This window comes from Zeus faber, assembly GCF_960531495.2.
Source record: "Zeus faber genome assembly, chromosome: 8".
Classification (NCBI taxonomy): domain Eukaryota; kingdom Metazoa; phylum Chordata; class Actinopteri; order Zeiformes; family Zeidae; genus Zeus; species Zeus faber.
The window spans coordinates 22,507,507-22,651,685 of record NC_137195.1 but is presented as its reverse complement, the minus strand read 5'-3'; the positions used below and the strand labels follow the sequence as shown (position 1 = coordinate 22,651,685).

Sequence of the window (144,179 nt, the reverse complement as noted above, 5' to 3'; positions counted from 1 at the left end):
GACTGGCAATAAGAGTGGGGAAAGAGAGGAGCGTCGGGGGAAAAAAAGGACTAACTATGAGAGAGGGGGAGAGAGATGTGCGACCGGGGGAAAGCCGGAGTGTGAACCCATGAAAATGAACGGGTCTTTTCTGGAAGAGATGAGCAAAGGAGAGCGAGCTAGAGGTAGAGGTAGAGGTAAAGGGGGAGAAAGAGAAAGAGAGAGGTAGAGATGAGAGGGAGAGTCGGGGGTGAGCATTGAGTCCTATTCAGGGATGAAAGGATCAAAGGAGGGACAGAGAGGTTCCTGATCTCACCTCCATACAAACCTGCTTTCTACACTGAATTAACACACCGTGTGTGTGTGTGTGTGTGTGTATGTGCGCACGTGTGTGTGCATGTGTGTGTATGACTGCGCGCGCGTGTGTGTGTGTGTGTGTGTGTGTGTGTGTGTGTGTGTGTGTGTGTTGGTCTGTTGAATGGTGTGTGTGCCTGTGTGCGTATATGTATGCGTATGTCTACACATCTGCATGTGTTTGTGAGTCACGGGTGCGATTCTGTGTGTGTGGCGTCTGTGTTTTTATACAGCAGCATGAGTGACCAAAAGTGTTCGTAGTTCGTGGATTTATTAGTCAAATCGTATGAGCACTAAAAATAACACCCGCTAGCATATGATGGTTCAATGGAAACATGTGGACTACATGTTTTGTTGTCTTTTTTTTTCAGCCCAAAGTACACAAGGGATTCACAACCAGCAAAAGCCAAATGCAGATGGCAAACACACCCCCTGGTTAGAACAGAAGTTTGCAGTATTAGTGAGGACATTTCCCTTTGGCGACGTATCCTTGAACAGTTGTGGACAATGGCGCACCTCTTACAAGTAGAGACACTCAGCGTGCTTTAAGATTTTTAGTATCAGTTCAACCAACTGAGAGTTCATACGTGAAATCTAGACTTATACGAGTTATACGAGAAGCAGACCCAATGAGACTGTTGTGTGTGTGTGTGTGTGTGTGTGTGTGTGTGTGTGTGTGTGTGTGTGTGTGTGTGTGTGTGTGTGTGTGTGTGTGTGTGTGTGTGTGTGTGTCTTTCATGCAATCATTCATTAGGCTGCAGCAGAATACCTGCTGACCTGCACTGCCACCTGCTGGTAGCATCTGGTACTGCCGGGCAAATATCTTAAAAGTCCCTGTGAAGTAAATTCACTGACTTGTTTCTAAACACATTATATATGGTCGAGAGTAGTTGCTGAAAACATGCGAAAAGACTGTAGTACTGAACTGTGGGGAGCGTTTTGTGGCAGAGAGCGGGGAGTCCCACAGCCAGACCGCGGCGCTTTGAGGTGAATAACTGGACACACAGTTACACAGTTTCTTAACATGAATGGGCGTGTTTTCTGCATCTTCACCGTCTCAGAACAGAGAACTGCCTTTTTTTCCAACAATTTTCAAACCTCATTTTATATACTTGAAAATTTTCTTTATCATTCAAACCAGGCTGGGTGGTTAACGACACATTTTTTTTATTGTCTGACAATCTCAGAACACATGTTTATTTTTGCTTTACAGGGACTTTAAAACACACTGAAATCATCATTAAAACTGAAATCGTAGATCGTTGCATTCATGCCATGGAAACCAGCATGAACGACAAAGCAAAAAAATTACTTCATGTGACACCGTGACCTGTGACCCCGTGAAAGACTGCCTTTTTCAGAAAACGAAAATGCGATACCTGTCCTGAAGATGCTGTAACTGTACGCACAGACACTGGTATTGGACAAGCTAAAAACAGGGCATTATATGAGAGAGCCATGCCAAACACACTTGACATTAATGAAATGTGGCAGTTTTCTGCTTAAAAAAGACATGTACAACATGTTAGCTATCTCTAAAGGAGGAGAACACATTAGATGACAAGCATTGTTGATAGTATTGCCAGCGATCCCAAAATGGTCTGTACTTTGCAATAAAAGTTCCGGTCCCGATCATGTGTGTGTGTCCGTGTTTGTGTGCATGTGTGTGTTTGTGTGTGTGTGTGAGCGTGTGTGTATGTATGCGTGCATGCGTGTGTGTGTGTGTGTGTGTGTGTGTGTGTGTGTGTGTATGTGTGCGTGCGTGTGTGTGTGTGTGTGTGTGTGTGTGTGTGTGTGTGTGTGTGTGTGTGTGTGCGTGTTCCTGACCTCATAAACAGGGGAGTCCAGGAGCACATGCCTCTCGTGTGTTAATAATATACATGTTGTTGGCATAACAAAATAGCATTTAAATTGTCAAAAATAAAGACAATTACAAAATAGCATTAGTGCACGGTTATATGGCCACTATTTGACGATTACATGGACAGTAAATCAATATTAAACTGCTTTAAAGCTTTTGTAACATTGTTACGCTACACCTCCAGTCGTGTACAGTGTATATATACTGTTGGATAAATATACTGTAGTTGCAGGCAGCAATACACGGGGTCCAGCATATTCGTATTACAGTTTCCGCAACATATGTAATAACTTCATATTTACATTCGTTGACACTTTTTATGTAAATTCCGGTGTCTATGTGAAAATGTGGTTTCGACGTACAATATTTCAACCATTTAATACGACATTTGTGAATATATGTACACGTAGTACATCTGCTGCTGCTTGTATTTCAACTTCAGTAGCCCAGATTCCAATATATTTCATTCTTGATAATTGTAAATAGTTTTCAACAGACAAGTATTTATGTCTCAAAGAATTGCTGTACAAACTGTAGTTATCTTTTGTGCGTTTGACTACCATAAGTCTTATTTTTCGGTGATTTCCTTCATTTTCACTTATTGCAAACAATGATGCCGTAAACAAGCAATTACCATCCACCACAATCGAAGGAACATTGTTGTATTTACTGTTATTGCAATATCGTCTCTCCTGGAACATTATCATTTATTGTACCAGACTTTTTCATCTCCTGATAAAGATTATTTCCTTCAGTCAAAACATCCTCTAGGTCATTTTGTGTCCATGTGCAAACATTCTGAATCTTGTTTTTCAGAATTGCTGATAAACTCATAACTGCACCATTGTTTATTTCTGGCGTCTCCAAATTGTAAATCATCCTGGTGAAATGAACCTCTTCACACCGATACATATTAGGAATCAAGACTTACACCGAACGGTTTTCCATTAGCGTTCCATTAGTTTGTACGTTTTTCCATTAGTGTTTTTTTCATCAGATTTTTCTCCAGTACTTTTTTTTGGACAATAGCTTCTTTATTGTCTTAGATTTTCTGCTATTTTTCGGCAACTGTAAGAATAACAAAAATAACATTTGTAATCACTTTTAATAACAATAACAATAACAATAAATACATGAAAAATTAAAAAATATATAAATATATGTTATTTGTAATTACTACTTTATTGTACTTTTTATGTAAGTAAGGAACACTTTCATTCAGTTTAATAGATTTTTGTCTATGTAATCAGATATCATTTACGTAACTTTAAAATTAATTAGCATTTTGAATTATTATGGAATAATTTTTCACGATCACAAACACTTTCTGCCTTTTCATTGCAGTTTGTTGAGTTTAGTTATAGGACAATACATGACAGTGACCAAAAAAGTACTTGATTTTTATCTGAAACTATATCTTGTCATTGTTATAACATACCTTGCTGCATTGAAGTACATCCAGAGTTTCAGTGACGGTAGAGGCTCTGTGTCGAATACGTCAATTATGATGGATTTACGTCGATTTACAATAGCGGTGTAATTTACTTTTTTTTTTTTTTTGGAAAGTTGAGTTCAGTTTTTTAGTTGGATTACATTTTCATTAAGTTCCGTTTCAATCAAATAGGAAAAACGTTGTGATATTTCTGTGGGTAATTACCATTGCAAGGCTTCTATTTTTCAGATGCCATCATTGCCATTGCCATCAGTGAGTCGGACATTTCAGTGTTTGGACATGGTCCAACTTGACATTCTCACTCAAAATTTGTACATTCATAGTAAAGTATATCATGACGTCATTAGGCATCTTACTGTAAATCTCATCTCATTCATTTTAGAATGAGACGTGTGACATATCAGTTAAGACAAGACCAACTGAATAATTTGGGTCAAAGTTGTTTAATTTTCCACTAAAATCTGCTCTGCAAGTGGATCGATTTGGAAGGAATTAAACCACGAGATCCTTGTGACATACTGGTTTAAATGACACCTTGACCGTGTTCGTAGCTAATGCCGAAGAATGTGTTCCAGATAGTTTTGGCCAGGTTGGTCATATTTTGGTGTTAGACGTACTGGCTCGTCTGTGATACAATCGCTCCAAATTTGGTTGGTTTTTCGCCAATATCTGCTCCGTATGTGGATCGATTTGGGGTCTTTGTGGAGGCGCGGTTCAAACAAGACGTGACCATGTTCGTGTATTATGCCAAAGTTGGTTTTCCAGATAGTTTTAGGCTTCAGAATTCTGAGAATGTTTTCTCGAACAATAACAATAAGGGGCTGTCAAAAAATTACAATCGGGTTCCAGCCCTGCGGACTGGACCCCTAACAATAATAATAATAATAATAAAAACAAATACTACTACTACTACTACTACTACTACTACTAATAATAATAATAATAATAACAATAATTATAATAATAATAATAATAATAATAATAATATTTTAATTTCTACCGTAGATGCTCACACATCCCAGGCAGGAGCCGGACAAAGCTGCTGGGTCAACACTGGGAGCTATGAAGATTGGAACAGGGGCGATGAACATACTGTAAACACTTGCTTTCAATCAACTAATATAGACTACGTTGTTAAGTTTGCCCCCTTCGGTTGTATAAACAGCAAAATCCTGCATCGATCAACAGGTACGGCTACCTAATAAATAACGATTCTAAATTCGGAACGCAATGTGTAATTTTCGACTCAAGGGGGAGCAATAGCGTATCCGAACCTGATCAAAACAAACCATTAGCTCCGCTCACACTGGAATTGTGGGAGGGGCTAAAATACAGACTGGATTTTGTCAACAAGGAAGGAATATCAATACACCGCCCAACCACAAGTGGGCGGCAGACTCTCACAGCTCCTCTGCATAGCGAAGTGTGCTTTATCCTCTTTTTAACTTTTTTTTTTTTTTTATGAAATTTTGATAAAAATGAATTCAGCTCGAAAACTCGATGTGCTGCCACGGCAGAGTTGATGAGCCGGGTGGCGACGCCTTTGTGTCCCACCGCACAGCAGAGGTAGCAGAGCAGGTTGAGTCTGGAGCCTGGGGCTGTGGCGGCGTTAGGAGGAGTAGAGGAGGACGAAGAGGAGGATGAAGAGGAGGACGAAGAGGGGGACGAAGAGGGGGACGAAGAAGGGGACGAGGAGGAGGACGAAGAGGAGGACGAAGAGGAGGACTTAGAGGGGGACAAAGAGGAGGACGAGGAGGAGGACGAAGAGGGGGACGAAGAGGAGGATGAGGAGGAGACAGGAGGAGAGGAGGAGGCCTTTCCATCCAGGGAGGCGAGGGGCTGCGTGATGAAGACAGGATGAAACGGGGAGAAAAGCAGTGAAAGCTTATAACGTATAACTCAAACACCCCATGAGATAACATAGCTCTATCTCCCTTTGCTTGCCCTTTTGTAACGTTAGACTAAAAACTTCAAGACACTAAAAGGAAATCCCGCTTGTCCCTCCATTAACGTGTGTTCATTGGATGGATTTCTGCCGGACACCAGCCGTTCGCAACCGACATGAACAACAGAAATGCCACGTCACAAAAAATATGTACATCTTTCTTGGTGTGGTAAAGGAGGGTACCTGAATCTGACGGCACGCCGATGGTTTTAGAGGCGGAGCGCACAGGAGGGCTGCTCAGCAGGAGACACAGCAAAAAGCACAATGAGCCCTTTGTGTTCGGTTTGGTTTGGCTCATTTCCCATTTGGCCCAAAAGATCTGTTTTTTGGTTTGTTTTGTTTTTTTTGGTATCATTGATATTTGGAGTGTTCCTCACAAAGCGCAAAGGTAACCAGAATTCACAAACTTGAATTATACCAGGTATGGTAAAATATGATATAATGCATTTATTGTATAATTATAATATTTGTCTGTGTACCTTGGGATTGTCCAGTATTTGGGTGACAATGAGGTCAGAGTCAGTGTACAGAAGAGCTTTCACACGGTTATGATTTTGTTATGTTGTTATGATTATGTAATCGACTGGTATTACTCCCACTAGTCTTTTCTAGAGGAGGTAAAGAGGAGAGGAGAGGAGAGTGAAGGGTTAATAGCTCCACATTATAGCAGCACAGTGGTGTTTAATAAGTACACCACCAGGGCAACAGAGGACAACCGGACAACTGGAGCAGGCAAGACGTTTCTGGTGCAGCAATGTATATATATTTTTACTTTCCATTAATTATTAATTATGGTTAATACCATCATTTCAACCTACAAGTTGATATGAATCACAAAATATCTTCTATCTATGCTTGATGTCACGCTTTTCTCTTTACTTTAGGGAAAGGAATTGGTTTCCTTTTATTTTGCCCCCACCCCTGAATGATAAAATATGACTTTCACATGAATCCACTGTTAAAGGATATAGTCCGAGGAAGAAAGGAAAAAAACAGCAACTGTTTTGGGCTAAAATCAACGCCACAACAGTCTGGCTACAACAGACTGTCATGGTTTTGGTACGCCGTGCCCTGAATTACGTTTAAATGCGTATCGAGCGAAATTACGTTTGTCCCCTTCGGTTGGATGGACAGGAAAAAATTGTATCTAAAGATTAACAGGTCACAGGTACGCAATAAATAAGAATTAAAGATTCAGAACCACCACTTGAAAGTTGCAATGTGTGAAGAAGAATGCAAAGTTAGAATTCAACTTGAGGGCTTTTTTAGGAGCAGCGGATACTCTATAGAAACTACATGTCAATACTACCGTGAAGCTCAGATATAAGCTTTCCTTTGTTTCTTTTTTTACCTTAACAGGAAAATTGCCTCAGTGTGTCCGCTATCAAGTCCATTCTTTGGTTTCAGGTCTGATACACTATCTGAAGAAAACACACTGACACAAAAAAACACACACACAAACCAGAAGTCAGAGTCTTGAAAAGAAACTATGTGCAGGAACACACAGGCAAAAGGAGGACATCACATAATTTTAAAGTGTGAAATGTGTACATATAAATGTAGCAAGTATGGTCAACTGATACAGCTTACACAGTGAAAGAGAAGCAAACAAAACAGCAAGAGTGAATTTACTTTTTTTCAATTCATTGATGTAGGTTAGGTAGGTTAGGTGGGGTTAGGTAGGTTAGGTACGTTAGGTAGGGTTAGGTAGGTTAGGTAGGTTAGGTAGGTTAGGTAGGGTTAGGTAGGTTAGGTAGGTTAGGTAGGTTAGGTAGGGTTAGGTAGGTTAGGTAGGTTAGGTACGGTTAGGTAGGTTAGGTAGTTAGGTAGGTTAGGTACGTTAGGTAGGGTTAGGTAGGTTAGGTAGGTTAGGTAGGTTGGGTACGTTAGGTAGGGTTAGGTAGGTTAGGTAGGGTTAGGTAGGTTAGGTAGGTTGGGTAGGTTACGTAGGGTTAGGTAGGTTAGGTACGTTAGGTAGGGTTAGGTAGGTTAGGTAGTTAGGTAGGTTAGGTAGGTTAGGTAGGTTAGGTAGTGTTAGGTAGGTTAGGTAGGTTAGGTAGGGTTAGGTAGGTTAGGTAGATATAGTTTACCGAGCCTGCTTTTCAGCAACGACTGGCCACAAACTCTTTACTCACTGGATCGCATTTAGGGATTCAATCCCAATATGTGCGTATATCTACCTAGGATAAATGTAATTATAGCTACTGCGCTATGACTTCCAGTGCCACATTGAAATTCCTTATTAACCCCCCCCCCCCCCCCCCCCCCCTCCCCGAACCCGCTGTATAACAATCATATTCTGAAAGCTTTACACCATGACTTTGTAGTTGCATTGGAAGATTTGCTTATTTAGCATGTACCATACACACACACACACACACACACACACACACACACACACACACACACACACACACACACACACACACACACACACACACACACACACACACACAAACACACAATATGGAATTACTTGCTGGTGTGAATAACTTGTTGGGGTGGGATGTGTGAGAAGTCGACTCGGCACCAGTTTGCTGAAGCTCGTCTCTTCTCTCTCCATCCTTCTCTCCTTCCCTCTCTCCATCCCTCAGGCTCCTCAAAGGCTTCATAGCTTGTGGGTCTTTGGCTTGGTTCTGAGGTGGACTTCTCAGAAGCTCCATGGGCTGATGGCTGGCCGACGGTCAGCTCGACAATCTGGCTTTCCGAGCCTCTATGAGGGACCAGAGGGAGAACACACACATGTGCACATGCACATGCACTTCCATAAATAATAGTTATGCACAAACATAGGAAATCCTAATCTGCCTTTTGTTCCTCAAAGTTCCGCAATAGACACGAACAACTGGGAGCTGCCCAGCACTGTGCTGCCGCCTCTTGCTCAATTCCATTCGAGTCAGTGCCTTGGCCCAAGGCACTGAACAGTTTTAATCGAGAAAGAGCAAATTCTTCCACACTTTTTCACAATTTTCTCTGTCTCGATTTATCCTCTTGAGGTGGCGTTTAAACCGGCGCCCTTCTGGTAGCAACTAGCAAGTACACTCCTCTATGATCTCAGCCTCTGCTGCCCTGGGGCTGGACTGCTAGCCTTTGGGTTCTGGACACAAACACAGCCAAACAAGTAGTCTGGTTGGGATTCCGTCCTTCCTGCCACCATCCCAGGACTCATCCTCCACGGACTCATCCTCCACGTTTACCAGGCTACTCTACAGACAGACACCGTCAATGTTCCTTTGTTTGGCTCTGGCTTCCAACCAAATGTCACTGCAGGTGAACAGAGATGATTCACTCGACTATCAGACTGTTGGCTGCTTAGACATGAGGGTCCTTCGTCTCATGGGACCGTCTGATTGTTGTGTCTGAGTGTGTGTGTGTGTGTGTGTGTGTGTGTGTGTGTGTGTGTGTGTGATAACATCAGAACAGTGCGTGTAGTCGCTGGCTGTGATTTGATCACGGGGTGTGTCTAGACGTGCCCGCTCTGGCCCAGTGCAGCCATGGTACGGCCCGGTCTCGTTCCTTGTAGTAAAGCAGGGACGTCCCAAAGAAGTCGACCAGTGGAATAGATGAGTAGTAGTTTGTTTATAAATCTCATCTTTTCAGAATCAGGGTTTCTTTTATCTATTACTGTATGCAAAGAGAACAGTCCAATAATAGCGTTCCCTACTGCATTGAAAACAAAAACCTATAAATCAAAAAGGTGTTGTCTTTTTTATTGTTAATATTTTAGTGCTATGTTCTGTACAGCTCAACCAACACACATCGTCAAACGTCATTTCTCGCGTGGTCGTTTCTTTCTCCCTCCTCTTCTTCCTCGTCCTCATCCTCGTCACCCTCTCCTTCCACCTCCTCCTCCTCCACCTCCACCTCCTCCTCCTCCTCCTCCTCCAGGAGTTGAGCCCAAAAGGGGTGGGCCAGGACCTCCGGCCATTTCATTCTGAAGAAACAAACGCAACCACACACAAGTAAACAATGGTCACTCTGGTGTAACGAAAACGCCCACTACACATTTAGTGTAGTGGGCGTACAAAGTTTTGTCGCTTTCCATCATTTTTTGAACCCGCTATATCAGGCTGATCAGTCTTTTATTCTATATACTGTATATCTATGCAAAATTGCACACACATTTTCTTGTTTATTTTATTGTTTTTTGTTCATCCTTATGTTTCTATTTATTTGTATATTTAATGTTGTTCATTGTTAATTTATTTATTTATTGCATATTAACAAATTTTCCATTTGTTCATTGTTTTATTATTCATTGATTATTTTTTTGTTTTTTTCTCTGTTTTATTGTTTATGAATAGGTTTATTTTATTGCTTATTGTTGATGTTTATTGTTTTACAGTTTTTTTTTCTTTTTGCTAATTTTTTGTTATTATTATTATTATTATTATTATTATTATTATTATTATTATCATCTAAAGAGCAAAGTGTATAATTTTGATCATTTAAGCAGTGTGGAAGTACGGGGTTGTGTTCCCTCAGAGGACTGACCTCTCATCGGGGTTTTTGGTGAGCAATCCTCTCAGGAGACTCTGAAACTCCTCAGTGGGACCCGACGCAAACGCTTGGAAGTTCAACCAAAGGACAAACTTTAAAAAAACGTCTCACCTCAAAAGCATTAGAAAGAAGGAAGAGTGAGACATTTCAGTGACAATTCTGTTCTTGCGTGTGTACCTGTTTGTCGCAGGGGGAGCGCGTCCTCGCGCAAGACCATTTTCTTCAGTTCTTGACAGTCGTCTGAGTGGAACGGGGGTCTGCCTGAGACGTGGAAAGCAAAGCACCGACAGCAGCAATGTGTATGTCAGTTATTAGCATTTCACTGTTTACTTTCCGCTCTATCACTTTCAAGTGCACTCTGGTTTAAATGAGTCTTGACATTAAGATCAGTACTAAATATTCCTTTAAATGACATTAAAAACTTTTAATATATATAATAAATGCATATATTATTTTAAATGTTTTAATTAATACAATATTTTTTTCCATTATTTTTAAAGTTTTTACAATGATTCAAAATTATTATTATTTATTTTCATTTTATTTTTTTATTTATTTCTAAGGGGGAGTTAATATCGCAATGACAACAAAACTATCTAAAATAATTCAACTGTTTCTGTTTTCTCATTGCAAAATGAACTACTAAGCTAAAAGGGCGGTGCGAAAACAAGGACATGGTGACTTTTATGGTCTGACAATGATCCTGATGTAGTATGTTTCTTTTTAACACCTGGAGGAAGATCTGGCTGGTGTAATACCTTGTCCTACATACGCGCTCTCATGGAACATGTTGGTGTGTGTGTGTGTGTGTGTGTGTGTGTGTGTGTGTGTGTGTGTGTGTGTGTTATTACAGTACCAGTGTACATGTAGTGCAGGATGCACCCCAGGGCCCACAGATCTGAGCTGGTGGTGGTCTCCGCTCCTTGCAGAACCTCCGGAGCGCTGTAAGCTGGAGAGCCTGGACAGACGTACAAGAGAAAGAAGTTCATTGGCAATTATTTGAATATGAATAGGAAGTTAATATAAATCCCCAAGCAGACAGTTTCTACCTAGCTGCTTCTTTCTCGGACCTTGTATCATTCCCCTGACACCGTCGCTTTCAAGATTCTCCTCCTCCTCCTCCTCTTCCCCTCCTCTTCCTCCCCCTTCGGCTTCTTCCCCTCTTCCTCCTCCCGCCTCTTCGGGGGTGGAGAAGTGTGAGAAGAACTCCTCCAGCGTCTCCCCCTTGGCCTTGGACAGACAGAAGTTGCTGAGCTTCAGGATACCCTGACCATCCAGCAGGATCTATGTAGAAGTACGGATATTTGTGGGGTTTCTGTGACTTTGCTGTGATAAAGCCATCATGAGCAGAAAAAAATCCTACTTCAACAACCCACATACTGTGTGTGTAAATACTGAAACGGACACACACACACATGTACCTTGGCAGGTGTGAGGTCAGAGTAGATGATCCCTGTTTTGTGGATGTATTTGAGTCCTTGGACGATGTGGCGTCCAAAAGCCTTCACCACGTCTTCTGGCAGACACCCGTCCTGAACAATCAGAGACTCCAGCGAACAACCTGAATGGAATATTGGAATATGTGCGTCAAAAAAAGGAAAATCACATTCGACCATTTTCTTCACGAGGAGACCATCGAAAGGCTCAAAATGACAAATAAACAGGAACATTTGACAGGGGTGTAAAATCCGGGTTCAGAAAGTAAAATTTCAATCCGGGATTTTGAATCAACCATGTGGATTTGCTTATTAGCAGCAACCCAATTGGCTGATTGGTGTGTTGCTGGGAAAACATGGCAGGAGTTTCACTTTCTGGAATTTTCCACCTCTGCATGGGTTGTATGTATGTATTGTACTGTATCTATTATATTGTTCTATCCATTTTGTTTTTTCCCACCCTGGTACACACAACATATGCACAGACAGTAGTCTGCAAATTAGTCTGCAAACTTGCATACATTTCCTATTGTTTGACAGAGTGTGAATTATTGATACGGTGGTTTACTGTTTATTGTTATTTTTTAGGTTCATGGTATATTGCCATTTTTTCTATTTTCGCTAAATTCTTAAGTTTATTGCATATTGCATTTTTTTCTTTTTGTATTTGTGTTATTTTACTATTATTACCTTTTGTCTTGATCCATCCATCTCAAACAATCAATTTGCATTCAACGAATGTGCGGTTGGAGCTGATGGACCATTAAAAAACAAAGCTTTGATCTTGTAGAATATGAATGTAATGTATGAAATCGTTTGCTTGTTGTTTTTCTAATTCAGATTATATAAATATATTTTTATAACTGTACATTTGTTTCGCACAGCCTTTGGAGTTACCTACCCTTTTGTAATTTCACTGCACCATACTTATGATGTACCTGACAAATAAAAATAAAATGTCTTGGCTCCACACCTTACTGATAACTTATTGTGATGGTGATCGAGGTGTAGAAGCATACAGTACTGTACTGTTATAATCACTGTACAGTAACAGGTTATCTTGTTAAATGTACACCAGTACACCAGTCAGGACTCCTGACTCAGGAGACACTGACCTGTGCAGAGCTCCACCACCTGCCAGAGGTGGTTACTGGTCTCGTACCAGTCATCGAAAGACACAATGTTCTGGTGGTTCAGTCCTTTGCAAAGACGTACCTAATGGTGGACAGAACAGAAGAGAAATTACATTTGAAAGTGAAAAATCATGTGACCTGGGAGAATTCAGTCGTGATTTGGTAAATTGATCCTTTAACAGGATAGTAAAGACACTCTCTGTACCATTGTGCGTTAAAGGTGTACTGTTAATTAGGTCAAACTTTAGACTATACTAACTAAATATAAGGTATGACAGACTTACGTGGTTGGTGATCATCGACCTCTTGGTCTTGTCTGAGCAGATGATGGCCACGTAGTGCAGGCTGCCCTTCCTCCTGCCTTTGTAGACCACGGACCTGCCGCCCGTCCCCAGCTCCTCATACAGGATGAAGTTCTCCATCTGCTACGAGGTGACGCCCTCAACACCATCACTAGACACAATGGGGAAATAAACCAAAAGATTAAGAATTAGAAATCTAAATAACAGTAGGCCTATCTATAAATAGCATCTACTTTTTTTATCTTCATTATCAAGGTTGTAGTCCACACCCATATGGGGATTTTGAATTCAGATGTATTTGTGTGTCATATTAAGCCTTGCTATAACAATTTTAAATAAAAGTAGAAAACATACAGAAAAAGAATCTCTAAAATTGCTAAAATTGCTCTTATTATCTTAGCCGCACGGTTTTCCACCCTGGCATCCACGGTGTGTGTACAGACTTGATCTTACATCGATATGTATCCAAACGTGCACAATTTTCTATGTTTGACAAGAGTGTGAGTCGTGGACACAGAGGATCATTGTTTATTGTCACTTTTTGGATTTATTGTTTATTGCCAAATTCTCTTATCTATCGATCTCATACATATAGGTTGTATTGTAGAAACACAAAACCCATATCGGCGTACTTTAAATACACACGTCCACGCACACAGCACAGCGACACTGTTGTGATACCGGATAGAAGGCGACAGCATTACGCCAACGTGCATCAAATGCCAAACGTAAAAGAAGCAAATAGCGTGGAGCCACACTTACAATTGATATATTTTCAGCTTTCTTTTCTTTTAAGTTTGCTTTCACTTTGGAACTTGGACCCGCGTTCAAACGTGAAGGATGGGACGCGTCGGCGCACGTCGCCATGGTGACGAGGCGCGCGGTATCAAACGCGCCGCCTGTTGGGGGCGGGGCTTGTAGCCAATTACGATGACCACCTGACTCTGACGTCACCGCGACCGGAACGTTTTGATAGGTGCGTGTTTCTCGCCCATAAACCGTGACCTGGTGCATGGACAGTGCGTGACAAATGAATAAAGAAAGAAAGAAAGAAAGAAAGAAAGAAAGAAAGAAAGAAAGAAACCACAAATAAATAAATAAATAATTAAATCAATCAATCAATAAATAAATAAATAAACTTCTCACACACACACACACACACACACACACACACACACACACACACACACACACACACACACACACACACATATAAAACCGCATTAATGTAAACCGTGAAGGAAGCATGTGTTTATAGGGCCTCTACTGCTCTGTAGAAACAGTCATAGTATACATAACTTACTATGTACTCATTAGAGGATGAATGACAGCATTTTATTCAAGTATGTCGACATAGATAATAATGTATGTATTTATTGCAATACTTTAATAAATGGGAAAAGTCCTATAATGGAATTTTATTGTGCACATGCTGTGTGTGACAACCGCCGGATGAAGTGGCTGCAGTACCCCCTGCAGACCGCCAGGTGTGACTGTGTTCTCCGTTTTGGCTCTTGTTTTTTTTTTCCCCACTTTTGATCGCTTCGCTTAATTCGTGGTACAAGGGGAGTGAATAATGATGATCGTAATGTTTTACGGAAATATGGAATTCCAATTCAAAATACCCATCACGGTTGCTATTTTTTGTGTATGATTTTTTTTTATCTTTTCAATCAAATAAATACATAATGATGATGATAAAAAAAAAAAATACAAATATATTTTGTTTCCTTGTTATTACCCAACTGACCAACCTACTAATGAGTTATTCCCCCGTCCTATGTCTACCTTTGCCCATGTTTTATTTCCCTATATTCCGATTGGGTGTAGGGGGTGGAGGGCCCTAAAAAGCTTTGGAACCCAAATGCAACATGGTGCACGCTTCACCTATCATGCCTTAGTGCGTTACCCTAGTGCTTCTTGAACAAATGGGGAAAAGACAAAGCAGTCAGTCACAACCACAGCACACATGGAGTATGGAGTGTTCCGTTTCCCATGCACACCCTGCCTCCAGCTGTAGCAGGATGACGTCATGCATGTACTATTGCTGCGTTCCAATAACGACGGAACTCGGAAAACTCTGACTACCTACATAGCAAAGTGCAGTTTTCTTTACGTTATGGTAACACACTTTGTTATATATAATATAATTCTAAACCGTGCAAAACAATTACGCATTTAATTCTGGAATAAATGTAATGTAACACATTTACCTCAGAAGTGGCAACGACTGAGTCGGAATTACCGATTTCAGAGTTGACCCTGCACGCAGCACCAGCATGAATGGGAAGGACAAAGCGCCGGCTTTGCCTCTGACAGCGCTGGATCGCCACATGAATGTGAATTTGATGTGAATACGACTGAAATCTGTTTAACTTATTTTGTAACGTAAACAACAATGTGTAACATTTTCTTTTTTTTTTTTAGATGAGATCACAGTAATTTTAGTTTATTTTATTAAGTACAGCAAAGACCAGTACGTGTGTTCTTTTCTAGCACATGGCCGAACGGATTGTCCCACCTAATGACTAAATAAAGTGAATATAATAATGAAAGTAAAAAAAAGACCCAGTATGTTAGTTATTTCTAGCGGTAAAATAAACTTTTAAACGGCGCCGTGCGTTTGCGTTGAAAGATGTAAGCAACTTTGAACAAACCAGTGGTACTCAATTTATCAGAGCCGCACATCCAGTTTCTGTTCTTGTTTTCAAAATAAAAGCATATATATATATTTTTTTACAAGCACGCATGTATCATGTATGTCAACCATAGAAAGGTTTTCTGTATTTCCAGTACTTCTGCCCCCAAGATATATTTCACAAACACAGAACGAGTCCAGTAAGTACACTATACGACTTCACGGGCTTCCTTCATATGATTGTATTTCACGTTTCACATTTTAAGAAATGTCTATATATACACACCAATATATACAACTATTTACCAATATTTACTTAGGTAAAATACTTGAGTACCTGTTGCATCACTGCTTGTTTGTAGAATACCTCAATGTAAATATAGAGCAAAAAGAAAAAAGAAACAACTCAAGGTAGACTCTCCCGTCTGAGGCGCACGGTTTTAGTTTGAAAAAAGAGAAGCGGACCGGAAGTACTCGTTCCCGTGAACGCGCTTCCACCCGCTTTACACCCGCTTTGCTCCCATGCGGACACTCGCCCAGCATGTAGATGAGGCGACGGGCTCCGAGAAGTGAAGTTGGACGGTTGTTCGGTTGGAACTCATGGTTTGCCCGGGTCCTGTAACTGCTCCAGCGGGACCTCGGTGCTCATAAACCTGGCTTCTGTTCTGGATGAGAGAGCACAGGCGCGCTCGGGTGCATCTTCCGCCCGGCTTTCGTTGCCCAGAGCTGGGTTTATTGGCGTGAAGCGGTAAGTTGATCGCAACGACGCGATCATTCCTGTTTTATACTTTTATTAGAACGCTGTCATAACACCAGAAGGCAATACGTAATTATTCTTTATTTATTTGTTTGTTTGTTTATTTATTTTTAATTTATATTTTCACCACACGTGTCTTTGTATTTGTATGGCTGGCAGTTTTGTGTCAGTCTGATGTGACTTTTCCATCCTGTCACTTGTGGTTCACTTGAGCCATTTCTAATCACTAGAATATAAGGCAAGATAAGACGTTTATATATATTTTTTGGTTATTATCTATTGCAGATCATTTCTACATCTTATTTGTACATAAACTTTTTTGGTTACGATGTTCTACCCTGTTTTACTTTATTCTCTGTTCCCTATTTGTTTTTGAAGTTACTGCTGTAACACTTTAATTTCCTTTATGCGATGAAAAAAGTATCTATCTATCTATCTATCTCTGTCTGTCTGATAGGTAAGGCAGAACTTTTTTAGTACTAGGTTTAACCAAATGTATGAATATAAAGTAATAGACAAGTTCAATATATAGAGAAGAATTTTGCATGGGAATAAAACATTTAATAAATGACAATGTACTGTATATAATATAGTAAATAAAGTAGTTGTGAGGCAATATTTCTCCCACTTGTTGAACACAAGTCTGCTTTTGCTCGTTTTGGCTTTATCTAAGTGTGGTTTGTGTTTTCTCCATGCTCTAGCCCAGACCAGTGATTCATTTTTTTTCCACTGGCCCAGCTCTGTTACTGTCTACAGTATATTTTTCCCACTCGTCAGAGAAGCTTAATAACATTTCTGACAATTTGCCAAGTAGCTGCACACAGCCAGTGGGAGGATACATAATATACCCCACACACGCCTGTCAAGTGTATAAAGTCGAAAGACCACTGCCTTTGTATGATAAGGGACAATAAAATACCTCTTAAGTATGTGTGTATGGTTGTGTGCTGATCCCTAAAGTAAGGATGTTGTAATAAGAAATTGTTGTTACAGAGTCTTGAGAATTTTGTATTTTTATTTCACATGAGATAAATACAATCCATTTAGCTTTTCCTGCTACTTCACCTTTGCGCCTTTCCAGCACCAGCTCTTCATTACACACATGCCACAGTTTTTGTGCAAACGAACAAGGCTAAACGTAAAGATGAAGTGTATTGGAAAAAACAATCTCAAAAATCACTTTGATGCATTTTGATTTTGATGTAAGCATGCTAAGGTGGAACTTTTGTCTTGTGGCTTCACTGCATTTTTATAGATGCTACCAACTTCCAACTATAACAAAAATTATAGTTGTTACTGATCAGAAGTGAAGTCAGGGACTGATTAGTAGATTGTTTCAACACTGTTATAATAACAGTGATATTATTCGTCCGTATCAGTTTTACCTAATCCCTGTGTTCTGCTGTGGTAGATAGACAGATAGATAGATAGTTGGGCACCTTCTTAAATGCCTCCGTGTCCCTCAGTCCAAACCAAATGAAATCACACGCTTGCAGGTAACCTTCAGTGGAAGTTAAAAAACAAGCCTAAGTCCCAACACAGGTTCAGAACCCAAACCCTGAGTTTACAAATCCAAATCCAAAGGGCTGTGTCAAAATAGTTGACTCGTTGAATAGTGCATTTGTAAGGTGAAGCGTCGGCTAATGTAACTGATCAAACAAAGGCTTATACTAGTCAGTTGTTGGAAGAATCTTCCGACTGGTGGCATTGTGGGGACATCCAACAAACCGCGTACTTCAGGTTAGATATTGTGTCCTCCTTAGAGATGGATGGATGTCCAAGAACTTTAAATATCGTTGACTGATGCCAATGTGTCACTTTCACGGGCCAGTATGGACTTAGAATGTTAGCCAGGTGTCATTGGAACACAATGATTGAAATGTCATCCGTATTTCTCCATTGGTGATATCTTGCATGCTTCAATGTTTCACAACAGAGGGACGTTAAGTGGCTTTCCTTTAAAACAAACATGATATTGCGTATTCTCCTCGCTCAAAGTTAAACGGAGACAGAGTTCTACTGACATGTGTCATTTCTGCTCCCGTTCTCTGCTTCTTTCTACCCCTCTCTCCATCTGGTCACTCTATCCTCCTCCCTCCATCTCTGCTTCATCCATATCGTCTTTTCCCCGCTTCCACCACATCCATCCACATTTCCTTCCCTGCCCAGGTTTTCCATCACCTTCTTCTCACAGTCCTGTTTTATTATAGAATTAACAGGTCAAAGACCATTCTACTATTTGGTTGAGTCGAACCAGGTGGGCTCCTCCTGCTCATTCATCAAAACAATCTCTGGAAGGAACAGGAAGCAGATCCTGTGACTGCTCAGTCTCCTTATCCCGTCACCACTTCCTCATCCTCTATCTCTTCTCTAACTCTGTATCTGTGTCTTCTGTCACTTCAGTGTTTGTTTTTTGGATTTGGCTTGCTTAGGTGTGGGCAATATGGAAGAATGAATTATCCCCTATCATGACGATTTTTTCACAATGCAGATGAATACAATACTGCAGCGTTCTCCACAATGCCGTGGAGCAGACTTACTGTGTTGTTTAGTGGGGGGGGGTTTGTTTACCTGTGCTGTCAGCATGCTGGCATACAACACAGAGTATTTGTATGCCATTGCATCTACAACAGAGTTAGACTGCAAGTGGAGTACAAGGTCTCAACCTGCAATGCAACTCTTTATTAATTCTTAAATCATCAATAACTGCTGTAACAAGTCTGTCCCGTGGATGACCTGTAGGATGACAAGAGCACAGTTTGTTATTACACAGAACCACCTCATATCCCCCTCTTTGTGGAACTATCTTACCATGTTTTGATCTATAAACAACCAATCACTACCTCAAGAGGGGGAGAATCACCATGGGTGAAACAAATAACCATAGAACCCAACAACATGTACATGGAAAAACATGAACATAGGAACAAACAACAACATGAACATGGAATAACTTAAACTTCAGACGACAACATGTATCGAAAAAATAGAGTTAATTAAGTCCAGGAAAACTGGTACAGCAATTTGGCAAACAGTGAGGGAGAAAAGGAGAGTGATGTAACCGGTAGGGTGTTGGGGATGTGTTCAAAGCAGGTACTTGTGTGTGTATATATAATATGCAGTACAGTATGCTACATACAGTACAGTAAGGCACGGTGAGTGACTCAGTGTTTTTTGTTAGGACCCCTGGTGAGGTCAGCATTGACAGTTCTTATGGCTTGCGGGAATAAACTCTGTCTCAGTCTCTCTGTTCTCGCTGCGTGACTGCGGAGGCGCCTGCCTGACCGCAGCAGATGGAACAGTCTGTTGTTGGGGTGGTGAGGGTCCTTCATGATCCTGCAGGCTCTGCTACTACACCTCCTTGGTGGCACGGTGACGCAGTGCATTGCACTGCTGCCTCACAGCAAGAAGGTCCTGGGTTCGATTCCCGCCTGGGGCGCTGTTGGCACCGTGCTCCGGCGGGTTATCTTCCAAAAAAAAACAGGAGCCTTTCTGTGTGGAGTTTGCATGTTCTCCCCGTGTTCACATGGGGTTTCCTCCACCTCACGTCAGTAAGGACCCCCACCAAAAACATGCACCCATCATCATCTGACCAGCGATGGACACTTATCACCTGGTCCCCGGGCGCGTCCACGTATGCTGCCCACTGCTCCTGGCTGTGCCCCCGGAGGAAGGACAAGCCAGGATGGGTCAAAAGCAGAGGAGCCATTTCACCGGCCACCATCAAGCATGTGCATGTGTGTGTGTGTGCAAGCATGTGTTGTGGAGTGTCGTGTGACAATTAAAGACTGTTTCTTCTTTCTTTCTTCTTCTTCTTTCCTTGTGTATAAGTCCTGCAGGGATGGGAGTGTAGTTCCGGTGGTACGTTCAGCTGAATGCACAACCCTCTGCAGGGCCCACCTGTCCTGAACAGTACAGTTCCCTAACCAGGCAGTGATGTTGCCTGTCAGGATGCTCTCCACTGCTCCAGAGTAGAAGGACTTTAGGATCCTCACCAAGACCCGGAATTTCTTCAGCTGCCTGGGGTGGTAAAGACGCTGCCTCGCCATTCTCAACATAGTATCTGTATGTAAAGTCCATGTTAAATCCTCCGTGATGTGGACTCCAAGGTACTTGAAGCTGCTCACCCTGTTGACAGAAGTGCCATCAATCACCAATGGCTTATACGTCCTCGGTTGTAATCCTCTCCTAAAGTCCAAAATGGGCTCCTTAGTTTTGCTGACGTTCAGGAGGAGGTTGTTGTCTTGGCACCAGAGTGACAGGTCAGTCACCTCCTCGCGGTAGGCCTTCTCATCGTTGTCGTTGATCAGGCCCACCACAACGGTGTCATCAGCAAACTTGATGATGATGTTGGAGCTGGACTTGCCCACACAGTCATGTGTGTACCAGGAGTACAGAAGGGGGCTGAGGACGCAGCCCTGGGGGGATCCTGTTTTTATAGTGAGGGAGCTGGATATGTGACTCCCCACCCTAATCACCTGGGGCCTGGCTGTGAGGAAGTCCAGGATCCAGACACACAGCAGAGTGTTCAGTCTTGCTCCTGCAGCTTGACAGCCAGTCTGGTGGGGACTATGGTATTGAAAGCTGAGCTATAATTGATGAACAGCAATCTCACATAAGCCCCCTTCCAGCCATTCAGGTGTGTGAGCGTGGTGTGCAGTACCTGGGAGACTGCGTCATCCTTGGATCTGTTCTGCCAGTACGCAAACTGCAGCGGGTCCAAGGTGTTGGGGGGGGGGGCGCAGATGTAATCCTTAATCAGCCTCTCGAAACACTTCATCACCACCGAGGTGAGGGCCACTGGACAGTAGTCATTCAGGCAGGCAGGAGAGGCGATCTTCGGGACAGGAAAGACGGTGGACGTCTTGAAGCACGACAGGACCACTGATTGAGCCGAGGAGGCGTTAAAAATCGTAGTGAGCACCGGGGCTAGCTACTTAGCACAGGTCGTCAGTACTCATCCAGATATGCCATCTGGGCCTGCAGCTTTCCTAGTGTTCACACGCATCAGAGCCCTCCTGACATCAAGCTCAGACACAGAGTGTGCGCTCATCCAGCGGTGTAGCTCCAGTTAGCTGGCGAGCTAGCGGTGTTGTTGCCATACTCAAACTGCGTATAAAAGGAGTTCAGTTCGTTGGCTAGGGAGGCGTCCACACTCGTGACTGGGGAGTGGCTGCTCTTGTAGGTAGTTATAGTCCCCTGCCACAAGCGTCTGGTGTCCGGTTGCTCCATCTGTAGCTCCACTGTGTCTCTGTATTTCCATTTAGCGTCCTTCACCGCCACAAGACCTTCGTTGTTAGCGGCCGTGCGAGCATTCAGAGCGCCACGGATGGATTTATCGACCCATGGTTTCTGGTAAGGAAATATCCAAACTTTCGCCGTGGGAACGATGCTGTCCGCTAACGTAGCTATGAAGCTCACAGCTACTTCTGTAAATTCGCTGACGTCATTGGAACTTGACTGGAACATGTCCCAGTCTACGTCAGTAAGAGCATCCTGAAGCGCGGTCTCTGATTGGTCTGACCACCACTTTACGTCCCTCATCACCACCGCTTCACGCGCAATGCACGTATGCTTGTAAACGGGAACCAGCAAAATCGTGGTGTGATCAGATTTCCCGAAAGCAGGGTGAGAGACGGTCTTGTATCCGTTCTTGTAAGGTGTGTAACAGTGGTCCAAAGTTATATCTCCCCTGGTGGCACACATGATGTGTTGATAGAAATTAGGCAGAACTTTTTTAAGGTACGCCCTGTTAAAGTCCCCAGCCGCCACCACCACAGCTGCGTCGGAATGTTCATTCAGAATATAGCAGAATATAAACGGCTGTAATGATGACCGTGCTGAATTCCCGGGGGAGGTAGAATGAACGGCATGAGATGGTCAGCTGTTCCAGGTTTGGCGAGCAGGAGCGGGAGAGAGTCTGGATGTTTTTGGGGTTACACCAGTGGCTGTTTATCATGAGGCAGATGCCTCCACCTTTCGATTTCCCCGACTCCTCCGACCTGTCGGTGCGGAACACAGAGAAGGACTCAGCTGGACGTATGGCGTGGTCCGGCGCCAGCAGATTCAGCCACGTCTCTGTCAGGCAGAGGACGCAACAGTTTCTCGTATCCCGTTGGAATGTAATCCTTGCTCGAAGATTGTCTATCTTGTTTCCCGTGGACTGTACATTGGCAAGAAGGATGCTTGTCAGAGGTGGACGGTAAGGTTGCGTCCTCATTCTTACCCGAATGCCGCCTCGTTTACCACGGTGCTGTTGTTGTTGTTGTTGCTGTTGAGAGTGTTGGTGTGTAAAATCTCCGGCGGCCACTCTAGATCCACTTATCAAAAGTCCCAAAGTTGTTCTTTCTGGGAAGTTTTTATATCCACAAGTCCATTAAGTGATCACTGACGATGCTTTTTTGGCGGACATTGTGATAAAAAATGGAAAAAAATACTAAAAATGTGCGTAGTTGACACGGAGCGCCCGAGCAGGCAGCCGCAAGGGGCGACACCACGGTCGCTCGTAGATTGATGTAGAACCCTACCGAGGGACCTGAGAGAGGCCCCCACACTGAATACTTTTAAAAGCAGGTTAAAAACCTTGCTGTTCGCTACAGTCTATGACTGACTGACTCATGTCTGTCTGTCTGTCTGTCTGTCTGTCTGTCTGTCTGTCTGTGTTACTGGTGCTGGTGCTGTGGCTGCTGCTAACCTTATACCTAAACTTAACCCTCGCTTACCTTATGGCTAAAATTAAGCATCTCTAACCCTATACCCTAACTTAAACACCTCCAACCTTATACCTCAAGTTAACCGTCTCTAACCTGAGTGACTTCTCCGGTTCCGGTGAGAGCTACCACTTCTGGTTCCGGTGACGTCTTTGTGTGTGCGTTGCTCTTTTTTGCTGTTGTTTTTTGTTGCTGCTGCTGGAGTTGATGTTGCTGCTGCTGCTGCTGCTGTTGTTGTTTTGTGGCTGCTGCTGCTATTTCTGTTGCTGTTGTTGTAGTTTCTGTTGTGATTTTACAGTGAGAGGATTAAAAGAAGGGTGTGTTTTCGGCGAGATAGTCAAAAGGATCTCCCTCTCGAGGTCAGAATGTAAAACTTGACCCGTAACTTTGGGTCGCTAATTAAAGGACCGTGACTTGATTAAGATGAGATGGTGCACACAGTTGAAATTTCCATTTCCGGTGATGTCTTTGCTGTGCTTTACTTCGTTGAGATGAGATGGTACACACTGTTGACTCAATACAGATGAGGAGACTTCTGGTTCCGGTGAGAGCTACCACTTCCGGTCCCGGTGATGTCTTCGCTTGTGCGCTGTTGCTGTTTTTGTTGCTGCTGTTGTCTGCTGCTGGTATTGTCACTGCTGGTGTTGTCGTTGCTGCTGCTGCTGCTGGTGCTGTTGTTGGTGACGCTAACCTTATACCTTAACTGGTGTTGTCGTTGCTGCTGCCAACCTTATACCTAAACTTAACTCTCGCTTACCTTATACCTCAACTTAACGTAACCTTATACCTCGACTTAACCATCTCTAACCTGCCCTTTCCAGTTCCGGTGAGAGCTACCACCTCCGGTTCCGGTGACGTCTTTGCGTGTACGTTTCTGCTGTTGTTGCTGCTGCTGGTGTCGATGTTGCTGCTGCCGTTGTTGTTGTTTCTGTGGCTGTTGTTGCTGCTGTTGTTGTTTTCTGTCACGATCTCCGCTTTCATCTACCTTCCCCTCCCTCTCCTTACCTGCCTCATTAGCCCAACTCCATTCACCTGCGCACATGGCTGTTCCCGATCAGCAATCAAGCCACTATATAAGCCTCTCTCACCAGTCACCCATTGCCAGATTGTTTTCGATGCTTGCACCAGACTCTCCAGCGTTCTCCGGATTGATTCCCCACTACCGACCCTGCCTCGCCCCGACCACGTATCCTGCCTGCCCCCCGCCTGTCTTCTGTCTGCCCTCCCCGTTATCGACCTGCCTGTCCCCAACGAAGTATCCTGCCTGCCCCCTGCCTGTCTTCCGTCCGCTCTACAAGTAAAAGACATTACCAAATATCCCTGCCTGTCTTTGTGCTGCAATTGGGTCCTAACCACACCCGTTACAGTACAATCTGGCTAACAATGGACCCAGCACACAACCATGGGAAGGGTGGAGTCGCAGCTCCAACACCAGGAGGCTGTCCTAGCCTCCACCGCAGCGGACATCCAGCTAGCAGCGGCTAGCCAGGAGCAAGGGCTCACCACGCTAGCCGCCCAGGTCCAGCAGCTCGCCACCGCTCTCATTCAGTTCATCCCGCCGCCTGCTTCCCTGGACCCACCTCCACCAGCACCGGCCCAGCCCGGGTACTCCCTGGAGCCCAGGTCCACCAGGTCCAGGTCCAAGAGGTGGGGGTTCCAGAACGCTATGCCGGAGACGCAGACGGCTTTAGTCCGTTCATCATGAACTGTTCCATCCTCTTAGCTCTGCAGCCCCACACCTTTGCTTCCGAGGATGCCAGGGTGACGTTCACCGTGAATCACTTGACGGGCCACGCTCGGCTGTGGGGAACGGCTGAGTGGGAACAACGCACACCAGCCTGCTCCTCCTTCGCCGCCGAGCTCCGCAAGGTGTTCGGGGTGACATCAGGAGGTCCCGATGCTGCTGGTGGTCTCCTGGGTCTCAGTCAAGGGTCCCGCTCCGTGGTCGATTACGCGATCGACTTCCGCACCCAGGCTCGACTGAGCGAGTGGAACCCGGCAGCCCAGATTGAAGCGTTCCTGATGGGATAAGCAGAGTACGTGAAGGATGAGCTAGTTTCCGACGGCCTGCCCACCTCTCTTGATGGCATCATTGAGCTTGCTTCCCGTATCAACCGACGCATCCAGGCCCGGCAGTGAGAGAGGCGTCAGAGGCAAGTGGAGCGCCGCCCAGCAACCCGTCTTCCAGGTTCCTCCGAGCCGCCAGCTCTTCCAGCCTGTCAACCCACGAGTGAGGCCTCTCCCATGCAGGTTGGCCGGGCCAGCCTCACCCTGGAGGAGAAGGAGAGACGCCAGGTGGGGAACCTTTGTCTCTACTGCGGTCTAGCTGGACACTACATCTCCGGGTGTCCGGTAAAAGGGCCGGGCTGGCCAGTGAGAGAGGAGGTCCTGGTGAGCCACACCTCCAAACCCTCCTCCAACCTACGCCCCCTGTGCCAGGCTCGGCTGCTGCTGCCCCAACACTCACATTCCCTCGCCATACTTATTGACTCTGGTTCCGATGTTAACATCATCAACGATAACCTAGCACGGCAGCTGGGTGTTGGTCGAGTTCCCCTGCCTGCTCCGGTTCCTGCCACTGCCCTGGATGGCCGCCTCCTGGGGACAGTAACCCATCAGACGGTGCCCATCCGCATGCTCCTGTCCGGCAACCACCACAAGACGATACAGTTCTGCACCCTGCACTCACCTCGTCACCCTCTCCTCCTGGGGTGTCCCTGGCTCCGGCGTCACAACCCACACCTCGACTGGACCACAGGGGCTATTCTGGGATGGAGTTCTGCGTGCCATCAGGTCTGCCTGAAGCAAGCCGCCACACCTCAGCCATCCACCAGCTCCAGCTCCGCACCTGACATGTTGGGGGTCCCCGACGAGTACCTCGACTTCAGGGAGGTCTTCAGCAAGGCCAAGGCGACATCCCTTCCCCCGCACAGGCCATACGATATTGCCATCAACCTCCAGCCCGGCTCCACCCCCCCGAGAGGCCGCCTGTACTCCCTGTCCGCCCCGGAGAGAGAGGCCATGGACACCTATATTAACGATGCTCTGGCGGCGGGCATCATCCGTCCCTCCTCGTCCCCGGCGGGGGCTGGCTTCTTCTTCGTGGAGAAAAAGGACAAGTCGCTTCGCCCCTGTATTGACTATCGTGGTCTCAACGACATGACGGTCAAGAACTGCTATCCCCTGCCCTTCATCTCATCAGCATTCGAACCCCTGGAGGGGGCCACGGTGTTCACCAAGCTCGACCTACGTCGAGCTTGGTGATATCTAGTGATGCCCTTTGGCCTCACCAACGCCCCCGCCGTCTTCTAGGCCCTGGTCAATGACGTGCTCAGGGACATGCTCAACAAATTTGTCTTTGTGTACCTCGACGACATCCTGATCTTCTCCCAATCCCAAGCTGAGCACGTCCACCACGTCCCAGACGGTCCTGCCCCATCCATCTCCTTCCTGGGGTACGTCGTAGGGAGGGGGACCATCCAGATGGACTCCACCAAGGTCTCCGCCGTCACCACCTGGCCGCCCCGGACTCCGCAAACAACTCCAGCGCTTCCTCGGTTTTGCCAACTTCTATCAGAGGTTCATCCGAGGCTACAGCACGGTGGCTGCCCCTCTCACAGCCCTAACCTCCTCTAAGGTGCCGTTTCTGTGGTCCGCCACCGCCAACGACGCCTTCCTGGCCCTGAAGGCACGGTTCACTTCAGCCCCCATTCTGGTATTGCCTGACTCGAACGGCAGTTCGTGGTTGAAGTGGACACCTCCGATGTGGGAGTTGGAGCTGTTCTGTCCCAGAGGACCGCCTCCAACCAGAAACTTCATCCCTGCGCCTTCTTCTCCAGGCGTTTGACCCCGGCCGAGAGGAACTACGACATCGGGAATAGGGAGCTTCTCGCCGTCAAATTGGCCCTGGAGGAGTGGCAACACTGGCGAGAGGGAACCCAGCTGCCATTCCTGGTGTGGACCGACCACAAAAACCTTGTATATCCAATCCGCGAGGAGGCTGAACTCCCGTCAGGCTCGTTGGGCGCTCTTCCTAACCAGGTTAAATTTCTCCCTCTCCTATCGGCCAGGGTCACGCAATGTCAAACCGACACCCTGTCCCGGCAGTTCCAGGAGGAGCAGGAGGAAGACACTGCTGACCCCGACACCATTCTGCCGTCCTCCCGTCTAGTCGCCACACTCACCTGGGAGGTGGATGAGAGAGTCAGAGCCGCCGCCCAGGACCAACACGGACCCAGCGCATGTCCACCTGACCGTCTGGTCATTCTGGCAGACCTCCGAGGTTCTCCAGTGGGCCCACAACCCCCGACTCACCTGCCACCCGGGGATCCAGCGGACGAAGGAGGTCGTCCAGCGTCGCTTCTGGTGGCCCTCCCTGGGTGAGGACGTCCGAGGGTTCGTCAATGCCTGCCCCACCTGTAACCAGCACAAACACTCTCTTCTTGCTCCTGCCGATCTTCTACACCCACTGCCGGTTCCTCATCGCCCCTGGTCTCACATCTCCGTGGACTTCGTCACCCGTCTGCCACCATCTAGCGGCAACACTACCATCCTGACCGTGGTGGATCGGTTCAGCAAGATGGCTCACTTCGTGCCTCTACCGAAGCTCCCGTCGGCTAAGGGTTCCGCCGAGCTATTGCTGAACCACGTCCTCCGCCTCCATGGTATCCCGGTAGATGTTGTATCCGACCTGGGTCCCTAGTTTGCCTCTGTCTTCTGGAGGGAGTTCTGTTCGCTCCTGGGGACCACCGTCAGCCTGTCCTCAGGGCACCACCCGCAGTCCAACAGCCAAACAGAGCGGAAGAACCAGGAGATGGAGACAGCCCTTCGCTGCATGACGTCACAACGCCCGTCACCCTGGTCTGAGCAGCTTTTGTGAGTGGAATATGCCCACAACACCCTGACCAGTTCGGCCACAGGCCTCTCCCCCTTCTAGTGGGCCTACGGCTTCCAACCACCTCTGTTCCCGGCCCTTGAGAGGGAGGCTTCCTGCCTGTCCGTCCAGGCCTTCATTCGCCGCTGCCGCAGGACCTGGATCCGGGCCCGGGCCGCCCTCCTCCGAGCCGCTGGCCGCAACGCCTCTGCCGCCAACTGTCGCCGCTCCCAGGCCCCGGAGTACCAGCCGGGCCAGAGGGTCTGGCTCTCCAGGGTCGGGACCTCTCCCTAGAGGTGGAATCAAAGAAGCTGGCTCCTCGGTTCATCGGCCCGCTCGAGATTGAGAAGGTCGTCAACCTGGTGGCAGTCGGCTCAAGCTCCCCAGGTCCATGCGCGTCCATCCCACCTTCCATGTGTCCAAAGTCAAGCCGGTCCAGGAGAGTGCTCTGGTCCCCTTGGCGCCTCCCCCGCCTCCTCCACGCTTCATTGACGGGGGTCCTGCCTTTTCTGTCCGCCATCTCCTACGTTCCCGCCGGCGTGGGAGAGGCCTGCAGTACCTGGTGGATTGGGAGAGTTACGGTCCGGAGGAGAGGTCCTGGGTCCCTGCGAGGCACGTTCTGGACCATACCCTCATCAGGAGTTTCCATCAGCGCCATCCTGACCAGCCCTCCAGATCGGGTCAACCCTCCCGACCGCAGACCCCACCACCTCTTTTGTCTGTGCCCTCCAGCAATGGTTCAGAGGTGGACGATGTCGACCCTGGGGGTCCCTCCTCCGATGACGTGGCCCATTTAGCGGAGGACGAGGAGATGGACGGGGTCTCCGACGAGTGCTAGCCCTCCTCCGGACCCCCTCCTCCCACCCTGCATGGACTTTTGGTTTTATTTATTTATTTTATTTTTTTCTGTTTTGTGTTTGGGACGTCAGGAGCCATCCCTTGAGGGGGGGGGGTTCTGTCATGATCTCAGCTTTCATCTACCTTCCCCTCCCTCTCCTTACCTGCCTCATTAGCCCAACTCCATTCACCTGCGCACATGGCTGTTCCCGATAAGCAATCAAGCCACTATATAAGCCTCTCTCACCAGTCACCCATTGTCAGATTGTTTTCGATGCTTGCACCAGACTCTCCAGCGTTCTCTGGATTGATTCCCCGCTACCGACCCTGCCTCGCCGCGACCACATATCCTGCCTGCCCCCCGCCTGTCTTCTGTCTGCCCTCCCCGTTATCGAACCTGCCTGTCCCCGACGACGTATCCTTCCTGCCCCCTGCCTGTCTTCCGTCTGCTCTACAAATAAAAGACATTACCAAATATCCCTGCCTGTCTTTGTGCTGCAATTGGGTCCTAACCACACCCGTTACAGTTTTCTGTTGCTGTTGCTGCCACTGTGGTTGGAGTCGTTTTTATTGTTGTTTTTGTTGTCTTTGTTGTTGCTGTTGTTTCAGGGGCATTCTTTTGTAATGACAAAAGATGGCAAAATGCAAAATGGCAGACAATTACATTCTCTCTTTCTTTTTTGTATTTCTTTGTAAGCGCATTGTGTTGCCCTGGTATGAAATGCGCTCTATAAATAAAGTGCCCCCTGAGGGTCAAGAGGGTCTTTTTGTTTTTAATTTTGTCAGTCAGTGCGCATTACAATAACATGATAAAATTGAATCTTACAAATTGCACAGGGCTAACATTTCAATGGGAATTATAAATAAGAGGAATCATAAATATATTTTTATATGAGTGAATCACCCGGACACGGGTAGACGGCTCTCCAGCACCCCGATCCTCCAAATAAAACAACAAAAAACAGTGTGGGGACGAGGAACGGGGTACAACTCAGTAGACTTGTTAAGATTATTTTCTGCGCATAATATCGGGGAGAGAGTCATGGAGAAAGTGTCCCCATTACGCATGGTTTGTTCCATACCATTCCATATGCACTTGTTTCGTTCTATAAGCAGACGTTAAATAAAGAACACAACGTTTGGGTGCGCCGATTGCAGGCAACCTATCGCTGGTGCGTGAATCGTGAGTACCGTCGGAGAGGGAGACAAGTGCGCAAAATGCGCCCAAGGCGCTATGTCACCTGTAGGAAGAGCTGAGCCGGCCCAGCCCAATCGGGGGTCCTTGAACATTCACATTGAATAGCCGAATCCAATTCGACTGAAAAAATTCAGGTGCAGCCCTATTGCACTCTCCACATCTCCACCAGCTTAAACTCTGCTTTGTAAGAAAAGGAAACACAGCTTGAAATCTTAGGAGCTAATAGCCATGTTTGTGCTGGGGGCTGAAGAGAGAGAAACACTTGTAGTTGGAAGAATCTAGCACGAGTGCATGTTCTGACAGTTATTGATTGTGTCTGAGGTCAAGTAGAACAGGATATTGGAATATGGATTGACTCATTGATGAAGGGGTTGACGTCAAATAAAAATCTGCTCTGGCCTTCAGGTATTAAAGGTCTAACTGTTTCCTTACAAATGTAAAAATCTCCAAAAAGTAAAATAAAAGAGATTTCACTTACTGTAGATTACGGGACAATAAATATAAAGTATGCAGCTGTGGTAAGATAATAATGATCATCAAGGGCTATTGGCCAACAGTTTGTCGTTTTTTTTTATCCATCCGCTGACATCCGCTGGCTATCTGGATGCCTGGCAGTCATTTCTAAGGCAGGAATCCGCTGGTTGGAATGGTTATTGATTAACTGGATTATTTTTTATCTGGCGGTCTGTTAGGTCCCCTGCACATTGTCGTTGCCAAAAAAAAAAGATCCAGACCTGGGCAAGTGAGAAGTCTGGATCTCTGGATGACGTTTTGATCTATTCGGGCCCCAAAAAACTTGGAAGGAAAAACACTGGAACCAAACAAGTTTATTGTGTATCTGAGCATCAAGTACAGCAATGTACTTTGAGTGGCTCTGGAAAACTGACTAACTAACCAATCTTTTGGACTTCCTTATATCCCGGGATGTACTCTTCTCCAATTACATGTTTTGCCCCTTTCAGTGCCGGGAACCAATCTCAGTCTTGGGGGTGTTTCCCAAGGAGCCAATCACAGTCTTGTCTCAAGGGAGGTTTTTTTTCCTTTGGAGGTGTGTCCCAAGGACCCAATCACAGTCTTGTGGGGTGTGTCCTAAGAAATCAATCACAGTCTTGTTACCATGGATGTTCTATTTTTTTGGGGTGGTTTTCCACACAACCAATCTCAGTCTTGTGGGGTGTGAACCACTCACAGTAACCAATCACAGTCCTGTTACCATGCAGCTTCTCCTTTTGGGGATGGTTCTTAAAGAACCCATCACAGTCTTTGTGGGGTGTGAACCAGTCACAGCCCTGTTACTAGGGATGTTCTGTTTTTTGGAAGAAGGTTTCTTCTGTGGTTCCTAGAATTCTTGTGCCATATATGGGTATATGACCTTGGCCTCGTTTCATTGTCTCAAAATCTCTTTTTTGGGCCTGTTTTTGTAGAAGACCTACAAAAAAAGTTATTTTTGTTATTTCATTACTTCCCTTTTTTCGGTTTGTAGCATGCATTTTTAAAAAGGTTTTCACGTACCTTGAATATTTGTGGTTTAGTATAACATGTAATCAGTTACTTTGTATGTGGTGGTTAATAATTAACCACAACGTCCAAAGGTCTGGTCTAGGTCAGCACGAAAACGAAAATAATTCAGTGTTTATTTTAATCTCTCCTACAGCATCTGTGGTGGCTTGCTATGTTTTTTTTCAGGGCAACATAGTAGAGAAAGTGCACTGTAAAGAGTTCAAAAGACATCAGCATGTGCTAATGTATGTCCTCTTGAAAGCTGCTTCATATTTTGCCTTTTGACTTCCAGTCTCTTAGCAAACCTTTCTTAGTTGCAGCAGCAGAGCAATCTCTGCTACTGTCACGTCCTTCCTGGTATTTTGTAAGATGTAAGCCACATTAATTCTTGAACAGTGGCAATATTTCCTGCCAGTCAACCATCTACTTCACAGACACCTAGGATCAGCAAGTCACTATCTCACTGTATCTCACATGTTAACGGTTTTGTCTGTGATTGGCAAGGCCAATTCCAATATGATAGCAACTGAAAGTTAGCATTTTGCCACCAAAACAGTCGTCACATCTTTAGTCCTTGAAGAAACAATACAGTTAATGAAACAAGGATAAGATGAGCGATCCCAAATGTAGTGTCCTATGGCTCTGTTCCCTTACTTCAGTCAGTGTACCAGTTTATAGTCCATTAGTCCATTGGACTGAACTCTCTCCCTCACAGACACGCACACACAGAGTACTCCAAAGCCTGAAAGCTCAGACTGAAAGCCTGAAAACACACCTCAAGCAAGGGCAAAACATAGCAGCACTTAGCTTTGGAAAAGCTCTCTAAACAGATGACTGACCACACAGCATTGCAGTATTGGCAGTATATTGACCCTCCAGAGCAGATGAGTTTTAATGGGTCAAAGCCCATTTGACTAAAGTGAATGAGGAAAAAATGAATGCTGGGCCAGTTAAAACTCTCGTGCATTAAGATTAGTAGGAGTTTAACAAGTTAACAGTGGGGGATCCTGAGTCTAACCATTAAAAATGAGTCCCAGCACAGAGACCAGACCAGAAGGTATATTTAATGTCTGTTATGTCTGGTTAGATATCAGTTCGTCCATTAGTGTGTGTGCTGCGATATCTGTGGTCTTCTATAAATCTTATACAAAAATTTAATTGAAGCCAATCCTGGGGATCTGTTTCACAAAGATCAATGATCCAAATTTGTCGAACAAATATTAATTTGCAGCCTTTAGACTGCCTGATGTTGAGCTTTCCAAAATGCACTGAGGTGTGTGTGTGTGTGTGTGTGTGTGTGTGTGTGTGTGTGTGTGTGTGTGTGTGTGTGTGTGTGTGTGTGTGTGTGTGTGTGATGGACGCCCAACATGGACAGAGTGATGGAGTGATGGACATATGGGGAAGACAGGAGGGGGGCAGGAGAACAAAGTCAATAGTGGAGTGGACACAAACACAGGGTGTTCGTAGGGTTTGTGTGTTTTAAAGTATTGACTGTTCAGCCTTTTGGCTTGGTCCCTAAATGATAAAAACTAAAATGTTAAAAGGACGAATGTCAGTGGTGGCAGTTGATACAGGAACTTCTGCTCATGAATCAGTCAGTGAATCTACTCTCCTTCCTTGGGTTTCCAGGGGATGTTAAAAAATAGAAAATATATCCTCACTGTTAAATCGGCACACATTTTTGCTGCCATTCATTGTTCAAATATTCCACGATTTATCACATTTCACTTGGATAAACGTTAACGTTTCCTTAAAAGCTGTAATCAAAGTGCTAGGCAAATGCAATCTATTATTAGGCTCTTGTTGAGGATGTCAGCTGAGTGTGACACTGGGTGTATAAATATTTCAGAGCGGGAGAAAGTCTCAAAATAGATCAACACCATTAGAGGTGGTTTCTGTAGATGCAATGTTGACCTCGAGTGTTTACTGCTAAGGTAATTAAATGACCCAAAGGTTAGTCAGAGTCAGTCTGTAAAATGTCCATTTCTCCTCCCTTCACAGGTATCCATGGTGTTTTGAAGACTTGGGTCTTATTCTGAAAGACTGTGGTTCCACCCACACTCCCTACATGACCAGCTCCTCCTCCCGCCTCGCTTGCGGTCCAGTCACCCTATTGGACTCCCAGTCCAGGTTTGGTAGTGGTTTGGGCCTATCCAGCCCTGAATTACCTCCATGGCTGGTCCTGTAGCTAGTCAGTGACCATTCGGAGCCAAGCTGGACGCGACAGCTCCACCTCCCCATCACCGGTCCTTCTCCTCCACCCCGCCCCCCAAACCACCCTCCAATCCGCCGAGGTTTTTGTCCCCCGGCCCGGGGCTCCAGGCCGCCAATGACGAGGAGGAGGAGGAGTATGTCTGCGAGTCAACACCCCAGGACACACCCAACTACAGAGATGCTGAGACCATTACTGGTAATGTTGTTGTACTATACCCCTTGAACCTTTCGGTTTACTTCCAACAGCCCTTTCTCCATTTGCTTGGTGTTTTCTTGGCTGCGGGTAGGTTGTATCTGCCCAGTTGACAAGACAACTTTGAGATATTTTGGTCAGGATGTTTGGGAATCGGTCTGTCTGGTTGATTGTTGCCATGGATTCTGGCAACAACTTTTGTTCAAATTCCTGGGGAATACCTGCCTACATTGCTACCAGTGTTAGCATATGTGCTCTGTGTTGCATTTAAAGATATTAACTTTTATTTTAATGTTTTAACCAAAGTACATATACTGTACCAGAAATTGAGGAGCCAAACCCATGATACATAACCAAACCACGAGTTTTGTATACAGTTGCATTCCTCATCAATTCTTATCAACAAGTGCAAGAATGAACCTTATTGGGCCTCATAGGATAAAATAATCAGCTATTTTTTTGAGCCTGTGAAGCAGATAGGCCCCAATACATTTCAGTGATGTCCTGCCGAGCTCTTCCTTATAAAGTCATTTTGGTGTTGTTTGAGTTTATGTGAGGCATGTAGTGTTGTGAGCAACTGACCCTTCTCCGCAACCCTAATATTTACATCCTGTTTCATAGAGCTGCTCCAGGGACCCGTGTGTGTGTGTGTGTGTGTGTGTGTGTGTGTGTGTGTGTGTGTGTGTGTGTGTGTGTGTGTGTGTGTGTGTGTGTGTGTGTGTGTGTGTGTGTGTGTGTGTGTGTGTGTGTGTGGGAGAGAATAGTTCCCAGGGGAGCGGGAGAACACTGTTTCAGACCTCTTGCCAGCTTTTTGAGCCCTGAAGAATTCAGTTTCTCAGTCATCAATAAAGTATTTCTTACTAACCCATATCACGTTGTCCAGAACAAATATGTTAAACCTGAGCCTAGTAACCTGTTGTTTTGAGCCTATGAAGGCTGCTTTTCTCAAATCAATCGAACCATGCTAAACCATATTTACATGGGTTATCATCAACATATTTATCACCAACAGATTCACAATCCCATCATTTATACCAATTAACAGAGATACTGAGCTAAAGCTACACAAAGAATCAGCCTACCAAAAAAAAAAAAAAAAAAAAATTGCATGGCACATTTACTCAACTGTACAGAGCACAGACACAGAGACGAGTAACCACTTTGGAATTACTCAGGAGAAAAATTGTGTCGAATATCTAATATTGAATCTTTGACACTCAGGAGCCCACAGAGGTTGGGTTTGGGTAAAGGGGCGAATAAATGAACACTTGTCAAAAACCAACTCAACAAAGCTAAGACCTGGTATGAGCCTGGGCTGCAAAGCTGTCTTGCCTTGTCACTTTAAGAGCTCTTTCACACGCACATAAACTGCAGGAAAGCCAGGAAAAGACCCTCCCTATGAGGCCCAGCCCACGCTTTCCAGTGACCTCAGCTCCTTCTATTGTTGCTTTGAACACAAACAGTCCTCCTTGCTGAAACCCCGGTAATGGTAACTCCTCCACCCTTTTAGCGCTCCTTCAGCTCCTCTGCACCACAGGTCCACTCACGACTGAAGCAAAAGACAGTGTTGGCCTTAAACCGTTATGAACCACGAACCATTATGTCCAGAATCACATGGATGCAGCAGTTGTGCGAATCTTTGGAGCACTTTCTCATTATAATCAACTATAATCTGCTGCTGTGAAACTGTAGGTGGAGTTTGGTGGTGAAACATGATGTGGTAATAGTATCTAGTCATGTGAGTTCAGGGCTAAGCAAAGTTCAGCCAAGGGCACGTGCGAACCAAAAGGACATCACGTTGGTTTGGTGCTTCCACCTACTGGTGGTCAGAAGTTACTACACCGGCAACAATTTAAGGATTCTGCTGTGACGGAACATTTTTCATCTTCCATTATGCATCCATCAATCAATTTTCTGTGGGAATTAAACGTTGAGGTGAGGTGAAGCTCAAGCTAATTTCCTTGTCCTCCCTTCCATGGAACTGCTGTGTTCTCCCTGCACCTTCCACCTGTTTCTTTTATTATACTTCCTTTGGAGGAAGAGATTAGAGTGTGTGTGTGTGTGTGTGTGTGTGTGTGTGTGTGTGTGTGTGTGTGTGTGTGTGTGTGTGTGTGTGTGTGTGTGTGTGTGTGTGTGTGTGTGCGTGTGCGCGGCATCAATTCCACATGCTTACCTTCCAGTGGCAATATTAGTTTAGTATAAAAAATGACGGGATGTTTGGCCAGAAGAGATGTTGACAAATTGGGCTGAAAGAGGGTTTTGTAAAAGCATACGTTGAGAAGGGAGCCAATACAAAAACAGAGAGAGAGAGAGACTACGAGAGCGAGGGTGGGAAACAGAATTTGGATGAGCAGAGCCTTATGTAACTGCCAGGACAGTGGTCCTGAACACAGACTCCACCGGATAACTCAAGTTTTCTCTCTCTCTCTCTGTCTCTCTCTCTCCAAGTCCTAATGTTGCCATAGACACTGTTCTCATCGTCAAAACACTCTGAATCATCAAGGCCGGCCATAAATATTATTTTTAGGAATTGAAGGGAACTGTGCGGGCGACTGGACAGCCGGTGAGCAGGATGATTCATGGGCCATCATTGATTCCTTTCCTTCCTTCTATCCGCATAATCTGACCAAGACCAGTGACCTTGTTTGGAAATTGGGTCAACTTCCTTTCGGTCCAAGTAGCCGAAAACGGTCTTTAGGTGTAGCAGTGACAGGACTCCGGGGTCTGCTGGGATTATTAACAGTGTAAAGCGTGACCAGCGCTGTTGTCGTTGTTGTCGGCACATGCTGCGAAGACAAACAAAAAAACAACAAAAAAAAAAAAAGATCAAATACGTTTCAGTTCCACCTGACACTTCCATGTTTGTTTTGAGCTCCATATCATGTTGGTGAACCCATAACTTCCACCTCGCTGCCAAATTCAGCAAAAGACTAATTAAATGGGGGGGAACAAAAAAAACAGTTGAGGATTTATATTATGTTTTTTTTTTTTTTTTTTACAAAGGCTTAGAAATTGTAACTGCTCTCGTCTTGTTCCACTTGTCCTAGTTGGGAACTTTGCTGTGAAGTAGCTTGAAAGGTGGCTAATAAACCGGTAATGCTGCCTCTAGGGCCCACATTTGACTATTTTTACACTGCTGGAAGCAAAGAGTGAGGGAGGGAGGAAAAAAAGAGAGGAAGGGAGGATCTGGATCTGGGGCTCACTGGTTAGGAAAGAGTAGATAGTAGAAGGTGTGGACAAATGAGGACAGAGAGAGCGAGTGAAGGAGATGGGAGAAGGGTGAGGGAGTGGAGTTGGTACAGCTGTCTGCAGGCTGTGGGACATTGTTGGGTTTGGCGAGGGAGGGAGCGGGAGGGAGGGAGGGAGGGAGGGAGGGAGGGAGGGAAGAGCTGGGCGGCCCGTGTGGCTATCGTCATTGGCATGTCAGGCATGACGAACCAGTTTGGCCTGGGTCTCTTCTCCGCCTCCCCTCTCTCTCCCTCTCTCTCTCTCTCTCTCTCTCTCTCTGTGTCTCTTAGTTAGTGCCGTCCTCTATCTCCGTCGTGCAGCGTTGCTTACTTTTCGGTCTTTCCCTACCAACTTCTCCGTCCCTCTCCCTTCTTCTTTCTCTCCGCTGCCCGTTGTTCCTTGCCATTCCCTCTTTCCCCGGAGCAGTGGAAAATGTAATTGGAGGGCGGGAGTGATCTGTTGGTTGTCGGGCAGCAGGCACCATGAGTGAGTATTTTGGGTTGCGGCACTGGTAGTCTTGCCAGTTTTGCGCGCTTTGTTTAATAGTCTGGAATACGTTTTTGATTCTCTCTTTCTCAGTATCTGTTTTTATCTCTTGTCTGCCTCTCTGACAGCTCTTCCAAATAACTTCGGAGGGCTCTGAAAGTTGTCATTGCAAATGTTTTCACACGTCTTTACAGAGACATTTGTCATTCAGCCCACTGACGTAGGACAGTGTCAGGGTCCTAGCGCAGCACGCCCCGGGGTCTCCCCAGTGTATTGGAGGCAGGAATAATCGAGCTGACTGCTGTTGTGCACCGCTGTTAGGCTATCTGGTGTTATTGGGATCGTCTTCAAGATCTCTTGAGGGGGAAATTCACGCGGGTTCTGAGGGCCGAGGCGATTACTTACTTTACTTAACGACAGCAGGACTTGACCTCTATTACTCCGTCTGTTTCTCCTATGGCCCGTGACCTAGCATCTTCGGTGCGTTACAGTTGGAATACTTGCTGGAAACGAGTTGTTTCCAGAGTTGGATGTGGCAGACTGGGATTTGATCCTACTCCCGTGTCCTGGAATACATTGATGTTATACATTGATGCCACCATTGGCACTTTCCTCGGTCTGCAGAATGACTTGGACTTGACTTGGCACCACCTCTCCCTCTCTTTTTTTCTGGCCAGGTGTTCCACGTGAGCGGCTAGAAGTCTATAATTATTTGAACTTGAACTCGTCCTAGTAGCGTCGGACATTTACTGCTAGTGCGGTCGCTAGTACTCTCTTCCCACTGCCGCTTTCATATGCCTTAAAGTTAATTTTGTCGTCGTTCTATTGATGTGTTTCGTTCGGCTGAATATAACAGATGAAAAATGAGTAAGAAGTGGGGAGAGAAAGGGTAAGAGACAGACGGCTGTTATGCCTTTGGTCTGGTGCGTTGCACTTGAACTTCAAAGTTGACAGAACTTGAAGGTTTTTTTTAGCTGTTGAATTGAATTTGTGCAAATTCTGTCTCTGTGGACAGCGAAAGGGGTATTACAACATGTCCTTCAACTGCAACTTCAGTGAAACACCCCTTCCTGTTACCCACAATTCCTTAATCTTCATATTGTTGTACATCAACAACCTCAGCCAGGAAGTCAGTATCCATCCGTGGTTTTTAAAATCCTACCCCTTGAAACAAAAAAGACTCCCCTTTGTTTATTTTTGAAGGTTGATTTACAGTAACAATACACAGTGACTATAACCGTCACTTTTGGGAGGGGACCTCAAAGTTAAATCTGAGTAAACAGTGATGGTCTGTTGCTGCAATGTTGTTAAACCTTACACGTTTAAACTGGAGTCAGATCCGGAAGTCACGTTGGAACAGGACATTTCAAGAGAGCAGATTCTTAACCTACAGTAAGTATCTAGGTTTGAATGATTGGGATACCTGAAGCTTGTGAAATTGATTCCTAGTCAAGCTGGAAAATAAGTTGCTCATTTCTATACGAGCGTTTCGGACATTTTTGTGTGTTGCCTAATCTCTATTGCGTAATGTTATTGCAATTGAAGTTAAGTCAGAGCAGTACTATCAGCACATGCTTCAGTATCAGCATGGATAGGATAATAATAGAGTAAAGTTGGAGTACTTCCAGATAGACATGGGCGAGGAGGACTACTTGTGTTGTTAATTAGTTGAGCTGGATATCGGCTCAACTAATGAGTACCAACATATTCTGTGGCTTTATATCAACTACTAAGAATTGTGAGTTCATCCCTTCAGTGTCAAAGTGTTCAAACTACAGCAAGAGATAATGTATTGGGTCATACTGTATACTTGTTTTTTTTGTTTTTTGTTTTTTTTTTAAGGATTTTGGGGGCCTGGATTTGGTTAAATTCAGCCGGATTTGGTCAATAGATCAATGAAATCTCTTCACCTTGCAAGCCATTTTGCGCTTTGGATGAAAATGATTTGTGTTCATTTTAGGCTGCGTTTCATGTTTTCAGAGACAATTTTTGGCAAACCGATAAAAGTGAATAGTCCATTAAACTTTGAATGACCAAGGAACTGAAGCCCATAGACTTTAGACAGTCTACCCTTCTGTTAAGCTTTCAACTAAGAATGAGTCTTCATGTTAAAGTTGCACTAAATTTCAAGTATTTCCCCGGACTGTAAACAGTAACGCAGCGTCTTCATTTAATGGCTGAACTGTAGTCTGCTTTAACAGCTTCTTTGCTGCCGTGTTGGAACCACATTGGCTTTGTGTGTTGAGCGAATCCCCAGCTGGTGGGTGTGTGTGTGTGTGTGTGTGTGTGTGTGTGTGTGTGTGTGTGTGTGTGTGTGTGTGTGTGTGTGTGTGTGTGTGTGTGTGTGTGTGTGTGTGTGTGTGTGTGTGTGTGTGCATACGTTCCCCTGTCTCAGCACAGTCAGTCATTCTGTCTGGATTAGAGCGCTGTGAGAGATGCCATTGTTGGAGAGAGAGATGGACAGATGGACAGACAGCAGTACAGAGAGAGAGGGAGAGAGAGAGAGAGACATACTGTGACCTCGCTCTGTGTGTTTGCTAATGCCGTCCAACCAAGGAAGTCTCAGCTTCTGTGTGTCTTTGTAAGCCCTGGAACTGGGGCCATTGCGTCCTGGACCATATTGGTTTTTACTCTCACATTCTGGACTAAAAGCTTATAGTTTATATGTGGTTGACTTTAGTGTTTTAGAATGGGAGAAGTGAGAGCGGAGCAGTGAACCGATGACTTGTTTGACAGAGAGAGGAGCTCATGGCAGAAGGCTGCGGTAAGAAGACGACTTAATTTTCCACCAGGCTGATTAAATCAGGGCTCTTTTCGTCAACTCAGCGCTTTCTGTAGAAAGCTCTTTATGTGTTTGGAGAGGAACAGCGGTGAAATTGTATAATACATTTTTTCTTTCTGTGCTACTTGTGACAGTTATTTTTTCTATTGTAAATGTAGTTCCCGTTGGTAGCGTGCATGCATTTCTTTATGTTGCCTACAGTACATTAAGAGCATATGTGCATCGCATGCGGTTTGGTGGAAATTTGATCTGTGCGACTTTTAAAGAGGAAATATGTCACTTTCACTATTTTTTATTCATTATTTTTTTTCATCATTTTTTAATCTATGTTTATGGTTATATCTGTTTTCATATCTATTGTGGATTAAAAAACCCATCATATACTCATTAAAGACAATGTATATTCCCAAGCACAGTCACACAAGTAAAATCAGATATGGTATTTACATAATCTATGCAAGAGCTTTGTCTTAACAATGGCAAATAGACTGAGAGAAATCATAATGAGAAGATTTTCATCGCTAAGATTTGTTTTCTCAGTTAAATGTAGTTTTTTTCCTTATCCAGGAAGAGTTACGCCACATTAATGAAAATGCTGTAAAAAGTATTCAGTACCTTGATTGGCCACTTGAGGTCTCCCTACACCTCTGTTCTAACACACTGCCATAAACCTAAACCTAAGAAAAAAAAGTTTCTTTCAGTTACATTTATTTTGGGGATTTTTTTGTTGCATGAATGCTGTGGATTCAATGGCAACATTTAATGTGAAGGACTATACTTCCAGCAGTATATAGAATAGAATAGAAAAATCATATGTTCACACCATTTGTTCTATTTACCTTGCCACTACAAGCTTTTCATTAAATAATTGGTTTTAAACACAGAAATCTATTTGGGATATCTCATATCTGTTATTGGATGTATACCGAAGTTTATTTCTACTACTGAAGAACATCCCAATACAAAAACGCGATACCAAGAGCCGTAGTAAACATGTCAGATATTAAAGGAAGCAGCTTTGATTTGCAGCTTATTTGATAAATAAAAAAATTGATTCCATGTCCATTATTAGGTTAAAACAGCCCGACCTCTCCTAACTTCCATCCATCTCCCTCCCTCCGTTCAGATGTGTGTAACAGTACTGACTTGCCGGAGCTTGAGATCATCAGCCTACTGGAGGAGCAGCTGCCCGTCTACCGGCTGAGGGCGGACACCATCTTCGGCTACGAGCACGATGACTGGCTGCACACACCCCTGGTACCGCCCGACTCCGCCCTTGACCTCACCACCGAACAGATAGAAGAAACCCTCAAATACTTCTGTAAGTCATTTATACTTCATACTCAGACATTGACTATGAGCCTCGATCTGTGGGTCATAGGTTGGTTGGTTTCATTGTAAGGCCGAGCAATATTTGGATATGGTCGTGAATTGTATTTTCGGTGGTACGGTGTCGTCATGAAACGTAGACCTCACACTACACTTCTCAATTTCATTAGTAGGGGATAGGGAGCCAGCCGGTCATTACCACAAAATAACCCCCGACAGGGTGAATACTCTGAAGGGGGTTGTTTTGTGATAATGACCGGCTGGCTGCACATTATCTTGCTTATTATACCGAAGGAAAGAATGCATTGAGAGGAAATATTGATTTGAAATGATTGTAATTTACATTTGTTTAAGAGCTTCTGCTAAGAAAAACAGTCCTCAACAACGTAACTAACTATTCACCCAACATAATTATTCCTAAACTATTTACTGTTATTAATGTGAAATCATACATATCTCTTCTGCACGTCTTCAAGTCTTCCAATGTACTGCAGTTTCTATGTATCATTAGCATGTAGGCGGAGTGAAACGAGGGATGTGAATGCAGGCGGAGAAGTGGTCGCCCGTGGCAACGGTCATTATTAACAGAGGGTCGTTATGCAGAAATAACTGACTAGCTGATCGCTGCTATTGACCAAGTATTCCACCTCCTTACGGTGTGAATTAGTGGTGTAACGGATCGTAGATGATCCGCGATCCGTACGGATCCATTGCAAAATTTAACCATCATAGTGAAATACAGTTTTACTGCCGTCTTACTTTTTAATGTAATAATTCCCTAAATCTCGATGCAGAGTTGCAGTGAAAAGAATATGGTTAAGACCGATGCTTGCTGTGTTTTACTCCGAAGCGCAACGATTGGTGCATAGTAGTGTCACTATTCCGTGAATCAATCGAAATGAGCGTTCGATTTCGAACCTCAAAATCACAATCAGGTTCGCGATTCTCCGCGTACTTTTGTGGGTAATATCGTCCGACATGAATGTGGTCTCTAAAGTAACATTATCTGAAGATAAACTGTCTACTGTATCGCTGAAGCGGTGCTAAAAGGAGGGGGGAGGCGAACCAAAGCCAGAGCCGCAGGAGCCGGAGCTCAGCTGGAGCGCAGCTGGAGCGCAGCGTGTGCATTCTGATAATTTAAAGAAAAAGTGCGCTCCGATTCAAATATGATGTGAAAAATATGATATTTTACAATATGTCCACTTGAGAGGGCAGAACAGAGACCGAGGGCTTGTGAGAGGTGCCGCTACACACCTGTAAGCGCCCCACAAGAGTAGTTAACGTTATGGATATGATTTGGATTGTGGCATTAAAGATAATAATGTTAAACGGAACATGATGCTGTGATATGATGAGTTGAATTAGGGAAATAGTCAGATTAGAGAAGAACATACGGAGGGGACACGAACGCAGTGGGCGGAGGAGAAGAGACGCACTTGCAGTAGTGTTGAAAAGAGCCGGCTCTCACTGCTCCCAGGCATTTATTTTAGTTATGAAATTGTATGAAATATTTTTCTTATATTTATTCCACCACAAAAACAAAAAACATCATTTCTAATGATTTAATGTGACTTGACTCAAAGTAACTTATTGAGAAACAAGTGTTTTCTTTACAAATCGAGACTCGATGGGGTTCGTTAGTGCTGAAAAAAATACACATGTTGAAACTGAAAATCGAATTGTGTATTGAGAGACGCAGAATTCTCTACAACAATGACTGTAACTCGCTCAATTCTGAACCGATTTGCATGAAACCGAGTTTGTTATAAAGGTGAGAAATTTAACATGATACTGGTTTCTATTACTGGAATTACATTCAGCTACCGGGGGCGGATCTAATCATATTTGATGACCTCAGGCACCTTGAGAGTGAGAACGAGAATTTAAGCCTCGGAGGCCGAGTGCCAAGCGCCACCATGACCTTGAGACAGTGTGGAGTCGGTATAAACGCAGTGTACCAGACAGAGCAGGGAGGGGGGGAACCAGAGTGAGAGGGTGAGAGGAATGAGAAAGAACGGAGGTGGCAGCCGGCCAGAGTTGCCACAACAAACACTTTCTTCTCTCTCTCTCTTTCTCTCTCACCCCCCCCTCCCCATATCAGGATTGTGTGTGTGTGTGTGTGTGTGTGTGTGTGTGTGTGTGTGTGTGTGTGTGTGTGTGTGTGTGTGTGTGTGTGTGTGTGTGTGTGTGTGTGTCTGTGTGTGTGTGTGTGTGTGTGTGTGTGTGCGCTAAACTGTTTAATCCTTTTGTGTCAAACTAAGAGAGTAATTTTCATGAACATGGGAAAAAAAACACATGCACACGCAGCAAAAAGCGACCGATTTCTACCCAATAATTCTGTTCCGAACCTGGAGTAATCTAGTAGGAAATGGTTTTAGTGGGTTAAATATAGGTTATATTTGTCACCAGTGAATTAACCTCAACACAGTCACCTTGGACACACGCTGAAGGAACTGCAAAACCGGTGACCTTTTGAGGCACTCAGGATTAGGAATTTGTTTCTTTTTATTGACCATTAAATTATTCATCGTTTTTGTTTCTTTCCTTCTGGTTTCCAGTGCTTTGTAGTCAAAGCGGAGGGCAGCTTATCATCATACGTACCCTGACATCGAGATCATTTCTGCGCCACGCCACGTATGGCAGGGGCTCCATGTCGCATCAGTCTCCATCGCTGTTTGTATTATGGAAAATACATTTTCTACACCGCACACCGCAGCGGGGATTATTTTTCTATTATGTAACCGTATGTAATCAGCCGCTGTATGGAGTCGGGGAGAGGAGGCGGCCAGCTAATCAGAGAGCAGCATCTGTGATGCTCCGTGTTATGATGACATCACACCCACATGGCTGGATGGGATACACGGAGGAACAGCACACAGGCTGTCTGATTTACAGATGGCTTTCACTTCATTGCTCTTATCATTATATAACTGGTTACAGTTTTCTGTCAGTCATGTGATTATCATTATTATCATTGGCTATTATCATCTAGTTGATATTTTGGCAATTAATCAATCTTTCTTAATCTTTTATTGTTTATTTTAAAAGAATACAACTTTTTTTTTCTCTATTACTGTTTGCTGGCTGAGGCTGTGACATACAGGTGGTTCACCTACTACTGAGAAGATGTACTTATTGTAAGTGTCTTTAGGCAAAAGCTTTCGCTAAATGACATTGTTGCCGCTTTATCTGGGCTGCAGATAATGGTAATAGAATATTACCATGATACAGAAATAGAATGTTATGTGGTTCTTTTACCAAGGTAGGCGTAAATACATTGTTTTTACATGTATTGTTTTATATATGCTTTATTATATAGAATAATGATAATGAAAGAGTGGGTGCAGTGCATCTGCTGTGTAAGCAATCCCTGCTGAACTACTCGTAGATGGAGGCTGATGTAACATTACAGTCACGGAGTTATGCAAGCGAGACCTTTAAACCAGTTGCATTGCCCTTCCTGGTCTATTTCGTGTCAAACTGTTGGACAGTGCATGTTGGCTGGAGATATGACTTATACATAGAACCTTGCCACTATGCGTGAGTGATTGATCTATTTTCTTTTCAAAACTGCATGCAGGTCAGCCTGCTAAGTCGTGAGGGTCCCTTAGAAGTCAGGCCTTCACCCTGGAAAAGCTAGAGCTTTAGAATGTATCCAGAATCAGAATCAGAAATACTTTAATAATCCCAGGGGGAAATTACTTAAATTACCTATTGAAAGGACTCTTCCACTGCTTCACAGTGTTTTCAGTCATATCTAAAGGCTGCCTTATAGTTCTGCATCGATTAGCCTCCATATTACGTATGCTTGTATTTATGGTTCCACATCGATAATTATGCACGTAGACCGCCAAAATGCTGGATGGCATTGTCGTGTCTATTTTAGCATGGACGTAATAAAAATGGAAAATGGTGTCACATCCGATGTTCGTGGATATTTCACACCACGAATTAGAACTAAATATAAATATAATTGACATATTTTCAAACCTCCTTGAAACGCCTCTCTACGATCTGCGCCATTTTCTTTCACTGTTAAAAGTGGACCATTTGATTAAGTTTGACAAATACCTTTGATAAATACCAATCACCATGGGATTTAGCTGAAATCGTTTTTTTCCATGATAGCTCATTAGCTTCTGGATTTTAAATATATCCTCAAAAAATTAGATCGATGCTATATGTTGTTCCCGGCGCCCGTCCTTCCTGTCCACATTCTGTGTATTATCCCTGTTGCGTCAGTTCTGCCAACGCTACATTTTGTGCGCTGGCACCCGCTTTCCCATGCTGCACAGCAGCACTGGAGTCAGAGCCTGTAACCATAGCAACCACACACAAGGACGAGAGGAGAATGAGATTGTAGGGGAGGGGCAGGGGGTGATGATGCTGACATGGAGATGGAGGTTGGAGCTAAGCTGCCTGTCTCCCTCCACCTGATTGGCTGTGTGGACATTCTAAAGCCTGCCCACTCCTCTGAGTCATCATTACCATCGTTTCTGCTGCAAACCCGTGACTACTGCTGCACTCCCCTCCTCTGCCTCTCCCGACACGCTCCCGCTCTCTCACACTCGCTATTTATTGAGTCATTATAAGGGATGCGGTGGTCCATGTGCCGAGCTAGGGCTGCCACTGTGCTGCGACGCTGTGGAATCAGTCATTTCCACAACTTCTGAGATGGAGGATGTATTGACATTGTGAGAGAAAGAAAAGACAAGAAAGGCCAGCTGTCAGATGGAGACATACAAGATGACAGAAACTGGAAACTGCTAAAGCCTGTTTGGACAAGGTGAACAAGGGGAAAAGGGGAACAAGGTGATGACTGATGGATTCACATGCAGATAGAAGGATAAATCGTCGGATCAGGCAGACAACGGCAACACTGACACCAGCAGCGTTGACAGAAGGACAAGGGATCGAGGACATGAGTCGATAATTATGGAGCCGACAATGCCGCGAGAGGAACATAACGGCATCGCTTTGGTGAATATTTTGTGAAAGTTGGCAAGCCAAAGGGTGTTTGGAAAAGAAAAATAGGCAAATGTGACGATTGAACCGTCAAAAACAATGAATGCAGGACAGCGCCGTGTACCAGCTGGCAGCCGCTAAGCATGCTGGGATCGGAGAACTTCCACGTGAGGATCAAGCAGCTGCCTGGCACAACAGATCAGCTACGACAGGACAGATCCCGAGTGACGGCCATCAGCATGTGTGGATTGCAAGGGATGATAGCGCTAATGGGATGGGATACTGGAAGCTGTGTTGCCTAATTCCATAACGCTGAGGATGAAGAGGCGAGGTCAGAGGTTTGTGAAGGCAGACTACTACGAATTGGACTGGTACTATGAGGAATGCACCGATGGTAAGAGAGAAAGGCACGTTGTGTTAAAGTGTTAAAGTCTGGACTCAAAAATCAGACTACTACAGACTGTTGGGAATGTTGTTGGAAATTGTTGGGAATACAGAATGATCTAATAGTATATTACTTTAACAATAGTGGGATATGTCATTTATCTTCATGAAAAACTCTTATGTCTCTTGTGCAGAGTTTCGGGGAGGTTGTAGTGCAAGGTAAACTCCGGGGCATCGAGTGTTTTGCTCAAAGACTTTTCACACAGGGAAGTTTTTTTTTTTTTAACTTCAACTTTACCTTGGGGCCTTTTCATGAAGGACAGTCTCTTCACAGTACTCTGCTTTCCGACTGCCCATAGGTTTTCTATGCAGTGTTTTCTGTTGAATATCTAGTCAAAGGGCCAAAACAGAGAGAACCTCTATTATAGATAAGTAATTGATAGTGAGGAAGCAAAAATAAAAAAGGTCAACTGTACCGGTTCAGTAAGCACCGGAATGCAGTGAATAAAGATGAGAGCTTGCGAGCTGTCTGAAAGCTCAAAGTGGCACAATTCATGTGTGAGCTGCTTGTTAATAGTGGGGCCACAGTACGAGACATATAATCACTTGTGCGATGACATTGTTTGGCTCTTTGTTATACAGGGCAAATGCGGGTTTGACAGTTGGTATAGTTGAATCAGTGCAGTAAATGGTGTACAAAGGTAGGGAACTGTAAGGTGTGTACTTTAGAAATAGAAAGACCCAGAGGAGAAAGGGTTCAACAACACTCCCAGTGCACACCACTCAACAAAGTGAATAGGACGGGGCATTTTGTCGCAAAATAAAAAGGTTTCCATCCTTTTTTCCTCCACCGGAGTGGCATTCACAACACAAGACAACACCAAGGCAGACATTACAAAGAGTGACCAACGTAGAGACGTTCTTCTTGGTGCAGTAAAAGCTGCTGTGTGGCAGCTTTATGGCATTAGATGTAGCTGCAGAAAGCGACAACAGGGATTGTTACCCTTGGGGAGTGTAGTTTGTCGTCAGTTTGGTAAAAGATGTAGAAGTGAATAGAAGTTGGCATTTGTCAGGTGAAAATGCTGGATGGCTGAAAAAACATTTTGCTCTCCATCTACAAAAATCCGGTCATGTGACATTTGTAAGCAGCAGCAGGTTATATCACAGTGGTCGATTTATCACCAGATTTCCATAGCTCCTCTCTCCTCTGTCTCTGTTCATCCCTCTCCTCCCCCTGGGGTCTGTCCATCTGCCTGTTTTATTCCTTCTCAGCCCTTCCCTTCATTCCTCATCCTCACCTCTCTGCGTCTTGACATCTGTTCACCTCTCCTGCCTTCCAATACATGGCCAAAGGTTGCAAACCATGATGCCATTCGCTGAATCTCATTTCCTTTTATGGAATACATCTTTTTACATTAATGTCAGTGACACACTTAGCTGATGTCATTTTTTTGTATTTAAATACATCTATAGCTCTTTGGAAACACGATGGATGGATAAAGGATGAGAGTGTTTCAATCCAGCCCAGTAAATATGAAGTGCAGTCCTCTATTTAGGTCTCATGAACACTCCATTTGAAATTGTTACATAACTGTCTCCGGTGCCATTGGAGGGCTCCACTTTTTGCTGTTAGCGGGGCAACTTATAGGACTGGCGGACTGGTTTCTGCTGTATGCTTGCCTTTAAGAAAGGTGGACCTTGAAAGAGACAACACATACTGTAAATTGTACTCTTGAGCTCGATGTTGGAAAGATAAAATAACTATATGACAGGAGATGTGCTGTCAGTTGGAACCAGGTGAATGAGGCAAAAATAGAAATCAGCTGGTTTAGTGTTATTCTGAGACCGTGCATGGGTAGAGTGAGAGAGGGGGGTGGAAGTAGGCTGTCTTATATTTAGCCCATTGATTTGCATGCTGATCTTTTGCCTGCCAAATTGTCCCTGGCTCTGCCAGAGACTTTTTCTTTTAAGCACAGAGCGGTGGCTAGATGGAGGGCGGCTAGGGCAGAAGGGGGTGTTTCTAACCTGGTTTCCCTCAATCCATCCATTAGAGAGGAAAGAGGGCCAAACAGGGAGAATTCTTCCCAAAGTGGGCTGCATAGACCGCCAGGATTCCATTAAGTTTTTCCCGAATGTCCCAAAACAATGTTAAGATTTTTGCTGTATTTACTTCTAGTGAGCATAAGATAATGTGGACTTTTCCTTATAACAGCTTGTGATTTAATAATGGTCTTGCTGCTCAGAACCGAGCTGCAGCAACACACTGAACCATTAGCACAAGCTCTTGAATCAATTGTAAGCATACGATTCAGCAGAGGACGCAAGGAGGTGAAAGTAAAGAGATTGGACTGTGAATCCAGTAGTTGTGGCTCAGTGTATATGCTTAAGGTAAATGCTATACTCCACAAATACTAACACCAATGACAACAAGTGGAAGAAGGGTTGGAGAGGCCAAGCAAGTGGTAAGAGAGGAAAGGAAGGGTGTGATGGGATGGGGGTGTTGGGCTGTGTACAGTCTCTCGTTGCATTGTGTCCACAGAAGCCTGGCGGAGGATCACTCAAGCATGCAGAAAAGTACAAAGCCGGCATTACTTTTTGGACCAATTACATTAATTATGGCAGCTCTGCAGCGGCTAACGAGCAAAAGCCCATATGGTGTTGATGTAGTCCATTTTTAGACTTGTGGGATTCCCTGTGACCAGGTCATCTGGGACAGATTCACAAGCATACCTTTTGTGTGTCGCTGTGTGTGTGTATCTCTCAGATATATTAAGATTGTTTCTGAGGTGGTCATTAGACCCTAATGAGATTTTGCTTCTCTGATTCAAACTGTACACAAATAACTGTTGGGGTGGTATGGAATGGTTGCAATATCAATCATTACAAATACTTTGACCCATCATCTTATCAAATAGGGAGGCCATTGTTGAAAGAGTTGACCGGAGTGGAGTTCTCATGAAGGATGTTCTTATTATTCCTTGACTGACGTGAATCAGTCTTTTTTTGCTAACTGTTGTTGATTGAGCAGTTTACTTTACGAATGAAGAAATACATCGACTTTAGCAGAAGACTAATGCAGTGATTGAATGTGATGATCACATTTACACTGATAACAGTTAAATCAGTCCCAGACCACCTCAGAATGTGGTTTGGCTGAGGGAATCCTTAATGCATGTTGGGTGCGTTGACACCTGTATTTATAGCTCTTCGATTGTAATGGGATCTGCCAAGATCCATTATGATTAAATTCTCTATGTAGGAAAAAATACGATAATGATTGTGGCAGTTTCGCCTGCCACACGCTACCCGAGTGGTGTTTTCAGGGTCCACTGACACAGAGACACAGGCGATGGGGTTGAAATGTACCAGTTTATTGTAGAGAGTGGGCTAGGTGGAACAAGCCCAGAGCAGATGGATGACAAGGGTTCCTCTCCTGTGTGTTTGTGTGGGGATGGGGGTTTTACCTGTTGCTCCTTGATTACCCTAACGAGCAACAAGCGTACAACCACCCTAATCCTGGGCCCAATTAGCCAGGACAGGTGTGGCTGCACACCACTAGTTGCTGTGGCTGCTTCTCTCCCGGTCCTCCGCTGGACATCCTGGGTGCGGCTGCTGCAAGTTGGGAGAGGGCTAGTGCTGAAGCCGCCCGTTGACCTGCTGGTGGCTCCAGTGCATCTGCAGGCGGCCCTTCTGTGTCCCTACACCATGCCAGAGAGTCCCTATGCAGGTGCCATTGTGGTAGTTTCACCTGCCACACGCCACCGAGTACCATTTTCAGGGCCGTCCAACACAGTAGCAGTTTTATTGTAGAGAGCGGGCAAGGTGGAACAAGCCTGGAGCGGATGGACAACGTCATGAAAAGGGCTGTGTGTGTGTGTGTGTGTGGGGATGGGGGTTTTACCTGTTGCTCATTGATTGGTCTAGCCACCCTGGTCCTGGGCCCATTTACCTAGACCCAAGACAGGTGGGGCTGCTTAAACCACATCACCCCCACATCACAATTTGTGGTGTAACGGAACGTAGTTTTCCGTGATCTGTACAGATCCCCCCCCCACGATTCAGCTCACATGTGAGCCCCAAATGAATTGCAAAATTTTACCATCATAGTGAAAAACAGTTTTACCGCTGCTGTTACTTTTTGAAGAAAGAATACGATAAATGTCGATGCAGAGTTGCAGTGAATAGAAGATAGACAAGATATATGCGTGTTACTCGGAAGCGCAAAGTTTGGTTTACGGTATGTCGCACTATGCTGCTGATACTTTATGACATACCATGAAGCAAATGTCGCCGCTACGCGTCTGCTCGTCCGCCATATTGGAGAGGTCAAGATTTGCTTGTAAACAAATGTGATGTGTATTGAGAGATGCAGACTTCGAAACTACAAAATCAACTTTAACTTGCGTACTTCTGAAACAATTTTCATGAAACTTGGTTTGTTATAAACATGAGGAATTGAACATGATACTTATTGGAATTATACTCAGTTACTGGTGCTGGATCTAAACATTTTTTTTTTTTTTATTCACTACCATGTTTAAAGAAGAAGGTGTCATGCATGCCTCATATTTCAGTTTAATTTAACAATTGATAATTGAATATTTTAAGATTTAATTTAAACATTGGACATCTTGAATGTTGTTTTCATTTAAGACCATGGGCAAAAGTACCTTATTTTAAGTGTTTTACAGAATAAATGGGAAGCCAAGTTATATTTGTCTTGCTTTTTTTTTTTTTTTTTTTTTTTTGGATCATCCGAAAAATGATCCGATCCATGAATCAAAACTTTGATACAATCCGAACGGTGACTTTTGTGATCTGTTATACCCCTAACCACAATGATCATTGTCTATATTTGACATTGTGGACAGTTGTCCCACTTGGGCTGTCCCATTACTAGAAGAGAAATAAGCAGGAAAGAAAAATAGGAATGGAATTTGGAACCTTAAGTATATGACTGAGTACGACAGCAAACCACATATTGGTTGTTACATTTAATTGTTTTTTTTATCAGCAACCACTACTCATAAAGACAACATTTTTACAATCAATATTATGAAATTGCTTTCTCTTTAAAAGTAATTTAGATATACAAGGACTAGTTGCTGGGTGTGGCACTGTGTGCTTTCTCTGCCTTTGGAAGCAGAGGGAGAAAGAGAAAGAGGATCGCTTCACGTTGGCTGCTGAAATGCTGTAGTTATTCATTGTCAGGTTTCGTATATTTTGCCGTTGATATTGAAAATCCTTGTCTTTGTTTCATTGTCCTGCCTCTTTTCCCCCTCTGACTACAACAGTCTTCTCGCACGTCAGACCATTTACCTTTTGTTGTTTTGCTGTGTTCAGCCACACCCTAGAAGTAGCAGGTGTGGTGCAATAATGGTTTGTTATTATAGCCAGGACTTGACTGGACTGTGCCATTTAATATGAAACGAAAGGACGTTAATGGAATCGCTTGCATTATACCTTATGTGACCCTAACCCTGGACCCGCATGTCTGGGTTGGCTTGCATTGGTTGTTGTCTGTTGACAGTGAATTGGCCCATAAAGTTAAAAGCTTGAGGGTTACTCTGATGTAGGTTACATTATCTCCCGTCTGATCTCTCATCAGTTTCAACCCAATTCTTGACCCCAGATAAGTTATTTTAATGGCCAGCTGCCTGTGTGTGTGTGTGTGTGTGTGTGTGTGTGTGTGTGTGTGTGTGTGTGTGTGTGTGTGTGTGTGTGTGTGTGTGTGTGTGTGTGTGTGTGTGTGTGTGTGTGTGTGTGTGTGTGTGTGTTAATGGACATGTGGGTCCCTCCCCCAGACTGCTGTGACCAATCAGAAAAAAGAGGGGGCGGAGCCCAGTTGGCTTGTAGGTTGACCTGCCCACAACATTAGACAGACGATCACAACACGCAGATAAACACACTCACTTTTTAAGAGCAATGCACATGCAAATTTTCGCTGACACATTTGAATGTTGAAACAGACATAGAGCCTCTTTGTGGCACACAGGTGCTATTACTTTATTTATTTCACACTATTATTCCATGATGGGGACAAACAAACTGGGGACAGCCAAGGACGCTGAGAGAGGAGCCAACACATTGCAGCGGCAGTTCATCTGCTAGCTGCACAGCCAAGGAGACAGGATGGCACTGCCAGCTTCTCCTGGCACAAAAGGAAGCCTGGAGTGTCCCATTCAGGAGGAGGAGGAGGAGGAGGAGGAGGAGGAAGAGGAGGAGGAGGATGGAGAAGGCGATGAGGAATATGTTTGTCTTCCCAGCGAAAAGACAGGGGAGGAAGAAGAGGAGCAAGTTTTGCGTGAAGGTAGTCTGGACAAACTCTGCCAACTCTGTGCCATTCTAGGGCCATTTGGTCCTGCTTGTATGAAATGTGGTTTTGTATTCGTGAGTTTGCTTTTATTTAGACTTTAAGAGCATCTGTGATGTCTGGGGGGGGAACAAACGTTTTAATGTTGCATAAAAATGCTGCACATTGAACTGTGTAAACTGAGTCATTTGCTTAGGGAACAGAAATCAATCAATAATTGTCTACAGTTGGGCTGGGTTGAGTTTTCAGGATGCCACTGTGCCACTGGCAAGAGTTTTGATTTTTTTTAAATATAATCCAGTCAATTTATTTTGATCAGAGTGCATTATTGAAAGATATTCTTAGTGTTATGAACATGTCACATGTCCGCTGGAAGGCGGATTTAGTTTAGTTTAGTTAGTTTGGTTGCTGTGGTTCTTGGTGTGGTTCCTCGTCCACTGTAGTTTGACATGTTCAAACAAGGGCTTGGCTCATTGCTCCATGGGCACTGACGCCCGGGTAGAACATTTTAACAGATACTTGATAAAGCACAAGGATTGCATACGTGGTCCTATTTCAAGTGATCTATTTAATAAGCTTCTGTTTTATTATCACTGTTTTGACTATTTATCCATCTCAGTCAGGTGTACCACTGATAATGTTTACCGCCATACTTGCTTGTGTTCATCATCATCATCATCATCTGCGTAATGTCATTGAACTTGCTCCTTGTCTACGTTGCTTAGTGGCAGCTAGTGTGGATCTGTAACTCTAAACCTCCGTGTTCCCCAGCCCCCCTGCTAGACAAAGCATACCTACTAAAAACTAGCAACACGGCTCGTTAGCTTGACATTTCCAATGCTTAACTCTACCTCAAGGGATTCATTAAAGTTTGCATGTTAAGAATCATGGGATTAAGGGGTTTGAGGAGACTCCCGTGGGGAATAAATCAGAGGGAATGTGGCTCTAGTTAGCTCTCTACTCTGTGCACCATGTTGTCAACACTCTCCATGTCGTCCTCAACATATTGAGTATCACTCTCCTTTACGCAGCCATATCTTAAGGTTCGAAAGTCATTCTTTCATCTCACTCTTCCGTCCTTCATTGTTTAATAGGATTTTTACAATTTAAGGTTTAAGCTATTTTATATTTTCAGTAAGCTTATGACGACTTTAAATGCCAGGAAATTCATCGTTTCAACCTTGGATATTGATTGTCAGAAAGCTGGTACATACAAGCCTGTGGTTCCAGTTGATAATCATTTTGATGGTTGCCATGGCAACATTCCACCCTCTAGCAACACTCCCAGGAGAGATTAGATTGTTGATTTCGTCTGTGTTTTGTGTAACAAAGATTGTGAACTATTTGCAGCCCACGGCTCCTCCCGCCCATCATCATTACTTAAATTCTTGTCTTTTTTAGACAAATATCTAGCTAGTTGCTATTATTGCAAATAATAAGAAATTTAATTTAGAATTTAATTCAGTATTAACTCTGAACAAGCCCGAGGTTGCTGGTTGAAATCCCAGGCCTCAGGTGGTTATTTCCTCCTTCTATGGATAAAATTAATAGTTTCTGTCTCTCTCTTCAGCATACTATATACAGTATGCACTCTGTTGTGTAAAGAACATGGAATTGCTTTGTTTTGCATTTGACAGCTCTACTTTGCATGTTTCCTTTCCGGAAGGACTTAGAGTGAGCTATGTATGTATGTATGCGCGTGCGTGCGCACACACACACACACACACACACACACACACACACACACACACACACACACACACACACACACACACCCCATTAAAACCACTAATATTATGTAGCTCCCCCTCGTGCCACCAAAACAGCTCTGACCTGTCAAGGCATGGACTCCACAAGACCTCTGAAGGTGTCCTGTGGTATCTGGCACCAAGATGTTGACAGATCCTTTATGTCCTGTAAGTTGCAAGGTGGGACCCCCATGGATCAGGCTTGTTGTTCCAGCACATCCCACAGATGCTCGATTGGCTTGAGATCTGGGGAATTTGGAGGCCAAGTCAACACCTTGAACTCTTTGTCATGTTCCTCAAATCATTCTTGAACAACTTTTGCAGTGTGGCAGGGCGCATTCTCCTGCTGAAAGAGACCACTGCCATCAGGTAATATTGTCTGCAACAATATTTAGATCGGTTCTACGTGTCAAAGTAACATCTACATTAATGCCAAGACTCATGGTTCCCAGCAGAATTTTTCCCAGAGCACCACACTGCCTCTGCCGGATTGCCTTGTTCCCATAGTGCATCCCGGTGCCATCTCTTCCCCAAGTAAACAATGCACATGCACCTGGCCATCCACATCATGTAAAAGAAAACGTGATTCATCAGACCTGGCCTGGTCGCTCAGATCCTTACGCTTGCCCATTTTTCCTGCTTCCAACACATCAACTTCAATAACTCACTGTTCACTTGCAACCGAATATATCCCACCCCTTGACAGGTGCCATTGGAACAAGATGAGCAATGTTACTCATTTCCCTTGTCAGTGGTTTTAATAGTGTGGCTGATATACAGTATTATACTATATACAGTTTACTATATATACATACACATACACACACACACATACACACATCTTTTTTTTTTTTTTTACTTCTCAATAAAAAAAGTTATGGAAGAGTCAATATATTATGCCCCAATTAACTCTGCTCGAGGGAAGAAGAACTTAAAATAACTTTTTGGTCAGAATCTAAAATTTCTGAGTGTAAGTTTGTTAAAAAGAAAGTTCAAGACAACTCTTGATAAATATGTGACCCACTGCATACTTTAGGGTAATTTGGCGGCTTTCGAGATTTTGAGACCTTGTTTGGAATCAGAGCTTCCAAACAAGGTCTCACTTGTGCAAATCAAGCAAATATTTTTAAAGCTATGAGTTGTGAATAACAAGGATGTGGCAAACTGTGATTCTGGGATAATCACCTTCAAAGTTTTACCCACACCAGGTTCATTCAGCCAGCTCCCACAATGCAAAATGGGGTTGACGGACAAACAAAGCCTCATGGCTACTTAACATACTGCTGAATGGGCCAATCACGAACAGCTCAACAACTCATTTTGCTTTTTAAAAACAAGCTTTTATTTAACAGGAAGAATAAACATGTTTTATAAAAGTGGAATTATTTTGGAGTTTAAAAGTACGGACAACACAAAAAAATGTAGAGTCTTTCAATATTATGAGTCTCAGAAATTCTGAAATCTGAAAATCTGTCACCAACCTCAACGGACTTCATCACGTCATCAACTTCTTCCGTTGTATCGTCAGTCTCCTCCGGTGGTTCTTGAAAATATTCCATTTCATCGTCACATTAAGTTGCAAATCCGCTGTTTGAAATGTTCTCCAAGTCCGGAGTAATATCAGGTTCAGCGTCGCTGTCGTTCTCCGCGTTGCCGTCGGAGAACTAACTATCATCGCAGGAAAGTCCAGTACGCGCTGCTAACACTGCTTTGGATCTATCGCATTGGTCAGATTAAGGTCCCAAATATGATTCAGAGCTTCCGCCACCCGCTTCACGTAACCCATAACGATACAGAGAAGAAAGTTTTCACAGACAAGTGAGACCGAAACACCCCCGTGCTGCACCTTAACCGTCTGTTTATGGAAGTGACATAGGTGCCTGACGCTAAGGATTTTTCTTCTCCGCGGTTTCACAACAGTGGCTCCGTGTGTGAAAGTAGTACGATTTAAATGTTGAATTCTATCAAAACGATTGCACATCGTGACTTCATATCACATGGAATATGGAGGAAGATCTTCACCTGGACGCGCGCTTTAAAGGAAACAATCGATCGGCGTTATTCAGCGCTGTTCTGCGTCCTGGTAAGTGAGCTGCGTTTCCCCACATAATCTAACGGGAAGATTTAACTCCATGGTTTTAACATTTTTCTACTATTTATAAATCAAACTCGGTTTTGGAAATACGTTGAGAGATTAAAAAAAACCACAAAGGAACATGAATCTGGAAAAAAAATTTCAACTTATTTGGCTGCTCCTGGCGATTTTAGAAATGCGCGAGATGGCGAGTTTTGCTGTGGCGGGACACATATAAGCTTTCATACTAAAACACACGGATATTACCTTGCTTTGACAGTTTAAGTGTGATTAGAGTCGTCGCTGGTTGTATTGAAGTAATATCGGTCACACAAATGGATGTAGTGAGTACTCAGCTGTCTGATAAATAACTGCATTAAGATCCAACTGCTCTAAATGTTTAGCCTCTGACCTCCAGAAAACTTGGTTCAAAGCTTGGCTCTGACTGAAGTCAGAGTTTGACACAATGTAGATTCATCACGCTTCCTACTTACACTGCATGTCTTAGTTCCAGCATCACTTTAACCTACAAAATTGTGCACAATGTGAAAGTTTCTTCATTTTATGATGAGGCAATACTGAAAGTCCACAAAGGATAATAACCCAAGTCACGCATGAACATTTTACCTCACTTTCTGTCTAATATTATCCCACTTTTTACTTCAGAAATTGACCAGCTGAAACAAATGTCCAGGGATGTTTCAGTCAAAATGAATACCCCCATTCGCCCTTTTCTGTGTTCCCCAGTGCTGTGTGCCGATAGAGTGGGCCAGATGACCAAGACCTACAGCGACATCGATGCAGTCACTCGACTGCTGGAGGAGGTAGGTGTGCAGTTATTCTATTATATCTTGTAAGAGTTTCAGACATAGGTCCCTCTGTTGGTCAAAACCAAACCGCAGGTGTGATAAAATCCACTCCATATTTACAAATATATCAGAAGTAGCTACATTGAGCTGATTCTAGGTCATACATCAGCAGCTACACAGCTGGTCTAGTCTTCTAAGCCGCACACTGTATAACCAAGCTAATTTATGTTGTGAATATTCATTTATCTCCTGTATTTGTTTTTGGACTTATTGGACTTACTGATCTGGAGGAGGATCAGATAACAGGAAGTTGATAACATACACCCTCACGTTGAGTAGCATGAAACTGAAGTTAAGCTTTGTTTCTGTTGTGTTAACAGAACACGTTTTGCACGGACTTTGTTGTTAACACCACGAACACACCGGTTGGGGAGGGTTGCAGTCCTTCAACATTTGAATAATACATTAGAAAGGTTCAATCAACAACTTCTACTCAGTTAATGACACGCCACAGTGACACAGCAACACGTCTGCCCAGACCGAGCAGTTTCACCAGTCATTTAGATTAGTCATTCATTGGCCTTCTGGTAACTTTCTTTCAACGATCCCCCTCCTTTCTGAAGTCAAGTTCATGTGCACAGCCTTTCCTCGATGGGACAGTGAGTGGGCAGATTCAGATCTGCCAATGAGAACAGAGACCCAGACAGAGCAACAAATACCCACAGGAATCTAGTAATATTTAAGTGAACAAAATGGAAGTACACAGTTCAAGATAAGAAGAAGTCGTCATCCCCCTTTGACTTCGAGAGCCCATTCTGTATCACTGCAAACAAAGACTCTTTCTCCCCCACACATTTAGGTGTCCCCCCCATTCATTTAAAGTTCCCACAGTTATCTGCCACAAGCGGTCAATTTAAGAAAAGCATTTCTCATTCCTCCACGCAGAAAGAGCGTGATCTAGAGTTAGCGGCTCGCATTGGCCAATCACTGCTGAAGAAGAACAAGACCCTCAGCGAGAGGAACGAGCTGCTGGAGGAGCAAGTGGAGCATATTCGAGAAGAGGTTCTCTCTTAATATATAATATCAATATTACATTTTTATTTTTGGCCTTTTCAATAAGTACAAGTTGGAACTGTCAGTTTTTGGGGACACGGCCACTGATTCCACTGAGCAATGTAAAAAAACATGACCTGTTCCAAGACATTATATTGCATTGATTACAGTCTTCCTGACCCCGTCAATCTTTGCCTCCAGGTCTCTCAGCTGCGTCACGACCTGTCCATGAAAGATGAACTCCTTCAGTTTTACACCAGCGCTGCAGAGGAGAGCGAGGGAGAGTCCACGACCTCCACGCCGTAAGGAATCTTCCTCTCTCTCCTCCTCTATTTTTCGCTCCAACTAATTATTTGCTCCGATGTTCCGAATTCCAAAAGGGCAGTTGTGTAATGGGAGCTATATCGCCAGCACGACTGACACGCGACTTTCCCATTCAGGTCCCACAAAGTTTGTAAATCTTATCTTATGGTTTAGAAGGTAAGATGTCTCATTAAAGGTATTTTGGGTCGCTGACGTCTGAGCGACCGCAGGAGAATGCAGTGGTGCTCCCGACCTGAGAGGTATTATCTGAGTAGTGTGGCAGGAGTCGGGTTCCACACAGGTTAAAAGCCTTGATTTTCCCCTCAGCCACGTTTTATCAATTATACATTCAGTCGCAATCTGGTCTGTGATCCATGCAGTCTTCATGTTGGTGGCAAGTTTGGAAGTTTTTTCATTTTATTATTGCACTTATTAGTTGTCCTGAGTAACAGTGTCCAATGCATAATGGCACGTATCATCTATTTAAAGGTCTCACATCATTTGATTCAAGCATTTATCCATCCTTGATTTTGTTGTTTGAAGGGTCCTGATATGTATTTTTTGCATATTCAAATAAGTCGTTTCATGGATTGATTGTATCACATTGAGTCTAAGGTGTGCGTCTCTGTTATTCTACCCTGTGTTTGTGTTGTGTTGTGTTGCGTTTTCTCTTTTCCAGTGTTCGTCCCAGTGATACCAGTGTCTCAGTGCCCAGTTTCTTCCCTTTGGATTCGCTGCACAAGAAACTCAAAGATCTGGAGGAAGAGAACCTGTCACTGCGCTCCGAGGTAGAACACACACAATATCAAAAGCAAAAAGGCCTTAAAGGAGAGAAGAGGCCTTTTGAAACAGAAGAAGTTGAAAGATGTAAACCTTCTTTCCGTGCTTTTAGATTACTTACGCGTACTGAATTTAATTTCACAACCGAGACTTCAGAGTTCGTTCTGTTTGTCGTTGTCCGGTATGAATTTCTGTAGGGATTGGTACTTATGTGCATTGTTTATACAATTATCTCTTTATATTAGGCCAGTCATTTGGAGACAGAAACCATTTCCTATGAGGAGAAAGAGCAGCAGCTGGTCAACGATTGTGTCAAAGAGCTACGTAAGTAATATTATATTTATTGTGTTATTCTTGTTTATCATCGTTATGTATTATTATTACTGCCCCTTAAGGTTGCATTGCTAAAGCTCTGTTATCTTAAATATTTTCTCAGTAATCCCCATTGACTCTTGTTAAATTGGATATTTAAAACACACCCATTTCCTATTTATTGAAAGGACTGAGTGGTTGTTATTTTAATCTGTGTTATCCTGCAGGTGATGCCAACCTGCAGATGTCCACCCTGGCAGAGGAGCTGGCGAGGAAGACGGAGGATGCGTCTCGGCAGCAGGAGGAAATCACGCACCTCCTCTCCCAGATCGTGGACCTCCAGAAGAAGTCAAAGTCGGTCAGTAAGCCCAGTTCTCTCTTCTTATTCTTCTTCTTCTTCTTCTTCTTCACTGTACATGGTGAGAGGGTGGGAAGGGGGTGAAGAGTTTATTCTTTTAACAAGGCTGTTTTCTGCTTATGCCGCAGTACGCTGTCGAGAACGAGGAGCTGACTCAGCACCTGGGAGCAGCCAAGGACGCTCAGAGACAACTCACTGCTGAGGTTACTAAAATCGACTTATATTCTTCTAAAGAAGGCGGGTAAAGTTGTTTAATATGTGTGTTTAATGTGAACTTGTTTATTCTCCATCTCCCAGCTGCGGGAGTTGGAGGATAAGTACGCAGAGTGCATGGAGATGCTCCACGAGGCGCAGGAGGAGCTGAAGAACCTGAGGAACAAAACGCTGCCGCTCAGCACCCCAAGACGCTTCCACTCCCTGGGCCTGTTCCCCATGGTGAGGTTTTGTATTCTAAATTAATAAGAATATGTGACCTAAATTCCTAATTTCATGGGGTGTAAAAATATTTGCGGTCTGATACCATACTGTACATTACATAGGGTTCACTGTGAAGAACCTGTGTTGAAATATCCCATGTCGAAGAATTTGCTATGATTATTGTGATAATCATTTGGAAATTAACCTTGATTTAAATTGTAATTAATATCACCCAGTACTTTAAATATTAAATACTGTGTTTCCATCCCTCTGTTAAGGACTCTCTTGCGGCTGAAATAGAGGGCACCATGAGGAAGGAACTTCAGATGGACGACCCAGACGTAGAAGAACAAAAGTATGCCTGATCATAAAGTGTCTCGTTTAAAAGAAATAAATATTACAAACACATACAGACACAGTGGTAATATTGGTGGTATTATTTGGCATGTAAAAATAAATTAATATATTAATCAAAAAGGAATATATAGACAAAAAAATTATATATTCAGTTATGACAATAATGAATTATCACCTTTCTCTACTTCAATTACTCTCCCTCCCCTTCTCCCTGCAGGCTCCACCCAAAGCGTGTTTTCCAGACGGTGAAGAACCTGAACCTGATGCGTCAGCAGCGCTTGTCGCTCGGCCCGTCGCCGCTGAACATCCCAGGCTCCAACCAGACGTCGTGCTTCACGTCGGGCCGTTCCAGCCGCGTGGGCACGCCGCGCTCCAACTCCATGTACGGCAGCGAGTCGGGGAGCGGTGTCATCCTGGACAACAAGACGGGCAGCATCCTGGAGACCCCTGACGACGGGTAGCTAAATGAAACACAGTAATGGATGAAGAGTAAGGGATAATGTACAGCCAGCCGGTCGTTATCACAAAACAACCCTCAACAGGGTGATCAGTATCAGTCTTTTATCCCTCGAAGGGGGTTGTTTTGCAATAATGACTAGCCAGCTGTACATTATCCCACTTATTACTCCAGTAATAGCGAAATAAATTAATTTGGGATTTGGGATTAAATATTGTTTGAATTATATCATGCCTAGCTTGATATAATAAGATAAAAAGAGATTCCGCTCAGAAAAATAGTCTGCAACAAAGTGCCAACACTGCATGAAATGAGGGGAAGTGGTTGCCTGTGACAACAGTCATCATTAACAGTTCAGCGGTCATTGTTCAGCAACAATTGACCGTTGATTGGCGCTTTTCTGAATGACCAATCAGAATCGAGTATTCCACAGCGCCGTGTAATGTGTTTTAGTGGTGTGGTGACCTATATTTCCACCCGTCATTCAATTTTACTTGCGGAAACTTACTACAGGAAATCAAGTCATTGTCACAATGCATAAATTCATATTTAAATGTAAAGATGACATGAGATGCCATGACATGCTAATATACTTTGAAATAATCAATTCAATGTTGCATTCAACTTGAGATATATTTTACACTGTTAGAATATATATTGTGCAAAACTTATCATTATTGTGATTATAAATTTCTCCATATTGCCCAACCAGCGTCTCAGAGATCTGTCACTATCAATCGTCTTTGTTTCTATGTAAAGGTAACAGATGGATAGTTACCTTGGTGTTTGTTTGGCGTTTCTATAGTAGGTCTTTAAGCGTCTGTTTAGCTGGCGTTACCCAGCACTGAGCAAGGTAAAGTCTAGTAGCACAACAAACCAGACAATGGCCCTGCAGTATTTCACTGTTATTAGGGACCAACTGGAGCTGTATTGGATAACAAAACAGTCAAAAATTAGAAAGTTTAGTTTAGTTTAGTTTCTTGATGCTTCTGCCTCTTTCTCACTGTTACACTGTCATTATCTCTCCCAAACACATTCACTAAAGTGTCAGATCTATTCGCTACACTCACCAGCTAAATTTAAATGGAAGCTGTTAGTAGGGATGTTCTTAAAACATATTTTCCCCTGCTGATACAGATTCGGACTCCTAGTCTTTAAGGAGTACCAATCCATTATTTTTATCTATTGTGTTGATGAAGACCAGTAGTTTGGTTGATATCCGTTAATTTAATGGAAAAATGTAGACTAAGTAGTCGAAGGAATAGATCATTTCGAAGCATCCAGTCCAGTTAAAGAAATACATAAACTAGACCCTGTTGCTGTGAATACTCAACCATGTTCTCTGTCTTCCTCCTCCAAAACTCTCACACCCTTCGCTCGCTCCATCGCCCCTGCAGGTCTGAGGACTCAAACAGGCGTCCTGCCGGCACCCCGGGGACCCCTGGCAGCCGGGACCTAGAGGCGGCGTTGCGCCGCCTCTCGCTGCGGCGTGACAACTACCTCTGCGAGAGGCGCTTCTTCGAGGAGGAGAGGGAGAGAAAGCTGGCCTACCTGGCGAAAGAGGATGAGAAAGTAGGGGAAGACGGGGGGGGCAGCGAAGGAGGCCCCGGGACCCCCACGGAGAGTCTGCTGTCGCTGTGCACACACCCCTCCTTCGGAAGCATTTGGTCAGGCTACTCGATCACGACGAGGTCCTACCTGCCCGAGAAGCTGCAGATCGTAAAACCGCTCGAAGGTGACTATTCGATTCAGAGGCAGAGCTCTGAAAATGAAAAAGAGAATCTGCAGAACCCGCAAAACAATCTAAGCGCACTCGCTCAGAATCCCTCACAAAGTAAAAATCAAATTGGTCCGCAACTCCAACAGAATCCAAACTGCAGTTGCGACTCACAGGATCCCTCTGCGGGTCATAAACACATGTTTCTAAACAGCTCACAAACCCAAAACCAGCAGCAGCAGATTCCAAATCCCTCGCAAATGGTGGAGTTTGCCTACCAGAACCCTCATAGAGTCCATGGAGGCTGCAGGCTGGTGGTGCTGAGTGGCCTGTCCCCCCCACAGCCCCAGCTCAGGGCCCCCCTGGCCCTGGTGGCCAGCCTGCTGGAGCTGCTGGAGCAGCAGGGAGGAGGTCTGAACCTCCAGCACTCCTTCTACTTCAGACACACACAGCCACGCTGCTGGTTCGAAATATGAAATACTTAAATTAACTTAATGCAGTTAATTCATATAGATGCATTTGCCCTAGGACACGATCATCTTGGATTTGTGAGCCGTTTGAAAACCTAGATGTTGCCAAAAGGATTTCAAGTAATGGAAGTGTTTTACCAATTCACATTGTTGAAATATTACACTGGTTAAATAGACAATATGCGTGTACACACACTTAAGTGAAGCACTACAGCTAGTAAGATTAATTTGTTTTTGTGAGATTTGTTATATAGAATTATTTTATTATGATTAGATCATTATTTTTCTTACAAAGAATAGAATGTTTGTATTTTACATTTTCAATCTTTTTTTAATCTACATACAACCATTAACTTTGGAGAAGTTTTATTCCCAGTTATTTAATACTCATCGCAGTATTGGTGACAGAAACGTGAACTTCTAGATTGAAGAACTATTCCCTGAGAGGAGTGTGGCGCCACCTAGTGTTGAAAGGAAAAAATACACCAACATTTAAGTTAACTTGATGTCTTGTATTTCACGCCTAATGACGGATTGTGAGACATTAAACTCACTGGAATCTTCTAGTCTTCTCTTTGTGCCGTTGTTTCTCTTGGCCTGTGTTTGGATTATTTGGAGGCCACTAGTCTTTGTAATATTACCACCCGTCTTCCCTGCTGTCAGCTGAAACCCCAAATGTGGCCAGACAAATCAGGAGATGTTTTCAGATGGACTAAATCCTGTAAAATCCTCAAGGCCAGACGTCAAAGGTTCCCAGTGTGATAGCGTGGTGCATACTTTCGACATTATTTTAGCTTTTAGTTTCATCATCCTTTTGTTTTTCCTGCCTTTCACATTTCTCCTTTCCTTTAACTCGCTCACGCTTCTGTTTTTGTCTACCGTGTCTTGTTTTTCTTGTCAGGAAAAAAAAAAAAAAAAAAAAAAATCTCAAATAAAGTCTTCACTCATTTTCTCACCTTCCTTTTTATCTCCCTTTTTTTCTGCCAGCCTTGTTGACCATGATTACATGCATGTACATGTACTGTCGGTAAATGTACATATACATGGCACTGAGTCCATTCAAACTGTCCTGAGACAACACCTGTTCATTAGGCCTGCATTGATACTCAATCACTGTTGCCAGTGAGCAAAACATACAAGAAAACATTTGTTGCATAACTGAATTTTTTTCACACCCTGAAATATGATTAGACTTCAAAGCCATTTATGCTTTGACTGTTGGATTACAAGGCATTAAGCCTGCATCCATCATTTCTATATCAATGGACTGCACTTCATAACGCTATAATATGCTTTTAGAGAGAAGTCCTTCATCTTGGAACACAGAGTTGTAGGTCATTACACATGTGGTCATTTTAGATACCAACATGACCAACATTAGGTTTTGATATTTTGTGGGGTAAAAAATCTTGCCTTATTTGTGGATTTCAGTACCTTGCTTGAGTATCTGTTGACCACAACAATTCCTTTATTTCTTCCGACTGTGATGTCGGGCTTGTAGTTTACGCCTCAGCCATCCATTTAACCCTTAAACCTCCCTGACTGGGTTCCGCTTCATGGCTCAGGTTCATTAGGTTACTTGACAGACATGAGACACAACTGTATAACTCAATCTGCTATTCTCCTATAAATCACTTAAACACGTCAGTATGTACCTGTGTGTGTCATATAATGTTTATTAATTGCCAGTGTGATGTTCAGTACCCAGCCACTAGGCATCATCAAATCCTATGGGTGCTTACTATATGTTATGGTAATGGTTTCATTTGGGCTCAGTACGGCCAATTTCAATACTAAGAGCATGCAAAATTCAATGTTTTAACACAATCAAATATTTGTGTAGAGCTTTAACTCTGGACTGGATGGTTTCTTGTTTTTCTTCCAGGCTCTGCCACCCTCCATGCATGGCAGCAGCTGGCTCAGCCCCACCTGGGGGGTCTGCTGGACCCCCGACCCGGCGTGGTCACTAAGGGCTTCCGCACCTTGGACCACGACCAAGAAGACCAAGACGAGGGCTCCTGGCATTTGGACCAGCCGGAGGAGGATGAGTTGTCTCCCCAGTCCTTCGCCGGCGGCTGTGTTTCGTCCTCCCCTTCCTCTTCTCCCGGCCGGCAAAGGAAACACCACATCGAAGATGCGGACGAAGGCGAAGACAGCTTGTTGGAGATGCTGCGCGGGGCGAGGAGAAACGCTAGAGCGGCGAGGAGAGTGCAAGAGGGTCTTGCTGTGGACAGACCCCCCGTCTCCCCCATTCCTCCTTTCCCGCCCTCCTCCCCCGCTAAGGCCAACGGGCAGGTGGAGCTCAGGGAGCTGCAGGGCCTGCAGGCCGAAGCAGTGGACGCCGTGCCTGGTGAGGGAGTGTTTTAACATCACAACATCCCCCACTACTCCTCCAGGGAGTTTTCACCTGGACATTTCATAATCCAGACCCTGCAAAGTGCTTCCCCCTTCCAGCATGACCACAGCCGTCCCACCCCAGGCCTTGTGTTCGCAGCTGCCATATCCAGTCAAAAGAGTAGTAGGATACATTTTTATTATTATTATTATTACTATTCATTTCTTTTTTAGTTCCGCCTATCTGTCATTATGTCATCCTGCTTGCTTTCGGATCATATCACAATGAGATGCTGATAACAATCGATCACATTTGCAATCTGTGATTCTAAGTCTCATCGTCTCATCTCATCATCCCCACTGCTTTTTTATTATTATAATTATTGTTATTTATTATTGTTATTTATTATTATTATTATTATATATGCAGAGTGTCCGCAGGTCTTTAAAAGGTTTATACATATGTCTTCAAAGTCATTAAATGGTGAATTCATGACGACTTAATTTTACCATAAACATTATCCGATTTTATTTTTCTCTATTTGTTTTTTTTTTTTTGTCAAAATGAGTTAAGTTATTTTGCATCAGAGTCAATATTTCTGATGTGGGAGAACCCTTAAGGCTTAAAGCTTAAGGCTAAGCCAAATACTTCCCTTCTTAAAGACAGAAAATCCTTGTACTTACCTGTCTGACGCTCTGTGATTTGTCCAAAAGAAAAATGGTTCTCAAAATGACATTAGAACTTGACTCAAAAAGAAATTTCAATCTGATACCTGCTGACACCCTGTTTATATTCTTTTTTTTTTTATATATATATGGGTTTTTTTATGTACACTGTAAAATTTCCTCCCTATACATTTCTCCAAATTAATTTCCTGGTTTTCCGCCCATAGGGGTGTCACAGCAGGGTCATCACAGGTGTAGCTCATAACATCAACTGTAGATGGATTTCATAATGTTTGTCTGAAGCCGGATGAACAGGTCCAGTGTCAGGAGCTCCACCTGTGTCTATGCTGCTGGGACAGCTTTGGGAAAAGTGCTGCGTTCAAAGCCCCACCAAAAATATTATAGGAAATATTTTTGACATCTAGAAATCCTGTTTTGTTTTGTTTTTAAACATAAGTAACGTGACTGGGTAAGAAATGTATTAGAGTAACAAGTTCCAGATATTTACTTTGAATTGAGGTGGATTCAAAGTAGGGAAAAAAAAAAATAAAAAAAAAATCTCCAAAACTGTACTTATGTATACGCGGACGCGCTAAAAACGCTCACATGCTAACTGGTGCGCAGCTTTGGATGCAGCGCTCTTCACACGCAATCAGTTCTCACCACCAGCAGCTCTTTCCTGTCTCCTCCAACTTCACGATGCGTTGGGAAGTGCCTTGCATAAAAACCAAGTCCAGAGTTTTGCGGATAAAAAAACGGCAACGACTATTTAAAAATGCAAGAAATGTGAAAACTACGCGTGGGCCGTAGGGGACGTTTTGAAGCGCATCACTGGATAAAAATGAGGCATGTGGACATAAAGATCGAAGGCTTGAAAAGTACGTCGGGAATCATTCCCTCACGCCCGCCACGTCCACGTGCATGCCGGGCAAACGTGTGTGTGTGTGTATCAGGTGTCATTATCACAGCTGTCTGGGTCACATGGTCACATGACACCACATGCCTGGTTAATATTGGAGGTGACCCGGCCACTCTGGGCTAGTCACCTTCACACACACACACACACACACACACACATATATATACTGTATACAGTGATATAGTCAGGGCAATGTTCTCCTACACTATATCTAAATATCTACTAGATATCTAATCTAAAATATTGAGGGCAGATGTCTGAGACAATGTGAGAGAGTGTAGTTAAGCGGGCAGTACACTCCCTTTACTCAGCTGCTCATGTTCTTTAACCGTCTATATGTTCAATAATTACATGGGTCAATGGTGGCAGTCATTGTGTTGTATCTGAATATTGACCCAGGTTTGCTGCGTTGTTATGGGCTACATTTCATAACGGAAGCTAAGAACACTTTCCTGCCCACTGCAATCAAACTCTGTTAAGTCGATAAGGGATCATAGGTTTTGCCCACTTTCTCCCGGTCAACCTTTTTTAAAAGACAAGGCTGCTCATCTTCTTCAGGAAACCAAACCTCTTGCGAAAAGGCTGTGCAGTTTTATTACGAGAACAGAGGGAACATGGACGCTGGTGCTTCTGCTTTGGGTTTCACCCGCGCGGGGTTCTTCCTCTCGCCTGTTTGGGTCGTGTTTTTGTTTTTTATCACGGTGTGGTGCTGTTTGTCCGATACTGACCCTATAACGCTTCCTCTGTTCCCCATTCCTGTCTCCTTGCTTCCCTCCTCCCACTCCTCAGCTTTTCCGCCAGTCGTCTTCCCGGGGAAGTGTATGGCCCGCACCAGCTCCACCTACACCTTCACCACCTGCAGGATTCTCCACCCCTCGGATCAGCTGACCTCTGTGTCCTCCAGGTGAGAATCCCAAAACACTCCGACCACGCTGAACACTGAAACTCCAATCTGTCGCTGTATCTGTATATTCTACATATGGATGTTGAATGCAAATGGTCGGGAGCACCTCGCCATTTGCTGTAAAGTGCCACCCTCTTAAAACCTCATTGTTATAAAACAATAAAGGCAGGGAATGGGAATATTTAGAAGTTACAGAATATTAGAGGGGACATGTGAGTATAATGAGTATAATCGTAGAATGAAACAAAATTAACTTAAACTTAAAATTAAAAGATTAACTTGAATTATGCATTTTCCAATTACTTCAATAAATTCATGAATCAAATATTATTTCAGAAAAACACATTCAACATTATCTCATTGAAGGAGTACAGCGCTATCCAAATGTAACCATTTAAAGCACTAATCGTGTTGCTAAATGGGTATATTTTTGCTCTAAAAGTCTGGAAATGCTTAAACTTTCAAGCCTGATTTCTCAGAAATTCTGTTTTCATAAGTCATAGTCTTTCAAAAATATTTGCTTGATTCCCACAAGTGATACTGATTCTATACTTTCAAATGATGTGAAAAAACAAAAATGTCAAATTTCGAAATGTGACCCTATAGTATGCAGAGGGTCACACCCAAAACATACCTGCGTTTTGGGTCCTCTGTGGGTCCTCTGCAGGAGCGTTGTGGCGCAGTTTGCCCCCCGTCTCCCTCTCCATGCGTAATGCAGACATTGGCGACAATGTGTGAGTGATCGTGTGTCCCGTTCCATTAAATAAAGCAAATAAAAACATTGTTTCTTTATTTTAGATTAATATTATTTTACTCAATTTCCTGATTGAACGAAACAAAAAGAGCCCTGTGCGTAACGGGGAGACTCTCTGTCACCTCCCCCCCCCCAACCCCCGCTCAGCTACCACCACTAATAGATTCTCTGGGAAAGACTGGATGCACTGAAACTGATATCCAATATAGGTCCAATATAGTCACTGGAATAAGGCAACGGTTAAAGAACATCTCTAATCATCGGGGAAACAAAGGAGATAGGCGTGGATAGTCTAAAATGTGTCTAAAAATGTGGGAATACCATCTCTGATACTCACCTTAAATCAGGTCACATCAGTTTATTTTTTTACCACTGTCTTAATTGGCTTTGGCAGGTCATGTGATGAGGAAGAGGAGGTGGGCCTGTATCATGTGGTTGTGATGGCCGGCATTGAGCAGGCCCACTGAGTGGGTGTGGGTGAGACTGCATGAGTGTGCTCTTTTTAAAAGGCCTGAACTCACTCCATGGTTGGATATAAATCTGAGCTTGGTTTGTGGGCAATTCTTTGAGGCAACAGAGATGAACGGATTGTAGGATAGTCTAAAGGGACAGAAAGGCTGTAACCATAAGTTAGCACCATCATTTTGGGCTGGCGATGTATGGTTATAATATCCATTTGCGATGCGAGACCAGATATGGTCTCTCTTTTTTTGGTATTGTAATATCAGGTTAGTTAAATGTCATTTAAGTAAGGTCATTTCAATTTCTGAACTTCATAGACACTTCATGTTCTCGCTTTTCTAATCAATGTTTCTGAAAATATTTATTGTGTGTAAATACCTTATGAGAGCACCAAATATCGCCAAATATTGTCTAAATGATCGATATCAAGGTATTTGCCAAAAGATATGGTGATGTTTGACTTGGACGATGTCGCCAAGGCCTCAGCTCGTCTGGTTTGCCTCAAACGCTGCTATCAGGGGTCTAACGTACTAATTGTTCCATCGTGTTTCTGTAGCTCCAGTCACTGATCAAATCCCAGCGAATAGGAACTCTGAATGGAACCTAGCCCCCTGCACCTTACTACTTGGTTCGCTCTGCCCATATTTGTATGGTATTTGGATATTTTGAAGGACTTCTGTGCCAATGGAAAGGTTTAATTGTTGCATGTCTTGTTTTTTTTCACTGTTCAGCTTTGGACAGCGATGTTGAAGTGTCCAAATGTTTAATATTAGTAGGTGTGTGTTCATCTGTGCGTTAGAGTGTTAACTGGTGGGCTTAATCTCTTTCATCTCTTGTTCTCCTTATTTCCATTGCTTTCCTTTACATCTTTTTTACTCCCCCTTATTGTCCGCTCACATTTTCCAACGCTGCTTATTTTCCCTGCCTCCTCTGCATCTCCTCTTTCCCTCATTTCCTCTTCTCTCTCATATCCCTCTTCCATCTCATCCCGTCCCCTCATCTTTTTTTATTTATTTTTTTAATCCCCAATGTCCAGCCCAATGTCAGCCTCTTGCCAGATCAGCACGGTCCTCTCAGGCTCCGCCTCCCCGCTGCCCTTCTCGGACCCCGCCACCCCGTCCTACACCCCCTGCTGCACCCCGCGCCGCCTCTCCCTGTCACGGGCCGAGTCCTCCACCAACCTGCGGGACTCCACCTGCACCACCAGCACCTCGGTCGGGCTGGTGCGCCTCCTTCTGGAGCGCGGCATCTCCGCCTCTGTGTACGACCCCCTGAGCCGGGACCACGGTGGCGGCGGGTCGCTCACAGAGACGAATGGCGGAGAAGCAGGGAGGCACGAGGATCCCCCGGTCGCCGCCCTCCCTTCCACCCCCCCCAACTCCCCCATCCCTCGCCGCCGCTGCCAGTCTGCCTCCTCCCCCTCCGCTCCCCCGTCGTTCCGCTTCGGCCCTTCCTGTGATGAGCTGCCGTACTCGGAGACCTTCCTGGCGTCCCGGCCGGCGTGCGTCATCCTGAGGGAAGTGCTGGGCGAGGCAGAGAAGGACTGCGGGGAGGACGGGGCGACGGATGGCGAGGTGGCCAATCTGCGGCTTGTGGACAAGCTGAAACGTTTCCGCACCCTTTCGGCCCGAGGAGGCGCCACCTCGTCGGCGGCATTGCTGGCCCCCTTTGGCCCCTCCGGATTGGGAACCGGGGGCCTTCCCGTTCTGAACGCAGGTCTCCGGAGGAACCGCAGTTACCCTGCCATGGTGGGGGCCAGCATGGCAATGAAGGACCCGGGCGGCCCCCCCAGCACAGACATTGACATTAACATACTGATACCACACACACTGCAAACACATCACGCGGGCATGCACATACACACGACTCACACACTGCACACCAAGGACGCGCACGCACCGCAGCAGACCCTGACACCACACACAGCGGAACATTTCAGCCAACCAGGGGATGGACAGAGTCTCTCCAGGCAGAGCAGCTACTACCACAACGACGGAACGGTGAAAAGAAAAGAAGACTTGAAAAATTAGCCACAAACTCAGTCCACGGACACAACTGACGCAAAATCCTCGAATCAGAGCTGCTCAGGCGGTTCACCCTGAAGCTGGTGTGGCCATACTGATGAGACTCTCATCTTTGACCCAGTTGAGGCTGACCCCCAAACTATTTTTAAGAATTTTAAAATATGTTTGAGCTAGTTATTAACTATAATTACTACTTAAAAAATAATCAGTCAAAATATATCAAAAAGGATATATCTCATACAAAAAGAACACTATAGGGTTAAGCTATATTTGGGTTCAATCTTAAGCATTTACAGATCCAAACTTTCTGGTTTGTCCAACCCACCCAGCCCCCGAACTGAAGACTGAAATGTTAATATCGTAACCTTATCTCTAGAGAGATTAAAACCAATGGCGATCAGCGGTCGGTTCCCCTCTGAACTAAATGAAGAAAATTATATTTTGCCTAATACTGATTGACGTACTGTTACTGTGCAACGTATACTGTGTCAAACTGCTCCTTTGTGTCAGATTAAGTCTATCTGAATATACAAATAAACTGTATATTAACTGCGTTATTTAAAGTTTCAACCCTCAAAACACCTCACTCACCACTTGGTCAATGTGACGACCGATTGAAGCCAGGATCCTCTGTCAGTACCAGACTGAAACACTGTTCATTCTGCCACTGACGGTGCCGCAAATCGTGGGATTTTGAAACGGAGGGTTTATCATTCATATTGATTTGAAACTCGTGTACAAAAGACATTTTCCTTTTGCAGTTCTAAATTCTAGGTGTATATATGAATCATTTGTTATTTAAAAAAAAAAAAAAAGGAATTGAAAAAAAAAAAAGCAGGATTGAAGTTTTAATCTGTCCGCTCTTAAAAAAACGGAATGTTATACAGTACTGTGCCTAGGAAACAGCCAACATACTGTAGCTCACTGGAATACCAGTTGGTATGTTTGTGTGGCTTTTTTGTCTGTTTCTTTGTACCATTATTTGTGAAGTATTCTGCCTTATGGGATGGTATTATGCACTGGGGTGAGTGGCAGAGTGTAAGCACAAGCAGACTCCCGTGTAAGCACTTTAAAAACAGATCGACAGAGCTATTAATCCCTTCCTCCTCACATACATCCTCCCCTCGCGTCCCTCCTCGACTCCTGTGTATAAGAATATTATTGAGCCACGCATCGAGGATCGAGATACAAACCCCCCCAATGTTCCCTAATTAAACAACCGCTGTGCTTAGAGGGACACAAAATGGCAATCGAACACACTGCTACTGCACCAAGCTGGTGATCGAAACCAAAGTCAAGTCCAAAAAACACAGAGGGGAGGAGATGGAAACAGAATGAATGGGTGGGGAAAAAAGAGTAAAGAAAACTTATTTTGTTTGAGTGGCATTTCATGTCTGCTGCCAAGAAACTGTAAATGACGTTTATTTTTCAGACGTACACCTGATGCAATTCCGAGTGTGAAAATCATTGGACATGTACTGAAATAAAAAAAAATAAAAAAACTTACATGTTAGTATTTAAATGGTACCGTAATTCGGTTTTACAGTTCAGATATAGAGAACACATAAATTATTAACGGGCATTTGCCAATTCTGCACCGGCCGACTCAAACTTGTTAGCTGGCTGACAATGTTCTCTTCAGCGTCATTGAAAATGTTCCCCAATTATTTGTTATTAATGTTGGAAATCATAATATAGGAGGCAGAAAGAAGTATCTGAATATCCGTCTTTGGATTAATGATTAACACTTTGAATGAAGGACTTGCCTCTGCCTTTGATTTATCATTTAATTCTAAAGGGGCGAATTGAATTCTCTTGTTTATTTTCTGTGATCTGACCTCCCTTCCTAAATTATGGTTGTAGCCATAGCCAAAAGCCATGAGAAAACAGTTTGTTGTTTAACATGTTGCCTGGCACCTTATCTGTGAGCTATTACTTTCAATGTTTCAGTGTTAGCGGCATTAAAACACTGTAGATCATTCTGACACTGGCAAACGCCGTGTGTGTGTGTGTGTGTGTGTGTGTGTGTGTGTGTGTGTGTGTGTGTGTGTGTGTGTGTGTGTGTGTGAGAGTGCATGCGTCTGCGTCTTTCTTTCTGTATGTCATCCATCTGAATGTCGGGGATTTCAAACAAAATGTCTGCTGTATGTCCACTCATGTGCGTATATAGATTTTAATTTCGTTTTGTCGTTTGTGAAGCCTGAGTGGCGACGATGACCCTGTAGGTTGTAAATTGTACGTATGCAATGCATCTAGAGACAAAGCTAACTTTTATAATAAAAACAATGGAGGGAAAAAAAAAAAAAAAGAGTTGGAAAGCTGTCAGGTGGGCAGGTTGTTCGTTCACAAGCCTGAATATGGAATGGAAAATGAGATGTTCTGTTCAGCGTTCTGTGGAGCAGCTTGTCATTAAAATATCAGTGCTGAAACATTCTGGTATGTCTCATCCTTTTCCATGCTCATCGATCAGGTTCTATCAGACTGTTTGGGTGTGTACTCTTCCTTTAGGAACTCATAAGCGTGCACCATCCACTTCTTTGATTGCCTCGTGTTATTCCATGAAGGAGACCTTTTATCTTGCCTCCATTTATTGAGAAGCAAAACCTCTCAGTAGGTTTCCCCTCCCACAGCTCTTTGTTAAAAGCTGATAGCGTATTGGAAACTTCAAAGTTGCTCTTATTAGTTGGTGCTGGCTTGCAAACATGCAGTCATTCCCAGAGTCCTCTCTGTTTGTTAACCAGGTTCCCACTATACCCCACATCATCTTAATCTGGTCAATGTACACTATTGATATCATCACCACCACCATCTCTGAAATCACTGACGGAATGTTTACTGCACAATGTGCTTTAAAAAAATCGAATCCCATTGTAATGTTGAACATGTTTTTTCGATTGCTTATTCGTTATTTGCTATTTCGTTATTTATTTATTCGCTTATTGAGGTTATTTCATTCACAGGTTCTGATGTAGCCTCCAGTTTATAAAGAGCTGTAGTTACTTCTGTGCTCCACATGGTGTCAGTGTGTCCCAGAGAGCAGATCTGACCATAAAACCACTTTATAATGGATATACTAATGCAAACGCTCAACTAAAACAAAAATATTCTAGTCGATATTCTGTTTGCTTTTAAACCATCCCACCAAAACCTTCAATCCTGTATGATCAGAAACATCTACCATGGGAAGAGGACTGGACAGCTCTCTGACCAAAGGGAGCTCTGGCGCTCTAGGGAGGGGAGACACTTGATTTGTTTTCAATTTGAGGGACATCGGGTCTCCTTCGGCAACGGTTTGAGAGCAAACATCCACAGTGCACAGTCCACAGACTTATATTGCACCACAATACTATACACCCGAATTTCTAGATATGCTTGATGAATTGAACACTGACTACCCCTTTCAATCATATATTCTTGAATTTCCACAAATACAGAAATGTTGTTGGTTAATAATGAAGTTGGTTAATATTCGGGGTGGTTTTCCTTCACCATGGTTGATCCTTTTTGCACCATAAAGGAAGATTTCGTTTCTATAGGACAATTACCTTTAGAATTATATAAAACAAAAACCAGTTTATAGTCCAACGAACCTCAGTACTGAATTTGGGCACATTTCTTTCTCCAGCAACAGAGTGAGAGGAAAAGTTAGGTGGAGAAGATATAGAATAGTGAGACACCTTTAGGATGCATTAGATTGTACTCTGTAAAACAGCTCTACATTCTTATTTCTAAGCAGATTACTGGAATCACTTCATCTTGAACACTCTTCAACCCATGAGCACAATAATCCCTTATAAGACTGTTTTTTTTGCGTTTTTTTAGATGGCGTTCCTTGTGTTTTCTCCTCTGTTGGTGTTGTGGCAGGCCCGGCCACGTTTAAAAAAAAAAACCCATTAAAAACACAGATATTGGCACAGATTTTACACACAAGAAACAGGAAGATGGGGCTCGTCTAAACCACTCTGTCACCACGTGGAGACGGACACAAAAAAAAAAACAATATCGGAGGAAGAAAAGAGATTTATCTTCATTAAAACGTCTTTTTTTTTTCTCTCAGTTATAGACAATTCAGCCAACGTTTCTGAAAAGAAAAGAGAAGAACGGCAGAAGAGTGGAAAGAGCAATAACAAATGACGAAAGGACCAGTGGATGATACTGAAAGTTTGTGCTCATAGGTCTGCGTGGTCCCTCAGGGGAAATTAAAACATTCTGTAGGGGTTAGTCAGCGGAGAGAAGAGGACAAGTGGAGTCTGTCTGTAAACTTAAAATGTTTGTGTGTGTGTGTGTGTGTGTGTGTGTGTGTGTGTGTGTGTGTGTGTGTGTGTGTGTGTGTGTGTGTGTGTGTGTGTGTGTGTGTGTGTGTATTGGAGGGGCTGGCGGCCTGTCAGTCGTCATGTCTCCCATCCAAGCATGGGGCGTAGCTGTAATTAAACAGAAAGGGCATATGTCTCCTCAAATATTGCAACCCAGTACGTCCACCATGTTGAATGTCAGTGCAGTGTAATTACCAGGGCCATTTATAGCTTTTTGGGGGCCCTATGCAAAATGTTGTTTGGGGGCCCCAATTTTGTGAAACTATGGTGGAGAGATTCCAAACCCTCTAAGGTGGGGGGGCATGCGTTTAACATTTAAATGCATCAATCTGGTGCACTTTAAGAGGAAAAGAGGCTACCGTGAAAAAACATGTTTTGTTTTTTTTGTTTACATCTCACATTGAGCAATTTAAACCAACAGAAAATGATAAAAAATGGGAGACACTGGGGCTTCCCTACATCAAGAAAGTCCTGAAATCTTACAGGATTTACCAGATCTACATTATAACATCTGGATATAAATGAGACAGATGCTGCATTTTCATTATTCAATGTTTATTTTAAATGTTGGGAACAATTTTTTTAAGGAATCAAAATTCAAAAGAAATCCACAGGCAAACATTGCTTGGAGGCCCCTTGGTGGCTCCTCCGTGGCTTCCCTATGCAACCACATAGTCTGCATATACTGTAGCAAGAAAGGGCCCCAGTGATTACTCCATATGAAACCCATTTTGCTTGAATCGTCTTGATGGGAATAATTCCTATAAAACCGCCATTTTCCGCTGCTAGTATGACCAGATAGCAGCATCAAAACACATGGTTAGAACATTCCAAAATAGAGGAAATGACATCTAGGTACATAAGATTCCTGCATGAAAACTCAAGTTGTCCCCTTCCACTTCTCCAAAGCTTCTTACACCCCCGGCATCTTTGAAGTGCGTGTTGGAGGGCGATCAGATGGACTAATAAGAGTCCAGAGGACAGGCAAAATTGACAAGTACGTTCCATGACTTAAGTATCCTACATGGCTAAATCAACTTTTATGGGGTGGATTTGCCTATTTCAGCAACACCAGCTGGCACGGTAATAAAGTCGAATTTACAGCCATGCAATCTACACCGACAATCATCTGCAGTAGGATAGGACGTGCTTGAGACAAGCTCAGTGACTTTCAGGGTGGTAACTGCGTCACAGGATGACTTGCAGATATTGTGAAATGGAAACATTTCAGGGCAATTGTCACTAATTCCCCCAACTACTAGTCTGTTTCAACTGGGTTTTTGTTATTATGCCATGTCACTAACTCTCCTGTCATCCTAGATCCTGTCGCTCCCTCTTGCCATGCAATCACCTCATTCCCTTCACCTCGTTTCCCCGCCCACCCATCTCCACACCTGCAGCTCACTCATAAGTTCCTCAGCTTAAATACCAGTCCCCTTCCCTTTGTTCACTGCCAGATTGTCTTGTGTGTTTCATTAAGCATTCCAGCATTACTCGGTCCTGTTTTTTGTTTTTTTTTTCCTGACCCGCCTGTTTTTTTTACCCTGCTTTCTGGACTTTGGATTGGCTTGCCACGAGAGAGGTATGGAGAGCATCCGGGAACATCTCCAGAGACTCTCCATTTTGGATCACGGACCGGTTACGTCCGCGGTTCGATCGTCGGATACAAGCTTACCTCCACCAGAACATTATTCCGGCGCTCCTGGTTCCTGCAGGCCATTCCTTGTGCAGTATTCACTTGCCTTGGAGCTCCAGCCTTCATGCTTTTCCCACGGAGAGATCCCGGGTGGCGTAAATTGTCTCGCTGCTCACGGGTCGAGCCAGGGACTGGGGAACCGTTGAGTGGGAGAAGCAATCTTCCATCTACTCGTCAGTCAGGTTGTTCTCAGCTGATCTCCGGAAGGGTTTTCGATCACATTACTCCCGGGAGGGAGGCAAGGGAGGCAGATTGAGGTTTGTTCAACCTGGCGCAGGGCGGGGGGGGGGGGTCCTTGTCCGATTACTCCATTGCGTTTCGGATCATGCCGGTGGATAGCAACTGGAACGCTCCTTCACTCTTTGACGCCTTCTACAATGGTCTCTCTGACCACATGAAGGCCCGAGCTGATCTCCCAGCAGACCTTGATGCGCTTGTCGCTCTTGCCATCCGCACTGACGGCCGTCTTCTGGAACATAGGACAGAGAGTCCTGTCAGCTGTTCCGCAGGCTCCGCTTCACCAGTCATCCCATCCTCCAGGGTTCTCTTCTGAACCGGTCTCTGGCAGTCCCAGTGTCTTCACTGTAAAAATAAAAAAACATTTGTTTTCTGGCAGCAGGGGTGCCGGAAAATGTCTTTTGAAAAGTACTGTCTGTTTAAAAACAAACTGTAAAAAATCTGTAATTATCTTCAGCAGAACTCTTTTACTTTTAACATATTAGTTGTAAGAATCAAGTCATTCATCTCTAAAAACTATCTTTAAAAAATGATAAAGAAAAGCTTAAGTACAGATATTTAGGGATCCAGCCTCATTGCTGACTTTTTTTAAATTATTAATCTTGTTTTTTGGGCTAAAAGTATCTGAAACACGACAACGGCAGTACGCAGAGACAAATGTTTTGAGGTCTGGTTTCAGACGTCTTGTTGTACAAGTTTGATCAATATCGATCTACAGTTGGAGCAGAAATTTGTGAAAAACTGTCGTAATTTGATAAGTTTCAGGAGCGGGCTGCTGAAGTAATAAGTCCAAGCTTCGTCTCTTGGAACTCATTCTCCTCCAGTGACTTACGAGTACGACATCTATACAAACCAGTTGAGCCGATGCTGCGTTTAAAATAAACTCTGAAAACTGTTTCCTGCTGTAACAAACCATAATCGTTCCAAGAAGACAATTTTGAACCGCAGGATAAGGATAAGAGGATAAGAACCCTTGGAGGAACAGACCCTTTCTGTTGATTCTGCACTGCATGATACAGGAATGATCGTAATTGTTAAAAAAAAAAAAAGTTCTTGAGGGTATTTGGAGGATATTTAAACTGAACAACAAATGAGGAGCATTCAGTGACGTAAGTGCATAGTGAAAATTTGATACTTCATTTAAGTAAATATGTCTTCATACACAAATTATTTTCAAAACATTAAATGTAATGTAAAAAAAACAACAGCATCCTTCTGCCCCGACCTCGCAGTGGACACGATGGACTGGGAGGAACCTTAATGCGACCCGACCAAGTCGCACTGCCCTGGGTGGCGAATGGCCCAGAGCGAGAGGAGAGCACAGTGGATAACCCTTACAGCACCGTACAGACCGTGTATCACAGTCCGGAAAAGCGAGGCTGAGACTCATATCAGCCTCCGAGAGTAGGGCTGTATTAACATTCACCAGGCATCTTGGTGAATTACACCAATGACAAACCCTGGTTTACAGCCACACACAGACGGCTGCTTTTTGCAACTGCGTTTCACAGAAACCAAATCTGAGACCATTTACCTAGACCAAAAAAAAACATGTAGCAATGGCTTTAAAATGCTTTAGCATACTTTTCGCACACATTGAACATACTTTTTTTTAAATGTCAAAAAGTACATTGCTTCTGGTACTATTTAAATTGGTTCACCATTTTTTTAAACTGACAGACCAATCTCTACAATGTTTTTGCTGTGGGAACAACAGCTTTTGTTTTCTACCCCTGAAAAAAGACTTTGGCCTTTGTACCATAACATAATGTAACATAACCATAACATAAAATTCCCATCCCTCCCCAATGGGGGATGGGAATTCAATGGCCTCCGTAGAGGAGGGACCAGATATTCCGTTTACTGTCACACAGGACTTCTTAAAAAATGACTCATAATGATTAATCAATTATCAAAATAATTGGCGATTAATTTAATAGTTGGAAACTAATCAATTAAGTTTATTTGTAAATGAAAACCATTAAGTAAAAACTGTAAACAGTAAAACAATCTCGAGGGGCGAATTCACAAAGCGATTCCGTGGCTTTTGTGACCTCTGAACTGGCGCAAATAACAGAAAAAGCAACCATCTAATTCACAAAGCACGAGCAAACGGTGTAATGCACCGCTAACTGTGCTGCCTTTGGGGAACAGCGGCCCTGAACTTGGTAGAGCAAAATAAATATAAAATCAACCGTCATAATTTCAACATTGTAGAGTAAGAGTAAGTTTTATTATAGATTTAATCATACTATTTTAATGTTTATAGTCACTGCATATAAACCTAAAAATCCTGAATAAAAGCCAGGGTCCCCTGCCCCAGAGTCTTCCCCGGACAATTTCCATTATTTTCAAATCCCCCTGTTGGGATTTGGCACCAACATTTTACACTTTAAATGAAAATAACTACTGTCTGACAATTATTTTAAGTTTTATATTAATTTAAGACTGATCATTCGTAAAACAGGTAAGTGTAGAGCAATGGTGTAAATGTGTAATGACTCTCCAATGAGCCCCCCACTGACACACTTATTTCACAGTTATTATTTACTTTGCTACATGGATATTTGTGATCAGACACAAAACAAGGGCAACTTGCACTCAGCAGCAAAACATTATGGCCGTGTTTGGGCTGTCATATCATTTGCGCAATATATTTTGTGAATCGGACGCTAAGACGGTGCAGACAGCGGGCGCAATTGATGCGCAATTCGTGGTGCTATTAGCGGCCCCAATCCATTTCTTTGTGAATTCCCCCCTGGGTATTCAGAAGGATCCATGCAGTGTTTAGCTTAGTTGTCGTTTGTACTATCGTTATCATTTGTATTTTGTTTTTTGATAATCCCAAATTCTGTGGACGATCCATAAATTGGCTTTACACTTGAAATATAGCTTGAAGTCAAAGGGCAATACTGATCTTAAATTGACTTTTCATCAACTGTTATGATCATATCTGTATATTACAAGCATTGTTTGAAAAATATGTACTGGATAGGGCTTTATCATTATAAAGTCGTATGGCTTACTATCACATTGGTCAGCAACGCGGCAGGTCTGTAAACAGGAGTAAGCTGTCACTTTCTGTCACTTTGACAGTGGTGGTTAGTGGAGAGAAAATAATATTTCTAAGAATACAGAATTTTCTATCACAGTAGCTATGAGTGTTATGTCTGTGAGGTGGGTGTCGGCAGAAGGGATTTCACCAACTGGTCAACTAGTGTCACCAGATTTACAATAATTATTGTATTCATAAAATCATTTGTGTATTTACATGCATATCTTAATTCGCTATGTTCCCCTAATTAATTTACAAAATACAATTGAGAATATTTCTGAGGTTCCGTTGTAGCCAGCGGATACCCAGACCGAGACTTCCTTTTCTGTGTTCCTGTCATGGTTTACAGTCCGAATAACAACTTGTGACGTGAGAAAGGAGTTGGATTTGAGAGACGACGTCTACGGCTGGATTGTTTCACAAGTAGTAAATACAAGTAGTAAGAAGTACATTTTTTTTTAAAAAGGCGAAATCGTTGTCAGACCGATAGCCGATGGGTTCCGAGAATGCCTAGAATTCCTCTCTCTCCTTCTTTCTATGATAGGTAAAAGACGACTAGTCGACTACTATTATTAAAATTTGGCAACTAGTAAAATTCAGTAGTCGTGAAACCTCTAGTCGGCAGCAGAGTGAGCGTGGTGTAAAAGCATAGTTGTAAACAGAAAAAAGTTCAAAAGTGTGTTTGTTCACTGCAGAGCAGCTATGAAGCGGTTAATCTCCAGTCTCGTTTATGCACAAAGAAAATCGTAACATTGTCTACTACTCCCTGGTCTATCGTAACCACGGTTGGAAAGCATTGACCAGGAAGGCCGCAGAAAGCAACAAAAGGGCTGCTTTCAGACAAATTTTGGTGCAAAAAATGTCTTCCTTGTCAGATTCCATTTTCCTCAGATTCTGACACACATAGCGTTTAGTCACGCTACGCCGCTACTTGGTGGCTAAAGTAGCGCGCTACAAGGAAAGCTACATTGCTTTAAAAGTAGCGAAGCTATCGCAAAGCTACTGAAAATTTTAGCCAAGATAGGGGCAGCTTCAGGACATGGACACGGTGGAATTAAGTGGAAGCCATGGCACAGTGCTATCCAGCTCTCCAGCAGTGGTTGCGGTTGCAGGGCCCAGGGCAATCATGGAGTCAAGGAACAGCTTGTCATCCTTCATTTGGTGAAGCACTGATATCCTTCCATCTAATTCGGTGATTTTCTGGTCCCGGTGGCAACAGCTCATCAGCAACATCACAAGTGAAGGAGGCATAGTAGGTAGGGGCCTTTAAACTGATGTACATGTTCAACTTCACAGATTAGGTATTTTCAATCTGGCACAAAACAATAGGCCATTGTGGGAATTTAAAATTGAAAATGGCACTATGGAAATTGTAGTTCACTTTGACCATCAAGACCAAAACGAGAAGTTTAAAAAAATGCTGATAATTCGCCAAGACCCTGTTCAGCCGCTTTAAGACTTGCAAAGGAAGCAGTATAGCATTGTTCCTTTGGGTTAGTCTCTATCTTAGAAAAGACTTACTTAAATACTGTGGAGGTGTGTTCCAGCCCATGGCCAGGGAATGAGGAAGAGGAGGCAGGCGGAGGCAAAACGGCGCCAGTTGGTGTGTATTTATTTGCTTGTTATAATAAAAAGGTGGCTCGTGGGCCAAAAAGGACAACTTAAATGCTTGCAGGCAAATACCTAAAGCGTTCGTTCGGCGCTTAGATGCGCTCCCCCATGACGGGACCGGCACGTTCGGTAGCATGCTCCTCGTGCCCGGTCAGCAGCCTGTCCTGCAAGCATGCTGCCGTCCTTCACTGTGGGGACAACAAACCTTTCTGCAGCGGTGACTTGACCACGCCACCTTGGCACGCCAATTTTCTTGTCAATACTTTTGGTGTCCTTGCTTCTGTTTTTGAGCATGTTCTTTAATTCTTCTTATGTATATTTTTGAGTTGCCACGGTTTCACCTGGTGGCTGCCGTTTTGGTTGCCAATTTATACAGCCATAGGTAGCATAGCCAGAAGGTAGGTCTTCTCCCCTTACTTGCACTGGATTACTGTCTTTTTAGGTAAAGGGACGTTCCCCCCCACCTCTTCCGGTTGTCAACTCTGCTCTGCAGCTGCTTGGTAAGAGATTCATAACTACCCCCAACCTCAGACAGTAGTTACCCCCAACTTTAAATGACAGAGGATTAAGTTGAAACAATCTTTCTGGCAATTTCACTCAGATGTTTCTTCCCTGATGTAGGGCGGATGGTAAGGATCTCCCCAACTATCAGGTGAATCACTTCACGTCTTTAACGTCCTGTTGCCAGCTCTTTGTTTTCGATCATTCTGGTCATCTCTGATGGCATTTTACTCCAAGATTTCTAAAAAGTGCCAGTTGTTGTCCACTGGAGTGTCTATGAGGAGTTGAGGGTGCATTTGAGCTTGAGGTAGACAGCGGACAGTTGGAATTGTCTGCATAGTATTCACCTCGAGAAGGCACACAAAAGTATTTACAAATACTGATTCAATACATTTTTGCATTCACTATTGACCCTTAACATATTTTTTTACTCTGTATAAGCATAAGCTATACAAGATATTATCATGCAACTCATAAACCTCTTTTGTTTTCAAAACCCTTATCAAACCTCATCACAGAGCTCAATTAAACACTTCCTGTTTGATGCATACACCTGGCCAATGGGTAGAACAAAAATATCTCAGAGGAGTTCAAAATAAAAGCAAGGATCTCTACCAGCTACCAAGGTTTTTAATAGGTGAAGAAGCAGTCTACTTTCTTAATGATGTGGATTAGTACTAGGGCTCGAGACTAAGAGTTAAGTCCAAGGAGGGTGGTGTTGCCCGCTAACCCCCAGCTGACCACAGCTGAGCATCTCTTCTCTTGCTGTTACTGTTAGTATCTCTGGCTGTCCCCTTATTTAACGGAGGTGCGAGACCTGTGAAAAATATGATTCTGTAATGTTCCTGCAGTAGCAATCATTGCCCCGGTCATGCCAGCAATAAAACCTTTTTTAATTTAAATTTAAAGAGAGTAAAGGAGGAACTGTCACAGATGACACACAAACAGACCCCCTACACAAGAAAACTTAATCTTACCAAGTTGACCTCCAAGTCAGGATAGAACAGAGGCGAGGATCAGCTCCGAGTTGGAATAGGGTCACAATTTCCTGAGACCCGGGTCTCACTGAGCTGCTGTTGGCTGCTCGTTATCATTGCATTGAGTTACATTATGATGTGTTCAAGCTTGATTCAGTAAAAATTAGTATTGGGCAAAGGTAAATTATAGCATTATCATGATGGTTTCAAATGTAATCGTGTAAAATTTTGTTATGGTGAGAAATTTGAATGAATACAGTTGTTTGATTGAGAAATTTGTTGATTTTCAAGCACAGCAATGTAAAATAGATGTTAGACAGGGAATGGTGCGCTGTTTAACTTCCTAACACGAGCTCGAAGCAGCTTATAATAAATAATTGTGGCAGACGAGGGGGTCTGGTTAAGACACGTTTGCAAGTGACTGCTTGGCTCCGTGGCAGCGCAGCTTAACCGGGTCTCCCCAATCAGCCTCTTTAGCGCTGATTGGTCGGACCCAGCTGGGAGGGTTTTCTTATACGTTGTTCTGCCTTTCAGTGGGGGGCTGAGCACATGACACGTAAAAGCCTGCGGTCCGAAAGCACAACCACAAGAAACAAACTCTGTCAATCCCTTTTAGTTTATCGTCATGTTTTGCCAGCGAGCCTTTGTTTCTCCCTCCCTAAACGCGTACATGTGGGTAGAGACTCCCACAAGGGGCTTAGTCGACAGAATACGGGAGGAGCAGGGCGCAGTAGGAAAGGCGCCCAGGAGCCGATCTGCTGGCTGGGGAACGCCTCGCAGACCTGGAGGACAAGCAGGATTTCCTCTGCTGCAAGTATGGGAGAAATGTACTATACGTTTCAAGGAAATATAATTATTATGTACTATACATATAAAGAAAGTATAATCATTATCTTGCCTGTATGCTATATTAATGTAATAAGTGTGGAAAAAACATTGAGTCACCAAAGGGTGACTCTCTCCTATATATATATATATATATATATATATATATATACATATATATATACACATATATATATACATATATATACCTTAGACGTTTTGTGCCACCAATATAGTTAAACTCTCAGGACCAACCTAAAACAAAAGAACGTATTTGTACATTTCACAGAGGCGAAAGATAAACTGCAGCCATGTACAGAACTTATGTGTACCTTTCTCAGAGGCGGAAGATAAACTACAGCCATGTACAGAACATATGTGTACATTTCACAGAGGCAAAAGATAAACATGAACCCAAACAAGGTAAAGAATGCATGGGATAATATGACAATGTATAGAAGACAGTTCCAGAGAGTAGATTATATAAGGTGTATCCTGAGCCGAGAATAGCAGCTCTTCTGCAGACCAGCTCAGGCTTTTGTATAAATAGTTTAAAGTGTAATTTAAAGGTTTAAAGGCTTTTTAAAGTTAATTCCTCAGTTTCCCGATCTTTCTCTTAGTTTGTTAAATGTAATTTTTCACAACATAAATTGGCGTCATGAACAGGATTGAAGAAAAGAGACCAACGCCACTGCTGAGCCGCAGGTCAGGTCACACAAAACAGAGTGGCCCCTCATTTGAGAAAGGTAAGCATTGTTCTTACTTATTAGTTATAGAAAGATTGTGTGATCAGCACAGTACCTACCCGATCCTAACGCTAAGCAGTTTGTCAGATTGTTGACAAAACTTTTGAAAGTGTTGCCGATAATAGCTTTGAAGTTTGTTAAATTGCTTATAATATTTTCAAGAACTTTGAAGTTTGCTAAATTGCTGATAATATTTTAAAAAAACCTTGTAGTTGGATAAATTACTGATAATATTTTTAACATCTTTGCAATTTACTTTAATTGCTAATAACACTTTTGAAAGCTTTTGTGATATACCGGATTGCTGATAAAGTTTTTTGAGGGCATTGTGATTTACTTAAAATTGCTAATAAGGTTTTCTAAAGCTTTTGTGGTATGCTAAATTGCTAATGATATTTTTGAAAGCTCTGTGATGCTGGTGGTATTTTCGGAACCTTTGTGGTTTATTGCTGATATTTTTTGAAAAGCTCTGTGGTTTATTGTTTTGTTTTTTTTTAAAGCTCTGTGGTTTTATTGTTGATAGTATTTAAACACCTGGGTGAGAGTCACACATTATGACAACATTGTTTGGTCTCGGTCCACGATTGTAAAATGGGGTGCGTGGAATAATACGGTGATTCTCAAACAGTTATGGTGAAATAGCGGACTACAGTCTCACCAAAATAAATGCATGCACCCCAGTTTAACAACAGAATAATATTATCACAATGTCTAATATGTAGGAGATAATGTCCACGATTGATTAGGCTACAAAATAACCTACAGTGTAAATCCTGCAAGGTTTTCTAATTTCCCAAGAATGCATTTCTTGAATGTTGCCTGAACATAATCCCATCTACACAATCCATTTATTAAGTAAAATCTAAAATTGATAAATACTAACTGGACAATCTGATCACTACTTGTTTACGTGATGTAATTCATGTGTGACTTTTGTCGACAGAAGGCAAACCTAACCTTGTTGGTCTCCCGGTCAGCACTTCATGGGGGTACAGTCCGGTCACACCATGTGATCGATCTTGCATCATCACTAATGGCAGGAATAAACTCAGTTGAGCTTTCCTTCACTGGGATTACATTAAGAAAAAAACATAAATTATCACAAAACAATATTTCAACAATGACAAGGTGTCAGCTTGATAAGTCCATAATGAGGTGTTTGAACTTGCACTTGCAGAAAGTTGGCTGTAGAAACGCCTCTTCCTGCATTGTTCTGAGCACAATCATAATGTTTATTTAATTCTCTAACTATTCCTCCTTTTTGACAAATGGCACCTACCATATGTCAGTAGGCATGTCTCTCAGCAGGATATCAGGAAAATAAGAATGACCTTTTGGCGCTTGTGTGAAAAGGCCTGTGATGCTTAATGTATTTGTTCTCAGACATTTCCAGAAGATGAAAGGAGAGGTCTACCACTGTAAAAGGCTGTGTCATAAAGGTAATCACTCCATGGTTCTGATAACACAGTAATCATTAACTCAGCTTCTGAACATTGCTTCAACAACTTGGTAAATTTACGAGAATGTCATATTTAAATAAGAACTAATCAAAATGAATCTGGTTCTATAGGACAATCTTTAATATCTGATGCTATAATAATTTTTAACAATGGTGTTCAATATGAGGTATAGAGCTAAATTCAATCAAGGGCTCTCCGTTTATATGCTTACATGCATTTCAGCTCACAATAATTCCAATTCAGCCTATTAAATAATCAAATTTGCAAATCAGTTAAATACAAATAGCAATAATATCAATAATTTCCAAGGACCTTTGAATGCTGGACATGTTATGGCCTTACTCAATTGTTGAGCAATTCTCTTCAATCAATCCTGTTGTCAGTCCTCGAAGTCTTCCCAATCAGAAGCAGTCAAATCTACACTGGTCAGAACTGCAGTCAGTGAATTCCTGTTTAAAACTGCAGAAATAGAACACTGAATCGACGGGTTGGTTAATCCATCAATAAACAATATCGACATTAATCAATCCACAAGATATTTTCAAATTTAAACGTACATTTTTTGGAATGCCCACATTAAAAGCCATTGACACAGCCAACGTATTTCACATTCATTTTAGTGTTTCGATTTTTTGTAAGCAATACACAATACACGTACACAATCCATTACCTCTCTGGTGTACAAAACAAAACAACTATTCTTCTTTGTTAAACTGCTTGCTAAGTTGTATACTGTATATCAACAGCTACCTTATTCAAATGCCCAATCAAGTTTTTTCTAGGGTAAAAAGTAAAAAATAAAAATAATAATTCTGTTTGATTATACATAAACAATTACAAGCCTCACCGAGAAAAAAGTAACCGGTAAAGATTTGAAACACACAAACACTATTGTATAGCACACAAAAATTGACAATTCACTCATGCAATATTACTAATGAATGTATAGTGTTAAATCTATACTATTTACTTATTTATCATATTGTAGCGTGTTGGGGAATAGAGGGTGGGCGGTGATTTCCCAGCATGCTTTGTTTTATGTGTGTTTTGGGGTTGTTACAGTAATGTTAATTGTTATGTCGTTGTAGTGCTACTTAGCCATGTTACATGTGTTATGATAGATTGTTATTACTTTTATGATTGTTGCACCAGGAGTGAGAGTGTGTGTGCCATAAGTGACCTGCCTGCCGTAATAACAGTGTTCAGTTGTTAATGCTGAGCACTGAGCTGTAATAAAATCGTGCTTGGTTGAGAAGTCAAATCTCATGTCTCTTGCTTGCTCAAAGAATTCCTAGCTCACTACAATATCCTTTCATTTAGAATTACCAATTTACTAATACCTCATGCCATTATCCCAGTTTGTTACTGCTCTAACACTACAGGCTACCCTATCGTGTGATAGATAAAGGATTATCTTATCTCAACCAGCAGATCACTTTGACACAGGAACAGAAAAAGGAAATAAAATAAAGTAAATCTAAAAAAAACAAAAAAACTTTATGAACCAAAAACGAATGCATTTCTGCTGCTACTATGCATCATATCTGCTCTCCGCAATGCCTTCAAATGTATTTTGTCAGCAATTTTTCCCAATTTATGTTGATCAATTTAGTTATATCAATTTGGAATGCTTTGCGATAAAATGTATTAACAAAGCACGAACTAAAGTTCTCAAACAAAAACTCACCATACTCCTCACCTAACCACATTTGCGTTAATGAACCAAAAGACACTTTATCCGAGCAACTTAAAACCTGCTACAACTCACCACACCACTATGATCAACATCACAATCATCTCTCTGAACACAATCCAACAGTTCAAACCATTCAATATCTATTATACTACTTCAGCATAGACCTCTGTTGTTAACTGGCTCTTAAATTCAATTAGATTTTAATTTAGTCTGCTAAAAACCATGAGTAAACTATAATCACACAGAGCACCATTTGACTATAAGTTAAATCATTCAGTCCTGCAGCTTCCTCTGCTTAACCAATATTTCACTAAAAGACATTGACAGCTCTCCTTGCTCCCAGTTCCATCCTAAACAAAGAATCTCAAATACATTGTTTGCTAACTTTCCTACTTTCATTGACTTTCACATCAACTTCCATCATCCTTTCATTGTCTTTCAACTAACTTTACAGCTCTCTCTCACGTTGTTATAATTTTTTTTTTCAAATTAATTCATGGCCTGACAGTATTCTTTCCAGCAATCCTACCAGATATTTTGATTATAACGCTACTTTTACACCAAGGACTCATGTGTGAAACTAGTTTGACATGTTATGAACAACACACATACCACGCTTATTTGGCGTTTATACATTCACTTGTTTCATCGAGATTAGGTAGTAGGTAGTAGGTAGCTAAACATACCCCAAGACACTGATAGAATCTCTCTGAACTCATCTCATCCATATGTGCTGTGATCCATAGGCCAAGGCGGTCACACGCCCCAGACAACAATTCGATCACCGGGGATTCATGTGTATCACTGAAAATAGAGCCACACAATGGGCCCTTGAACTTCACCCTGTCCCTTACTATTCAAAACTTACTAAAACTAGTTAAAAAATAAGTTGCATGGCTGGATTATCAGTACCAAAAAATTAAATCTTAACAAAAACATGTTTATATACATATACAGTGGTACCTCGACTTACGACTGCATCTACTTACGAGTAATCCAAGATACGAGTAGAGATAGTCGTGAAAATTTGTATCGACTTGCGACCGACTGCTCCAAGATAAGACCGTGGAAATTTGCAGTGGTGCGTCAGCGGCCAGTCAGCAGTCAGTCAGCGAGCGACCTACATCGTGTGTGCACGTAGCTCGTGGCTTATCGATATTTTCTTCATATTTACTGTGTTTGTGCTGTGTATTTTGTTTATTTCCACCCTTCATGATTTCATAATTCATATGGGAAAAATTGCTTCGACATACGACTGTTTTAACATACGACCGTTCTTATAGAACAAATTACAGTCGTAAGTCGAGGGACCACTGTATATGTATTTTACTTATTTATTTAGGTTTTTCTAAATCACATGAGAGTGTTGTCTTTATTTCCAAACCTGTGTCCCAACACACGACCAACAGGAATGGAGGCAAACCTGTGTCTCAATACACCGCAAGACCGACAGGTGGCTTTATTCATTATTATTATCAATTTTACTTTAGTTATTAATTTATTTTTTTATTTTTTATTATAACACCAGAAGTTTCTCATCCAACCTCAACGCTTTTGCTAGGAGGCAGCAAGTGTACTATTCTGCTTTCTTCCCCTCAACCCTTTTGCTAGGAGGGGTCAAGAGTCATTTACTTTAGTTATCAATTTATTTATTTTTTTTTTATTTTGACAACACCAGAAGTTTCTCACCTACCCTCAACGCTTTTGCTAGGAGGGAGCAAGAGTAATCTATAATTATGTATTCAATAATGTCGACTTTATTATTGAATAACGTAAAAATAAAAATAGAAAGAACCTCAAACCCGCCACCTTGTCCTGTCAGTTCCAGCCTGAAAGTTGAGATTCCATTACCCAAGTTAACCACTGCCAGAGAACCCGTTGAAATGATGTTGCAACATGTGTTCCGCCTGTATGGCAGGGACGTTGTCACTGACCGGGACCCACTGTTTACCTCTCCTTTTTGGTCTGAGTTTTGCAGCCTTCTGGGGGCCACCATCCTGTCACCATTTCCCCTAATGCCATGGCCACACTACACGACTTTCAAAGTTGACAGATCGCAGTGCTGTTCACACTACACAACTTTCTGTCTTGTGATCAGGAATCTTGAAGTTATTATGGTTTGCAGACTACTTGAATGATCGGCGAGAGGGGGTCACACATTACAAGGTCTTTCACCAGGTTTCACCAGACGATTCAACAGGAGGAATCCCAGGTGACTATGTCTGGTCTCCAAACTACGTTTTGTCACGAAAACAGAGGCGAGAACTGACGTGGGAAATGATACGGGACGGGATTTCTTTCTTCCAAATGGATCTCGGCAAGAAACGAGCTGTCCAACTTGTTTGATTAGTATGATTAGTGTTTTGATTCATATTATAATAACTAATAAAAAACATTATAATAATAATAAATAATATAATAAATACATTCCAAAAAATACTTTTATTATTAGTAATCGATTTATTATTATAGCTAAATTAGTTGTTTGGCTAAAATGTCAGAAAATGGTGAAAAATGTTGATCACTGTTTATCTTCTAGCCATGTTGTTGTTGTAGGGTTGCATGTGGTTTCTAGCTGCTGCTCGTGTGCACTTCCGTCTCTCCTTCTCGACTCCTCCCCTGCCCCTCACCCTGTGTCTGCTCTCAAGGGCTGTAGCTCGTTGCATGGCTCCCCGACTCAGATTTCAGATATATAGCCTGCTTGATATCTTTCGGGTATCTGAGTCCTTGACAGTTCACATACTGATCGTTGCTCACGGGAGCGTAGTCTGAACTTGGATTAACTCATAGTTTAATTAATCTGGGTTTTTGTTATGCCATGTCACTTACTCTCCTGTCATTTCAGATGATATCACTCCCTCTTGCCACGCTGTCATCTCATTCCCTTCACCTTGTTTCCTCGCCTATCTCCTCGCCTGTACCTCATTCTTTCATTAGTCCCTCAGATTACAGTATTTACCAGTCCCCTTCCCTTTGTTTGCCGCGAGATTTTCAGTCTTGTGTATTTCAACATTGCATGAAAAGCAGCAAATCAGTAAGCAGCACTTAAAATTGCTGTGGAAGTGCAGGTGAACGACTGTCCACGGGAATTTGAAGGCAGCACAGAAAAATACCAGGAACTGGCAGGAATTTACATGGGGTTTCAATTTCTGGCAGTTTAACAAGCCTGAGAAGCTTGGCAGTTGACCCCCCGCCCCGTAAATAAAAAAAATGCTGTGAGCTATACAAATGCAAATCCGAATAGTAGGAGGGTAGTGACTCACTAATGGTTCAGAGGTCGCACCTTTTTCTAAAAGTTACTGACTGCCGTTCAAGAAATTCTCTGGTATAAATAGATCAGGCTTAGTATAATATTGGACTCATAATTTGTAGTTTGAATAGCTTTGCCTTATGTAAGTAAGTATGCGTGGCAGTTCCGCCTGCCTCATGCCATCCGAGTGGCTTTTTTAGGGCCCTCAGACACAGAGACAAAGATGATGGTGTTGAAACATACCAGTTTATTGTAGAGAGTGGCAAGATGTAGAGACCTTTTAGCAAGGGATGGTCACCACCTTAACAGGTCAGGGGCATTTGTCTTTTAGAAAATAAACTTGCAATGTGCCAGTTGATATGATGCTGGTCTGGTGCCAGCTAACTCTACCAACACCAATAGCATTCCCATTATTATTATGCCCAGACCAAATTTTCCTCCATTCATTACCCATCACCCTACTTCAGCCATCAATCGCCCTACTGGCAGTAATAAAATAAACCTGGTTTACATTGATGCAAAATCCGGTCATACTCTTCAGCTCACCCCATCAGTCAGCAAGGACCTTAATTTACGTATGGCTCTATCTAATCACTAGCAAAAGACTTTCTTGCTTAATGAGTTTTCCACCTCTCATGAGCTGGATTTTATGTTTCTGAGGGAAATCTGCCTTCATGCTGGTGAATTTACCCCTTTCTCTGAACCCCTTCCTCCTCAGTGTGAATTTCTCAGCTCAACTCGGACCACCGGAAAAGGTGGGGGCTAGCATTGGTTTTCAAATCACCCTTTCTCTGTCGACAGATTCCGTCGGACTCATACTCAAGTTTTGAGCAGCAGCAATTTGAAATAAGGCCCTTACACAGGAATTTGCAGACTTCTTGGCGGGTATCATGTTAAGCTATGACCATATTTTCATTGTAGGTGATTATAATATACATGTATGCTGTGTAAACAGACCTCTGGCCAAAGACTTCTCTAATCTCTTTGACTCTTTTAACCTCACTCAGTCTGTGAATGGCCCAACGCATGAAAAGGGTCACACCCCGGACCTGGCGCTGTCCTTTGGTTTACATGTATATATTAGCGAAATGGCCTAAGGGACGATAGTCTCAGGCGAAGATCTGGCTTAACATTAAGTTTATTCCTTTATTTCGTCTTCGGGAAAGGCATCAGAAATCGCACAGCTCTGTTGAAGCCAAAAGGTTTGTCAGGTACGTCTGTGAATAAAGGCCTACGAGGGTCTCATCACTGTGGCTGGCGAAGGGGTTTTTGATCGAGCTGCACTGCACATCTGGGATGGGGAGGTTTTCGCCCAGCTTGGTCCTCAAACCATGCAGGTCATTGATCATGGTGACGGGAAGCCGCATTTCTTCCTTTGTCAAAAAATCCAACAGATTCTCAAAGGAGTCAAAGTCTGACTGGTCAACTCGCCTGGCCTAGATATCCATTTTCCATAAAAATGACTCTCTCGTACGCTCTTTATCAGCTGTTTTGACACATTCTCTGCCGTATCGTCAATCCTGCGTCTGACTGAGCTATCAGACAATGAGATGAGGTTGATTGGCTTGCATGCCTTCTCTCCCAACATCACCACCACGATCACTTTTGTGTCAGGAAGAATTATATTCTCCCCGACTGTATGCGGCTCACAAGGCTTGGCTATGAGTCGGGGCGACGCAATAAGACGCTTCTGCTACCTTTGCCTTCTCGGTGCACATACACGACGTTTCAATGACTTTCTTCTTGCCCTGATACTCCTTGAGCTTATTATCGAAATATTCAAGTGGCCTGGACATGCACTGTTGGTGTTTAGTCTCTGTACGCCCTAACATAAGATCCTATCTATCAGTGATGATGCATTTTTTAAGGTTTTAAAGAAAAAATAACATGAATGTATATATATACTTTTTTACTTTTAAAAACGTTTTTGGAATTAATAATTTTTTATTTATTTTTTCAATAAAATCTGTTTTGCCCATGATTTCGCGGCCCACTTGCAATACACTCGCGGCCCATAGGTTGGGATTCGTTGTGTTTGATTGATATTTTTAATCTGCGGTTCACATTACTTTGCCAGATTGATGAAAAAAAATGGAAAATAATCCTTGAAATGTCATCTGCACATCCCTGGAAAACACTGTCATGTGGGACTCAGTGATGCCTTTAAAATACGTGGTGTCCGAAAAATTGAAGCTGTGCAATGGTAATTACCCACAGAAATATCACAATGTTTGTCGTATTTCATGGAAATGGAACTTACTGAAAATGTAATACAACTATAAAACTGAACTCAAGTTTACAAAAGAAATAGTTAAATTACACTGCTATCGTAATTCAACATAAATATGTCATAATTGACGCATAGGGCACACCATATCTACCGCAACATCTACCGTCACAGAAACTCCGGATGTACTTCAATGCGGCAAGGTACAGTAAGTGTGTATTGCTGCTTGCAGCTATATTTATTATTGTTATTGTAAGGGAGGGGTTTACCTAAGCCTGGCCCAGGGTCACCAATAGCAACAGATCTACCACCCAATCAAGCTTTTATTTTCTAAAAGTGATGGTTTCATCCAATGTGGAGCGAGGGAGGTTCTAGCCAGGCAGTTCACTGCTATTCCGATGCTTATCAAATAAGTATCTGAATAGCAATGAAAACTCCTGAAGCGAAGGTTCAATGAAAATCTATTTTTTCATGCAATGTTCAAACCTACGGTGGCATTGCAACTTAAGAAAACATGCAAATAGACAAAACAGAAGCAAATTACAAAAAACAACCACCTCAACAAAAAACCCAACCGCATTAACAGAAAACACAACCGCATAAACAGAAAATACAACCGCAAAAGCACATCACGGTAGTGAGCCACACGATTATGGAAGTGAGCCCGATTGGACGCATCGATTTATCTGCAATAAAATATATTAAACTCAATTCTTTAGTGTCTGTAATTATATATAGGAATTTATACAAGTAAGAACCCGGAGCCGCAACTATCATAGAACAATCGTGCCACGCAAGACCACTGTGTCCATATCCTCCATCTGCTTCCTCCATGCAATTAATAAATAGAAAAAACAACTTTTATATGAATCCAGTTTTGATTTTAGCCATTCCAGTGCGATTTTCCAGAGAAAACAGTTTCTAATGGCTCCGTGATAGTGTGGTGAAGTTCGCAAGCGATTCAAATCTTTTGGGTGAACGAACTGAACTGTCCGTTCAGTTGAACGTGATTCGGAATCATGTTCGCAGTGAGTGTATCCCTGCGAATGAATCACTCATTCACTGAATCACTGATTTGTTTGCAGGGATACACTCACAAGTGAGTGAATCCCCGTTTTCACCCAAAAGATTTGAATCGTAAGCAAAAAAAAGTTAGCAAAAGCAATCAAATTATGCTTGATAATTGAATTTGCTTGAAGAAAAAAAAAAACAGCCTACATCACAGCTTTCCATTAATGAGTTTTCATTTATTTTGTTACAAAAATGGTTGGCAGCACATTCTCAAAACAGCAGCCTCAGATCGCTTGTTAGTCAGGATGGTGATCCCCCTTCACAGCCCTGTATAAAGGGGGACAAATAAGGGGATGGGTATATTTCAAGCTTGTTATGCAAATAAGTTATTGGGCTTGTTAACACATCAACTAATTTTTGTTGGAAAATGTTATCAACTTAAATTGACTGAATTTATTAAGTAATTGGGCTTATTAACACATGAATGCTGTGTCATATATTTTTAACTCACCTATAATGGGGACAGAGTTGCGCTCAGTGGGAGCAGTGATGCTGTGCTTTGGCCTGAAGGATGGCCGGCAGGTCAGGAGTAAGTTTGGTGGTTGAGATGCGAAGGACATCGCAGAGATGGCCGTCGGTCATTTTGGTTCTCAATCTGCTTTTGTTCAGAGTTAAAAGAGAAAACGTTTGCTCACATATGTATGTTGAGCTGAACAGACTCATCATTCTTTTTGCGTGGCGTCTCATCGGAGGAAACTCGGCCTCTTCCAAGCTCCACTAGAAGTCGGGAAGAGAGAGAAGCTGATGTTGCTTCTCCAGAGAATTATCACACTGCATTTCGATAAGTTCTAATTGCAGACTCTCTTCCCCTTCTTCTGCGTCCATCAGGAAGGGAGTCGAGAACAGCATGATTTCTTCCTCGATGATAGAAAACTCTTGGAAGCGCCGACTGAATTTTGCAATGACAGATCGCTGCAGCACCGAGCCGCAACTTAGCCAGCGCACATCAGAATGGTAGAGCAGGTTCCCGTATTCAGCATCGACATCAGATAGGAAAGCTTGAAACTCTCTGTGGTAGAGCCCTCGTGCTTGGATTATGTTGACAGTTTTCACAACAGTGTTCATCACATCGCAAGCTGGACTTGGCACAGAGGGCTTCTTGGTGGATGATGCAGTGCATTTCAACAGCCTGACCTCCACTCTCTTGCAACTTGGCGCACACCATCGAGGCCATTCCTTTGCGTTCGCCTGTCATTACTGGAGCCCCATCCGTTCTAACTCCACACAGCTTGACCCATTTAAGTCCCATCTTGTCAATTACATCAGATACAGCTTCATGAATGTCCTTACCCGTTGTTGTGCCCTTTAGACTCCTAAAATCAAGCAGCTCCTCAGTCATGCGAAAGTTATCGTCAACTCCCCGCAAAAAAATGAACAGCTGTGCGGTGTCTGTGGCATCTGCGCGCACATCACATGCAATCGAGTAAAAATCAAAAGCACAAGCTTTATCTGACACTTGGTGTTTTAAGTTAGCTGACAAGTCTTTGATTCACCACACAACTTTGTTTCTGGACATGCTAATGTTGTTGAATTCTCGTTCTTTGATTGCTCTTGTTTTGTGGAGAAGCTGCCTTGTTCAAGACAGTAGCTCCACCTATTGTTTAAAGTAAGAAGTACAATACAGTCAAGTCCAAGATTCATGTGTGGGCCATATTCCATTATATTTTTAGAATTTGCTGCGGGCCAATTAAAAATGGACCACGGGCGGCAGTTGGCCCGCGGGCCCCAGTTTGGACACTATTTAGTTTAACATAATATATTTCAGACAAATCAGTGCGTCCGGTGTGGCTCACTTCCGTAATGTGGTTTTGTGTTTTCTGTTAATGCGGTTGTGTTTTTCTTAATTTGCTTGTGTTTTGTGTATTTGCATGTGTTTTGGAGTGCGTTGAGCTCTCAGGGCCACCACACAAACCAGTACCGGTGAACGTGACAGCAACAGCACCTCGGCCCTGTAGCAGAACTAACGCTAACACAAGCTGCTCTCCAGGGGTGGAAACACTCCGGCGTTTACTGGACCGATAAATCAGAGTCAGACGGATGTGTCTGGTTAAGTGGTGGTGAGATTCTGATAAGAAGGTGAATCTGATCATATGTCATTTAAGACTGAAAGAGGCTTGGCACTCCCAAATGCCAGAGAAAAACTACAAAACAGCAACAATTGAATACAGGTCACTTTTGTTTATTTGAATATTCAATATTTGGAAACCTAATCTATTTGAGACCATATACTACCATAATATTGGTTTTCGACAATTGCTTGTTTCAGGTATGTTGTTGACGCCAGGAGAACGCTACCTACTACTACTAAGTCTACTGTAAAGTTAGGTAGAGGAGGAATAATGGTCTGTGAATGATGTTTTTTTTCCTACTTTTGGACGAATGGTTTCAGTTCAATAAATAATAACGTTGGATGACAATGATATCTGAGACAACTTTCAACTTTGTGGCAACAGTTTGGTGAAGTTCCTTTCCTATTTGATCATGACAGAACCAAAAATCGTAGAGAAATGGTTCTGTCAGTGTTTGTGTGGAGGAAGTCCACTGATCTACTAATCTCTGAATTCAACCCTATCGGACACCTTTGGGGTGAATTGGAATTAGGAATGCCGACTGCGATCCACTCCACCCCGAATCGGACAACATCAGCGGCAGACCTCACTAATGCTCTTTACTCTGGGCGGAAGCAAATCCCGCCAGCGATGCTCCTACAGTACATCTATCATAAAGCCTTCCCTGAAGAGTGGAGGCTGTAACAGCAGCTCCGCGGTTTGGTAATGACAGACTTTTGACGGGCAGGTGCCCACATGCTTTTGGCCCCATTGCGTATGCAGAAAAGATATGAATAATTTAATTCTTTGTTCAATTACTGTGGTCTGAACAAGCAGGCCTCATAGGAAAACCTTTGCTGGCACAGACACCGGAACTGTTCACATCAAATTGAATATCAAGACTGTACGTGTCATTTTTGGCAATTTTCTTCGTTTTTGTTACAGATTGAGAAAATTTGACAAATTACGTTAGATTGTTATATATCTATCTCCTGTGTTCCCCTGCGTAACATCATTTAAGTCTGAGTTACAACGCTGGCAAGTCAGAATTTGAGACCAAGTCGGAGACAGAGTCCATGCTCAAGTTTAACAAGCTGGGACAACCAATTAGGGACAAGAAGTCACTGGCCTGGCCATGAATGGTGGCTAATCAACTTATGGCAATACCCTTAATTAGATAAATCAATAATGTATCAAGAGAACATGCAGATTCTTGCAACGACAACAGTGTGAGGCTGCTTATTCTTAGTTAAGTCGGAAAGTAACACCCTGGTGGTATTATTATATTCTGGTACCCAGAGTTTTACTGTCAAGAGGCTGTCCTGTCCTTGATACCATACCATTTTTATTCGGGAATTGGATAGATGAACCAAGACCCTTTAGGATAATGACACCAGGTTCTTTAAACTTTTGCCACAAACTTTACAATTTGCACAAGGTCTGCAAACATGCCAGAAAAGGAGTCCGTCGTCATTCTGTCTGCGATGTGCTACCGAAAGCAGCGTTCTCGACACAAAACTTCAAATTGTGAAATGTCTCATTCATTTTACTTTTACTTTTCATTTTATTCACATTTGAAGTCTGTTTATTAACGTAGTTGGATTTAGTTTGTGAATTTAGAGTTTATTGTTGCTTGTCGTGTTGCTTGAATACCATGCGTTTTATCACAAGAATGAATAAAAATAATTACATAATTATAATTACACTGTGGCTATTAACAGGAGGAAGGCGGCGGCACTGATTCTACTTCTCCCTCGGCTACCAAGGAGTCGGCAATGGTGGGTTTATCCGATCAACCAGAGGAGGAGGATGCAGAAGATTTCTACAATCGATATATGTCAATTTATTGAGCTGTTTCTGTAATGAAGTGTTTTCTGATTATTTTTTGTGATCAGTTATTTGTGGTTCGATTATAAAATGAAGAAGAAAATGTAATGGTTATACTGTTGTACATTTGATGAAAAACATTTAAAGCTGAATAATACCTTACAAATAAATTGACAGATTTCTCTACTACAAAAATATATTACTTGACAAGTCAGTTTGAATAGAGTCCATATGTAGTTGACTCCAAACAGCAAGGATACCGTCCCGCTCCCACTATCCACTCCTCCGTGTTGCAGACATCTACGGTATACCAAACCAGTAAAGATGAATAGTTTTCATTCAGTCACTCGGTGCTGACTATTTGGAACGATGTTCAAGCCCTGCCCTGAGGCGGACGGAATTTGTGGCTGAGATGACAAGCAGAAGTTTCCAACGTTAATATAAAATATTATAATATAATGTAATATATTAGATTATTATTATTTATGATATTAAATTAAATCGCCGTTGCATGTTGTGCATCCGGCCCGGCTGTCACGCTTCCAACGCTGCCGATCGGAGCTGGAGTCAAAAAATACCCGTGACTTCTGCAGATTCATTTGTCCCAGGAATGAATGCTGGAAAAAGAGTATAACAGTGCTTAAATTGGAGGTTTCCAAAGATCGCTGGTGATATAATCCTTATCTGCAGAGCATCCCTGTGGAGACGCTGGATAATGGAGGATAATTGAACCTTTCTTCTACTGTTCCTCCTTTTATCTTGTTTGCTATCTACTAGATCCGACCTAATGATGGGAATAAAAAAAAAATGCAGAGGCTCGCTCTCCCAGTGGGTGAGTTAATCATAACAAAATCAAGTGAACGTTTGAGATGATCCACCATAACCAGGTAAATAGCTACATACAGTAGATATTTCACACACAAGAATGTGTTATTATAATCGCTTAATGGAAAAAGAAATGTAATCTTTTCTTGCTCTTGCTCTCTAAACAAATGTGATATTATTCAATTATAATTATTTTTTTATAATTATTTGTTAGACTTTTTAAATGTCGGGTTGTCAAGGTGGGCTGAGTGGGTGTGGCTCTAATTCTGCATCATATTAACAAATGAACTAATTAACTATTAACTCATTATTAGCTTGAGCATGGCATTAGTTATGACAATAGCTTGTCAACCACATGCCATAAAACTATATACCATGTTATCAAAACCCAAAACTTAATTGATGATGATACGTTTACACATCACCAATACTTTATTTATTTATTTATTTATTTTTATTTATTTATTTTTTTTTTTTTTTTAAATGGTAGAAAACTAAATAACCTGCCTTGGATGTTAAATTACACATTTCTTTCTTCATTATTGCTTCATTATACATGTATAGTGTGTGTAAATAGTTTCTTAATAACCTTCACCTAATGAATAGGGTATGTATTGTTATTGTATGAATCGAATGAACCACATATTTCGAATAGCCTGGTCGATATCTGAAGCATTAGGAACAACCCCCCACTATCTTAGAATACATTCTAATTTGGGTTTGGCGGTTCATCGCTCATTAGCAGCACCTCCTGAAGGAGCAACTCAATACCTTGAAGGTATCAACCGAAGTAACCCAATACCAAGTAGTATCAAAACTTCTCCGGTCAAACGATGCCTGCATTCAATCCTTTTTGTATCTAGAAAAAAATAAATATTTGTATGGTTTTGCTCCCAGCCAGTCACCGCAAGCGTTCTTCAACTTAAGGCGACGTGTAATTGTTCCACTACTGCAGCAGCAGCAACAGTCTGTTACAGGATAGGTTCACACCTGTGTGTGTGTGTGTGTGTGTGTGTGTGTGTGTGTGCTGCATGTGCGCTGCATGTGCATGTGACGTGTGCGCGTGTGAAGTGTCCACCGGTGAGTGTATGGTACTTGTGGGTGCGAGTCCTCCAAGCAAGTCGAACCCGAATCACTTGCACCCCTCCTGTCGTGCAGACCCTGGTCTGGTGAGTGTTGTTCGGAGTAAGATTTATATGTAAGTGTATTTGTTCTAAGCTAATATGAGTGGTATTAAAATTGCAGGACGGACAAGAAGCACGTCCTGGCAGGAGCGTGACGGGCAACGTGGCCAGTCACTGCAATGTTCTTTCATTGAATGCGACGTGTGATTGGCCCACTAGCGCAGCAGCTACAAGCCAGCCAATTAATGCAAGTGTTCTTTAATTGAATGCGACGTGTGATTGGCCCACTACCGCAGCAGCTACAAGCCAGCCAATTAATGCAAGTGTTCTTTAATTGAATGCGACATGTGATTGGCCCACTACCGCAGCAGCTACAAGCCAGCCAATTAATGCAAGTGTTCTTTAATTTAATGCAACGTGTGATTGGCCCACTACTGCATCAGCAGCTACAACAGTCTGTTAAAGGATAGGTTCACAATTTTTTATGTCTGTCTTAAAACAACAGTCAGGTGTCCATATGAACAGTGAAAGAGGTTTTCCTTGCTCTCATGATTCCTCCCTCCTGTACTGGCTATTAGTTTAAAACTACACTGCCCAAATATTTCATTGAACAGTTTAGTACAGTAATTTAATAAATATTTCAATACTTTGAACACTTTCAAAATGTATTTGCGTAAAAATCATTTGGACAGGGAGGAGTGGTGGCATTTAATGCAACTGAATGCTTCCATTTACATGATGGTTTATCAGAAAAAGGTATCAAATTAAGTACTCTATCGGTATCACTTTGAGGGTACTGGTATTAATACCATAATTTTTAAACAACACTGAGCAATATCTGCAACCAATTCTCTCTCCCCCCTACAACTCTTGTTCTCGTTTTCCCTTCCCTTCCACTATCCCTGTTTCTCTTTCGACATTTTACATGTAAAAGCCTTAAAATTGACATTGCATCAGAAGAATGTAGGAAATCAAATCAGGTGAAATGAAGGGGAATTGCCTTTCTCTCACTCTGCTGTACGACTACTCCGCACTTAAAGGCTGCACGGGGGAAAGTCATTTCACAAGAACAGCAAGTTCTTTTACAGTAAAGTATGTAACATTATAACTTAACGCCTTAAAACTTTTCCATCACATTCAAAATTAGGTGAACCTGAGAGACACCTATTGCCCCATAATTAATTGTGACCCATGTTGTCATAAGCTGTGGTGGTATGTATTTTTTGCATATCCATACTAGCCAAATGAATAATCATGAATGATAAGGTATTCATAGTGTGTATCTAAATAATTCAAACCCATTGACGATTCTTAAAATATGAAATTCAGAATCAGAATTTGTATTTTGTATTCTCTAATTCTACCAAAGTACTTTAAATATAAAAAAAATAAATATATATATATATATCATATAGAGTATAGGTTTAGAAGTGAAATCCACAGCTTAGTTTTAGTGGAGCAGGCCTTTGCTTCCTTATTTGAGCCTTTTCTTTCTCGATAGATCTGCTCCAGCTTGTTCAAGTCGGTTGGGTGGAGCTTGTAGAATGGAATTTTGGTGACATGATGAAGCTTCCTCTTCCTCATTATTGACACACAGAACCAAATATCCGTGTATTTTGTTTACAGAGTCCTTACAAGCTTGTAAATCAGTAAAAAAAAAAAAAGTCTTTAGTTTGTTCTCAGTTGGTAATGGTAAAGAATCTGTTATTATATTCTGGAGTTGCATGCGACATGAATGATATTAATAGTGAAGCAAATATAAATAGCAGCTTCTGTTGCATCTCCTGCGTCATCAGCCATGACAGTTGTTCCCAAGCAAGAGTAGGTTGTCTTGACAAAGAAAGGAGATGGCTCCTGACTGTGTGTGTGTGTGTGTGTGTGTGTGTGTGTGTGTGTGTGTGTGTGTCTGTGTGTGTGTGTGTGTGTGTGTGTCTGTGTGTGTGTGTCTGTGTGTGAGCTTGCGTGCGTGCGTGCGTGCGTGCGTGCGTGCGTGCGTCCGTGTGTGCATGCATGCGTGTGTGTGTTTGTCTGTTAATGTCTGTCAGCATCACAACAAAATCTAATTATTTTTACTATATACATTACATAGTGTAGACATACATTTAAAAAAAAAGTCTCCCCTCATTCTCCTTCGAGCTCCTCACCAGCCAGATATGATGGGTAATGATGGGATTTATTGGCCCTACACAAACAAACACAGACACACAGACAAAGTCACAGACACACACACACACACACACACACACACACACACACACACACACACACACACACACACACACACACACACACACACACACACACACACACACACACACACACACAGCACAATAGACGTATTTTATAGACAAATTGAGACAATGGACAGTGGGTGTCATTCAAGAAACCTGAGCCGGATTCAAGATCTTAGCGTCAATGCCCATTGTCCACCAAATAATCGCCATGGAGTCTGCATATCGAAATGTCAAGGTGATCATTGGTTTTAAGACACTTCCATTCCATACGTCACAATATCTAAAGGGAATTCCCTGTAGGAACAAATTGCATTTCCACATAATCATTCTCTCGCCTTTTTTGCAAAACAGGATAATCAAAGATTTACAATAAACTCTGGCTCGTGTCACGTGCGTCGTACGTCTCATTTCTCAAACTATTTTGGCATCTTCAGAGAAATTAGAAATGGCGGATTCACAAGCACAGAGTCTTCAAAGCAAACTTCACAGGAGAATGAACTTGGAATATGCAAGGCTCAAAGTGGGGCTCACACTGCTGGTGATCTTAATTTGACTGTTACTAACACACACAAACACACACAGACCCACACACACACACAAACACACATACAGTGTATACTGTATGTATACATACATTTCTTATGTAGTCAGCGTACGACTGTGATGTCAGCACTTCCCTCGGGCGTTGTGCTGACGGCAGCAACACCAGCGTAGACCCAGCGACACAACAGAATATGACCGGTGTCATCTGATGTGTTTTCTTCCCGTGGTTGCAGTCCATGGTAACCATTCGGCAATGTTTATTTATTAAGGGAATTCTTGATTTACGCAAAATAGTTGGCTGAATAAACAGGAGTTTTGAAGGCCTTGAAGGACAGAGTTGCCCTTTTCCAACCCCTATTCAAACAGTTGGTCTTCATCCTTGATGACTGCTCATAGCACAACTTCGCCCAACACTTACTGCTCTGCTCTCAGATGTTAAAGCCTAAAAAAAAAAAAATCTTAAAGTCTCCCTTTTGAAAACAGGAAGCTTACAATAATATGTTGTCACGTGTTTCTTCAACATGTTTCAGGGAACAGCGTCACGTTTTATTTTTAAACTATTTGCTTGGTACTGACAGCATGGGGCATTATCGGACGCCTGCCAGTATAAGCTTCTTTCAGGTTCCTTCTTTAATGCCCGTTCAAAATTTTTAATTATATGTGAAAATTTTCTCACATGTCCACATGTACTCTCATGACTAAAAACTGGCCTCTCATCTGTTTTGCAAATCACCTGGATTTGAGGTTTGTGTCAAACATCCGCTAGCACACACTGCAGAAAAATTATTTGGACAGACATTTGACCTTGTCTGTTTGTGTGTGTGTGTGTTTTATGGCCATATCTCCAGGGTTTCCATCTCTAATGTCTTTATGGTTGTTTGTAAAGGAGATGGAGAGACACATTCGAACGGAGGGGAAATGTTCATCCAAGACATTGTGCATGTGAGCATATGGTTCTATTTATATAAATTAATGTGTGTGTTTGTGTGTGTGTGTGTGTGTGTGTGTGTGTGTGTGTGCGCGCGCGCGCGCGCGCGCTTGTGTGCGTGCGCGTATATATGTGGGTTGATTGTACTGGTCTGCCAATCTCGCTGATTCTATAGCTGCCAAGTGATAGTGAGTGAACACTTGCAACAGCATTTGGCTAAGTAGGAAACACTTTTACCCTAAAAACCAGGGTGTTTCATTTTTGGTTCACAAACTGACTATCTACAGTATGTGTGGTCTTGGAGAGATGATCTTTCTTGGCAGGAGACCAATCCTAAACGCAATGCAAAGTAACAGAAAACACACGTATAAGCAGTTCTTTACAGTATCTTTCTTTACACCTTATACCGTTACACTTTAAGACAATTACTCAGAAAACAATAAAATCTATTGAGATAAACAGCTTGGTCTGATCGCCCGAAACGCGAACACACAAAACTCTGGTCCAAATCGCAAGGGGGTTGTTAAAACCAAAGAACACAAAGCACTTCTTGAAGAACCAAATTCCAAGAACACACTGTTCATCAATGTGGAGAACTCACAGTCCTTCCAAATGACAACCTTCCTCAGCAAGCACAAACCAAGCCTGGTTTTCTGAGTTAGTCTGGTCATCTTAAGAATCAATGCTACTCTAGGGCCTTTACTTATTTTTCCTTTGTCGAGGAAGGGGTCGTCTACGCCAATTTTCTGCAATAACTTTTGCTGCAGGCTTGGAGAGAGTGGGAAGAGGCGGAGTTAGGTAACGTTTCCAACTTGTTGGCGGACTTTTTCTCATGAATGTAGCCAAATTGGAGAGAGATCTGATCACACTGTGAGCCGGACCTGTCTCGGCCCCAGCCGTGCCCTTCAGTCCCCTCCTTGTTTGTCTTTCCTCCCTTTCGCTCTTCTATCTAGTATGTCTATGCCTGGATAGTGCAGCGTGGACGTGGCTCATGGTTCCAGGTTTGGCTGGCCCAGCAGATCCTCGTCACACTCACCACCACCCTCCATAAGAACCCCAGCTCCTCATGCAGACCTCGTCTGATCATACCGTCACCTAGCGTGGTATTCTCCTGACACCTCTCCCTGTATTCTTATGTGTTCTTTGCAGCCTCCAGACTTGATCCTTGCCTTGCACTCTGTTGCATTGTAATAGATGCAACAGAGCTGATTCTAATGGTAGGAGCTGCTCTGTGAAAAGGTCCATCGGTGTGTCAGGTGACATAACACATGGCCTTTATAAATTGTTCTCCTGTTTGTTATACCACTGTCATTCTTTTATTGTTTTGGTCCCATTTTTTTATAACCTGTGTTGTCAGCATGCTAGGCATAAAAGTATTAAGAGTATTTTTATGCTTTTGCATCTAGGACAGAGTTAGTCTGTAAGTGGAGTTCAAGCAAGGTGGTGTGTGTGTGTGTGTGTGTGTGTGTGTGTGTGTGTGTGTGTGATGAGACCGCCTGTATGTGTGTATGTGTGTGTGTTTCCACCAGTGCGTGTACAGGATTTAGTTAATTAAGTTAACTTCACTAGTTCTGGTGTATAAGGTTGGTATTATGTTGTGGCGTATCAAAGCAGCGGAAAAGGCCCCGAAGCCAACTCTCGAGCTCTGCGGCCGCATAGACACCCCATGGCTGCAGGAAAGCCCCGAGCACCCCGCCCTGTAGCCACAGAAGACCCCCCACAGAAGACGCATAACGAGGAGCATAACCCAGTCCCAGGGAGCACGAGGAGACCCCGCACCCCGGGGCGCACATATACAACCCACCCCCAAGTACAGGCACAAGACACAGCCCTAGGTGCAGAACCCGGGCCGTTGCGCCAGGTACGGACCGCAGGCCGGGAGCCAGGCCCCGCACCGACAGGCCGACACCCTGCCCGAACCACCCACCCCACAGGTGAGCCGGCCCCCCGTGCAAGGGCGAGGCCCACCCTACCGCAGCCGACCAGACGCCCCAACCGGCCACGAGCCCCATGCCCCCATGCATGTAGCCGAGTGTGTTCAGCCCAGTGCACCAGGCGGCCAAATATGTACCTTCCACCACCCCTGGCACCCGGGGCACCCGCCGCAGAGAAGCCGTGCAGCGGTAGCAAAGGCCGACAGCCGTCCCCCGCACCCCAACCCACACCCACAACAGCAAGCGGCCCCCCAGGGGCCCTGGAAGGCACAGTTTTGGACCCATTTTGTATAATTCATATTATATTTTTGTTCCTTTGATAAAAAACATGTTCTATTGTCTCTGTTTCCTGTATCCTGCCTTATCCCTTTGCCACCGGCCAGTGGTTTATAAATATGCATTATGCATGCATTGCTGCATTGTTCACTAAGCTTCAGTAACTATACAGTAGAAAGTAATTATGGACTATAGATAGATAGGCTTTGATGTCATTTAAGTGTACTAGTTCACTAGTTACAATGTGCATTCAACAAAATTACCAGACGCCAACCACCATGCTCAGAACAGAGAAGAGTGTGTGAGAGTGTGAACTGTGCTGTGCTAGTGTAACTTCTCAAGCCAGGCAAGATATTTAAACTGTCAGGTCCAACTTGACAAAGTTGCAGCAGAAATAAACGCAGGTACAAAATCTGAATCTGACGGGCCTCGCACGACAGCCCTCGTTGGCATTGGGCTGTTTGCGTGATGAATTTTGCTGTCATGATTGCCAATAACAGCGTTCTCAACATTAATCTGAAGTGGCATTCTAATAAACACATCACTGGGAAAGCCACCTAACAATGTTAAGCCAATATTATCCTGTCAGCGTAGGCTAAAAAGGACCACCAGCGGAAGACATGAGACGGCTGGAGTTCTGAGACGCTGCGCAACTGCTTAGGAAAACAAGTTGTTCTCTATTGTAATAGTTCTCAAAGGTCTTTTTTGTAAAAACAAAAATAAAATAAAAAATAATAATTTAATTATGATCTTGGGGATCATTATGATGTTGGGGTTCATAATTTCTCTCTTCTAATTTTCTTGTCTCTGTGAATACCAGACGCGCGTGTTTGTGAAAGTGTGTTTGTGCGTGGATGTGTATTTATGCCTATGTGTTTATTAGTTCATGTGCATATTTCTGTGTGTCAGGCGTGTGTGCGTGTGTGTGTGTGTTTGTGTGAACTTTCAAAGCCAGGTGTGACATCATCAGCCTCAACAGCAACACACTGACGCCATCCCCTTCCCACTGTGGGCAAACAAGAGCATGACAAATGAATCCGTTCACAATAGATGTCAACACACAAATGCACGGCCGACCTCCCACTCCCACTCACACTCACACAGAGATGAAGGATGTCAGAACTCGGGGGCATTTCTCCGCCTCTATCGCTGTTAGTTTTGTGGCCACTTGAATTTAAGCTGCCACGCGTCACTTAGTATTCTCAGTCAGTGGGCCGATAATGAACGACTCGTCCCACCTAGAAGGTGTCCTGCACTGTGCACTTACATTGATAATGTCGCACCTTGTTGCTTAATGCACACACTAATAATGCACAGGCTCAGATGTTAAATCAGTTGTGTGGTTAATTAGCGGTCTACACACAGAAACTCAGTCCAGACAAACAACTTCACACACTCGTAGGAGAACCTCAGCCAGTGCCGTCATTAATCTCCATAAACCAGCTCCAAATGGATTAGTCGGCTACCAATCTCACTTCATACATGCTATAGATCAAAGTTGTTGTATTTTTGGATGTTTCATTACTAGTAGTTAGTTAGTATTAGTTTTAATTAGCATTAATCAGTTTTAGTTCTATTACAAGCTGTTGGACTTGTTAAGATAAGGTTTTGGATTGATTGATGAAAAGTCTCAATACTACTGAACAATAGGACATTTCTTCATTCTATAGGATCATTATCACTCAACTATAAAGTGATTAAAATTCGGCAAACAATTTTGTCAGTCTTGGCAATCAACAGCTGATGTGTGGTTGCCAACTTGGGAACCGCTTCTAAAGGTTAAGAGTCGGGCCTGGGAGATTATCTCTATTATTGTTGATAAAACATTTAACACGGAGGCATGAGCAAAGAGCAACATTAAAAGACAAACAACTACACACTATTTCGGATAAGTATGTTTCAACGACAAATACTTTGTGTATTCATTCCCAGAAGCGCTGTGTGGAGAGGCTAAGCAGTGTATTAGTTGGTTTCATGATTATTCCTTGTGGAAACCCGGATAATCAAAATCACCAAATGATCCCACAACATAAGGCGTTTGGGTTTCCTCTCTAGACTATTAGAATAAATGATAAACCCATATTTTACTTTTTTTTTTATTTTACGTTTCTTTAGCCTTTATTGCGTTCCTTCCGTGTGTTTATATATTTTAACTTAATAGACAAAGTAAGATTTATAGTGTCATTTGTACACGTGTTCAGTGTAATACTGCGTTCTCTGCTGTAGTTACTTTTAATAAAAATGTTCCAACGGCAGGGTTAAACATGATTTATGGGATCACCTGCGCTGGAGCTCTAATGACCATTACCCATGATGCTAGAGGAAGTCATTAAAGTAATAATCAAAGAAGACAGCAGGTAATAGCGCATATGGCCGTGTGTGTGTGCCTGTGTTTGTGTGTGTGTGCGTGTGCGTGTGCGTGTGTGTGTGTCTGTGTGATGCTCGCTGTGTAGGTCTGTCTGTGTCAACAGATGTCCACTGGGTAGGAGATTATGAATGCAGCTCATTATTGCAGCGCACAATGGACATGGAGACAGACGTACATAGAGACAGGAGGACACAAAAACATATATAACACCATTTGCAAAAAAACTACTAGATCTATACTATTAGATAGATAGATAGATAGATAGATACTAGATAGATATTGAAAGTATTGAAATGTATCGTTTCTGTTTGTATATGCCTGCATGTGTGCATGTGCGTACATGTGCATGCTATCTGCCAGGACTGTGTTGACAACTGTTCTAGCTGTATTTACTGACCATCATTAGAAATATGGATAATTATTTGATGGGCGATTACAGGTAGATCGCAATCAGTTATTCTCAGGGTTAAGAGACAGGGAGGCGCTAGGCTCCATGTGGAAATGACAAATGGTTTGATTGCATGTAATTTTGTATTGGGGGATTAAGGCTTTTCTTTAATATGGAAGAGCCTACAAAAGCCTGTTAGGGTTTGTATGTTTGTTTGTGTGTGTGTGCGCGTGTGTGTGTGTGTGTGTGTGTGTGTGTGTGTGTGTGTGTGTGTGTGTGTGTTGTGTGAGTGTGCATGTTGTGTGTGTGTACTTGTGTCTGTGCACTTATGTAGTTGTTCAGGAGTAACGGGGGTATTGAGTGCAACGTTAGGGTTCGAAGGTTGATCCTAGAAGTTCTCAGCTGTAATTCCCACCTGCAACAGGTATTAGATGTTGCAGAGACCTTTGATCCCTTCCACATATATCGAAGGATCTGCCCATTAAATACAAGAAACGCACAGACGGTAGAAATGTTATGAGCAAGAAAGGATATCGATTATAAAAACCTCACAAACACATTTTAAAGTGCTCAGGGACACAAGAAATGGGATAAAATCATCGGTAAATAAGTCTCGTTGAAGAAAGTTTTCTTAAACATCGATTTTTTTTTTACTGCTCCACTATGTTACAGTCAGTCGAAGAAATTCTTCTGGCTTCAGTGTTCTTTTCGGTCCCGTGCCATGGATTTGAAAATATAGATCTTCTGTATTCAAAGAAACGGATTAAGGTTGTTCCTGGCTTAAAAGATGCTTTAAGTGGGACGTCTCCTTGGAGAGAAACCACTATATTGCGAACATACATTGTGTAGAAATGCGTGTGCTTGTGTGTGTGTGTGTGTGTGTGCGTGTACGTGTGCGTGTGCGTGTGCGTGTGCGTGTGCGGGTGCGGGTGCGGGTGTGGGTGTGGGTGTGTGTGTGTGCACGCGCCTGTATGTGTTTGTACAATACATAAAACAATTCACTAGTCTGCTGTCTGGCAATAAAGGAAACTTAAACTGTCTCCCAAGTCAATTTGACCCGATCACACCTTGGTTCAAGGATAAAAATGCGTTCTTTAACATATTCTTCACAGGACTTTCCGATGCAAAAACAATATTTTTACGTTAAGTAAAGTTTTAAAAGTGATATTTTGACCAGAACACCACATTAAAAGGTTAAAAGGACTGTGAGGTGAATGCGCTGAGTGGGATTTATACTGTATATTGTGCGGCAGCTGGAAATCTTTGAAGGTTTGGCGGGAACTGGCCAGATCAAATCGTTTCCTTAAATTAAACTTAAAATGAGAAGAAAAAATTGCAAGAGTACAATTAATTCACTGCATGTTTCCCTATAAGATTTTATTTTTTTGGTCCTACTGTATATGTCAATTGTCGAATCAGAAAATTCTCACTTCCACCTTCCTCTGACAGTACCAGTAGCTAAGCCTTCCATCCTACGCTTTGCCTTATCTCTTTCTCTGTTCATCTCTTTGTGTCTCTTGTGTCTCGCCATCTCTTGCTCGCTCTCTCTTTCTACCCCTCCACATCTCTCTCAGTCCCATCTGCCCTAAGCCTGTAAACAACTAATTGGCTCCACAGGATTTGAGGGAAACAGCAATTAGACCCGGAATATCGGAAACCCATCAACAAAAAAAATCAAAAACTGTAAAACATGTTGTCCTTGCAGATACCCAAGGGCAGCACGCACACACACACACACACACACACACACACACACACACACGTACATGTACATATGTATGGTACACAAGTACGCATACACGTATGCGTACAGGTGTATGTATACACCTGTACGCATACACGTTATACGTCAATGTCTCTCTAAAATCTATTTTCTGCAGTGTGTGCAAGCGGCCGTTTCAGTTTAAGGGGCACAGTTTTCTTAATGAGCGGAAGTGTGTGTTTCGTCTTTTTTTTTGTCCGATGAAGGACAATTGACCCGGGGGAGCCACTCGGCTCCAATTAAACGGCCTCTGCCTCTCTTGTCCTCCCAGACTTGGGTCCGTCTAATCAGAAAATTGACACTTTGCATTTCGTTTTTAGCGTCCACGGGATAAGCAATCAGAAATCCTTTGTTTTTGCCCTTTTTCTGTGTGTGCATGTACGTCCGGATTTGTGTGTGTCGCCTGTGGTTTAATTGGAAAAACTAGTACTATGGTGTTCAGAAGTCAAATGATTGTGCCCAAATTTGGTTTGAGGTAAAAGATGGGATCTCAATATCAGGTGAAGGACAAATAAAAATAAAAACACAAACAGCCAATTGAATATGATAGTCTGTGACTGTAACATAAATATGTAAATCTATTTAGTTCCAGCGACAGGCATCAGGACGGTGTCAATTTCATCCAGAGCGGTCATAATGTCGGCGTCCTCTGGCCTTGTTTGCTCGTTGAAAATAAACAAATTGCCCTCTAATATTCTTGCCGGCATGAAGAGTGTTTACCGGTGTATTTGTGCTATGCTGACGGAACATGATGACATCCTCATCTGTTGGTATCTGAGCGCAGCAGCCCCTTCAGTTAAATCTAATAAATAAATAATCTGAATTGAAATTGCAGCTCATGCAATGGGCAGAAATCTGATTTTCTGTGGTTTCCTTTAATGACTAGATGTATTTTCAACCCAAGGCTTGTTAATTATATCTCTATTGAGCCGCCACTGAGATAAGTTTTAGGTGATAGATGTTCTTGTGAGTACTGTGCCGATCTATAAATCTATAAAATCCTGTCAATGTCAAAATCCCTGTTCAATGCCTTTTATATTATATCATGTCAGTGAAACAATATTTTATCGTATTTTAAATTCAAGAATCATCAGAGTACAATTAATTGACCTCTTGAATATTTTGAAAAATATAATACATATGTATAATACTTATTTTATACATAAAATAAAATACATATGATACAACAACAAATGTGACCGCTGTAGTCAATGGGGAAAATGTTAAAATAATTTTGCCTTGATGTCATATAATCAATTTTGTGTCTTGTATATTAACTTACAATTGATCTTTTAATAAATTGGCTTCCTTAACAGTGTGGATATTTTATTTACAATGTTATTTGATGGAATAATCAGTGTGAAGCTATGCTCACAGTTTTTATTTTGATCATACAATTTGCACTACCAAGGTCAACAGACTGTCTGCCTACATGACATTTTCATCCAGCCTCCATCCTCATCAGGAGACAGGACCTTATTATTTAAAAAGAGTGATCAGAGGGTGATAGAGGGTTATCTCCCCGATAAGGGGCCTTTCTGTGTGGTGTTTGCATGTTCTCCCTGTGCCCAAATGGGTCTCCTCCAGCATAAAAAAGGACCCCAATTAAAAACATGCAGATCACTTTCCTGTGCTGTCCCTGACCATGACATGGTCAGGGACAGGATCTACACAGGATCTACACAACACAGGATCTACACCTGGAATTGGTCCCCGGGTGCTATCAAAGTGAGGGCTGCCCACTGCTCCTGGCTGCCCTCTGGAGGAAGGATGGGGTGGGATAAACGCAGAGGCTGAATTTGTCCAGCCACCACCAACCACAAACACGTGTCACCACTCCCTGCACCTACAATTTTTAAACTATTTTAACAAGTGAGATGAATAAAATGATTATTGAAGTTGCATAGAGAACACAATAAGAATGGATTGTTGTTCTAGCGACACCTTTTAGAATGGCTGCGGCACAATGACTGATGGCCACACGCACACCGCCAAGGCCAAATATTTGGGTGGAGTAGTCTCATGAGGCATTTTGCAAAAAATTGTTATTCAGCAAAAAAATTATGAATTGATTATTTTTATGCTGGTGTAATGATTACCAGGGGAAATGATGAGGGAATCTACGATGATGTCTCAGACATCATCAGACGCAGTAGACAAGGGTCTACCTCTACACTACCTCTTATCTACCACAATTGATGAGGGGATTGCTAAGGGAATAGAGCATTTCCGTCAATATCTTGATGAAAATATATGATATGATTGGTTTATTTTCATAGCTGCCGATATGTCACATGGATTCATGAGACTGTGTAGCATTCACCTGATGTTGGTTGATGCTCAGGTTTCCAGTGGAGCGCCAGGGCTCCATTGCCTAGTACCACAATCGCTTCAAACACTCAGAGTTCATTCATCACCTTCAGGACTCCTCCCATCCCTTGCACCCCCAAGGTGGAGCAAACTACCCGCTGCAGTCAGAATGGCAAAAAATGAAGACACTGAAGATCTTTTTCTTCAAGAAACACCTGGACGGCTCCTCCAGTGACCTCTCTACCTCAGGATCTTTAGGCCCTTCTCAATCTGTTTCTTCTAAGCCAACTTTCTGTTAGTACTATTGAAATAAAATCTTGCGAGATGCTTGTTATTATTGAAGGCTTTGTTGATGATGACTGTAATGTGCTATTGCTTTGACCACTAATAAGTCTCTTTGGTTAAAAGCATCTGCTGAATGTCTAAATGTAATGAAACTGAAAGGAGAGGAGATTGTTTCCCCCCATTTCCAGTATTGATTGCTCACTCTTGTTGTCTAGCCTCATTCTTTTTAGTCCCTTTGGATTTAATTCAAATCCTTGTGACTATAATTTTGAAACTGTTTTAACATTTGCAGTAATTTTATGGCCACTATGAGTGTACCATTGTCCATTAGGGTGAAGAAAGAAGGAAGGGAATCGGCCAGCAATACAAACAAAGAACAGCAATAATATTACTATCTTTAAAAAAAAGTCTTTCACTTTCTTTCGCTGCCTCTGGCTGGTCTCCAAGGTGTCATCTATCCATTTCCGCCTATCAGTCTACCTTCAGACCAGTGTGTTTCTGTCACCTCTTTATTGGTACAACGTTGCCTCGAGGAAAATAAATACACACAAACGCAGGCAGAACAGCTCACCCAGAGAATACAAGAGATGGAGCTAATGCTTAAAGGTTAATCGCCCATGCACGTATTCATAAAAAAAACATTTATCTTATACTGGCCCCCTCCTCAGGTCAGGCCTGAAACAAGCCATATTTAAGCTCCTGTCTCTTCAAGGCCCCCCTCCCTCAAAGCCCACGTTCTTCTGATTGGCCAACTCTGACTGCTCAGCAGTCGGCTCCCCGGCGGAACGCTGCCGGTGCAGGTACCCGGACTTCATATGCCCTACGTCCCCACACTCAAAAAATGTCATACTCCCGCATGCGAGAAAACAAGTCAATAACTTTATATGGTCACAACAAATCTGAAATGTTAAATGACAAAATCTAAGACAACAAATATCCTATTTTCTCATGTTCTATTTTTAACTTCAGAACAAAATCAAGACAATGGAAAAAAAGCCCATTATTGGTTTTCCGATTTTGGATTCTAAATCAGATATGAAATGATCGAATGATACACGGATAAAGAGCGGAGCGCTCGAACAACTTCCGAGACAGACTGAGCGGGTGGATGGGCTTCGTGGGCGCGCTGCGCCTGGAGCAGATGACCATGTAAATAAATCCGTTGTGAGTTGACATCAGCTCCGTGCCGAGAGTTACAAAAAACTGTAGGAAACCTAGCGTTCAGAGCAGTCTGAAGCCTGAGCTTTTTGTTCACAGGGATTACTTTGTCATTAGTTTACCTCATTAGTTGACACTTTGGCCACGTCTAATATGAACATCCGACATTGTATAACATTATACAATATATATGACAGAAAATAAGGAAAGCATAATAGGTTCCCTTTAATCATAATTACAAATAGGAATCTGCAACTGGAGAAACGATTATTGATCATAATTATTAAAATAATCACACTCGGAAATAGAACAATAGAATAGAAGAAAGTTTTCTGATATTGGTTAAAACCATTATAACCAATGATAATACCTAAGAATCCAATGGAGTTATATTTATTAAGCAATCCCCAATCCTGTCGCAATCAATGACCCCAAAAGAGGCACCCATCATTCAAAAGCAAAAAAATGTTTCACATTGTGAACATTTTAGCTGAGGAGGTAAAATAGTTCCTCACCCTAGCAACGACTGTTTTCGTCTGTACGTGGGACTACAGCATAATCCCCAGACATATGGTGGTCATCGCACCACAATAATACTGGTGTGTTTCTGACACTTTTCTGTTTCTGCCAGCAACACTCCTGTGTTTCCTGTTCGTGGCAGACTGCCCCAGGCTCGTAATCTGTCAAAACTATACAGGAGAGTGAGGGAGAGGATCAACACACAAGAGAGAAAAAGGAGAGGGCAAGCGGATTTTCCATCTTGATACAGCATCTTTAAGCCTCCTTTCCCTGCCCAACATACCCTTCACTGATTTAGCCTGGAGCTGAGATAGCACTTGCTTTGGTCCACTCCCCAATGTAATCAATATATCATCCTAACATTTTGAAATGAAGAGATACAAGTAACATGTTCCTTTGACCTCCTTTTTGATTATCATATGGTTATGGACAGATTCCCGACAAACCAAAGCACCAAAGTACTGCTTTGTGAGTTAAAATTGTCACAATATTTCTCGCCAAAGGGCACAAGAATTTAAAGCAACTTTGCCACCAAGATACAGGAACTAATTGAGGAATCATTTAGGACTGTGGAAATTCTAATGTGAAACGTGCAACTGTTAGGTATTGATACCTCATTCGGGCACACAAAACTCGTCGCCAGTCCATCGGCCGCTGTATTTTGGGTTCTATATATTTTCAGAAATGCATAGGAAAGTAGTGAGATGAAGCAAGTGCTATGAGCAGTACTTCAAACTTCATCTTAATCCGCCCTAGAACAGTAAATAGCAGCAATAGGTCGCGACATTTGGGTTTCTCCAATAGTGACATCTGGAAAGCACTGTCCTTCAGCACTTTTTTTTAAATTTAAAGATAAAAATAAAACAAAAAGAATACAGATTCTATTTATTGAGGCCATGGTATATTTCATTTAGTTTTACTATTTTGTGCACAACACACATTGTGTTCGTCCCTTGTTTTAGTCAAGCGACATCTTTGTTTTGTTAAATTCTCACTCATGGCTCAACTGGTGGCAATTTTGAAGGGTAAATAAGACAAGTGCCAAAAAGACAGCTCATAATGATGGGGCGACTCTGTCATCAACAATAATAATACATGTTTACATGTTTGGACAAAGAAGAACATGTCTGCCTTGTTAATAATAATAATAATAATAATAATAATGACAATAATAATAATTATACATTTCCCTTTTCCCTCATGAAATTTTTGTTTTGTAAACTTCATATTGAGTGATCTTAATTTCATCCTTTTTTTTTTTTTAAATCAATGGCGATTTAAAGTTTTAATTGTTATTTAACTACGTTATCTCTATTGACATTTCTCAAATTAATGCAAATTCTTGCCTCTATACTCCAAACATAATTTGATGCAATGTTTGGGAGCTTATACATATTGTAATGCGGTGGGATGAAAAACAGCTATGGCTAATTTATTACCCATTCACAACTGCTGCCGGTTATGCAACTGACTCATCTCTTTTGTGCGGCCATTGTACTTGACCAGCACCCCATTGTGTTCACCACCCTGGAACCAGAACCCACTTAATTATTCACTCCTACCCAAGCAACTCACATTTCTGTCTGCTGCATTCAGTTTTATATGAGACGAAGGAAATTAAGCTGCACTGGCATCTTAAACGACCTTCCTGACATTGGCTCATGAAGTCAATAAAAAGTATACATATATGCCTTTCATTTTTGTCAAGTTATTTTTAAGCTTTTACGTGTTTAAGCTTTTAAAAAAGGCCGTTGTTAACAAGTGGCTAAATAAGACTATGGAGACTGTCTGGGACATTTAACGTTATCACGTCGAACATGGAAACTCATCTAGTCACTAGTCCGCATTTACAGCCTCTATTTGTGTTTGCAAACTATTCTAACTCCAACTTTCCAGGCTTTTGTAGAAGAGGTAAGCACGCAAAATCAAATTCCAAGTTGGCAGCTTAGTGGTGATGACGTTGAAATCATGCGACCGTGGTGTAGTTCGTTCATAGCCTCATGTTAGGTGTTTACTTCTGGTGATCACATTTACGCTTCAAAATTATTTTGATTATTTTGATTATTTTGCTGAACAAAACGTCTAAGTATCATAAACGTTTGTTTGCCACAGCTTATTTTCTGCAATAATCCAAAATGCAATGGAAAAATCCCATTGGCTTTTTGTTAAGGGAACTACTGTATGGCGATGCTCACTTCCGGATTGGGAAAGAAAATACTACATCCCTGCACCACTCTATACAGGAGTAGTACTGGGAGTGTTCCCAACGAGTCAACAACCCATCGTTATGCATCGTAGTTGCAAGCTCTAACTTATCAGATTGGAGAATCTTCTTATTGTCGTTGTGTTTTCTGCCCCTAGTTGGACCCCCTCATACACATCCCAACAAGAGGCACAGGTCTATGTGTGATTATTATTATGACTGAAACGCATCCACATGTGTGCCTGTTTTTATAGCCCAGAGAGGAACATTAGCATTGATTACGGGATCCGTTAGAGGAGCTGTCAAACATCGTCCAACATTATTTCCCCTGAGATAACCAGCACTGCAATACAACAACCAGCCTTTGACTTAGGCCTGCAACACATACAGAGGTATAGAAATATAGAAGATAGTAGATTTAAATTCAAATCGCATTGTTGTGATATAAACGAATGCCTTCCTGCGAGACTAATTGATAATAATCCTCTCATATCCTGTTTACAACAGCATGGTTAAGTTCATGCAAAGACAGGAGTGGAAGGCGGGCATTGGGGAGTAAATTTCCAAGCCTGTATTAAGCCTAACACTATTTCCTATGATACCAAGCTGAGGACCCCATCACTGATACTTTGCAGGGTTTGCAATTTTTAGAGTACTATGAGAGTTATATAGGTTAAGTGAAAAACAAACTCAGACTCCAGGCTTCCTCACACTCACTTTCACAAAATGATTGTGCCACTAACTACTGTGGCCGAGGAATAAAAAGTGCAGGGTCTGCCGAGAAGTAAACAATTGAGAAACATTTGCAGGCATAAATAACGTGTCATGTCTAGTGAGAAGGTACAACACAACACAAAACTGTTTAGAAAAATGGCTAACCCTACAAAACATTTTTTTTGTATAATGCACGTAACACTCTCTTGACCAGCCACCCCTCTGAAGCTCTGTTGTGTACCTTCTGCAGTTCAAGTTCAAGTGATTATTTGTCACATACATATACATATGGTCATGAGACCCACAGCTCCGATTGAAATAGAGTATTAACTGCTCTATTGACAACAGACAGGAGTGTTAAAGTTCAATAAATATACATTTAATTTAATTTCAATTAAATCAACGTAAAAGCATCAATGCTGATATATCCTGGTCATTTTGTGCAACAAACAAATAAAATATAACTGATTGCTCCTTTGACATGTTGTGAATCTCGACTTGTGTGTCTGGTGGGTCTTAAAATGGGCTGAATACATTTAGTTTGATCATTTTACTTGTTACATTAAACTTATAATCTTTTTGAAACCACATCTGCTGTTATGGTCAGGTGGCAGCCCAACACTCGGGACCCTTCCCAAAGACTTAGACGATACGGCCATAAATAATCCTGTAACATCAAAATCCACTATCCCACTGATCTGTTTGGGTATCAGCTTTAATTTCCATTTGTTAACAAAACATTATTAAAGATTAAAGTAGTGTTATTAATTCAATACTACCTACTGACAAAAAAAAAGTAAAAAAATAAAAAAATTTTAAAAAAGGCTTTCGTATTGATGAAATAACATTGTAAGCAAGTGAGCATATTTGTACTATATAATGGCTGTAGATACAGTGCCTTGGGGGATGCCATCTGCATGCAGGGCAATGCCTCCTGCCCCCGGCCCGTTCCCGTCTGATAAACAGGCAAGCCACGAAAACACAAACAGCTTGTCACTAAAACATTGTCTTGCCATTGTCCCTGTTGTCTTCTTTGGCATATTTTTGTCACTTTGTTCTGCCCTTCTGTTTCTTTTTTTTTTTGTCTTTCTACCGTTCTCTACTCTTTTCTGTCCTCCCACTTTCTCTCCCCCATTTCGCTTGTTCAACCTTCTCTCTCGTTTACTTCATTTACCTCTTTATTTACTCTCTATATCGCTGTCTATCTACAACTATTGGCCCCCCACCACCCCACCAACCTACTCACATCTAGCAATAACAGAATGCATTTGCTGATTGGAGCAGAAAAGAGGGTCTATCGAGTGAAGAGGGTTCTGGGCCTCACAACCGGAACTCTGCAATTAATTCAAGTGCCATGATTCACTGAGTGGATGAGTGAACCGGGAGAAAGAAGGTTTGAGATGGAGAGACAAAGTTTACGTGCGTGTGTATGCATGCATTCTTTCTGGTGCTGATGTTGTAATGCATGCGTGTATGAAGTGACGGTGAGGATGTCGATGCCCGAGGTGTCTGGTTATCTTGGCCAAGGGGTTATTTTAGTTGTTCAAATTACACAGATAAATGAGAGTCTTGAGTCTTGTCAAAGACTAAAACCGCACAAAATTTTCCAATGGACACTGTCAAAATGACCAAAATCCAAGACTGGCTTTAAATAATGTTAATATAGAACAGCAACAACAAACAGAAATAACAAAGAAGAAGAAAAATAAAAGGTTTAGCCCTAGTGTAGATTTAGTAAGTTATCTTTAGAGTTGTGTGCATCACAGGCCTTTAGTGTGATACTGTAGATGTGGTTTTGTCACATGCTGCTTATTCTTCTCACTGCAGTGGGGAGGCTGCCAAGGAACTAGCTTGGCATCAAGTCTTGCATCCTCGGGAAAATGCGATAACAAGTGTTTTCAAAGCGTCCGGGATCTATTAACGACCGCTTTACTTTGCTTTATTCAAGTTTGGCCACCAATATGAGCAGTATATTCTAAAAATAGACATTAAGGAACAGGAACATACATGTGGTGGGGGGATGGTGTGGTTTGAGCGGCCACACCTGACCTGGATCTCGGTAATTGGGGACCCAGGATCAGAGTGGCTGCACACCTGTCGCTCGTGGGTTGGTCTTACGAGCAGCAGGTAAAACCCCCATCCCCACACTCACTCAGGAGAGAGGAGCCCTGTCGTGACCTCTGTCCATCTGCTCCGTGGCGTCTACTATCAAGCCCCCTCTCCACAATAAACTTGTGTGTTTACAACCGAACCCATAACTTATCCAAAATACAAAATAATTTAACGAATGACCCAGCATTGTATATTACAAGACACATTTTAAGAATAACAGTAAAAAAAGTAATATAAGGGTATGAAGAGCCCATGAACCTTTTCATTCTCCAGAGTCACCGTTCATTGCTGTTGTTTTTGTGTACGTGTATATGTATGTATGTATGTATATGTATAAATGGATAGACAGTATATTTATGTATATATATAATTTTTATACAGTACATCTACATCTGTATATAGCAGTTATATGTTTATGTTAAGCTTGTTGTCTTTGCTCAGCTGTATGTATGAGAGTAAGGAGAAAAACTGAGTCAAATTCCTTGTATGTATACATACTTGGCGAATAAAGCTGATTCTGATTCTGATTCAACACCGTCAGAGATGAGAGTGGATCTTCACAGCAGATTACAAAGTATGCTTGAAGCCTAAGGTTAACCACAAACCATGAATTTGCAATGACACGCACACTTTTGGGTACTGACCAAGGGTGAACTTTTGAGTCTTGAAGCCAATGCGGAAGTGCCTTAAACTGCACGTCTGCTATGCCTGCTAGATGCTTCCCCAAAAAAACTCAGACTGAATGGGAGTCAAAGGAAAAACAACCGATTTATCACAATAAATACAAAGACAAAACATGTTTTCCATAATACATAATGGTTTTAGGGTTGTTCCACTAAAAAGATATTAAGGCTAAAATAGGGTCGTATTTGGAGGCATATTTGCCTTGATTGACAGGTCCCAAACTAAGACTTCAAATTGTCTCTTCAGAAACCAACATGTGATGTCACGGATGCTACTGACAACCACAGCCTTTTCCCAAATATACTGTATATTAGCAGCGCCACATAACCTCCTGGTTAAATTTGTATTCATAATTCCTCGTCTTTTGTTTTACATTCCCGCAGAAGGTTTCAGACAGCTTGGTTACTGTATGTCATTAGAAATGGGTGGGATTTCGAATGGTCATTAAAAACAACAATGAAGTACTGATCATTGTTAATAAATATGGCTTTGAACACACATTGTCTATCAGGCTTAAGTCCTAACCTATCTTTACCTTGACTGAAGCACTGTAGAAGACCAGAGATGACTTCTTTGATAGTGTACAGATTGAGAAAAACAATTAAATGCGTTTGTATATGTACTGTATGATGCAGGGTACGGCAGCAGAAAGAGCTTTACTTTAGTTAGAAATAGTTATATGTAAACAATTTCTCTATGTCCGACCAACTTAAAACTCCTATATGCATCTCTTATTTGTATGTGCATGTTGCCTTTTATTAGAATTATCTTTTTGGTGGCAAATTTAAAGGGTTAATTTTACCCTATCGCCTCTTCACTGTACGGTATGTCTTGGTGGGAGGGTGAGGGTGGTGTGTGTTTGCTTGTGCATGCGTGCAACGGCATATGTTTTTCCATTTGGGCACGACAACTTTGCATTGACAATTGCGTCCACGATTGCGTCATGCTACGTTGGGGAATGCGTCAGTCACATGCCCCTCCCATCTCCCTTAAGCCTCGCCCCCTGTCTGCCAGTTGGCATATAAGGGCAAGCCTCCACTCACTCGCACACACTCCCACATCCACTCATTGGAGTTTCTCCCTTCTCCTTTGTCAGCATTTGGGTGAACAGTGAGGCTCAAAAGGTAAGAATGGAAATGCTTCTCTCTTCTAAATGTTTTAATTTTTTTTGTTTTAATACATTTCTTTTTCTATTACTTTTTACTTAGGTTTTCCGTCAGGCTAAAAGTGTTTTGTCTTTTGTTGATTTTTGTCAAATAAATTCAAATGTGTTGAGGGTTAAGAATAATAATTGAGAAGAGACATTATTCATGTGTTTAAAATGTTCTTGAAATTGCAATTCAATCCTTTTTTGTATTTTCTTTTTTGACTAAATATACCTATAATTCTATATACTGTGTGTGTGCGTATATCTATCTATATATATATATATATATATATATATATATATATATATATATATATATATATCTATATAGCTATATCTATATATATCTATATATATATATATAGATAGATATATATATAGATAGATATATAGATAGATATATATCTACTAATTAAAGTCCAAAAGTTACACTGTCCACTAATTATTTCCGCAATAAAAACAATATATATTATATATATATATAATAAAATATTTTGTTAGAAAAAAATACAATAGAATATTCTGTTATATAAAAAACACTTTTTTACACTTTAAAATGTGGAAAAGGGAAAGGGTTGAAAGATAGATATATTGTTAGTGACTATTGTGGAAAATTTTTCAGAGACATGAGGGAAGAGGTGGGCACAGAGCAGATCCTGGCATAGGGTGGAGAAGAGAGAGCTGGAGCAGAAAGGAGAGCAGTTGAGAGGGTTTTGAATGATTTCAATACCACACCATTACCAGCCTGCTGAATAATGAATACAACACTAAGACAGCTGCAAACTGTAATCCTATTAGCATCATTTCAATAACTAATTGTATTACTATTGTTAATTTGTGCTGATATTTGAGTTATTAAAAGGCATTCAGGTAAGTTCAAATTTGATATTAATACTAAAATGGTCATTTCTTTCATAAATAAAGTGTAATTTAGACACATCCATGATTCAGAAGAACTTGTGACCAGCTGTTTCAATGCCACTATTTCATTCATGTGCCCTTTACTGCAATTAGACCAAGTCACAATTTAAACAATTGCAAAGGAAGGAAAGTGAAGGGAGAAGTGACGGGGGAACTGAGATGGAATGCTGAGTAGTGGTAAAAGAAAAGACAGCAGACACGAATAGGAAGAAGAGACAGGTAGAGGGAGAACAGAGTGAGCTGTTTGGGTATTGGCACTTTCAGAATCATCCTTGTAAATCAGAAAACTACACCTTGCACATTACACAGTTGGTACATTCGTACACATTTGTAATCCACTTTTTCCATTAAGGTATACACCATGTAATTAAGTCAAATATGTGAGGACAATTTACTTAAGTCTCCTCCCTAAAAATAATTATTGACCCAATCTTCATCTCACTCCAATGTCCCCAAAAAAAACACCTTAATTGGTTAAGTCAATTGGTCAATTGGTTGCGTTCCTTAGAGACATTGTTAATGCTGACACTGTGATGAGTGTGTTTTTAAGGACGCGTTCTACTACAAAGCAGAGAGCTATACAAAGCCATACCAACACTCACAGTGGGTCACAGCTCTGCCATTACAGAATAATCACTACCCCATAACCCCAAACCCCCAGCGGCACCAGGGCAATGGAGTGATTTATTGCTGCTCACTCCACATGCCAAATGATCTGCTTTTCGTCAAACAAATCTAATTTTTAATGAGCAAAAAAAAAAAGGCCAAGGGGAGGGGGGTGAGGTGAAAGTGAACTCACAAGGGTATGAGCATTATGTCAGCAGACAGGTTACGTATTGGTGTCATTTACATTTGTTACTGTTTATGTCCCTTTCCAGCCATGAATGCAGGCATTTTCGTGTGTGTGCTCTTGGCCACTTTGTCCACCAGCGCCCTGAGTCTGCCCTCACAACTGCGGGTAAGACCTCCGAACCAACATGTACACACACAACACACATACACGCAGAAGGACAAATCGAGACACGACATGTTGAACCCTGTAGCAAGCTCGATGAAAAATGACTGCACATCTCCGTAGAACAAGCCTTTCACATTGTGGCATCATCGATTGAACCACAATTACGTTAAGAACGCTAAACACATTGTATATGTTAAAAACGACTTATTTCGACAAAAACCCAATTAAAGGAGGTGCAAGACAGGAGTACAAGGTATAATATGGTAAAGCAGAATACTGCAAACCTCTCTGAGCTTTCATCTCTGAGTAGTAAAGATTGGTGTAATCGTCAAACGTCCAGGAAATATTTCCTTCCTCTAGTCCGTGCTCCTTGAACTTGCAACCATTACCCATCTATGATGGTCTGCTATGTTTATTTAACTAGGAATAGCATGCCAACAGTGATCACCAGTCCATTAATAATATTGCTCGTCAATGCTGTGGTCTTCAATTTTTCATTTTATTCTTCTCTTTTCCTCAGTCCCAGGGCGATGTAGATGGGGCTCTTCAGTCAGACAGCTTTTCACCCACCCTGCTCCTCCGTGGGCGTCAGGCGCGCTCTGCCCCGGCATCCCCCTCAAGACACTTAGCAAACTACGGCCAGTCCCAGGAGGAGACCGACGCTCGCAAAAGCCTCAACCAGCTGCTGGCCAAACTCATATCCAGGAAAAGTGAGGCGACAATATTGTATTGGTTTCCATCACTCCACTTTCTTTATCCATTTATCTCTATTCAGGGCCGCAGGGGGACTGGAGTCAATCCCCGCAAGGAAACACCCCGAGTGGGAGCGGTACCAGCCATAGAATTACAAGTCAACCCTATTTGTACAGGCCCACAGAACCAGACTCAAAAATACCAGGTTTTGACATTGAATGACACACAGTAACCCCTTGGGAAGGTTCTAGAACCTTGGGATAACAAGGAAAAGCAAATGTCAGCAACAACACACAAGCAAACTGAGCCATCGTCCACAGAGAAACTGTGGAGATGGCTAAACACAATCAGCATCTCCTAACCGTGCTATGCCGACACTTCGGCCTTCCCCTTTTTCCCCTCTTTTTTTGGGCTCTCTCTCTCTCTCTCTCCTTCAATCTCTACATCAGTCCCTCAATCCATCCATACCTTACTCCCATCTCTCCATCTCCTCTCCTTGGCCCCGACATTTCATCACCCCTCTTATTCCTTCTCCTTCCCGTCCTTTCCTTAGTCCTTACTCTCTCTCTCTCTCTCTCTCTCTCCCTCCCTTCTTTCTGTCATTTCGCATCCTGTGCGTCTCTCTCGGTCAGCTCCGCATTCTGCAAATCTGCTGAGCCGACCGGTTACAGGACGTCACGGCAACACAAGTCAGCGCACACGTAAAGGGAAACCAAAACATGTCAACAAGTATTAAGGGGAGACGGCATTATTATTTAGCTGTCTCGAGATCTTTGCCCAAACAACAGAAATCCTCCCCAACCTTCTCAGTGGAACGCCTCTGGAGCTCTCCAAGAACTCTCTGGGCTCTTTCTTTGGAATCTTGTGATTTCTGCTAATACTGTATCTCTGTTTTTGTTCCTCTTTGTCATCCAGGCCCTCTCTACCAGACCAGATCCTCCCTCACCAGCAGAGCCAGTGGTCTGGGCGCTAGCCACCGGATAAAGGACAGAGACTACATAGGCTGGATGGACTTTGGGCGGCGCAGCGCAGAGGAGTATGAATACTCTTCCTAAAAACACAACCATCTATCTTGGAACCCTTTGAATGAGAGCTCTCACACTCCCAACAAAAAGCCCAGTCACAAAATAGTTCAGCCCTTTTCACGCTGCATCCAACCCAGGGCTAACTGCAATCTAGAATGTATTTATCCTTATTTCAACAGATGGTAAGGATAGTGTTTCAAATTCCATAACCTTTAAAGTGTGAACCCCTGCAGCGCATTTTACATTGCACATACCCAAAACCAAGGCCACCATCTTAATTTTGGAAAAACGTAATTATATAATATCTATTGTCAGGGGAGTCTTTTGCAAAAAATGACATAAAGACTGACCTGAGATTTAGGCATGGTTATTTTATTTATTTATTCATGTTTTTTACTAACAGCAGTTGGTTAAGAACGTTTCATATCAACCTATTAGAATATCTTAGAAACAAATATCATCCACTCTTTACTTAGTTACTCACAGTCATTATTTATGGTTCCCCAATTTCTTTACTGTGTGTTATTTTACACAAAATTCTAGTATGTCAGACTTCCTAAATCTGGAAAAATTAGACTAAAGTACTCCGTCGTGAATGGACTCTGTCTTAAAGAGCTTCAGGTTTAGCAACAACTCCAGAACGGTATTACTTTAAAGAAACGAGAGAAATGTACCTCTGTGCCAGGCCTTTACATCCGGAGCTGAATCTGCCATGCTCCTTAACTGGGCTTAAATGTGCAGTGTAAAAAGCACAAGACATTTTTTTGTCGAGCACAAAGCTTTGTCTGTATGAGATGCTTGGGACTCATCCTGCATTTTGCTTGTAACTGTGCTTGTTATAAATTAAGTAAATCCATTGCAGTTACAGTGAAAACATGCTTATCCCTGAGGAAGATATAGATACAGTATAGATAAGGTTAGAGGTTATTAAGGATATTTCGGCCCTTTTAAGATTTTAAATCACTACATGCGAACTGTGAAAGATGATGTTTAATGAATTGTACGGATTTTTACGTATATGTTCATGAGGGTCTTCCCAAACATTGCATGTAGCAAGGACCTTTGCCCGTTACACAGATAAATCTGGATCGGTGCGTCTATCTGTCATAGTTAATTGGATACTTGTTGGTTGCGAATTGGATGCTTATTGGATGCTTATTGGATGCTAATTTACAATAGTTTAAATAACGCGGGGTTATCCATTTTCTAAAGTCAACATGACACAGAAGAAACTGCACTAGGATTTGAAAAAAAAATGTGTTACAGCAATGTCATGAAGGTTTCTTTGATATGCCATTTTTCGTTTTGTTTTTATTCATTAAACGGTTTATGGAAGGAAACATATTGAGTGACTGAATTCTCTCTGCAAAACCTTTCTGCACCCGACTGTATAAAACAAAAGACCCATAATGAAGGTATTGTCATCCGAATACAAATTCCTGTCTCCAGAAAGCAGAATGATGTTAATTTGTTTATAAAACCAATATGAAGAATAAGAATGATGATGTGGTATGGAGGATTTATTTTTGATGACAATGACGTATTAAAGAAGAAAGTGATTTTGATTTTGATTTCATTTGTGAGACTAATAATATAATTGGATCCACCTTTCATTTGGCGAAAAGTAATTTATGTTAATCCAGCATTAACATTTACACACACACACACACACACACACACACGCACACACACACACACACACACACACACACACACACACACACACACACACACACACACACACACACACACACACACACACACACACACACACACACACACACACACCGGGTGGAAAGTAAGAACGAATGAAAAAGAGTTTCATGCAGCGTTGTTACAATACTTGAGTATGTTGTAACGGTGCTTTGAGCATGATTAAAATATGGTACTTTTACTTGAATTAATTTCCAAACAAAGTACTGTACTGCTAGTTTCAATTTTCAGAAATGTTACAGAGTAGACAGTCAACATAGGATCTGCATTCCACCCGTAAATAAAACTGGAAAAAAAAAAAACAAGAACAAATTGTGGGAACCATTTAAAAGATTAGAATTCTAGAGCCAGATTAAGCCAAGCGTGTGTGTGTTGGGTGAGGAAGAATCCTAGCAGACCACCTTCGGCACGGCACCCAAAAAAAGAAACACACCGGTTCAGAAATGAGGAGCGGTGACCAGGTGCAGCATTCCGGAAAACTCGCTCGGAATAAGCGGCGATCCGATACATTTGCAGGGGCTGACTTTTCGTACAGATGTTATTCCGGGACCTTAAATGGGTTTTCTGCTCCTTCATCAACGGGGATGATGTGCTACGCTACATGCTAGGGATTTCACGACTACTGATTTTGATTTTTCTGAGCTGCCAAGGTTTTCACCACAGTAGTCGACAATTTGTCTTATCCCTATCACAAAGACGTAAGGAGAGGAGTTCTGGGTCACAATGAAAATGCTATCTTGTAAATTCAATTAGGAGAATTTTTCAATACTACACAGCTGAATTCCGATTTAAATCTAAATACAAAAATGATGTCCACGACTAGTCGTCCAACTAGTGATTATATTAGTCGACTGGTTGACCAGTTGGTGAAAGCCCTAGTATATGGCATGTTACATTTTGCCGTTGCAGTATATTGTCTATACATATTGGAAGTTTGAAAGTTGAAGATTGCCATAAACACATTTGGACAAACATTGTACACATTTGTATTGAACTGCTGTGACGCTCCGAGCCATACTCGGGCCAGACTAACCTGCTTCCGAGCCATTGGGTTGCCATGGTAACCCAGCTGCATCTCAAGCTCAGCTCTGAGGCACCGTTTTTAGCCCGGAAGCTCACCAGACCGGTGGATACAAGCGAAAAACAAAAAACCAAGACGCAACACAACCAAGCAGGGGCAGCAGGTCCGCTGAAGAAAACAGACCTTGACGTTATACAACCACGAAACCGGGAGAATAGCTGAAGCTAACACATCGGCCACAGGAAATCAAGCGATACCTAAACTAGGGCAAAACAGCGGTTGGCGGGAATGGATCTAAATTGAAGAATTGGCTGCAGGCTCTCTCTGGCATGTACACTAAAAACAACAACCGTCCATTAATGCCAATAAAGAGTCGTGGCATTCTCCACATACCTGCGCCATGGCTACACCTCGTTGGGTGTGGAAACTTTAAAAAAAAAACAACAACAACAACAACATCTGCGTCCATCTGTTCGGAGATGAGGAAATACGAAAACCCTGTGACCTATATCCGGCGAGAGAACGCATATTTTCTTTTACTTCGCTGGATTTTTCTTTTTTATTATTATTATTAAAAAATAAAAATAAATGCACGTATATTTAACTGTGATTTTTACATTGGGACTAGCTAGTTACTTCGTGTTGAAGATGACCAAGTTCCTTACATTGCACTTAAAAAGTTCGCCGAACCGCTTCGTGTTCACTTGACGCTCGGGTGAGCACTACCCTCTTGTGGTTAAAGTTGTCTATTACACTGGCGGAAGAATGGCGATAAGCGGAAAACCGTACGTATTAACAGAAGAAATGACAAATATCAGCATGAAGAACGGGCGGATAAAGAAAAGGCTGCTATATATGTTCGTTGTTTATCTCTCTGTTCTTGTGTACGTCGCATCTACGTCTGTATGCGCCCGTTTTGAAATTCAAGATTCAAGATTCAAGATTCAAGATTCGTATTTGTCACATACATATACATACTTTCATACATATATGCAGTGACATGTATTAACTGCAGATTGCAATTGCAATCTGTTTTGTTTTTTGTTGTTGTTTTTTATTCCTTTGCTTTTGTAGAATAGAATACAATTGAATAGACGGATATGAGACAGAAAACCAGCAGCAGAAGAGTCGAGAGGATGTCGACATTGTCCGCAAGTGGAGAGGCGCCCTCCGCAAAGCCCAAATGAAAGCGGATGCTATAACTCCTGCAGACCACCGGGTGTCGCTGTTCTCCCCGTTTTCAACCTCCCGGAGCGAAAGGATCCCAGCGCCGTGCTGGGCATTACCCACAGGGCTGTGACGTCATTTTGTTCAAGCGTTTAATATAATCGATCAAATCTATATGCAACGTGAAATAACGGCTGAGATAAAGGAAGACTCAATGTTAGGTAGGACCTATTATTATTATTATTATTATTATTATTATTATTATTATTATTATTAGTTTGTTAGGGATCTGTACGTACAACTATTTAATCTTTCTAGCTACTGAATTTCTGCAAAAGTTTTTCTTTCTTTATGACGGAGTTCAGAGAACAAAATGGGCCGACGCGACTCGGAATGGCCGATCTCGGCTTCAGCATCTTCCCTGGCGGGCGCGGACCGGGCGAGGAGGCCCCATCCGGGACACCTGCAACCGGAAGGATGCTGCTGTGGCAGGAGGAGGAGGAGGAGGAGGAGGAGGAGGAGGGTGGTGGGCGGCGAGCTCGACGTTAACCTGAGCGTGGATTCCTGGACCTCCATAAAGCCCGAACTGAAAGCATGTTTCCATGGTGTTGTTCCAAGCCCGCGGGAGACGGCGGGAGCAAGACGGGCGCCTTCGCGAAGGTCTTCCTGGGGGTGTTCGTGGTGTACATGCTGCACACCGCCTGGGTGCTGTACGGCTTCATGCACACCAAACCCTGCGACAGGGCGAGAGGAGAGCAGTGCGTCTCCTCCTACCTCGGGGACAGACCCAGGCTGCAGGTGGGTCTGACAACTAGGTGCGTGTGCGTGTGTGTGTGTGTGTGTGTGTGTGTGTGTGTGCGTGCGTGTGTGTGTGCGTGCGTGTGTGTGTGTGTGTGCGTGCGTGTGTGTGTGTTTAAGGATGGAAACATTTAGGTCCTTTACATTATACAACATTATTCCTTTAATAAAAATAAATAATGGTGGTGGGGGGGGGGGGGGGGGGAACGATATAATAATCAATTTACTTAAATACGTTTTTATACGTACTGTTTTACCTTTAATTACAAAAAAAAACAAAAACCATTCCTACATATGCATTTGCTTTGCTGTAACCTATGAACTGATGTATGGAAATTAATGAAATAATTAAAAAATTAAAAATAGAGTGGCATGTCAATCATACTCAATAAAGAAGAACTCCAACACGCACGATTTACCCGCCTGTATTTTACCGTCTCAAAATAGGTCTTTTTTTTTTTTAAACTCTTTTATCTTTTCTATTCTATGTCTTTGTATTCTATTTTCGCGCTTACGCTGTGCTTCTCACGTTTGAACTAGTTGAGTATTTTTACCTGCCTGGTCCCGGATGACAGCCAGCTCAACCTCGTTTTCAAAATCGATCCCTTTGACCTACATTCTGCGTTTGAAAAGTAGGTTTGTCATGCAAGTCCTCCAATGAAGAGTAACATTCACTCATTCAGCTGGGACTCAAGTATTTCCTTGACCGTCCCTTTTTTTTTTTTTTTATTCTTTAGAAAGGTGAATGTCCTGATACCAGAGGAGACCCGTGCCAACGGTAGTCTCTATGCAATGGTGTACATCCACAAAGCTGGAGTTTCACCTCTGGAGGACAGCAAAGAAGTCCACTACGCCGCCCAGCTCACCACCTACATCACACCGAGACGCGCGGAAGGACAAAGGGAGAAGCGTAAGGTAGAATGAGAGTGGCATCGCGACGCCGAAAAAAAGAAAAAAAAAAAATCCTTCCAGATCCCTGAAGCTGGCAGTTCCCCTTGAATGCAAAACTCCTCGCAAAGGTCAAATATGCATTGCCATGCAAACCAGGTTCTTGACTGAAGACACAGTGTCTAAGAATTAGAGATTTTGAAATGTTTTTTTTACCGGTACCGCTCACCATCAACTTTTTCATTTTCTCTCTATTAGGAAACTTCTTCCAGATCAGAGAGTCCTGTTTCTTACTGGAAACCGCGCCTGTCAGTCACTGTGATGTCGGATCACTTTGTCTTTAACAGAGCGGGACTTCCCAGCGACGTGAGGCGTCACATGCGCGTGTAAGTCACTCAGGTCGAGCTTAAAGTAGAGCATGGAGTCAAGCCTAAAGCCAAGCCTAAAGTCAAGCCTAAAGCCAAGCCTAAAGTCAAGCCTGTCCAATGGGGTTGCAGGAGCATCCAGTTAAATTTAAGGAGTACGGTATCAGTAGTAGCCAGGAGCTATACACCAGGCCTGGTTCTGCCTGATCACTGCTCATGAAAAAAATAATAAAGCTTTTTGGTCCAGGACTCAACTATTTAAATAAATAAAAGTCCCCATTTCTGGTGTTCTCCAGCTCTCAGGACGGGAGGAAGATGGTCTACCTTCCTCTGCTTCTCGTGGATCAGCTCAGCGTCAGAGTGAGCGACCTCATGGTACGACCCATGCACGCGCTCTATATTTCATCCCTCTGCTCAGCTTCCTTTTTGACTATCAATCCGTCCATCCGTCATTCACAGGAAATCAACGGTAGCACTCCGCAGCTCCCTCTCGCTGTGTCCTACGAGGGAATCTCTCTCAGGAGGTTCAGGTTTTGGGTGCACCTGCAGGACGTGGTTTACTCCCTACGGCAGTTTGGTGAGCTACCCTCATACTGTTATTATTATTATTATTATTATTATTATTATTACTGTTATTATTATGTTGTTTTTTAAATTTACTTAAAGTTGTGACAGTTGATTTTTTTAAAGGTGTTATTATACATCTTTGAGACATATTTAGACTATGCTAGTGTGGTAGACTTGGTAATATTACATTAAAGAAAATCCAGTTTGAGTTAGAAGAGAAAACAACCAGCCTTACAAAATTCGAAAAAACAATTAATCGATCAAAGCCAATTTTCAAATTTTATTTTCACCTTTTATTCTTGATTTCAAGGCTTCACGGAAGAAAACATCGATGAAATCAAGGAGACGCTGCTGGGCTCCAACCTCTACCTGCTGCTGCTCACTGCACTGGTCACAGCGCTGCACGTAAGACCACACAGCGCTGCACACAAATAAATCACATGGATCATTTCCACCTTTGTTAATATTATAGCTTATGCATTGCAGCTCATCTGTGAGTTCCTGGCCCTTAAGAACGACATCAGCTGCTGGAGGAAAAAGAGCAGCATGGCAGGAATGTCCAGGAAGGCAGGTGAGAAAGATCCAACTCCTACAATTATAGTGTGACACCAGACGGGTGTTTACCAGTCTACATATTTGTAAGCACTATAATAAATTGTATGATTGTTCATTTTATTTTATTTATTTTTTATTTTTTTTATTGAAAGTCGAATAGAATAGAATACCTTCAAGCTAAACATGTAGAGAAATGTATTTTTAATGGACAAATATTCCATAAGCACTAGAGCCATAAGGAACCTTCGGTGTCCTCAGTGGTAGAAACAGTACAGGCGCATACAGTGTTTTATTGGCCGGAAGCTGTTAAAATGGCAGTGTGAATAATGTGCAATCAAACTAATTATAATCTATAAAGAAAATGGGGGAAGGCCAGTAGAATATTTCCCTCTCACCGACCCATACATTAGGTTTTCCACATTTATTTCCACACTTTCTAATCAACTGTCCTTAAGTCAAAACGCATGATGTTGTGAATTAATGAATTCATAATTATAATCAATATGATTAATAATATTGATATAATAACAATGATTATAATGATAATAACAATCATTTAAAAATGTAGGAGGAAATGTACAACACATATTGTTATCCATTATGGATGTTAAATCACAGCCATTTTGTTTGAGTAAATACATCTGCCATAGTGAGTGAGTTCACTTTTACAACTGGAAATTAAAGACAATATATTCTTGGCAGGATTGTGTCCATTTTAGTCTGACTTGGCTAAAAATATGCTGACTACAAAGCATATTTAAAGAACATAATTTTAAATCAAAAGTTCACAGCTTTAGCTACATTATCATGCAGGTAGAAATAATAGATTTCTGACCGTTATAGATACTTTGGGCTGTGTCATTTAATTTAGCATTTCTTTCTTTCTTTCTTTCTTTCTTTCTTTCTTTCTTTCTCCCTTCCTCCCCCATGTTGTGTGTAGTTCTGTGGCGCTGTCTGAGCACCCTGCTGATCTTCCTCCACCTGCTTGAGGAGACTAGCCTACTGGTGCTGGTTCCTGTGGGACTGGGAGCTTGCGTAGAGGTACGTCACCTCCACTCCACTTTGTATTGACATGGAAGTAATGGAAACAGCCAAACTGTGTACTGTACAAACACCTACTGTATGTGTCGACTCCTTAAACTTAGATCTGCACTAACGTCTGTGTTTCATCAGACTTTTTGCAGCTAGAGGATTATTTTTAAGCAGCAGGATGGTGTGGGATGATTTTGCTGGTGGGTTTTAATCTAAATCAGGACTAAACTAATTCTACTTCAATTTGAAATGCATTTCTGAGATGTTGCTCAATTTGAGATTAATTAGTTCCAGACAAGGAAGGACAAGTCAGCTCCTTCTGTCTGGTCTCGGTGCTGGTCTTAGTCCAGATAATCCATTTCCTCTGTTGTGAAGGTCGACCTGGAGGTTAAACCTGACTCAGGCCAGGTTAAACTTAAGCCTTCACTGAGACCTAGATTATCTCTAAACTTCCTTCTGGAAATCATATTTTTTTTAAACCAAGACCAGGGCAAGTCTGAGGCTTTTTTAAACTATGACTGAGAAAGGCCGTTTCAGTTGGTCCGGGTGAAAAGTGTGATTTAGTCGAACATTTTGTCAGAATAATTTCCTGCCAACATACTATCCACTGCACTGTCTCATAAGGTAATTGTTGTCTATTTGTTGACCCTGGTCCTGTTCCATTTCCCAAGGTATGGAAGGTCTTCAAAGTCTTCAAGATCCACGTGAAATGGAAGAGCTACAGGTCCATTATTCATGTGAGCGCAATTATTTTGAAAGGAAACTGGAGTTAACGACCACGAGCCCACTACAATTAAAGTGACTTAAAAAGACAAATAACTTGAATGTATTGACAGCGTATGAACGTGACTCGGGTGTGCACCTTATCCAAAGCTCTATTTATATAGTTAAAACTGAGTTATCCACTCATTAACTATGAATAGAGAACCTAATTCATTGACCCAGATGAAATTAACTCAATGTTGAGTGTTGATGTGTGAGAAACTGCTCTAGTATCACTTGCCTAACCTCTCGACGGCTCAGTGAGATTGCATAAGTCACACAAACACAAATGAATGAATGAAGATGTCGATGACCTTTCCATCTCAGGTTCAGAAGCCGGAGGAAGTGGAGAGGAAGACGGTGGAGTACGACACTCAGGTACAGTATATGATTCTGTCTATTGGTTCTCTTGATGTGGTCAGAGTTTGATCTAAAATGACACCAAACCGTTGTTGTCATCGGTGGTCAGGCTTGTAGGTACCTCTCCTACCTGGTCTACCCTCTTTGTATCAGCGGAGCCATTTTCTCCCAGGTCTACCTGCGCTACAAGAGGTAAGCAGGTAGCACTTACAATCCATTGTAATGCTTATTATTTTCATTATTTTTTTATGATGCGTCAATTATTTTTCAACATTTTAATTACTTTACTGAGATCGCCTATTTGTTTTAATGCTGGCTGCTATGAAAATGCAATTTCCATATGGGGATAAATAGAGTATATCAAATGTTATCAAATCTAGTTATTATTATTATTATTAGGGGTCCAGCCTGCATAGTTTTAAATCTAAATGTATTTGAAACAGAAGAACAGCGGAAGCTAGGAACACAGTTTGCGTCTCGTCTGAACCAGTATGTCACAAGCATCTTGTGGTTTAAGGTTCATCCAAATTGCTCCACATACGGAGCAGAAATTAGTGGAAAAACTGGCAAATTTGACTGAAATCACAGACACAGTTTAATGCATTCAACGCCAAAATATGTTCAACCCGGCTAAAAGTATCTGGAACGCAACAATGACATAACCTACAAACACAGTTGTCGTTTAAACCGATATGTCACAAGCATCTCGTAGTTTAAATTTACTCCAAATCGATCCACGTAGAGAGCAGATATTAGGGAAAAACCAACAACATTTGACCCCAAATATTCAGCTGGTGCTGCTTGACTGACATGCCGCTATTTGGAAACAAAATGAACGAGATGAGTTTTACAGTAAGACACTTTATGACGTCATAATACTATTTACTATAAATTTGTAGGTTCTGATTCAGAATGTCCATTTACACCATGTCTAGTGTGTGGCGTAGACTCCTTCACTCTGTAGTGGTTAGAGATTACAAACTATGCGTTTACGTGTGTATTTACGTACTTTCTTACCTGGAAGATGTCTGTGGATTTGTTCGATTGATATTTTATCTCAATTGTCTCCATTACTTTGCCGGATTAATGAAAAATATTTAAAAGTATTAGTTCACAAAAACCTGTGACCACGTCGAGTCAAGTCCACTCAAATGTATGTGATGTGAATGAGTGATGCGAGGCATCAGAAAAATAGAAGCTGTTATATGGTAAATACTCACAGAAATACCACAACATTTTTCATCGAAATGTCACTTATTGAAAATGTAATTCAAGAAAAAAAGTCACCACTAAAATTACTGGGTGACGCAGTGTCCACACTGCGTCACCCAGGAACGATCATAATCCTTAAAACAACGTTCTGCAGGGATATATAAACTGAACACCAGAAGAGAACACATGCAGTGACATAAGTGCATGTTGATTGGTCCAGACAAGTCCACAATGTTTGTAACTTTTGTGACTTGTGATGCATTTCACAGAAGCCAGAAAACTGTAATACTTACTGTACCTTAAAGGAATAAACTGGACCCTGTGTATTGCTGTCTGCAGCAATATTTATTATTATTATTATTATTATTATTATTATTATTATTATTAGTAGTAGTAGTAGTAGTAGTAGTAGTAGTAGTAGTAGTAGTTGTAGTAGTAGTAGTAGTATTATATTATTATTAGTTTTATTATCACCCTGTGGGCTGACCACCTGCAGGGATAGGCGTTGGGGTCGGGTGCAATGTCAGTCGAGCGGCGGGCAAAGGCAGGGGCCTGGGCCTGGTGATCCTCGGCATCGCAGACTAGTTCTAGGGACATGGAATGTCACCTCTCTGGCTGGGAAGAAGCCGGAGCTGGTGCGGGAGGTGAAGCGGTACCAAGTAGATATAGTTAGGCTCACCTCTACGCACAGCACTGGCTCTGGAACCAAACTCCTGGAGAGGGGCTGGACTCTCTCCTTTTCCATTGTTGCCAAGGGTGAGAGGCGCCAGGCAGGTGTGGGGATACTCACGAGCCCCCGGCTGAGTGCCGCTGTGTTGGAGTTCTCCACAGTGAACGAGAGGGTCGCCTCTATGCGACTACAAGGGGAAAGCTCTGACTGTTGTGTGTGCTTTTGCACCGAACACACGTAAAGGGTATTCGGCCTTCTTGGAGTTTCTGTGTGGCATCCTGGAAGGGGCTCTGCCTAGGGACTCTATATTTCTACTGGGAGACTTCAACGCTCACGTGGGCAACGATGGAGAAACCTGGAAGGGGGCGATTGGGAGTAAGGGCCTGCCTGATCTGAATCCTAGTGGTGCTTTGTTTATTGGACTTCTGTGCTAGTCATTGATTGGCCATAATGAACACCATGTTCGAGTATAGGGTGGCTCATAAGTGTACATGGTACCAGCCCACCTTAGGTCAAAGATCGATGATCGACTTTGTGGTCGTATCATCAGATCTGCGGCCATATGTCTTGGACACTCGGGTGAAGAGAGGAGCAGAGCTGTCAACTGATCACCACCTGGTGGTGAGTTGGATCAGATGGCGGGGGAGGCTGCCAGACAGACTTCATAAACCCAAACGTGTAGTGAGGGTGAACTGGGAACGCCTGGTGTATGCCCCTGTCCGCGAGGTCTTCAATTCCCACCTCCGGAAGAATTTTTCGCGCATCCCGGGGGAGGTTGGGGACATGGAATCCAAGTGGGTCATGTACAATGCAGAGGCGGCTGCTAGGAGCTGTGGTCAGAAGGCAGCCGGTGCCTGTCGTGGCGGTAACCCAAGAACCCATTGGTGGACATCAGCGGTGAAGGAAGACGTCACGCTGAAGAAGGAGGCCTTTCGGGCTTGACTGGCCCAGGGGTCTCCCGAGGCAGCAGACAGGTACGGGCAGGCTAGAATGGCTGCGGCTTTGGCGGTCACTGAAGCAAAAACCCAGGTATGGGAGGAGTTCGGGGAGGCTATGGAGACGGACTTTCGGTTGTCCTCAAGGAAGTTCTGGCAAACTGTTCGGCGACTCAGGAAGGTAAAGCAGGGCTTGGCTCAGGCTGTGTTCAGCGGGGGAGGAGAACTGCTGACCTGGACTGGGGATATTGTCGGGCTGTGAAAAGAGCACTTTGATGAACTCCTGAACTCGACCAATACATCCTCAGGGGAAGAGGCAGAGTCTGAAGACTTGGGGGAAGTCTCGTCCATATGCCTGGCAGAGGTCGCTGAGAAAGGCAAAAAGCTCCTCGGGGGCAAGGCGCCTGCAGTGGATGAGATTTGCTTTGAGATGCTGAAGGCTCTGGTTGATACGCCTCTTCAGTGTCGCATGGATGCCGGATACAGTACCTGTGGAGTGGCAGACTGGGGTGGTGGTTCCCATTTTTCAAAAGGGGGACCGGAGGGTGTGCATCAATTATAGTTGTATCACACTACTCAGCCTCCCCGAGAAAGTTTACTCCAGACTGCTGGAAAGAAGGCTCCGGCCAATTGTTGAACCTCAGATTTAGGAGGAGCAATGCGGATTCCATCCTGGACGTGGACGTGGACCAGCTCTTTACCCTTGCAGGGTTGCTGCGGGGGTCATGGGAGTTTGCCCATCCAGTCTACATGTGTTTTGTGGACCTGGAGAAGGCTTTTGACCGTGTCCCTCGGGGGATCCTGTGGGGGGTACTGAGGGAGTATGGGGTACTGGGGCCGTTGGTTCGAGCCATCCGGACCTTGTACAACCAAAATGAGAGCTTTGTTCGTATTCTTGGCACAAAGTCAAACACGTTCTCAGTGGGTGTTGGACTCCGCCAAGGTTGCCCCTTGTCCCCGATTTTGTTTGTGATATACATGGACAGGATCTCAAGGCGCAGCCAAGGTGAGGAGAGTGTCCGGTTTTGGAACCTCAGAATTGCATCTCTGCTTTTTGCAGATGATGTGGTGTTGTTGGCTTCATCAGACCGTGACCTCTAGCACACATTGGGGCGGTTTGCAGCCCAAGTGTGAAGCGGTCGGGATGATAATCAGCACCTCCAAGTCTGAGGCCATGGTTCTCTGCCGGAAAAGAGTGGATTACTCCCTCCGGGTTGGGAGCGAGTTGCTGCCCGAAGTGAAGGAGTTCAAGTATCTCGGGATCTTGTTCACGAGTGAGGGGAAAATGTAGCGTGAGATGGACAGGCGGATCGGTGCGGCGTCAGCAGTGATGCGGGCATTGTACCGGACCATTATGGTGAAGAGGGAGCTGAGCCGGAAGGCAATGTTCTCAATTTAGCAGTCCATCTATGTCCCAACCCTCACCTATGGTCATGAGCTTTGAGTAGTGACCGAAAGAACGAAATTGCGAACACAAGCGGCCGAAATTAGTTTCCTCTGTAAGGTGGCTGGGCTCAGCCTTAGAGCCAGTTGAGGTGGTTCGGGCATCTGATCAGGATGCCTCCTGGGCGCCTTCCTTTGGGGGCACGTCCAACTGGTAGGAGACCACGGGGTAGACCCAGAACACGCTGGAGGGATTACGTATCCCAGCTGGCCTGGGAACGCCTCGGGGTCCCCCAGGAGGAACTGGAAAACGTTACCGGGGGGAAGGGGGCCGGAGCTCCTTGCTCAGCCTGCTGCCACCGCAACCCGGCCCCGGATAAGCGGAAGAAAATGGATGGATGGATGGATTATTATTATTATTATTATTATTAATAACAATAATTATAATAATATATTATTATTGTTATTGCTGATAATAATTTTATAGTTTTTTTAATAATACTATAATATATTATATAGCTCTATACATTTTTATAGAGCACCTGTCAAAATAAAAGTGTAGTAAATATGCAGATGGTCAAACAAATGAATTAAAAAAAAACATTTTTATTAGGCTCTGAATTGGAACATTTTATAAATATTTTTGTTATAATCAAATTACATGTCCACCCAAACCCTACCCAAAATCTTTAGATAAGGTTCAACAAGAGTAAGATTGAAAAATGATATTTGACTGGGTGTCCTAATTGATGATATCTGTGTTGGTAGTTACTACTCCTGGTTAATCAACAGCCTGGTGACTGGTAAGTAACATTATTAAATACAACAGATGACACTACAGCCCAATCGTTTCAAACTATTTACATTATTCATTATTCTCGTCTCACATAAGAGTTGTTTTGTTGTTGTTTTCCCCCTTTTTTCTCTTCAAGTCCTCAATTCCTCTCTTCCTTCCAACAGGAGTTTACGCCTTTGGCTTCTTGTCGATGGCTCCACAGCTTTACATCAACCACAAGGTGAGTCCAGACTGAGACTGTACAGTAAATAGATAGATAGATAGATAGATAGATAGATAGATAGATAGATAGATAGATAGATAGATAGATAGATAGATAGATAGATAGATAGATAGATAGATAGATAGATATGTATACTTCTACCACAACACAGAGAGGGAAATATTTGAACATTTCAAATGAGCTCGATAGCGAAAGGCCTTTGTCCTAATAGTCTTGACTGAAAGGAAATGAAATGATTTGCATTATGTGTCCTATTTAATATTCCATTTATTGTGTTTCATCAACATTCTCTCTCTCTCTCAGTTGAGGTCCGTGGGGCATCTGCAGGGCACAGTGTTGATGTACAGGGTGAGTAACAACATTAAACGACATTCACATACACATAAGGAATTAAATCTATGATTTATATATAAATCATGTCATCTTTTACACTGCCTAACCATACACAGGGTTCTCATTAGGTCCCTGAGATGCTTGAAGTGCATGAATTTCGTCCTCAGAAGTTTAAATACTGGAATAACTTGAAACAGTATATATAACAAGTATATACTGTATATACACAGTATAAACACAGTGTGTGTATGTGTATATATATATATATATATATATATATATATATATATATATATATATATATATATATATATATATATATCGTGTGTATATACTGTGTATATACAGTATATGAAAAAATAATAGACAATGAGATTATATTATATTTTAATAAATAAAGAACACATTGAAAATTGATTATATTTGTTTTGTGTGAACATTGTACATCTCAGGACCATTGTGCAATTGTATAGGACACCTGAATATTTATCTGCTCTTAATGCATACTATATAATTATAATGTATAATGTATATGCCAAAAAAAAAAAACACAAAAATGACAAGCCTTGTTTGGTCTCGACAGGGAGTGAACACCTTCATATCAGACCTGTGCTCCTGCGTCTCCTTCTTCTCCTCCGCCGGATCCTTCTCCTCCTCCCATCAGCTCTCCTGCTTCAGAGACGAGCTCCTCTTCCTCCTCTTCCTCTACCAGCGCAGGTGGGACACAGGAACAACAACAAACAAATTGAAGTCTTCAGTGGCTCTCATTTATAAATCATGGGTAGCAGGAATTTGTGTCTGAGCAGGAATTTCTAAATTACACACATTTGGCTGTTTTTAGTGGCTGTGATTTATTTAACATAAAATTAACACCTGCTCAGAACCATTTTTACAGTATGGTGAAATTTGAAGTATAATGATAGTTAAAAATGATGGTTGGAAACAAACTATACTGTACAAACTGTAACAACTTAAATACATAGGATCATTTCTCAGTATAATGCATGCCCTGTATACCCATACCAATAACTTGTCCCGTACATAGAATCGCATTTGTATATTCTGTATATTTTTATATATTTGACTTTCTCTGTTTTGTATTTTTTATATGAAATATTATTATATTTTTATTTAATTTTTTCTTTACTTTTTTTGTATTTGATTTTAATTTATATTTAAACTTTTGTTTTATTTTATTTTTTATTTTTTTATATTTATATTGAATTGAAATGTAAACAATCTTCAGACTGTTAAGCCTTTTTAAATGACAATCTTCTATAGAAACGCACTCATAATCATCATGACAAATTCCTCGTACATGAACTGACTCTGATTCCGATTCCGGTTATTGTATTTACTTGTGTGAATGATCACGATGCAAACCTATATTGAAATGAATCTCCGTATCTCTATCTCCACCAGGCGCTACGCCCTCAGCGCCGCCAGAGGTCGTGAGTCAGGGAGCCACAGCAAGAAACTCAAGTCCCACTGAGGTGAAGACACGTGGAGGAAGCTTTCCACGGAGACATGAAAGCCAGAACGCAAGATGCATCAACGAAGTGAAAATAAGATGGAGCGGCAAACTTGAAAGAGTCCCCGAAGTGGAAGAAGATTTTCACTCAAAACTCTGTCGATCGAAAGCCTCCTTCACACCCAATGCGTGATCGTATCCGACAGTCGGATCCTCGCGTCACAAAATATGTCAGGGAAAATGGGAGAACTTGTTTTTTCCAGTACAACAGCGTTTTGTAGTTTGCTCAGCTGGGCATTTGCCATTTTCCATGAATGAGAGTTTAAAACTCCCTTTATATAGTGTTTGCAAAGTGGGACAAGAATAAACACAATTCACTGAGATAAAAATTGATTTATTGTAGTGAATATGGTGACATCCAAGGATGAAGTTTACTATTTGCCACATGAAAAATGGGAGCAAACTACAGCTTTTGGCATGCGCAATCTGACTCTCCATGAGAATGAATGGATTTCCGGTTTGTTCTTGTCGTTTATCGTATTCAGTGTGAAGCAGGCTTTAGGTGATTTCAAAAAACACTGATTTTTTTTTTCCTCCGCTTTGCATGATCTCAGCTAGAACTCCTCTCTCCTGCTCTCCTGCCCCAACAGAAGAAAAAAACACACACAAAAACACTTTCCCTGCACCAGGCTGACATCCTTCTGCAGATTCCACTCCATTATCTAGAAGCCGGAGAAGGAAAGAAATCAGCCAGACACCTACGTGTTAAAAGCCAAGGTGTGTAGCATCCTTTTCTCATCCTCTCTTCATTATTCCTGTGTTCATTTTGTTTTTATTGGTTTGAATGATATTTCATTTTAATTATAAAATTGTATTAATTGCATTTATTGTAAATGTATTTATTGTTTTTGGAATATGTAAAAAAAATATATATGTGAAATAATTTGTCTGAAATGAAAAATGGCACAGAACGGCTTAAAAATATTTAA

The 144,179-nt window shown here is 42.5% G+C and overlaps 4 protein-coding genes across 8 annotated transcripts in view; 3 read left to right on the top strand and 1 right to left on the bottom strand.

Annotated features, from left to right (window-relative positions):
- The window catches only part of ulk4 (unc-51 like kinase 4), a gene marked incomplete at both ends in the record, with an annotated part of 25,712 nt that extends 12,629 nt beyond the window's left edge, over nucleotides 1-13,083 (bottom strand). The window contains 9 exons of the mRNA XM_080004838.1: nucleotides 5,145-5,245; nucleotides 5,776-5,825; nucleotides 10,087-10,159; nucleotides 10,270-10,353; nucleotides 10,987-11,050; nucleotides 11,269-11,376; nucleotides 11,514-11,653; nucleotides 12,644-12,743; nucleotides 12,946-13,083. Coding sequence (XP_079860964.1) covers nucleotides 5,145-5,245; nucleotides 5,776-5,825; nucleotides 10,087-10,159; nucleotides 10,270-10,353; nucleotides 10,987-11,050; nucleotides 11,269-11,376; nucleotides 11,514-11,653; nucleotides 12,644-12,743; nucleotides 12,946-13,083 — 858 coding nt within the window. The remainder of the gene's footprint in view (nucleotides 1-5,144; nucleotides 5,246-5,775; nucleotides 5,826-10,086; nucleotides 10,160-10,269; nucleotides 10,354-10,986; nucleotides 11,051-11,268; nucleotides 11,377-11,513; nucleotides 11,654-12,643; nucleotides 12,744-12,945) is intronic.
- A 20,618-nt stretch (nucleotides 13,084-33,701) lies between these two features.
- Nucleotides 33,702-74,707, top strand: trak1a (trafficking protein, kinesin binding 1a). Of its 5 annotated transcripts, XM_080005428.1 has the most exons (17): nucleotides 40,117-40,178; nucleotides 40,278-40,361; nucleotides 41,506-41,700; nucleotides 57,940-58,016; nucleotides 58,947-59,063; nucleotides 59,256-59,356; nucleotides 60,037-60,145; nucleotides 60,383-60,461; nucleotides 60,677-60,807; nucleotides 60,936-61,010; nucleotides 61,105-61,242; nucleotides 61,503-61,579; nucleotides 61,799-62,038; nucleotides 63,436-63,773; nucleotides 66,111-66,575; nucleotides 68,934-69,048; nucleotides 71,301-74,707. In XM_080005428.1, the coding sequence occupies exons 2-17, from the start codon at nucleotides 40,346-40,348 to the stop codon at nucleotides 72,292-72,294; spliced, it is 3,267 nt and encodes a 1,088-aa protein (XP_079861554.1). In that variant the 5' UTR covers nucleotides 40,117-40,178; nucleotides 40,278-40,345; the 3' UTR covers nucleotides 72,295-74,707. The 5 variants fall into 5 exon arrangements, with proteins under 5 accessions (XP_079861557.1, XP_079861555.1, XP_079861554.1 ...); XM_080005431.1 differs by lacking the exons at nucleotides 40,117-40,178; nucleotides 40,278-40,361 and adding an exon at nucleotides 33,702-33,886; XM_080005429.1 differs by lacking the exons at nucleotides 40,117-40,178; nucleotides 40,278-40,361 and adding an exon at nucleotides 37,403-37,597.
- Nucleotides 74,708-125,143: 50,436 nt separating this feature from the next.
- ccka (cholecystokinin a) lies at nucleotides 125,144-126,969 on the top strand (the record flags this gene model as incomplete). Its single annotated transcript, XM_080004837.1, has 3 exons — nucleotides 125,144-125,221; nucleotides 125,742-125,931; nucleotides 126,830-126,969. The coding sequence occupies 3 exons, from the start codon at nucleotides 125,144-125,146 to the stop codon at nucleotides 126,967-126,969; spliced, it is 408 nt and encodes a 135-aa protein (XP_079860963.1).
- Nucleotides 126,970-131,434: 4,465 nt separating this feature from the next.
- Nucleotides 131,435-143,211, top strand: LOC307233499 (lipid scramblase CLPTM1L-like; the record flags this gene model as incomplete). The annotated part of the gene is made up of 17 exons (XM_080004835.1): nucleotides 131,435-131,638; nucleotides 132,179-132,270; nucleotides 132,376-132,553; nucleotides 132,785-132,912; nucleotides 133,188-133,266; nucleotides 133,351-133,468; nucleotides 133,769-133,863; nucleotides 133,945-134,029; nucleotides 134,954-135,054; nucleotides 135,717-135,782; nucleotides 136,135-136,185; nucleotides 136,277-136,359; nucleotides 141,136-141,170; nucleotides 141,328-141,383; nucleotides 141,690-141,734; nucleotides 142,303-142,436; nucleotides 143,142-143,211. The coding sequence occupies 17 exons, from the start codon at nucleotides 131,435-131,437 to the stop codon at nucleotides 143,209-143,211; spliced, it is 1,620 nt and encodes a 539-aa protein (XP_079860961.1).
- Nucleotides 143,212-144,179: the final 968 nt, after the last annotated feature.

Excerpts from the sequence above, each read along its gene's own strand:
- trak1a (XM_080005428.1), top strand. Across the intron at positions 41,701-57,939 it reads AGAAACCCTCAAATACTTCT|TGCTGTGTGCCGATAGAGTG; the intron begins GTAAGTCATTTA and ends TGTGTTCCCCAG. Across the intron at positions 62,039-63,435 it reads CTGGAGACCCCTGACGACGG|GTCTGAGGACTCAAACAGGC; the intron begins GTAGCTAAATGA and ends TCGCCCCTGCAG.